The following is a 144,179-nucleotide window of genomic DNA, read 5'->3' as shown; positions in this document are numbered from 1 at the left end:
TATGAACTATAATAATATAATATCTTATATAGCCATTTATCACAGTTACATTTATATAAAAACATTCAATGGCAGCAAAATAGGGAAATTTTATATTTTCATTCAATGAAATAAATAAATAAACATTACATTCTTATGCAAAACAACTTGTGTAATTATTTCATTTTAAATATATTCATCCTTGTCTGTATTTATAACTTTTATAAATAAAAATCAGTCAGGTCTATAAATTTTTATTATTTTGATAAAGATTCTCTTATAAAAAAATAAGAGTTAAATGTTTGATTGGTTTACCATTATCAATATATTCAAAACTCAGATATGTAAAATGGCATAATAAGAAATTATAATAATTTTATAATAAATTTTCATATGTAAATTGATTCTGGGCATGTCCTTGGCCCTTTAAGGTGGGCATGTTGCAGATTGTTGATATAATTTCATAATTTTTTTAACATATCAATCAAAAAAAATTAATTTTTTTATAGATGTTATGATTTTTTATCATTTTTCATTGATTTTAAAATAATTAATTAGTCACTTGAGTGATATTTATAAAATGTTTTTAAGAAATTTACTGAAGCTGATTTAAAGAATGACTATATAGTGGCAGTTTTATTCTTCATATTCTATATATCATTTTCATTTGAAATTTGTAATTTGAAATTTAGAAGAATTGTAAGACTTTTATTAATGGAGAGGCGAGTAAGATACAAGCAATATATTACCATTCGGTGCAGCTCGACAACACAGGGAATATCCGAGGATATCAGAAATATTTTTAATTTAATTTTTAAATTAAAAGAATCCCGTGGGAATAAACCAATGCAATATTCCAGTGGGAACGAGGAAACCAGTACAAGTGTAGTTAGCTTAAGTTTAAAAATGAGGTGTTATCGAAAGAGATGACTGAAAGATTAAATTTAATTTCGAAAGAAATTTTAAAAAACAAATACCTGTGTCTATCTATATAATTGTGGTACCCTTAGTGGTTAAAAAAATCGTGAAAAATCGTGAAAAATGATGAAATATGAAATTTTATTTTACGAGAAATAAAAAAAATTAAAAAGATTTAAAAAAAAAATAAAGGTAATAATGTTAGTGATTACTGTATAATTTGTGGCCGAAAAGATTATACTGGAAAAATTTGTTTTCTAGGGAACGAAAAATCATTGAAAATTTTACTAAACAAACAAATACGATTTGCCATCTATGCGGCTTCTTAGGTCATATAAAAAGAAATAAATTAATTTATAGTATAGCAACTGTGGGGTGAAATCGCGAAAAAGAAATTTTTTTAAAAAAGGTTGATTATAATCGTATTACGGTCCAGTAAGAACACCGTTTATATGAATAGTATGGTTTTTGTTGAATGGAAGGTAATTCATAAAATTATTAATTCCAATAATTAACAGTTTGACTTTTGTGAGAATGAAAAAAAGGATAATAAAAATAGTTCGATGTTTCCTTCCTCAACCTTTTTTTTATGCGCGCACCAACTGCAATTAAAGATCAATGGAAAGTTATAATATTATTTAGGGAATTAATAAATAAATAGATTACAGTGATATTGGTAAAAAAAATTGTTTAAAAGAATTATATTATTTTAAAGAAAAATTGTTTTTAAATTCCGGATTACGAAATCAAAACTTATTGATTTGAAGAACATAACGTACAAATAACACTCATTCCCAAATATTGATATGGACAGCCACTATTTACTAGTGTTGTTAAAAAGCCGAGTTTTATCGGCTCCGACCTCGAGGTCGTAGCCAAAAAATTTGCTCAGGCTCAAGCCGGCTCATTGAGCCGGCTGAGTTGGCTTGCTCGAGTCGGCTCAGGAGTTGGCTTGCTCGAGTCGGCTCAGGAGTTGGCTCAAGCCGGCTCAGGAGTTGGCTCGAGTCTTATTTTAAGCCAAAATTTATTTATTTAAATATGTTAAAACAATATAATATATATTTATTTTTTTTTAAACATAATAATTTATATATTATGAAAATAGTTTATTGATTTGATGTTTTTTTTAATAAAAAAAATAATATGCTGCTATTGTTGTATTGTATTGTATTATTATGTTTTTTTGTTACAATTTATTAGTGATTTTCACGCGCCCAAATTTTTAAGCAAAAAAATTTTTTGAAGTTCAAAAATAATAAGAAATTTAAATTTTCATTTGATAAATTTTTTGGAGAATTTTCTTATAAATAAACAATCTTTGAGGTGAAATCTTTTATGTTTTTTTTAATCATCTTTGTAAAATTATCTATTTTTTTGTATATTTAAAGAGGTGGTTTTTTCTAAATCACATTACCAGAAACGCATGTTAATATATATTTTTTTTGTAATATAATTAAAAATATTTATATTATATTATATTATAAATTGTTAGATAGACTAAAATAAAAAAATAAATTATTTATTATATAAATTAGTTCATGAATATGTATCCACCTGATGGCGTCATTATAAACTAAATATTTTTTTTCACTAAATATAATTATTTGATTTTTCCAACCCAAGGAATGTAAAAAAATAACGAAAAATATAAAAGATATATTTGGAATATTCCAATTATTCGAATAATATTCGTGAAAAATTTTTAAATTATTTTGTCGACACTTATACATATTTTTTTTCCAAAGATTTCCTTAACCATAGATCTGTCATCAGTGATAAAATTTTTATTATAAGACTCGGTAATTATGCTATAACTTTGTTTCAACATAGGTAACCACTCGTTGCCAACGAATTTTAGCGTAAAGAGCAATCAGTTATGGTAGGGGGAATAATTAATTTGATTACTTTAAAACGTGTCGCCAACGAGTGGTAAATCTATACGAAGCAAAATTTGATAGAGCAACGAGTCGTGCTCTTTATATCCCGTGAAACTGAGTTTGAAGTAACAAAAATTTTAGTTTAATTTTATTAATACTGGTTAATGTCCGATTTTGACTGATAAAAAGAGAAGAATCCATTTTGTTTTTATAATCTAACCAAATAAAATAAATTGTACCTTTATAGTGGTGTGAATCGGTCCTGATCGACCTTTAAAAAATATTATCCTTTTTTAGATAGAATTACTTTTATTTGTGGCAGTCTTATAACAATTTTATTTTCTCGCCCATTTTAGTAGAATATTTTTTGGTAGCAAATGTTAGGAGTTTTCAAACAATGAATCCCTAACCTCTCCTTCTAGTTCAAAAGGCTAGCGACACCATTGGTACAACTGACCAAATTTTAATTGGATAAATATAGAATAATGACCCTGTCATTAAAAAACCTTTAGGAGCCGGTTTAAACCAGTTTGAGTGAATGTATAACGGTTTGGTTGTCTCCTTTTAAAATTTGGTCAAATACAAAATCCTTTTAGGTGATTACGCGAAATAAATTTAGAATCACTGTACCTATATATTTAGCTATACTCATTAAATAAAAACTCGGTTAAATATAAAAAATTTTTTAATCTTAAAGTAAATTTAGTAGAGCTGGGTCCATGGCATGTCATTCAAAAACTTTATCAGCCTTTACGAGGTAGAAAGTATTTCTAACTGGTTGGTTCTCTCCTTTTTAAAGTTTAAAATATTTTTAGCTAGCTTTTTTACTCCTCAAAATGTGACGGCTAATTATGGTTTAAAGACAATGACCTCAAGAAGGGTAAAAAATCAAAAATTAAGCTTAAGAGATAGGAAGAAGTGAAGAAAAAAAAGGAGTTATAACCCCCTTCCCCCAAATATGGAGTTAAAACCTTCCTTCCCCTTATCAAAATTCGCAAAAAAAAATATAACATTTTTACAGCATACCTGCTATTAAGGTTAAAAAAAAATAATTAAAATTAAAAACATAAACTCGTTAAGCATTTGCTGCCAACAAGTATTATCTTTTTTTATAAAATAAAATGTCAAATGATTATTCTATAAATCAAATAATTTTTCCTTAAGTTATGGCCATTTAATTTGTCTACTCGTTAATTTTATGAATACAAGTAATAACTCCTGGTTTGGGTCTAGTTTTGAATATCCTTTCCGGTTCCTAAAAATTTTTGGTTTCTTAATAAGAGAGAAAAAAAATTTTAAACAATAAATCCCCTAAAATAAATCAAGCTTTCTTTTTGAACAATTATATTCATTTTTTTTTAGAACTTATTCCATTTCCAAAATAATAATTAGTAGGTCTTGGTTTTTATAGAGATTTAAGAGAAGAGTAAGGGGCGGGGAGGGGGTTGATTCCAAGATCCATACCGGTTCTTCGAAATTATGGTTTATAAATAAAAAAAATATATCGTGTTTGAAATAAGACAACCTTCACGTGAGATTGAAATCTTGGTATTTATTTTATATTTAATTTATAAAAATTAGAGATGTATTTAAAAAAGACAAATAAAAATAATAATGATCATAATAAGTAGATTCTAGAATAAAGGTAATTTCGTAAAATATCTTAATTATCGTAATGATCAACATTTATCTATTTGTGATATTTTATTACTTAAACTCGGTCTTCGTTAGCGGTGTCGAGGAGTCCGCGAATCGCCAAGAAGTAACTAACTTAAATTCTTATGCCAATTCTACAAAATTACCATTTTAACAAAAAGGCTGACTCAAAATTCGCGGAAATGAAAAAGAAGAATCCAAACTTGGAGAAGTTAAGTTTCAAACCTCCCAATTTGACGGATGAAGATCACCATAGTCAACACATGCCATTTGCTCTCAAGTGTGATGGTTGCATGGCCATAGCTTACGAGGTAATTTACCTTTATAGATAATGATGGACAAAACGATTATTTGATTTTTTTTTATATTAAGTAAAAAGTTAATTAAATAATCCTCGAATAACTTATCCAACCAACAGATGGTTAAAGTATTCGAAGAATTCAACAATAAACACCCTAGCATGAAGAAGAATCTACCGACATCAGACATAATAATATTGGTCGAAAAAGTTTGCAACTACGAATATGAGGAGTAAAGGCTAAAATAAATTGTTTTACCATTCAACCACAGTATAAATTTGATTAAAAATATTTCAAGACTTAAATATTATCAGTTATACTTATAGGAAAATCCTTTAGAATGGGAAGTTATTTTGAGTTTTTAAGTGAGATTGATATTTCTTTATTAATATTAATTTTCAATTATGATGATCAAAAAATTATTTAAATATATTAAATTAATTAATAAATATTGATCTCAAAGATTTTATAATCGACCAGCTATCATATCGCGTTGGGTCCATATAAATGCGCTGTAGAGACTTGATAATAAGAGTATTGCTATAGTAGCACAATTTCTAAATATTTTTTTTTATCATTTTTTTTAAGGTATGGTGTTAAGGAGGTCGATGGTGTCAAGCGTTTATCAGGTCCGGCAATCCCGAGTACCTCAAAAACAGCTGGTATGATCCAAGGCGGGGGAAAATGGCCACCGAGGTTAATTTCTTGAAATTACAAGATGTCCGTTATATTTATTGTTGAAGTTTTGTGTAAATATTTATTCTATTATTATGCCTCATGAGTATATAATATAATTTATTTTGATATATAAATTTAATACCGTTAATTTTAATTTGATTTCGATTATTTAATAAATATAAGGCAAATTGACTTTTGGAAAATGAAATAAATATAGATGTAAAAGGAAAATAATCATAGAATTCATAAATTCAAGTTTTTAAAGATGAAAGAGTTATCTCGACCTCTAACTAACATAATTAGTATAATTTATAACTTATAGTAAATTAAGAAACATAAGGGAGGGGAATTAAGAGCACCTGCTTTCTTTCTTAGTGATGAAATCTCTTTTTTTATAAATTCATAGCTTTAACGATAAATATGTGCTAAAAATATTTTTGTTAAAGTTATTAAGGATAATTGTCATTTTTTTGGTCACGGATACTTGAATCGGTTAAAATTAAAAGTACGACGAAGTCCTTAAATAATAAGACATAAGTCAGGGCCACTGAAATAAATGGGTTATTTTAAGAATAATTCATATTATATTTTGATGAATAAAACAACCAGAATTCAACAAATGTGCAAGATTCTAATGGGCGAATTAGGGGAAGAAGAAATTTACGAGATTTATAAAAACGGAGATGATCTTTCGAATTGGCTATGCAAAGGTAAATAATCTACACTAGAAAAAAAGATTTAAAATAAAAAAATAATTTTAAATCGCAAGGTAAGGATATCAGAAACGCGTGCCTTTACGACAACGACAAGTTAGAGAAGGCGAAAAAGGTATTAAACACATAAATACACATTTTTTACTTCATTCAAAACTGCTAAATTAATTTATCATCGCTTGATCTTAAGGTTCTTCTGAATCCACTTGAACAATTTACAGGAGTGGAAATTCTAATAGAGCATACTTAAAATAGGGGAATGAGAGTAAATGGACCCCATACAAAGATGAATTTTGACCCGAACTCAAATTTGACAAATTGTGGTGTTTATAATCATAAAATGATCAAGTTATAATAGTTGGCATAACCCCTCATTCACAGTTAGCGCGATTTCGCGACGAATTATACAAAAATACAGTTATATATACTTGTGAATTTGCGGTTGGGGTGAATGAGAGGTAAAAGCGATGATAAAATGTACAATATACATCATTGTATAAAAAAATTAAATTAACTAAAATTATATTATTGGTAGAAAGCCGCCAAAAGTAAGAAAAAGGTGAAAGGACATTCCAAGAAAACCGGAGAAAAAGTTGAACGCATAAAATGGGAAAGAAATGATGAACTGTAGGCAATGTGTTTGCATGCTTTAACTTTATGGATAATTTATATAATACTTTTCATTTTTTTTAAATCAAGTTTTAAATAAATCCAATTTACACAAGTGACAAATAATTAATTTTAGACAATTTTTTAAATTAGATATTTCGCATTTTTTATATATTCATTTTATAATTAAATAACATGTACGCGAAAATAAATAAGACGATTTAAGTGGTTAACGATTATGATTTTCCTAGATCATCTATTGATTCGGCGTTATTATGCATTTTCAGGTCTTGTAAGGTGGCCATAACTGTGTTACTTGAGAATGCAGGCTTTCGGGTAACCATTCCAAGTATTGATTTAATAAAAAGTTGGAATTCCCGCTAGTCCAAACGCTTACCAAAGCCGATTTATCGTGGATGTCGGCTTCGATCAAAGCTTTCAGTATAGTCTGTGTTTTGGTTTGCAATTTGGCCCAGGTCTTCAGCATCGTGGAAGGGGTTAACAAGAGATGATCCACGTATATTTTCAGGCAAGAAAAGAGCTGACCTTCTAAGAAAAATCTAGAAGGGTTTTAAAATTATTTTTAAGCTTTAATTAATATCGAACATGCGAGCAAGTTGAAAACCAAGCCTGGATCGAGTGATAAAATAATATGATTTTATAACGACCAGGTTTTACATAAAAATGCAACCAGGATCTGATAAGTTATAGCCTTTAAAATTCGTCAGATCTCTGATTAATATATAAATTTTCGCAAGAATAAATGTATGTATAGAAGGGGTAAAAAAAATTCTTTTTAACTTGGCAAAATGCCTGAACTTTTCCGTCGTATAAGGAAACTCAGTGACACCAAAACCAATATCCCATTTATGGGGGCCAAAAAGGCAGGATGCCCTACACTTAACTTTACCTGTCGAGGGATCGTAATACACGTGATTGGTATGGCCAACTTCGTGGGACTTTTCCGAGTTATCGTTGGTGATATCGTCTAAAGTGCAATTCGCGCGATGAATATCGAAATGGCACAGTTGTGGCATGTAAACGGGTAACCATTGGGGTTGAACAGCGGTGATAGTTTTGAGGTGTATATTGCGATTCAGATTCAAAGTGGAATGGCTAGGCGATGTCTCTACCGCGGAATCCCCGAGGGTTGAAAAAGGTTTGGATAGGTAGGATTCTTGATAAACAATGTAATCCGGGCAAGATCGAAACATGACGGAAGATGGTTGAATGAAGGCGGGAATGGGGGGAGAGTTAGAGGTGGCTGAACCTTCTGTGAGGCACTGATAATAACCTAAGATATTAATTTTAATATAATCGATTTTTTTAATTTAAAAATGTTACATCTAAGAAGTTTTTTGACAAATAATATCATCCTTATTTAGACAATATAAATTTGTATAATTTAATGGCACTTTGTTTTTATATTCATGACGTTTCTAAATTGAGCTTGTTTTTTTTTTAAAAATGATATTGTCCAAATTTTTTTAGATAATTTTATTATTCCATTCTAGATAATAGTAAGTATTTTAAAAAAAACATCAAAACATATATGCGCAATTTGGAAATACTGCAATATAAATTAGACTTTTGAATGTTTGAAATTTAAATAAATATTTATTGATTTTTTTTAAAAAAAATATTAGTATTAATAAAATGACAAACATAAGAAGTCCCCCATAAAGTTATTTAAGAATCGTTAAATTATACATTTACAAAAAAATTGATAAGGGAAGAATAGTCTAGGCAATTAAAATTGATTGTTTGTTAATTTCATTCATTCTTCCTTCCATTACCTTCCTTTCTAAGTCTTTTAATTAGCACAAACTCTTCACTGTAACAACCTTGTTTCAACTTATATTTCATAAAAAATAAATGGAACCTCAATAACGATTTTAAAACACATTCTTGTTGAGGTAAATAAAAACGAGTAATTTAGCAAAATAACAAGATTAAATTACCTAAAAAGTATAAGTTACGTCACAATGTAAAAAAAACACAAATGCATTAAAAACGGGAAGAGAAGGGAAAAAATTTTATTAGAAATTACTCTTGAATGCCTTTCTGCCGACTCTTTTCCCGAATAATCTTTCATGGTCTTCGGGGGACAGGTCTATCCTTTTGGCAATGTTAAAGCCCGCACAAGCTAGAATCAATTTGCGCAATGCTTTCATCTGTTTTTGGGAAGGTGGTTGGGTCATGAGAAAGTCTTTATCGATTATAATCTTTTCCTTGTTTGGGTCCGGATTTTTAACTTTTTAGAGAATTAAATTGGATTAGATTTATCGGGGAAAGGGTGGGTAGCTTGGATTAACTTTTCATATAGTTCATGCCAAAAAAAACAAAATTTTACATTTTGAATGTAATAAATTTTATTTCTTTCTTACAAAACTACAAAAATAAAATAAAATGGCCACTCTTTTTTAAAATATTTATTATGTTCGCATTCAGTCTTTCTTGCTCTGACCTTTATTTTCATCGTTGTCATAATTATCTTCCAAATCATCGACGCATTCCCTTTCTTCCGTCAAAACATCACCGTTAGTCTCCAAGTCCCTTTTCAATGCGACGACGCGATAAATCTGGCGCCTTAATTTGTAGATCTCGTCCAGGGCTTTGCGTCTCACCAGATATTTCTGGCAAAAATCGTCTAAACCTTTTCCTGTTATATTGTAGCGTGAAAAAAAAATAATATGAGTAATGTATGTAACGATATGAAGGTAGTGCCATCATTATGTAAAATAAAATGACGGGAGGGTATTCAATTCAAAACTTCGAACAAATGTGACAGTTGATAAATTATTCGAAGTTTTATACATTATGTTTTGATGATACATCTTGTCCTCTTTTTGTATTTCAATCAAAGACTTAGTGCAAAAGGTAGAATTTTAAGGTCTAGAGGGCTTAAACACCCTCCCCCCATATTTTTTAAACCTGGGTTAAAAAAACAATTCTTTTTAGCCAAACCCAGACCGGATTTAGGTAAAAACCCTCTAACAAGTAGTATCCAAGCATATTTAATTAATGGTCAATGAATCAATACTATGCATTATTTGTCAAAAAATTGAACAAAATATTGTCAAAATAATCAGCGCTAATTTCAATCGCAAAATTAGTGTATATGTGTCGAACAGTGATTGGCAGAGCTGGTATTCATAATTAAACACCAAACCAAAATCAGAAACTATTAAATAATGTTTTCGCCTTCCATAACTCGAATCTTGAGTGGTGTAGATTTTAAAATAGAGTTTTTGCCATTAATCTTAATATTCCAATCAACACTTTCGCGAAGCAGCTTCTATAGGAAAATGTTTTCCTCTTTTGGTCTAGGTTAATCCAAATTTAGAAACAGGCTTGGACTAGAATAGACTAAAAAAAATTAGTTTTTTTTAATAAATATTTTTATATTTCATTTTGTTATATTGTTGAAATTTACATGCAATATTAGCTATATTGAGCATTGTTTGTTAGTGTTACAAATATATCATCAAATAAATTAAGATATTTTAGGAAAGGCTGACTTAATATAATTTCTTGCTAAAAGTCAAGATATTTGTAGTAGAATGTCAAGTGATTGGTGAGTCATAAAATTGATAATTAATATGTTTGATTGAAATTTAAAATATTTCATTTAAATCACTTGCTTATTGATTTTATATGCATATCATTGTTATATTATTACCTTGATATAAATTTAACTCATGTATTCGTGTAAAATATATAATTATATAAATTATTTTGTTTGATATTTATCATATTTATAAATAGTCGCTTGATTTTATATTTTACATGAAAATCACGTGATTCCTTTATCAGAAGAAAAAAACTATTAAAAAGGATAAAATTTTATAAATATTAACTCTTATTTTCCTAAAATACTTTTATTATATTATTTTTGCAAAGATATATTTTGCTGATGTCAATATGTATATTTGAAATATTTATATAAATTTTAATATATCACCAGAAATATTCGTCATCTAGGCTAAAAGTTTAATTAAGTTTGTATACCTCTCACAATTTTTTTTAATGCAATTAAATAATTACTATCCATTAAACAAAATCTTATTTAATACTCCGCTAAATTATTATTTATCAAAGCGCTATTTTTCCTGTATCATTTGTTACTAACCACTATAAATATTATTTAACAACGATATTTCCCGTATAATTTGGCTTAATTTACCGCTTTAAACATTATTTACTAATGGCAACATTATCTTTCCCCCTATTCCCCCTAAGTTTCGGTTACGCCACCATTGTAACCTATCACCACAAAGCTATATCACAATTACACCTATCATATTCTAAAATTGAGATCGCGGTTCAATGATTAAAATGATAAAAAATTTTAAAAAAGCGGAATTACGGCGGGACAAACGCAATTACATTTTATATATGTGTTGGTGAATTATTTTATCAAATCATAAAATATCAATCTTTATTTCAATTTTTTTTTTCGTATTTATAAAAAATCAAAATATAAAAAAATTATATAGGAAATCTTCTTAATATCTTTCGGAAAAATCTATTTATTTAAAATATTCTCATCTTTAGAAAATAAATTTTGCCAATTCTTCATAATTCATTGTGAAATTTTTGCTTTATCATTAATTCAGCTTCTAATAAATAAAATAAGAGCGAATTCTCGTCTGAAGATCGTGAAATCGTAATAAATAAATAAATACTTTTAATTTTTTAGCAAAAATACAAATACTAAATACAAAAAAGTATATGTGTTTAGTACTTTAAATACAAGTATTCGCATTACTGTCCAAACCTGCTGATTGGCAATCAACCGAAATATTACCTAATTTGATGTCTTAGGTACCAAATTAAGTAAGTACTAAACCTAACCTTGATTTAAAAAATTAATATTTTTTTTTAAAATAAAATGTATTTAACTTCGGTATACCTCGTGGTGTGCCATTCATTAAAGTCTCGCTCCTGATATAATCGGATGCCCCTACGGCTCTGAGATTCACTATCATATCGCCCAATAAAAATTGATCTTGACTGATAACTCGCTTGTCGTCACTATTTTTATCTCCCGATAAATCCTTATTATCGGTTATCCCGGCCCAAGAATTTTTTATGGCGTTTAAAATTGAGTTATTTCGATCATCACCCGCGATAAAAAGTTCCCTGATAGTAGTAGAAGCGGCGATCGTTAACGCGAAAGGCATCAAAGTGGCGGGAAAGGTTTTGTCTGTTAAAATCAGGGCTAGTAGTTTACCCTGCCTCGGATTAAGGGGAACGTTAGCTACTAACCGGCCTAAATCAGTGAGACAAAGTATCAATGGATCCGCTATTTTTTTGTAAACAAAAAATTGAAAGAATGAAATTAAAAACTTTCGTCAAAAAACTTACAAATTCTTCACTAATAAAATCCAAAAATTAATTCAATGAATAAAATTAGATATGTCTAGGATTAATGCTAAAAAATTTAAACTTATTTTTGAAAAAAAAAATCCGATTTTAAAGTAAGTATTATCATAAAAAAAATCTTCTGATAAAATTTCAAAATATAAAATAATTTCTTTAAACTTTGTTTGCCGATCCCGGGCAGGTAATTGTATAGGCACCCTGTCACGTTGACCCGATCACAGAAATCTACTTTAGCCACTTCTCGTTCATCCACTTCGCCCGCAAAAGGCTCCAAAAGTCCTAAGGCGCACAGCAACGCTTCCGCCCTCCTCAAGGCTAAAAGCGGGGGTGGAGTAGGGAAAGGAAAATTTTCTATCCTGTCTATATTCAACAGCTTCATTTGCAAGACAACATCTTCGATCGGTTTTTCCATGATTTCGGGGCACGAAAAGGTTGAGAATTGGTCGTTAAACACGGCAGAAGAATATAACCTTTTTTGAAAAAAAATAAGGATCAAAATAGTGTCGAACAAATATGAATACAGAATTTGAACAGCTGGACTAAAAAAAGGCTTTGATTCTAAATATATTTATTCAAAAGTTGTTCTTTAGGTTTGTCATGGTTCCAATGGTTTTGTTGGGTTAAATATAAAATATTAATCACGTGGGAACCTGTAACAATGTCCTCCAGGTCCGGTCCTTCCGCATCGCCCGGCCCTCTGGTCAGCCGAAGCCTTCGATATCCACTCCACGCTACTCCTTCCTACGTTGATTCTCTCTTCTTTTCGTCCATTATCCACTCCTCTATCTTCTATATTCGATCCGCCATTATGGGAAAATTTTTTGACTCGCCCACAGTCGATTACGTATCTCACGCCTGGGACGGTTATAGATGTTTCGGCAACGTTAGTCGCCACTACACAAAGGCGTGGTGTTTCGCTAACATTTTTATTTAAATTTTTGTGAACTTTGTTGGTTTTAGTGGAAGAGTCCTTATCCATTTGTGGTTTATTATTGCAATCATTGGTTGAATCCTTTTTAGTAACGCGACGATTATGAAAATTGAATACTAGGTTTTGTTGGTTGGTAGGAAGGAGAGAGTAAAGGGGCAGAGGTACTAGAGAATTGGTAGGAAATGTGGCATCCAGAGCTTTGCACAGGTTCATAATTTCGGCGCGCCCCGTTAAAAATACTAAGATATCTCCTGGGGGTAAACGATTGTGAATTTTACAGACCTTTTTTAAAAATATAAATCCGATATATTTAAAAATTTTTTGACCAAAATTTGAGCAAACAATTATGAAAGATATTTTTTATGCATAAAAATTATAAATCTTTTATTTCTATCTTCATTTTAAAAAATCTTTGAGGAGTAATACAATCTAAGACAAGACCTGTGCACCGCCGTTCCAATACGCCACCGCCGGTGATTTTTAACCATGCCTACGCCAAAAAGGTATTGGCACTCAACACGACGCCGCCGATGGAAAAATTCGGCGGCGTGATATATATTTTTTATTATTAAAAAAATGCGATTTTATTTTTTGCTATAACAGATACCAATTCGGAATTGTATGTTAAGATTATGAATTATTATACCTGGGAGTAGTTCAGCAATCTAGAAGAGATAATTTATTGTATCACATTAAATTTATTTACATTGATTTGATTTTGCAAGTTATATCGTACTTCATATTCATGATAAAATTGTAATCAGCTCAATTTTCCTAGTCCTCCAAACCTTTTTCTACGGGTAAAATAGGCAGCACTCTTACCTTTCTTATAATTCATAACCTTTATAGCTTATGAAATTATGTCCTTTTTAGTTCTCTAATTAAAATTTTATTTACAAATAAAAGTTTTTATACTTGAATATCTAATTGTCTACAACTAAAAATTGTTTTTAAAATTTTGTGCGACTGTTGGGATTTTCATGGTAAAACTAATTATTTACTTTTTTATCGAAAATATTTTCCATATTATGGAATATTTTTTAGGAATATTCCTTGATTTTCGTTGTTTCGGTCTTCGCTATATCGTGTACAGGCCATAAAATTGGGTTCTTTTTCTGAAGAAAAAGTGAGTCTTTCTCAAATATTTCCTCGCTTTGATAATATTAATCAGAAAATTTAAAAACAATTTTTAGGCGTAGACAATTAGATATTCTAATTAGTGATCTGCATCGGGCCTAATTTTTCAAACCCGGCCCGTAATTTTTTTAAAAAAGTTTTGCCAGCCCAGCCCGAATCCGAAAGTTTTTTAAAAAGGTTTTGCCGGCCCGGCCCGAACCCGAAATTTTTTCAAAAAAGATTTACCCACCCGGCCCAGGCCCGATTATATTTAAATATAAAAATTAATTTTTATAATTACTCAAAATAAAAGACATATGTTATATGTCGTTTAATTTGGATAAATAAAATCAAATATTTTAATTTACATAAAAAATTCAATATAAAATTAATAAATTTAGATATATTTAAAAAAATTTCCAAGGTGCGACCCGACCCGGCCCGAATTTTTTTAAAAATATTAGGCCCGGTCCGAACCCGATTATTTTAAATAAAATTAGGCCCGAACCCGGCCCGAATAAAATTTTAATTAGAAAACTCAAAAAGGAAATAATTTCATAAGTTATAAAGGTAATGTGAATATATCCACCATAAGAAAGGTAAGAATGCATGCTACCTATTTTACTTGTCGAAAAGGGTGTGGAGGACGAGGAAAATTGATGGCTGATTACAATTTTATCATAAGTATGAATGAACATGATATAACTTGAAATCAAATCAAGGTACATAAATTTAATGTGACACAATAAATTATTTCTCTTCTAGATTGCCCAACTTTTACCAAGTATAATAATTCAAATATCATAACTTCCAATTCCAAATAGATATCCCTCAAATTATTGAATAAATAATTTCTTTTACTATATTTGCTTTATTAAATAATTTAAGGCTCAAATACTCAGCTAAATAGCAATAATATTTATATTTTGTTACATTTGTTTATAAAATTTTTAATTATTGTAGCAAATTCAGAGAAAGGTTGTCTTCTCATTATAGTATTTTATTAATTGATTTTAAATTTTCTTCTACTGAATTTTCATGGTAAATGTTCAATAATTTTATAGCATTTTATCTACGCATCATGTCACTAAAAACATACTTCCGAAATTATTCTTTCCGACAGGGATCCGAACCGGATATCGGTTCGGGTTTCAGATAATAATAACGGTCAGATTCGGTTCGTAGAAAATAAAAATATCGGTGTTCGAACTTCTAAAAACTGATTTGAACACTTTTGTTTACAAGCCTACATTCGAATTATATGTTTTATATGGGATATTTTGAATTTACTGAGTTCTAGATAGTGGTTTCTTTTCTAGTGACGCTCAAGATTTACTCCGTTGTGCCCCTTCATAGTTATGTCACAATCAGTAATATTACATTTTGATGTGTCAAGGTTCAAATCTTTAATTAAAATCCCTATTGTTATAATAGATATGAGCATCCTTGTAAATAATTTATATTGGATTCAGTTTATCTCTAGAAATTATCTCAAAAATATTTTAAAATGGTAATATACTAATATTTATAAATAATGTGACTGAAACTTATCAATCAAAATTGATTGATAATAATCTTTAAAAAATTCGAATATAAATTAGAATCTTAGCAATATACTAGTAATAAACAAAACAATGAAGTTCGAACCGGTTCACATGCATTTGAGAGGTTCGGTTTGGATCACTGCTTTCCGAGATTAAAGTTGAAAGTGAATATAATTTAGAGTCTAAGAAAATTCAAATGGTAATGGATGCACGACCCAATGTAAAGAAAAGTGTTCATTTAGTAGAATATGACCATCATTTATGCATGGGGCATGGAATACTTAAAAATAAAATAAAATATAGAGAGAAATTATAGTTGCCTTAAGATCCAAAACAGTGAATTTTGAAGATATAATCAATATCGAAAATGCTTTTTATCGATATCATATCGGATATTTTAGATTTAGATGATAATGATCCCTTTTACGAAGATGTTTTGGGTTTGATGATTATAGTGCAAATCAGAAATCATGACAAAAAACATAAAACCTTAAAATTAAATGTGCCTACACGTTGACAAAGTGTTTTAATAATGCTAGAAAGTGTGAGTTGCAATAACAAAAATCTATAAATATCCTATTAAATAGAATGGAAAACCCGGATCTCAAATTTAACTGCGATTGGGACTTGGTGCATGAACTTTTAAATAAGAACCTTCAAAAAACTGTTGAATCCTCTTTATTTTGTAATGAAATTAAAAATCATTTAATCGTAAATGAATAATAGTTTTCCGATAGCATCTTTTATGCTCAATAAGATCATAGATTTCTAATAACCGATCTTCGGGTAGCATTTTAAAATATATTTTTTATTTCATTTCTTCTGGTTTTATTTTTTTTGCTTAGGTTTTAGGAGCACTTTTGGATCCTCGCTTTCAATCTATAAACAATCATAGAGATTATCTAAAAGAAAAAAATATTACTCCCGTGCAATTTTTATGTCAATACGCTCTCTTTTGCCTTACATGTACGAACTAAACGAATGTTAAACCGCAGAAGATGCTTCAGAATAAAATTATCTTAAGATATTAGCCACTTCATCACAAGAATCTGGAATAACCAGACTATTTAACTAGTCTAGAAAGGAGTGTTATTCATTATTTTCGCTTATAATTAGAGATAAAAGATGTCTTTGATTTTTGGAAGATAAGAGCGTTGGATCTTCCTAAATTCTCAATATTAGCTAAAAAAGCTATTAGTGTTTAGGCTAAGAGCATCCTAGCGAGCGCGTATTTCCCATATCTGGGCTCACTTTGAACTCTAAAAGATCATCATTATGTCTTATAAACTAAATAAAATAATATTTATACATGATAATTATAACTTAATAAAACCGTTAAATTATAGTTATAATTTAATTAGAAATTTGCATAATAAAGATATAAATATTATTTTAAAGTGTTTCCAATAATTTTAATTTAAAAAATTTAGGTTAGAAAAATATTTGACGATTCCATCGATTTTAAGGGCGGCGTCTAAATCGATTCGCCGCGGCCAGCTGGTCTAAAAAAACGTCGCCGCCGATAAGGCTGTCGACGCACAAAAACTATGATAATATACCACAATAAATTCGGAATAAAAAAGCCATCATTAAGTTTTGATTTAATTTTTTATTTAAATAACATTTGAAGTGATTCTATAAAACTTACCGTTCCCTGAGGGAGGGACGACTATACATTTAAAAATAGAATGGATGGATCAATTTTAGCTAATTTTTATTAAAAATATTCGAATTAGTGTTGCCAATCCAATAAATGGACATTACACCAGAAATTGAATAATATTATATAAGCGTTAGTACTTTTCGGTAAGCTTCTTGGACGTAATCGTTCATAGGTGTCGATATATTGTAATGTATCGTTACGGGATGCTTTTTAGATGGGATTTTGATTACTGGTACATAACCCTTAAATAATTTTCTATATAAAAAAATGACATACATTAAAATGATGCACTAACTATTTAATCGTGAGCGCCAAAAAAGGTGAATCAAATGATCCATTTAAATTCAAATCGAGAAAAAAGTTTAAAATATTTTTCTATCTCCCTCAATGACATTAAAATACACAGTTAGACTGACCATTCATTCATTATTTGAAAGTGTCGTTGAATACAAATCAGCTGGTGACACGCACTCTTGGCTTCCCATATCCTTTTTTTTAAATTATAAATGAAACTGATTCCCTTTTTTTTATCAAAGGTTGCATAAAATTACAGTCATTTTTTATACGGGGAACCCAAAATCGCGTATCACCAGCTGATTTGATTACATATAGGTGAATAAATCTTCAGTCTAGGCAATATTAATGTTGATGTTATTGGTTTATGTCCCGATTGCAGTATACCCTGGGTTCACCGTTAGCGCAAATTCGCTGCGAAGTATACAAATTAGAAATTATAATATAAATAAAAACTTTACATTCAGTTTTCTATACTTAGCCGCGAATTCGCGCTAAATGTGAATGCAGGATAATACAATAACGCTTTATAGAAAATAAATAAATCAAAAACAAATTAAGTGACATATTTTCTCCTGATCACGTTTAAAACAAAATAACAAGTCTCTTCATAGTTAGCCTAAGATTAGAACTAGCGATGCCAATTCCGCATTATTAAGATCATCTTAGCATACGTCCAAAAGTGTTTTTTTTTTACTTTTCAATAGTACTAAAAGTCGAATGGAGCTAACGAAAAGTGAAAAATTTTTTAAAGTAGTTTAAAAAAATTTGAATCATACTGATTTTCGGTGAAATCTTTTATTCTCAAAGTAGCGGACATGATGATAAGTTTGAGCGGCGCGTTTCTTTTATGTCTCAATGGAACTATTCGGGATAAAAGTCCGATTAGTATGTCTAATTTTGTAACCAATAAATAATTTTCAAATTAAATATATATACAATAGGTGCCTAACAATTGATTTATAGTGTTTTTGTGCATGTGATTTACACATATTCCTAATGCATATATTTTTTGTTACTGAGTCACCTCTCATTCGTAATTGGCGCGAATTATATAATATAAGCTGTATTTTTGTAATCTCAGTCACAAATTTGCGCTAACTGAAAATAAGGGGTTACCCTGCATTCAAAGTTAGTGCAAATTCGGAGCGAAGAATATAAAATATGCTTAATTTTTGTGTATTTTTATATACTTAGACGCGTTGAATGCAGGATCAAAGGAGCCCCTTATTTAAAACTAATTTTTTACGATAAATATATTTCCAATTCCATAAAGCATAACTTACAGGACCCTAACTAAATTTAGCCCCCCAAAAGTGTAGTTGAACCGGATATAATAATGAAAGCCAATATATTCTATCTGTTCCACAATAAATTACCTTACCAGTGCACACGCTTCTCTCGTGGGCTTCATCTATGACAATAGCCGAATAATCGGTTAACATGAAATCGTTTTGGATCTCCTTCATAAGAACTCCATCAGTCATGAACTTTATTTTCGTGGCGGGAGTGACATTACCTTCGAATCTTATTTGATAAGCTACGGCAGAAGAATTTGTTGTATCATTTCGGTTTTCGCCATTTTTAGTTGTCTTAAGTCTTTTAATCTGGCCTTTAGGTGGCTTCATCTCTATAGCAACCTTTAAGGAAGAAAAATTTTAAGGGTAAGATATTACTGGAAGATACAAATGGGGTTCAAAATTATAACTTATTTTAGTTACAATTAGTATTACTAAATTAGGAGCTCGATATATATTTAATTTACCCTTTGAGAGATTGTGACAGCAGCAACCCTCCTAGGTTCGGTTATCCCTATCCTTCGCTCTTCGCAAAACCCAGCTTCATACAAAAATTGAGGTATCTAAGAGGGTGAAATATATTAATTTTAAAAATAAATCTTACTAGAAAATATAAAAATTGTATAGGAGTTTTAAGTTGCATTATAGCGTGTCTTATTATATTTTTATAAATTCTAAATAACTATCTGTATAGTGATTTTTAGACCTTTTTTTAAAAAAGGAATAAGTTCACTTTAAGCATATTTACCAAAAGAGGTGATGCTTTTCTCAATAGAATTGACAAATAAGAACAAAAATTAAAACAAGCTATGGAACAATCTTATAATATGAATTTTTTTATGTGACAAGTTATAAAATAATAACATAAAAGTTCTTATGTATTTATATTTATTTTATGCTAAGATTTTAATTTAACTAAGATGAAAAATAAAAGATCGAAATAACATGATCTTAAAAAAAGGTCAAGAAGATAGAACAATTCCTACCAAATATTATTTATTAATTCATAAAAAATAAAATATCCTATGTAATTGGTAATTTAGCGACAAAATTTCAACCACAATTCGTAGTTATGTATGGCGCCATCTATTTTATACAATTAAAATTTACAATTATTGGTAAATGCGTCTTTCGGAAGAGCTGATATTGTCATCAAAATTTTTAAATCGTATAAATATTTATAAAAAGTTTTTAACTAAAAGGCAAATAAAAATTTCCCAAACAAAACCAAGTGCCTTTATAATGCTTAAAAACTCGAGTAAAGTGGGAACATTGTAAGCGCATTTAAGTAATTTTTTGAGCAATTTTTAGATCTCATTTTTACCAAATTGCCAATAACTACTCTATGAATTTCGCATATTTTTGCCATGAACAGTTGAACTTGATGTAATTTATATTCATCATTTTTCCATATATTTTTTTTTATATAAATTTAAAATGACTCAAAGTTATAAGGAAAAACTGTCTGCTCATAAGATATGTATTCTAAACATATTGGAATAAATTTCCGGTAAAATCATATTATAAAAGTGATAGAAGAAAAGTTTAAAAAATAACACAATGAAAAACCCGGGTATAAAGCTATATAAGTGAACCGGAAGTTAAAGACTCAAATCGGAGCCAAATTTTTTTTCATTCGATAGACCTTTAGAGATTTTTTTTGACTACAATATGATTATGTTTATTTTTAATATAAATAGTTTTTGAGATGTAAACATTTTAAAAATTTTTACAGATTCGAAAGTCACTATTTTTCGCACCTTCGAGAACCCTGTATCTCGGGAACCAGCTGTGCTAGCGAGCTAAAATAAACAGCTTACTCATTTTTTTGTTTATATTCAAAAATTGTATAAAATAATTATTTTGCATTTTATATTTATTATATAAAAAAAACTTGTAATTGGGAATATTATGAGTAAAGGAATATGCATGTTTAATTAATAAATAGGGATATCCTTGTATATTTAGCAGAGACCTGTAGACCAGGTCAATTTTTTTTTTTAAATATCCGAATATAATATTTTTAAGAAAAATTCCGGGCGGGCCTGTAAATATAAAATCCGTAGGCTTTTTGTAGGTATGAAAACTATCATATTTTGTTCAAATAACTATTAATCATTGCAAATAATGTTTATAATCATAAAGCTTCTCCAGGTAAAAACGCATATGAAAAGTTTGAACCATAGTCGTTATAAAATATTTCTTTTGTTCCTGCAGGATAATTTTTAAAAAATCAGCAGCAGCTTAGTTTTAATTCTTTATCATTACCTATGAGAAATTCATTCTATTTATAGTTTTCAAAATAATCTGTGCAAACATAAATTGTCATTCAACTCCGGGAGAAGGGGCGAAGAAAAACAGGTGCGAGAGTAGTCTCATTCCTACTAACGATTTCTGCTCTAGTTCAGACCATGTCTAAGCATGTATTGTAGGTGTTCCTTTTTATGTTTTTGCTTAGTGCCAAAAAATCTGTAAACGAAAGATTGATCAAGTCTATTTTTGGCAGCCAATTGTATTTGGGAGTTCTCTGCTTCCCATAATCTGAAGTCCATTTCATGCACAAAAATATCATATTTTCTTGAGAATGTCTAAAGCAAAGATTTATAAAAAATTATAAGTGTATTTTGTTTCTTTATTCTCAAAAAGTTAATTTTAAAATATTTGAAATATTAATTTTCATGTAGAACTCTCAACAACAACAAAAACCTAAAGTACTGAATGCTAATAGGTTAATAAATTTTGGAAGAAAAGCCACCTGGGATGCAGTAAAGCTAATCTTTATATTTTATTTAGACTATTTATGAATAGCCAGAGTCTAGACAACCAAGTGCTGTTTAAAACTGAGGTTTTAAAATTTCTACACTATCTGAAGACAAATGGTACCTTACCAACACTTACATTGACATATTTAATAGCTTTATATAAATTATTTATTTATTATAAAAATATATTATATATTTTAATATTAATTTTTATATTGACATTAGATTTTTTTAATAAAATTTTTATATATTATATTTGTTTCTATTTTCATATTTCAATTTAATTTTTCTTAACATTCAAATTATATTAGTGTTCAAATTAACATTTAATAGAAATTAAGAGATATATCAAATATAATTTTTCATAATATTCAATTAATTTAGTAATATCATTTAATTACTATGGTTGAAATTGTGAATCTATTTATAGAAGCAACAGATAAATCTTATTTAGGTATAGTTTTCACACTATAAAATAATTAAATTATATGTCTTAAATTCTATGAAAATTTCAATTGTATGGTAAAAGAATAGAATTAATATTATTTTAAGTTTGAGGTTCATTCCCCAAGCTTTAAAATAGCTCAATGGGCTACATCTTGAATAGTGTCCAAATTAACATGCAATAGAAATTAAGGGATATATCAAATAAATTTTACTTTCAATTAATTTAGTTATATCACTTAATTACTATGGTTGATATTGAAAAACTATTTATAGAAGCAACAGATAAATCTCATTTAGATATAGTTTTTACACTATAAAATAATTAAATTATTCTTAGATTCTATGAAAATTTTAATTGTATCAAAGAGAAAACAATTAATATTATTTTAAGTTTGAGGTTCATTCCCCCAAAGATCTTGTAAATAAAATACATGTTTTTCACATTATATTCTTAATTGAATTTTTGTATCCCTTTTAAAATTTTCAATAACTTAAACAAGCTCTAATAAAAGAACTAATTTAACTGTATATGTGTATAATGTTTAAAATTATGAATGATATATTAAAGAGCGTTTAATTAAAGTTGATTTAGAACTGCCCCTAACCATTTTAAAAAAATTAAACTAAAACTCTATTTTAGTCTAAGTTCTAACATCTAATCTTTTTCTATCAATTATATTTATGTTCATAAAGATGTTTTTATTAAAAAAAAAATAACTTGAGTAGTTTTGCCACAACCAGTCTCTCCACAAATTATTACAATAGGATGGTCATTTATTTTTTCCATTATTTGATATTCTTCTCCAAGTATAGGCAGATTTTCTCTTTCAGCTTGTATCTTAGGGTCTCTTACAACTTTGATAACTTTTTTGAATTTCATTACTGATAATTTGGTAGAAGACAGAGGTTTAGCTAATTTGTTAACTTTTTTTATAATAAGGGTGGATAAGGAAGGAGTTGATTTATTTGGTGATATGTCCATTAATGTATTATTATTTTTTGAATTATTGAATTTATCTGCATTTACATTAGAATTATTCTGATCAATGTTTTCCTTTAATTTTATATTTTAAAAACAAGATTATTTATTTGAGTAACAAAATATTATTAAGACTAGTTTTATATTAAAAAAAAATTATAAGCAATTCTAGTATAATTTACCACACTGAAATCTTTATCAATGATTATTCCAACACCATTAGATTCTATATGATCTATTTCATTAATTTTATTGCTGTCTGAATTAGTGTCATCATGGAAAATTTCAATCTTAAAAATTAAAATGTATATAAATTTTTAATTAATTTTACTTTTTGACAATCATTGTTATAAGGTATTTTTTCAATGAATGCTTTCCGTTTTCCAGATGTTTGAACATGGCTAGTTGACTGGATTAGTTTTCTCTCCTCCTTGGAGATTATAGATTCATTCAATAAGCCTAAGCTTTCTTTTCTTTTAATTCGTTTTATTTTTTGTTCTTTTAATTTATTCAATTTTTTTAGCTTTGTTTTACTTAGCTGTTTCTTAAAAATAAGATTATCCTTTTTGTTTTTAGGTTTACTTGATTTTTTGGTAGGAACAATTAAGAATTGATTAGATTCATCATATTTTCGATGTTTCCTTATAGGATCAAATGATTGATCTATAAGATCTTTATTACTGATATTCATTTTTTTAATGTCATCTTTAAATTTAGTCATTTAAGATAAATATACAAAAATATTAGTTATAAATCGAATTTATTTACATATATTAATGACAGAATAACTTTTCTCATATTATGATAATAGTAAATATATAAGAATATTAAATTTTTTATATCTTTTTATCTTATCAGCACGTTGGAGTAAAAGTTTGATGAGAAATATTTTTAAAGGTTTGGAAGTCCGCACATTTAAAACCGAACCTAATAATATTTAAAAAGTAATTGAAGGGGAAGTATCTATCACGAATACTTTCTTTAAAATAATAAATATCATTTCATATCTCTAACAGATATGATCCCATATTAAAGAATGCTTATTCGACCAAGGTATAAGAGTGCCGCCTGTTCTTTTATTGTCAGAGATATTTAGCCAACTGGTCAATGGCGTATCCAGGATTTTCTTATGGTGGGGAGGGGTAGATTTCTTGGGGGCTTCGCCCCCATACCTCCTTTACCTGGCCAGCCAGCTTTTCCTAGACCTTTGGCCGGGTTTTATGTTGTAGCTATTCTATTAAATTATTCATAATTTAATAATAATTATATTTCTATTTTTAACTATTTTTTGCTAATTCGTGCTTATGGATATTACAAGCCTATTTTTTATTATTTTAAGTTAGTTATATATTATATTTAATAAAGTTCTTTTAAATGTAAAGTTGAAATAAAGTTTAATGTCATTTTTATTATAAAATGCTTTAAAAACTAGCCTTAGCTTAAATTCTCATACAATATAAGTAGATAATAATATTTTTATTGAAAATACTAATAGTAGTGTGTATAAAATATTGACTAGAAAATAATTTAAAAAACAAGTTTTTTTTACTTCTTATCAAATACAATATTATACAAAAAAATTTATTAAATACTATAATTATAGTTTTCAACCTTCACAAGTTGGAAAAAGTCCTTTCATTCGTACATGTTGTAATAGGCAAACATGCAAGAATATAAAACAACTTCATAAAATTAGGAAATTGAGCCAAGTTTACACCGATTAGGCGCATCGATTGCTAAAGACTTGTTTTTATCTAAAAACCGTACTTTTATTTATGATAAAAAAGTATCTAAGAATGGGATGAAAATGGATATAATATTCTTCAGTTAAGCCAATATTTATTTTACATCTTGTTGAATATATTGATCGATGTTATTTTATTATTTATTTTGGCAATTGATTTATTTTTTTATACATCAATTTGTATTTAAATTTCGGTGAAAATTTTATATTAACATTTTTTTATACATCAATTTGTATTAGTTATTTTTTTTATTATTGTTTAAAAAAAGGATATATAAAGAGATAAAAAAAATGTAATTGAGCTTGTAAAATAAAATTGTAATTTATTATATAATAAAATTTAAATTATGATTAAAAATAAAATGATAATTAATGAAAATTGTGATGTAATTATCTAACTATAATAAACGCGGAACTAATGCAATTCTAACACATCTCAATAATTCCCTAGGTCTAGACGAGGTTTAAATAGTGTTATATCATAAAATTTAGCCTTCGATTCAACGTCTAGATAAATATTATGAAAATATTCATCTACATTTATTCTTATTGTATCTACCTATTCATATATATTTTCTGCTAAATCAATAACCTGAACCAAATCTAAATTTGGTTTTTGTAAATTTCTACAAAGTAGTGAACTATAGGAAAATAATTTATTGATGCAACTAGCAGCAATGATAAACTCTGAGTGATCAATTGAATTCAATAATGATATCGCTTCTGACCACACATAACTTTTTTTCATGCTCAGCCTTATTTAACTTTTGTGTTTCTATTTCTTCTGTTCTACAAAATAGAAGTAAAAATGAAAAATATTTAAAAAATTATAGATATTTATTAATAGTTAAAATATTATTAAAAATACTTATTAATTCTAACTCACTAATAATTTTGAATTTAATAAAATAATTATATATAACAATAAAATAAATTACCGTTTGATCTCAATCTCTTTGACTAAAAATTTTTCCATTTTGTCAATATTTTTGAATAATGTTAATGTACTCACAAGGAAAGGAAATTTTAATAAAATTTATTTATAAAAGATAAGTTTTATGTTGGAAAATTGATATTCAAATATTTGTAAAATTTTATAAGAGTGGAGGGGGGGGGGAGGGTAAAATTTTTATTAGCTTAAAATGATATTTATGAAAACAGTCAATTTTGCGATGGGGGGAGAATTTCCCCCTTTCCCCGAATTGGTTACGCGCCTGCAACTTGTTCTAAGGTGAAAGGGATGTTGTCTGATAGTAGCGACTAGTGGATTAGGTCTCGTACAATGTTTAGGAAAGGCTTAAATACTTAGTCTTTCAAATTAATTTATTATATCAGGATGGAATGATTTCCTATGGTACCACATTATTGTGAATACTCTCAAATTCCAATACAGACTATGACTATTTGGTAAAAATCGAATCCTTATATTTCTTTACGAAATAGCATCAAATCTTCGGTTGGCACTAGTGTTGTTAAACGGCTCATTTTGAGCTGATTTTTAAAAACGGCTAACTCAATACCTCATCCAGAAAAATATTACCCAAGCCTGAAGATTTTGCTCATAGAAGGAACAAATGTCTTGACATACATTTTCGAAATCTTGAGGCTTAAGCAATATTTTTCTGGCTAAAATATTGAGTTAGCCGTTTTTAAAAATCGGCTCAAAACGAGCCGTTTAACAACACTAGTTGGCACTGTTAATTAAAAAATTTTCTTAGCCAATCATTATATAAAGTAGTTAAAAATTAAAATCACTTTATAAAAATTATAACCAAAAGATTGAATCATTCTGTTACAATTAGATATACAGTGTTATGCAGATTAGATGGAAAACATTTTCATATATTAAAATTATTTTCAAATAAAATTATCCAACTTGCAAAAATAAACGTTACTTCAAATTACTCTTTACTTCAAAAAAAGGAATGCGTCACTGTTACTCGTTACCTTATGAAAAAAGGAATACCCGTTACTGGCTATTCAGAAAGTAATGTATTACTCCTTACTTGAAAAATTAATATTGTCAACAAAAATTTCCCTTATATAATATAAATAAAATTATACAAAAATAATATATATAAGATGAGTGATTTTTATAATAATTCTTTTCCTATATATATATTGTAAATAAAATTATACAAAATAATATATTGTAAGATAAGATATTTTTATAATAAAATTTTATTAATTTTAACATGAATTTATTGTCAAAATTTTGATCAAATAATCAATAGAGTGCTCAAGCATATTTCGCCATGCTAAACACAGGTTCAACTGGCGTAAAGGATGGGAGTTGTGTTATATATAACAAAAAAAAATTTTAATTAGAAGAATTTATTAAAAATTAAAGAATAATTCTTATTTTGATAAAAGCTGAATATCTTCAAAAGAATCTTCATTCAGACCCTCAAAAAGAGTAGACTTTGTACCCTTATTTTTTTTGTTGGTTTAAAAAAATGTTTCATATTGGAAACTGGACAGGTTAAATAATTTTCATCTGAAGAAGTATGTACAATTAACATAATAAATATAAATTAACATATTGTTATATTATTATTCAAAATTAAATATATATTTTCTAAGAAATTAATTAGTTTATTTTAAAATATTTAAATATATCCTGGCCGGGCCTGATTTTTTTTATAAAATACTCAGGCCGGGTCTGAATTTCAGTAAATTTTAAATCGCAGTTATTAACTGTAAAAATTAAAAATAAATATATTTTAAAATAATTCTGGAAAAAAATATAAAACCCGGGACGTGCCGAAAATTTTTTTTAAAAAAAATCCAAGCCTGGCTGTGCAAATGTTACCTCTGAAGGTCTCGGAAATTTAATAAATAGTAGCCTGATTTTATATATCACATGTAGAACTTTGATTTTTTTCCTCAAAAAAGTATAAAGGGACGAGATTTTATAATCATAAAAACTTTTTGTTTTTAAATAGTTTTATTATATTATATTTATTTGTATATATATGTTTTGTTGGCCAATAAAATTAGCAGTTGTTTATAAAAGAAAATTTATTTATTTTAGTTGTGTAATTAGTTATGATATAATGTTGTTTTGGTAGGGATTTGTTACATAAATTATCACGAATATCTTGATTGATTCAATTAATTTAACAATCTTGACTAAAATTCAACACCGTTTAAAATAAAAATGAAAGAATTTGGTGGTTGATCTGACTTAAAAACTAGGGTTTTATTCATAAAATGTAAAAGATAATTTTATAATACAATATATTTTTTCGATATTATTTAAGAAAAAATTTTAATTAATGAGTAATGTTTTGCGTTACCGTTACTCAATGTCCCTTAACAGCAATATATTACATATTACAATTTTTAATAAGTTAAATTGCAGATAAATTAAAAAATATGGAAATGTTTGCTATCAACACAACACTTTAGTTAGTATTCATCTCTCAATGTTGAGTCAAATGAACAAGATTTGATCCGCAATTTTGCCAGATAATTTGTTACAAACTGCGTTTATCACATTTTAACTTGACGCCTTGAGGTCAATATGAGGAAATTTAACGGGATGAATTAATTTATTAACATTGTCTCTGTTTGTTTTTCTAGTTAAGTGGAGTTTTAGGCGATGATTGAATTATTCATTTACTTCTTCGTGCAGATCAACTATTTTCTCTTGAATAATTAGCTCAAATTTCACTGAGCATTTAAAATTAAAATTCAAAAGTAATTGGAGAAAACAAAGGCTTAACTATGTTTTAATAGATATTTAAAAGCAGATGATTCTATTACCCTAACTCTGAATAACCTAATAGAATCATTTTGGGTTAAAATATATCTACATACAAAATTTAGTGTGGAAAGATTTGTAAAAGAGACAAAATATGTAAAACAGAGGATATTAGTTACGGGTAGTTTATAAAAAGCAAAAAGATCTGGACAAAAATCTCCCGATAATAACTAATAGTATCAATTTTTTAGGTTAAAAAGTACTCTACTAAAAAAAAATTAACTTAATATATAAGTGTTATATAATTGATATTATTTTAACAAAAACAAGAAATGAAATAATGTTTCCCTTACTTATATAAACGCTCAGTTCTTATATAATATACAAGTAATTGGCGATTTATTTTATGAGATATATTTATTTTGGCATTTCATTCAAAATAAATTACAAAATTACGATCGACGTATAAATTTAATACATTAAAGAATATAATTTGGTTTTCATTTTTTTAAACTAGGTAAATTTTTGAATCTATTTTGGTTATATTTTTTTTTAAAAAAGAGTTTTATACAAATAATAAAAAGGACAATTTATAAAATATATTTGCGCGTATAATTATAATTATTTTTTTTTAAAAATTTTTATTTTCGTTATAAAAATAATTGTTACTAAACATACATTGGATCAAGAGAATAGATGGGACAAAATATAGTAATATTAAACTCATAATATGCTACAAATAAAAAAAAATATATAAATAATATATTTTTACTATAAGACGTCGTGCACGATATATTCGATATAATACAATATTACTCGATATGAAGATAAATTTTCAAAAAATAAATACAAATATTTTAACATATTCTTACTAAAACAAAATGGACAAAATTAACTAAGATTACATTTTCCCTATCAGTAGTGTTGTTCGGATCGATTCTTAAAACCGGCTAGCCCAATATTTTAGCCAAAAAATAAGACATAAAGACTAGAAATTTTATTAATCGATGCCCAAACATTTCTACCTTTTATGAGAAAAATCTCCAGGCTTGTCTAATATTCATGGCTAAAATATTGGCTTGGCGCTTTTTAAAAATCGAGCCGCTTAACAACACTACCTATCAGTTCTACTAAAAACTCCAATTATACGATATATATAGTTTAAGAGAATTTAAATTATAATTTATATTTTTAATATTATATATTTTTAAAATATATATATATATTTAATTGTTAAAATTTTTTATGTAAATGAGTGATTATGTGATTTTGGTATATCTGGGAGCAAATGGTTATTGATGAGCCTCTGTTTGATTTCGGAAAATATTGCCAATTGTTGATCGGGCTTGAGTAAGAAAATGTGATGAAGTATTTTCTCGATATTAGGTAATCTGTACAAATATAGAAAAGTATATTTAAATTTTGATGAAAATATAATAGGAGGGATATTAGATAATCAAAATATTGCATGATAATTTAATATCAATCCGATAACTGATTTATCAACACGTACAGAACTATTAATTAGTTTTTCGAAAGAAATTCAAGAAAAATAGAAAACCTATATATTTTAGCAATTTTATGGATGCAATTGTGTATAAAATTAGTGTTTATGTTTAATAGAAATGGGTTTTTACTGAAAAATACCTTTGTCAAATCTGCAAAGCATTACAATACTTCATAAACATAATTAACTTATTTTAGAAATTGTCATATATTGTCACATCGGTTAAATATAGCATAATAACATAGTAAAGCACAAAAATTTCGGCCTAAATAATTGGACAAAACGGTGCCAAATATACTTTATAATCAAGGTATTTAAAAAAAATTGATTAAGTATGCAAACTTTATAAAGCTAGAGTAGTAAACGTGAACAAATGTTGCCATGAGAACTTGACAATCAAACCTATCCATTACACCTCCATGACCAGGAATCATTCCCCCAAAGTCCTGTATATATGTTTATTATGATTATTTTTTAAAACCAAACTTTTTAATTTTCCTTACAACAAAATTTTAACCAATCTGTCATATAATTGTTTATATAGGGGGTGGGGGGGGGGGTGTCATTTTATTTTGAATTATAGATTCGAGTAATTATATATGACGTCAGTCCAAATTACTAAACAAAGAGAAAAATTTAATTAAAATGCAATAAGACTCATTTATTTTTTAATATATATACGGAATCACGTGGTCATCCCCCCAAGGATGCAACCGCCTAGTTGGCTTTAGAAAAAAACATGACCCTTGCTGAATTCGAACCCAAAACTATATATATAGACGTTACTCAAATTTTTTTTATAAAAAAAATTATAGTCAAGAAGAAATATTTTTCCCAACCTATTTCATCCAATCGCAATTTTTTTTTATTTTTATGCATTTTAATATTTCGATTAAAATAATAATACCCCCAATTTGAAACGGCATATTATTTTTTTTAATATAGTATAATATGTATATATTAAAAAAACATATGAAAATATATCATTTTATTTATATAAAAAAAATGTTAAGTGCTTCATAAATAATCTTCCATTTGAATTCATTATCTGGCTATGTCCCATTTAGCTTTTATGGTAACGTTTATCCTACCTGAATTTATGAGATTTCTCCCAGTTGTAGGGCGAATTTTAAATTATCTTAAATTGTCTTTTTTATTTGTCCTTTATATTCCATAAATTTTCGATTGGATTTAAATTTAGGTGTCGATGATGGCCACTCTAAAATAAAAATCCATCTGTCAGGTAACAATTATTTTTACTCGATTTCGCAGTATAAAATGGTGTCCTGTCTTGTTGAAATACACTTGTACCCTCAAGAAATACGGCATGGATGATTGGGTGAAGATTGTTAATCTAATGTCTAAATATTAATGTGTTTATTAAGTGGTAATATTTTATATAAGCGCGATCCAGATTTTAAATGTCATATAAATTTTTCGGCCCGTTCATGGATTATATGTGTTCGTATTCGTAAGTGATGTGTTATAATGATTTGATAGCGAGTGATATGTATTTTATAAATTAACGTTTTTGATATTTATTTTATTGTTTTTTTTAATGAAAAGGTGTTTATTATTAAAATTATGATAATTTTGATATACATATATATTTATATGAAATAAAGGAGACATTTGTTTAAATTGTTAATATATTGACTACAAGTGGAACTATTTATTCAACCTTTCATAAGACATAACTAATAGTTCTCCCAGACTTTAATATTATAAATTCCAAAACAGGAATTAATCCAACATGCATCGATTTTTTGGCGTGATTTAAAAGAAATGCCTCAGCAATTAATCCTCTAATTTTTTTTTAAAAATGTATACCCATTTTCAAAGGCATAGTTGAACTTTTTACCAATGTAATTAGGATTTAAAATAGTATGAGTTAAAATAGGGGTACTATGTATTTTAGAAAAGCTATATATAAACTTTAACACATTCTGGGTTTTATAAACCCCTCCTCCCCCCTCCAGAATAAAGCCTAAAAATTTGCCCTAGACCATCCTTTTTCCTTAAAAAAAAATCTTGTATTCCTGTAATGTCGAAAAAGTCACAACGACATTTTACTTTTAAAATTTTTATTTTAAAAAAAAAATTTTACTTTGATTTTAAAGGCTCGCTTAAAACCGCTGGCAAAAAATCCGCCAAAAGGACCAATTACGGACCCAAAAAGCGACATGGACAATGAATGCAATTGAAACGGGTATATAGCTAACTTGTCGATGGGAATATTGAACTTTTTCAAAAAAAAAAAGAAAAAAAAATTCATTTTAATTTCGTGTAAAGCTGTTTTATTAATCAATTTGTTTAATTCAACAAATATATTAAGGTGCTATAAATAGCATCCTCGAATTTTAAAATTTTTATGAAATAATTTCTTTGAGAAACCTTTTCAAACACAAATGAAAACTAACTTAGGATTATGGTAACCCCTCTCCCTTCCCCGAATAGCGCATCCCCAGTGTCGGCAATAATTTAAAATTTGATTGACGTTTCTGACCCTAACCTATTCTTGCTTAATCTACCTTAAACAAAGAGGTTTCACGATTTTGATCAAGCCGGACCTGGCAAATTTCGCGGTATCAAAGTCTTTTCAGATATACCTTTTATAATTTAATCATGTTTATCTATTTTATTGTGAAATACTTCACACCTACTGATTTTCTTTATAATATATTTTAAATTACGACATTCATTCAGGGCAAAATATGGAATAGGATAACGTTAATAATTTCTAGGGCCTCCAGCTGGGCCTATATTATTGGTAATGTTGCGGCTAGCCCGGCCCGTGGACCGATCCTAGAGAATACTAATTCGGGGAAGGTTCATAGAATTAAAAAATTGGTTAGATTAATTTTTTTTTCCGTATACCAATCGAAAGAAATGGGTCATGGAAGATTGGTAGGGGATGAGTCTGGGTTGAAAGACTGGCCCTGGGATACAATCGATAGAAAAGGTGTCCTTTTTCTCGTTGTACTCGATAGGGCACACCATGTATTTGTAACGGCACAGTAAACCCGATATCTATATAGATATTTTTTTTAAAAAAAAATAAAAATAAATTCCGATATAGATTATAATCAGATTGGAACTAAGAGAAATACATAGCAGCCAGAACTTATTATTATAGTTTCAAGGAAGGGTTTTAACAAAAGTGAGAGTAATGGGCATTTTCTTGACTCTAGTGTTGCTACACTGTCTGTCCTACCTATTTTTAAAAACGGCCCGATTAAGATTTTAGCCAAAAATAATATTGTATAAGCCTGGAGATTTTTGTTCATAGATGGCAAAAAGATTTTGACCTCTATTTGCCAAATCTCCAGGCTTACCATAATACTATTTTGGCTAAAATTTTAATCGGGCCGTTTTCAAAAAGGCGGCATATGTGTAATCAGTAAATCCGTGGTATTAGTTGTTAAAGGGCTCGTTTTGAGACGATTTTAAAAAACGGCTAACTCAATATTATAGCCAGAAAAATATTGTCTATGTCTCGAGATTTCGCTAACAGGTATCCAAGTTCCTTCTACAAAGAAAATCTTCAGGCTTGAGTAATTCTATTCTGGATGAAATATTGAGTTAGCAGTTTTAAAAAATCGACTCAAAACGAGCCGTTTAACAACACTAATCCGTGGTATTTTAGTATAAAAATTAGAAATTTATAGGATGGGTGGTATTTAAACATACAGGAATACATTTCCCCAAATTCAGGATCTTCAAAATTTAAAAAAGGAGTTCACTAAATAATTTTGCAATTTTCCAACTTTAAAATATCTTATTTAGCGAGTTTTTTTTAAATTAAATTTTAAAAAAATCTGATTTTCGTTGAAAGTGAGTTCTTTTAGCACGAATACAAATATAAAATACATATCTTATAAATTTTATAGCCGGAAATGGATTCTTCTAAGCACGTATATAAATATAAAATGCCTACCTTATAAATTTCAGACAAATTAAAAAGACGTTTATCACGTGCAAGCCTGATTATGCATATTTCTCGCTAAAATGATGCGCGATTCATTTTAGAGAGAGAGAGAGTTTGGGACAGGAATCCTCGGAACAGCCACAAATTTATGAACTGGAAACAGAACCCATTTTTTAAAAATTAATGCGTTCCGAACCTGAATTTATTTTTAATCCATGTTCCAAATTCTGATAATTAAATTTTGAATATTTTTGTTTTAAAATTTTTTTTTGCAATATTATGACTTATTTTAATTATCATTTTAACAAAAATAAATTCGCCATTGTAACCCCCCCCCCCGCCTTCTCTAAAGAAAGAAAGATTGATAAAGTTATTACTATCCATCCAAATATGAGCGTAGAGACTAAACCGCCCCAAAACCCTTCCCACGTTTTTTTGGGCGATAACTGGATGAGGGGAGTTCTTCCGAAAAAGAAACCGAAGAGATAGGCTCCAATATCGTTGCATACTATGATCGATACGGGCACTATAAACCTAAAAGATATACAAAAAAAGGAGAAAAACATTTATGAACAGTGATGCATAGCATCCACTTTTTTTTAGCCGATACCAAAGCAGATACAAAACGAAAAAAAATATGGTATCCGGTCGATTCTACCAAAACGGATACCAAGACGGTATCTGCATCTCTTTATTAAGGCGAAATAAAATATAAATATTTCGTCGCAAGAATATCATCATCTTATGGGTACCAACTCCAAATTCCACTTTAGTTGAATCAAAAGGTATCCTAATGGGGAGGGGAGAATATTCTCCCCACTGTCTTTACATTATTTTAAAAAAATCCCAAGATTTTAATTTCTGTATAAAAGCGTATTTTTTAAGTTGTAGGGCTTACAAATTGATGCGTTTTAGGTTTGCGACATCACCCAAAGAATTCATCTTCAAATGTTATCGTCGATGTTGATTTTATTTTGCGTTAATAAAATGGTATACCAATTTAAGCAACCACAAGAAACGTGACGCTAAGCGCTTCTACCAAATTTGTAAGCCCTATCAAATATTTAAATCAGATATGGCGCTCCTTGTAAAAATTAATAAAGTAGAGTCTAAAAAAAACCATGTAAATAATTAGGTAAATATGTAAAATAGTAGTGTCAGATGAATAGCATAATTCCACTCAATTTTAATGGCTGGTGCTGGAAAAAAATCTATGAATCGCAAATTCCCCTCCTCCGTCCTTGAGAAAATAAAAAAGGGAAGAAAGTTATAGTAATTAATTTATTTTTGGTTATGTAAAATAACTAATTGGGATGTATTATATATAATTCTTTGTGATGATTGATATATCTCATAAAAAAATAAATTTCCAAAAAAAGAAGTAAACTGCATTCAATCAAAAATATTCGTTTATTTATTTTTAAGAAGTTGTGAAACCCTGAAACACCCACCTAAAAAACGTGTAAATGTTGTCAAAAAATATCTACTACCTCAAAATTTAGACTTAACAGATCAGCTTAGTGGTTTAAGTAGAAATAGGTTCTTGCCTCGAGGGTAGTTTACGGTAAACGGCGATGTCGCTCAAGCGATGCGTAATTTACAAAATATGTAATGTTAAATTCTACCGCTATGCTATCGTTTAGCAATGAATTACGCGTTGCATGGGCGACATAGCGGTATAAACGAGGCCTTAGCAGATTTTACGACATTAATAATGGACCCAAAATGAGGTTGTAACGAGTATAATATAAATAAATGTTAACCATATTAATCCCTCGAATATATTTTGCACTAATAGATGAGATTGAATGACTATAATCATAAGGGTAACGTGAGTCCAAGCGAACTAAAAAAAATTATTATAAATTTAAATTTAATAATAGAAAATAATAAAAATAAACTAATGTCAAAAAAGAATTATAAATCAAATTACATTTTTAAATAATTATAACACAGCCTCTCAAAAAAAATAGATAAAATTAAAGGAGTAAATTTTAAAATGGCCTGTTGCAGGATAGAAGATAGACTAGCCCTAAACGGCTGTCAAGTAGACAAATATCCATTATAGGAAAACACTGTCTTGATAAATAACATCCCAAAATTCGATAACATAATAAAACAAGTTCAAGTTTAAGTAGAGTTCGAAATAGTGTAGTTAAACGACTCGTTTTGAGCCGATTTTTAAAAATGATTAACTCAATATTTCATCCAGAAAAATATTACGCAAGCCTGAAGATTTGCTCATAGAAGGAACAAAGGTTTAGACATATATTATCGAAATTTTGAGGCTTAAGCAATATTTTTCTGGCCAAAATAGTGAGTCAGCCGTTTTGAAAAATCGGCTCAAAACGAGCCGTTTAACAACACTAGTTCGAAAAAAAAATCTTCCAGGAATTTTTGAGCAAAATTTTTAGAAGATTTTTTTAAAGAAATTTTTTGACTTCGTGTTTAAGGATTTTTTTTTAATGCATAAAAATTATTTTTAAAAGAGATTTCAGGCATTTTTTAAGGTGAAATTTGATTTAAACAATTTTAAAAACCCGAAGTGGAGAGATAGGGTAAGTTAAGTAACAAATATATAAGGCCAGAAAGTGGTTGAGTGGCTAAGATGCGCCGTGTTCAAATTCTCAAACCAGGTTTTGAATCCTAATCCTGTCAAAAAAATTCTTCTAGACACGGATTACTAAGATGAAATCAAAGTGATAACTTATGGACTTCATACTAGATTATATAAAATATATTTTCCTAGAGTGTATATATAGTGTTGTCATGTTTTAAATTAATCCACCTTTTTGTTTGTAATAAATCATAATTCAATTTTTTCTCTCACTCTCTCTGAATAGAAATATTTTATATTATAACCATTTTATATTTTATGGTATGTTTAAATTAATCGCTAAATTTAATTATTAAAATAATTTATATATGCTTAGTTTTTGAAATAATCATCTAATATAAAAAAAATCATTTTAATATTGTTTAATTTAAAGAGATATATAAAAGTTAATATAAGAGGATAATTTTGATTATATATTTAAAATAAAATCCAAAATCTTAAAATAAAATTTGTTAACATTTTCAAAATTTTTTTAATTATAAATTATATATCAGGATGTAATGGGCAATTAAATATTGATAACTATACTGTAAAATATATTTTTAGTTAAATTCAATAAAGCTTTTACATAGTTTATTCGAAAATTTGGCAGGTAGTGTGTATTCATCAAAATGAATGTATATTCAATTGAAAATATTTTCTCTGGGGGAGGAGGGATGGTATTTTTTAGGGTATATATTCTAAAGTTATTTAAATTTTATTGTATTAGTTAATAGTTAATACTTAGTTTAGAGCCTATGATTTTTAAAAAAAAATTAGACCAATCAAATTGTGGTTGTCGTCTATCAAGTCGTGTTTTTTTCAGTATGGCTATTTGTTGATCCTGGTCTGGCCCCGTTTTAGCACTAGTCTTATAAAAACTTCATTATGTTACAGCGAATGCCAATCAATTAATAAGTTATAATTTACCAACGAAAATTGCTTCATGTAAAATTTTTTCTTCAAGCTGAGCACGAACAGGACGAATCCAATGATGTAAAGGGTGAAGGATATGAATCGGTGATACGTTATGAGAAAACTCAAAAAGTTGAACTTTGTTTATGCAAATTTAAATTAGTAATAAAACTAGGTGTACAGTAAATTTAAGTATAAAATGCTGCGTGGGTCTCTAGGTTTTACGCATATCTTATAAAATATTTATAATTCTTACCTCTAGACCTATGATACATTCATTCATTAAAACTAGTTTTGAAGCCGGCATTTAAATATAATCTTGTGTATATTGGTTTTCCCGTATAATAATTTTTATAAATAAATGAATTTTGTTTAAAAAAATATCAATATTAAACGGGAAACCAAACTGGCCACGTCGCCAGCTGATTTGTATTGATAAGGTAATTTTAAATGAATGAATGAATTGTTAGTAATGTCTTTTATAAAAATGTGCTTTCAATTTTATGATCTTCTCGAGAATGTTTGTGGGATATATAGAGTAATATCAATCATTTCGTATTAGGATTGGCATAATTTGTGATTTTTTTGATTTAAATCGGGATTTAAACCAAATATCAGTATTTCGATTAGAGAAGTTACAGATTTAGATTAAAAATATTACATCATAACTTTTTTTTAACCTTAGTATAATATTTTTTTGAAAGTAAAAAGTTAATTCTTCAGGAGATCTGGTCAGGAAATTGTTGAAAAAAATATATAGTGATATGTCATGAGCTAATTTGATATTTTGTCAAATAAAACTGTCAACCAAAAATTCGTAGATATGTGCAAACATAGTTTTCTTATAATACCAATCGAGTATATGAAAAGTTGCAATGCACTTTCAAAGTTAAGCAGAAAAAATCGATTTTAATTTTAACATCTAGATATTGAAAGATATCATGATAATTCTCAAAATTTAAAAAAAACAAATAGAATATTATTTTTAAATTGTATTTGTATTTTTCTAATTATAATGATAAAATTATTTTTATTAAATGGCTAAATATAATATAGTAAAATAAAGCTCATTTTTCTGTTATTTTTACTAAATTTTATAAGTATTTAGTGGACTGCAAACCCTGAATCGAATGGAGGGTTAACAGTCCTGAATTTAACAGACTAATTATTTTTTTTAGAATATTAAATAATTTCTTTCTACATTGAGATTAGAATTATACAATTAACAATTAATTATGTCAAAAATTGAAGCAATAGAAATACAAAATAAATAAAATATTTTTTTTGTCTAATAGTTAATAGGTAATGAAACTAATACAATTTAGTATTTTATACATATAAAAATTATTTAATTCTAAAATAATCCAACTCTTTGTCTTTTCCTTATATTAAGTATTTCGATAAAATTTGGTAAATTGAATTTTATTTAAATTATTGATTTAAATCACTTCGGGATGATTTAAATTAAATTTATATATATTTGCCAACCCTGTATTGTATATCATTTTTTTTGTCTCTTTACCCTGCGATTAACTAGAGTTCCAAAGTACTCGACCATGCTTTCGCCGTAAAAGTAGTAATTGGAAGTTATCAAAAAGTACCAACTGACGGTCCGAAACCAGGGCAGCTTATCGATCCTGTACACGGCATAACCAATGGAGATTATCTCGGCGAAACATTTTAATTGTATGATTTGAATCTTGTTTATATATATATAAGTTTAACAAAATTAATGATAGATTTACACGAATCCAAAAAAAAATAAGTAAACTCGTCAATTTTAATATGCGCCCTCTTATATTAATCGATTACCTTTCGGTATTTCGCGTAACTAAATCTAATCAGGCTCATTTTTTTTAAAAAAAATATGGGGAGGCTCGGTCTATTGTTCGCTTTAAAAGATATCTAGCTAGTTGGAAAAAGCGTAGCCCATCGTTCACAGTTAGCGTCGCGACGAATTTTACAAAATATGATATTAATAATTTTTGTATACTTCGCCGCGAATTCGCGTTAACTGTGAATGCGGAGTAAAGCCTTGTCTAGCTAGCTTTAGGAACCACTATCTACATTAAAATTAATAAGTCGATTTAGATATTCGCCATTATATAGGAAAACGGATAGAGATGATAATTATCGTAATCTAAATATTTTAAATTAAATAATTTTGTTTTACAATTTATTTTTTTAAAGATTATTTAGTATAATTATTTATTTTAAGATAGCAAGATGAAAAAAAATTAATTCAATCTCCTCTAGGAAAAAAAAGGAAAGGAAAATGACAATTTAATAAGTATAAGGAAAAATTTAGCATGATTTTAAAATATAATTCTAGTCACCGTAACATTATATTTCTTTTCTTTTCTTTCTTTCTTGTATATAATCCCAAATAATAGTATATAGTTGTAAAAATTTTTTTTACCAATATCAGGAGAGCTAAAGGACCAAGATAAATAACCAGGCAAAAGGTTGATATCATAAGGAAACTAAATATGCCTCGAACCACGTAGTTTTTCCATCTGTAATAATTTTATAAATATATTTATTTATGTTATATATCATTTTCAAAATTCGAGTTTATATACAAACAATTTTTGTCAAAAAATAATTTTAAATATTAAACATTAAAGTTTGCCAGGAGCCTATACCTGATCTGAGTCCAAACATAGAAAAAAAATACACCATTCATTTTTCTATACATAGCGCGCATGCTAAGATTTAAATTAAATTGGTGATTAAAGGGATTCAAAAAATTTTCCTGAAAATCTTGTATGATAACTGAGATAAGGTAGTAAATATATGTATATGTATATATAATTATAACCATTATTAGATATTTATCGCGTTGAAATAATAAAAAGAAAAATATTACCGGGTAAAAAAAACTATTTAATTAATATTTTAGAAAGGAAAAAGTAAATTATAAATATAAAAGTTGTGAACTTGTTAATAAATATAAAATTTGTGACCCCTACAAATTATAAGATAAATTATTGGAAGTAAAAGGTTTAAAAAAAGAAGTAAAATCGGTTGGGGAAAAAAGGTTCTAAAAAAGAAGGAAAACCAAGTAGGGGAGGGGAAACTGTTGTCGGGTCTTATAAAAAAATTGGTGAAATTTTGCCCGATTTGTGGGGCATAAGTACATAATTAAGGGGGTAGTAAATGTATATGTGTACTGTAGGATTATTCAGAATATTAGAGATTGGCGATTAAATTCTGCTACAATTACTTCAATAAAAAGTAACTGATTCCAGTTACACTACTACATTTTTCGAAAAAAAAAGAATCGAGTAATCATATTACGAAAGTATCTTATTATTTTTTTAAAAAAAAATACGAGCCAACCACTGCAAATCTCTGATAAATATAATGAAAAGAATTAAACAAATTTGATCGTGGTATGGTCGATATCCATTTATGATAAGCCATATAGGAATCGGCATTAGTTTTTAAAGTTATGGCGTTCTTTCGTTTTAAAAAATCGACCAATCCCTTTAAAAATCAATCAAAATGGAAGTTCAGCATGAGAATAAAATTTTTTTTTTATTTCTAAATTATCGGGGTAGAAAGAAATCTGAAAAATAAAAATATCTATAATAATTTGTGAAAATTTAAATAAAACTTGACTCTTTTAAGTAAAAAAAGAGTGGTTTAAAATAAAAGAAACTTTAAAAACAAAAGTTTTCCCCCAAATGTTTTATTACTTTTTGATAAAAAATATATATCTATTTTTTTTTTTTTTAGTTATTATCGATCGTGAAAGTTTTTAAAAATAATAAAATAAGATGTAGTAATATTGATTAAAAACAAAGATCTGGTAAAATTATGTGATGTTCATTATTATCAAATATAGATATATTTTATACAGATACACAACACACACTAAAAAATATACAACTAAAAAATAATTTTTTCTTTCTCTTTTATAAAACAAGTAAAGAGGAAGAAAAAAAACCATCTATAATTGAATTAAGTTTTGTAAATTATGTTTTACGAACAAAACTAATTATAAACTAAAAATGAATGATGAAAATTTTTTAAATAAAAATATAATTTAAAGGAATGTGTCCGGGTTCGTTATATTTTTGAAACCTGGGCTGAGCTAAACAGATTTCGAACTAGGACACCCCCATATCTTGGATTGTTTTAAAGTTCGTTCAATTGAATAAATTATTTTAGTTTGGAAAAAGAAGTCGCAAAGACAACTCTATCTACTTAAATCTAAAGAGCCTCTTTTCTTTTTAGGGCAGTTTGGAGGGGAGGTCTAAACTATTGTTTAGGCTGCTTTTTTTATATAATAAAATTATAAGGTTGACTTGTTAAACAGATGTGCCAAAGGAATTCTAGATATTAAAGATGAACCACTGTAATGACTGACTGACAAAATATAGTAAGCGGATAATTTTCCCATTTTATTAGCCCATTCAAAACAGAAGTAAACTATCACCTCAAACTCGGATTTATCTTATGAAAGATAGCTCAACCCTTTGAGAAAGCGGAAGGGGGGTTAAGTCACATCTCGATGCTCAGCAATCTTTTTCCGGTACGCGTTTATAGATTGAATCGAATTAGACGATCACTCAACTATTCACTAACAATTAAAGGATATTATTTTCTACACTATATGGTCTGCAATAGGCGCGTTTTTAACCCGTCATACTTTTTAAAAAATTTATCCAGCGCTCGCCCGCCTATGGTTTTTTAATTCACCCCCCACCCTCCATTTTTATTTTCTTAAAAAATTTGTTCAACTCGCAAGCCCACCCAATTTTTAAGAATTGTTTTATCGGTTTAGTTTAGATCTTTATTTATTTTAATGTATTTTTTACTTAAACTCTATAAAATATGCAATCTCGACTAAATAATTTAAACTTAAAATCAGCCATCACCCACCTTTAAAGTAACTAAATTATACTGTAGTTCTCGGGTATAGGCTCTTTTTTTACCCCATTCCTTTTTACTGAGCCTATAGAGGATTACGCAACATTTTTCAAAATGTTGCGACTAAAAGTACGTGCGGCTTGTTCACAAACGTGTGAAGGGCTCCTCATTTTTCTCCCCCTAATTAACTATCTGTTTGATGGATTTGAGGAAAACCTAACGTAGCTCTGATGTACCCACAACCAGAGGGCGAATACGCTTTTATCACTTATCACGTAAAAAATAACTTTTACCTGTCCGTTTCACTAATTTAGCCCGAAAAAAAATTTCAAGTTCACCTGACAGCACGGCCATTGTTTCAAAAAATTTATAACTCGCCCGCTCACCCCCGGCTGGTAAATGAAATCCTAATCTCAATCGTACCGATTTTTTTTTAAATTTGAAGATTTAAAAAAAGGGTTAAGATGACCGAACATTAATGACGTTTGGTAGTATATCATAATCGTAATTTTTTTGATTACCCGTCTAACTGACACCTTTCTAAATTGATAATCAGAAAGAAAAAAAAATCTTCTTGCCCATAATGTTGAAGAAAAAAAAAATCTTAGGTTCGAAACTATCTTTTTTAAAGGGAGAACCTGTCTTTGAGTTTTGTCCGAAATTTCATTGTTCTTCAACTCCCTTTGAAATGATTCCATAGTGTATGGATCAAAAATACTATTCTCATTTTAAAATATAAAAATAGTTATTTATTTTGTTCGCCTTTCGATTCTGTTCCCATATGAGGCTTCATCCTGTGTGAACAAAAATATTTCATGGTTTCGATTGGTAGAATCAAAGTTTGGTAGAATATAGATTGGAATTTTGTAGCATTTATGCTCCGGTTTATAACCCTGATATTCATAATTAGCGCGAATTCGCGGCGAAGTATATAAGATAATGGCTGTATTTTTTTAATCTTCGCCTGGAATTCGAGATTATTCGTGAATTCAGGGTAAAGTGTATCCATTCTCGACATTTTTTCACTCCTGTAACTATATCCCATAATTTTGAAGTTTCGTTGTTCTATTAAGACAATCAAAATGATTAGGTCAAAATGGCCGCTTAAACTTTGATTCATAGCCAGGTAAGGTAAACCGTGGTAACGCCCCATTTGTCAAATTAATATTATTCGCCCAGTTCAGTCTTTCCCCGAGTTATATAAAAGAGGTTTTTTTTAAAAAAAATTGAATTAATAAATGTGGGGTATGATTGAGCTCATTTATTTTAAGATTATGTTATTCAAACTTGAAATCTTTAAAGATATCTCGTCTATGGGAAGTCAGATTGTTCCGGGCCAGTTGGAATATTTTTTTTGTAAATTTTTTTTGGGCTAGATTATGGGAACAGAATCGATATGGCTCTCTCACACTTGAAATAAATGCATTCATACATTTATAAAAAAAAGAAGGTGTGTATTGCGCAATTCTTCAAATTGGATAAAATAAAAATTATCAATTTTAAACTACCATAAATCAATTGTTTTTTTTGTACAAAGTTTAATTACATGACTTTAAAAAAAATGATTTCCTCCTCTATCCATTTTTGCAGTTTATCGATTTTTATATATATTATATAACTAACTAATGATATGAATATTTATGCAGATAAAAACTTTTACATTCCTGTTACAAAAATATTTAATTACATTGATGTCATTTTATTAAGTTAAATAAATCATTTTATCTTATCATTTATAAACCTTTACATATAATATTTTTTTAAGCATGGGAAAGATAAGGGCCGTGCCGACCCACAAATTTTTCATCGATCCAATCCCATTTTCTTACAACACCGATTCGATAACTGATACCAATATATAGATTGGTATTTTATTCGCCAATCATCTTTACACATATGATTTAAAGAGAAAAAAAATCAACATTTTTTTAAATATAAAAAAATAATTAATTAATTGTAAACTACGAATAAAACAAGGAATAATTTGAAATTATCCGTTATGGCCAAGACAATATTTGGCGAATTTATCACGAAATTATTACTCATATTTACTTATTTTTTACCAAAAAATCATCTCAAATATGGGCAATGATTATGGCTGAATGTGATTTGTTGCAAAATAATATAATAACAAAAAAATATCACATTTTTTTCTTTTAATTATAAATAATCAAATTTTAGTTCCGTTTTATTCGTAAAAATAGAATTATATATGATCTAGGCCCAATTCAAAAACGAATCATATTCGAATAATTATTAAAATGTATTATTTTACTTTTTAAAAATAAAATTTAAATTTATCAATCTGATTGTGTGGTGTGATTAACAAGGTTATGCTACAACTGCCTTTAAAAGGTTTTTCTTATTGGTACATTTTTGCTGTCAAAAAATCCCATGTCTCATCAAGAATAATCAATAAGAAATCTTTCGGCATTAGAAAATTAAATTAATATACAATTTAATTTGGTTAATAACTTGATTGCATGCTCTTTTATCATCAGATTATCATAATAAATGTTTTTTCCCCTATTTATAATTAGAGATACAATAAAAAAAAAGTCCATCATTTTCGTATTATTTTTATGTTTAAAAAAAAAAATTATTCGGATAAATTCAAATCGAATACAAATAACAAATTTTATTATTCGTACGAAACGGATAGAAGTTATGCTTCGTAATAGACCTAAAATAACCTAATCATAACGTAACTAAAAAGTTTTCGGGAAGTCTAAAATGTATACATCTTTTTCGTTTATGTTGAATGTATTTAAAGTCAAGTTGTTGTAACTTAATACCAGGTATTTGATGAAGTTTTATTTAATTTTTATCATTAAGTTTTTTTTTCCGGGCAGAATTCCCGAAAGATTTAAAGACCAAATCATGAGAATGATTTAGTTAAATTATTATTAAGGTAAGGATTATTTATCCCTAATATTAAAAAAACATTTGACATCAAAAGATTTTTTTTTTTTAAATTTATGTAAACCTATATTTCAGTCATTATTTTTGTAAGGACATATTTGTTTTGAATGGTATAAATTTAAATATGCTGTATAACAATTATCTGTAATAAAAAGTTAGTTTTTTTTTGGTTTTTAAATTTTTGAAAAAATGATGGTCAATAAATTTTTTATGACATTAAAAACAATATCAAACATTTATATAAAATTTGAAGGTTTCATAAAAAAATTTTAGAGGGCAGTGGAGGTATGTGAAATCGGCTGGAACTTATAGGTGAAATTTTTGGGTTGGACTGGATGGACAGCTGCAAAATATTTTTACAGGCCATGTTGGAATTTCACAATTGGCAAATTTATGTGATTTGCCTTCATATTCTTTTCAAAAATTTCCTTCCTAAAAAATTTAAATTAAGACAAAGATATATAGTAGATATGATAGTTAATAAATATTGTATGACATTCAATATCAGACATTTATAAAAAATCTATATGGGGTTAGAAGGATTCATAAATATTTATTAGGAGGTGAAGGTAAGCGAGGCCTTATCTAAACCCATGAGAAAAACAAGATTTATGGGTTAGCCTGGACAATATGGGCAAATATTTTAACAGACCTTGCTAGAATTTCAAAAAAATGCAAGGTTCAGAATTAGGCAAATTCATTTCATTTGCTATCATAAAATTTCCCAGTTCAGGTTGTATCAATTTCTCTTTTTTTCTTCTTTTATCAAAATAAAATAAATTTTTTGTTGAAATTAGACAAAACAATTAGTTGATTTTTATTTAACTTTAAAATTTAATTTAAAATAAAAAATTTGTCCACTAAGCCTAGAAGAAAATAAAATTTTGGGCCAGAGTAGGGCGAAGAATAATAAAATTTGACAAAGCCAGGTTTGAAGGCTAAAAAAATTAATTCTAGGGCTATAATTGGCAGGTAAGCCAGAGCCCCTCAAATTTTTTAAATTACCATCCTGGGCTGATACATGTTATTCGAATTTATATATTATAATAAAAGAAAAGTGTTTTGTGGGGTATGTTATTGTAATCTGCAGGGTCTGGCCCACCCATTTCCTGAGACCAAATTGACTTTGGTCTTAGGTGACCCTATTTTTTAAAAATAATTTTGCTCTGGGTTATGGTAAAAAAAAAATTTCTTAATTTTAGGCTGGGCTTTTTTGGGTTGGGCCTAATGATATTCATGCTCAATATAGATCTCTAATGTCAATACAATTTTTAAATAGCTCTTTTATATGCCAAAATTGGTATTAAATTTTTTTGTGTTAATGATATAATTTAAAAAAAAATAACATCCCATATTATATAAACATAATTTAATTACTATATTATGTTGCTAATGAATATTTTAATTAAAAACTTGGGTGATAATTTATTGAGAGATTTATCTAAGACATCAGTGGTATTGTCAGAAGCTTGCCCTAATAATAACTTTAATTTTTCAGCATCTACATCTTGAATGATTTTTTCATCGTCATCCTCATCATCATCCTTATTTGAGTCTGTAAAATTTTGGTCACCAGAGACATGATGAAGATCCTTTTAATAAATGAATTATTATCTTTTATATATCTTTAAATTATATTAATTAAATTTCAGTTATATAAAAATATTATAAAATATATTATTATACTTTTAAATTTTCATCATATGGTATATTTCTCTTTCTCACATCGACATCAGTCATATTTAAAATTTTGGAACATTTGATTTAGGTGAAGGATTATTCCACACGGTTTTTAAAGATTTATCAATTAATGGGCTTTGAATTCGAATTAAGATTTTATTAATAATAAAAAACATATGTAGATTTTAAATAAAATGATTAAATGTACATCATATAATGTGTTGTGGAAATTAAATTTAAAACTAATAAGCAAATCGTTTTTTATTTAAAAGGACAATCAAACTATATTTATTATACATATATATTTCTTTTATATTCGTTGATATGCATCATCCTCTCGAATCATACGCAAAAATTTAAACAATATTTAATACGAGGAAAAAAAATATACAAAAAACTCTTTTTATCATAACACAATTACAGTTGTAATATATAGACAGAAAACTATTTTTATATATCACTTGCTTCAACTATATCACTATTTGCCTGTGTAATCTAGTTCTGGTTTTTTAAATGTTTATATTTAACTTTCTTTCTTCGTTTTGTGTTAGATTTATTTGATTGTTATATGTAATGAGCACAGTGATAAGGAGTCATAGGAGCAAAGGAAGCATTGCTTCTCATAAAGTTTTTCTTAAAAGGTTCTTGAAAATTCTTAAAATAAAATTAATATAATCATATTATGTTAAAATGAATTATACTAGCCTGACTGTTTAAAAAATGGAATATTATTTTTATTATTACTCTAAGTTAAAAAAAAATTACAATTATTTTATTACTATTATCTTTACTACGTTAAAAATATATTTATGAGAACAGAAAAATTACTAAATGAAAAATATCATGCTCATATGTTATATTTTTGGGAAATTTTTATTATGTCAAAGAATATAAACAATGGGGAATCAAATATAAAATTATTTATTTTTTTAATAAATAAAGAGAAAATCATTATATTTGCCATTTTATTTACATTTTTATAAAGCAAATAAAGAAATACTTATTTTTTTTTTAGAAAAAGAAATTTTCTTTTTTAAAAATTAAAAAATTTAAAATGTCTAATAATCGCAATTATATTAATAAATATTTATTAAAATATAATTTAGTTCAAGAAATTTTGATGGTAAGAAATTGATTATTGAAAAGGAAAACCAACACCAATTTGACAAAACTTAAAAAAAGAAATAAAAACTTATATTGTGTAGTTATACATTTATTTTTCACAAGATATATATATATTTCAAATTAAAAGATTTTACATGATAATAAAATAGATTGTATATTTCTAAAATAATAATAATATAAATTATATTTTTCCTAAATTTTTTAAAATTATTTTTGATAAATCGATTTAGTTCTTTGCGATTTCTTGAAGAACATTGCACGATATTTGAATTTAATCATTAGTTTGTTTTGTCTCTAAGTTGCACCACTTGTTCCCGTAACTGCAACATACCAAATAGTTCTATCTGCATAATCAACAATATATAAATAATGTGAAATTTTTGACTTAATCCCTTATACCAGCCTAACGTACTTTCGTTTTGTAAACCGGTTGCAAATTTTTGAATCACATACCTTAGATTTTAAATCGTGATTCATTTTTTGTGAATTTTGCAACTTTTCTATTTCATTACTGGTATCCGTAATTAACCAATCAAAACTGGTTTTTGTCTTCCTACCTAAAATCATCTTAGACTTCTATCACTTATACTTTGTTTACTCATACGACATGTCTTCAAAACATCCCTTCAAAAATTTTCAGAATTTGCACAGTCTCAGGTAGCTCTATTTCTTTCTTTGAATGTGCCAATCATTCTTTCAACTTGGTCTATTGTCTTAAGGTTATAAGGTATTGTCTTAATATGAAGAATATTTTTTGATTGATCCATAGGGTCTGCTAAATCTATATGCAATCTTTCCCATAGTTTCTAACATACGTTCCGAGAACAAAGGCCCTTAAGCAATTTAGGGCCTCTGAGAATGGCAACCAGCACAAACATTGACACACAGCTCTATTTCACGGTCACAACCCGACCACCAAAATATAATCGAAAAATTGATTTCATAGCAGTCATTCTCGGATGACCTCGATAATTACGGAAGACAATTTATCGGAGTGTTCTCGGAATAACCATCCAGTCATTCCACTCAACAATTGCCATGTATAATGCATTTATTTTTCATATGATATATATTTTTTACAACTAACAATTTTATATAATAATAAAATATAATGTATATTTCTAAAATAATAATTCAATTTTTCTATCGATAAATATGGAAAATATGAATATTTCACTGGATGGGATTTTTTTAATTCTCTATATTGTTGGTCATGTCTATAATTCCCAAAGGATAATATATTTAAAATGATAAAGGATTTTCGGATATGAATAATTTTCTGAAAGCAATTTAACGGCATGAATAAACAATCTCTTATATGTAGTCAATGATTCAATTAAAATTATTTGGCAAAAATTGGATTGAAAAGATGATATATTCGATGAGCAAAATATTAATCGAAATTTTACTCAAAAACAAAAACGAATTTGTGGGTTAAAAAATAAAAATGTTTTTCATTGCTTTCATAGTAGTAAACTTGATGCCTCGTTACTGCCAAATAGGATTGAATTTATTTTTTTCTATGTGAAATGGGTTTAATTTAAACATTATATTCATAGGCATACCCAGAAATTCACTGGGGGGGGGCACTATTAGATGAATTTTTTCCTAATGAATTTTATTGGAGATCTTTCCGTCAACTTTTAGGCCTTTGGCTATATTAAAATAATTTTGGGTTTTCACTTTTTTATATAAAATTTCTTTTTTTTCTTCTGCAAATAAATTGTTGTCAGGATTTGAAAGAGTTATTAACTTTTACTAATTTTTCTTACAAATTTTTCTTTATTATTATATATTGTATACATTTTTTTGGGCAGAAAGCGGTGGGGAGGGGATTTTATTAACTTGAAATGTTATTGAAAATTGGTAAATAAATATCGATACGGGGTAATTTTCTCTTGCCCCTTCTCTCCTGGCTACTCTTATAATTATATTAAACCTCATAGTTGAAGTGTAATATGCATTACATGGTTTTTAAAAAATGTATCTACCTTGTATTCATAATATGAACCCAATTTTCAATTGCATGGCATTCAACATTCTATTGAAGATTTTCGTATGAGAGGAGGTAGGGGGGGGGGAGGCTTTGTTTGTTATTTTTACCTTAAATTTTATTGAAATTTTTTCAAAAATTTATATTAAATTTAGTCATTCGTTTAAAAAAATTATTAATTTATTTTCTGAAAATATTATTTATAATATAATAAATTATTGTATTAAATTTTTGGGGAGAGGGGTGTGGGGAAAGTAGGAATTTTATTTATCAGCTAAAAATGATATTTAATAAATCCCCCACCTCCTTATCTCTTCGAGCCGATTACATATTTATAGGATATTTAAACTTGTCCTTTAAAAATCTATAATATTTCACTTAAATCTCTCAAGCTACTTCTTTTATCTTTAATATATTCATAAACAAATTATCCAACATGTTTTCTGTTCCCCCTATTTTGTCAATTAATATTTGGGCCAATTAGCTCTCTTTCTAAAGTAGCCATAGTCTACCGAACTAACCGATCAGTTGGCGTTGACCTTATAGTTTTTAGATATTCAAGATAGTTGTGAGATGTAAGCGTAACGCTATGAAGTATCAGCGGTGATTTCGTAACCATTTAATTCACCCAAATTTGTGATAACATAGCGTTAATTAAGATTTTGAATCGACGATACTAATAAGAAGGCACCCTCAATTTAAACAAGGGATGCGTTACATTTTTTAAAATTAAAAACAGACGGCAAAAAGGAAAACGCACAATTTGTGCGCACTATAAGAGTTTTTTTTAAAAATTTTTATCATGCAATAACGATTTCTTATAAATAATTATTTAAAAAATTCGGTTAATAAATTTAACATATAATTTCAAAGACAAATATATTATATTTAGTAGAGCAATCTAGGGATGAAAAAAAATAAGCATTTTTTAAACAAAACCATTATTATTTACTGAACCTAAACCGAACCCTCAAAAATTTACTCATTTCAGACAGAATATATTCCTTTATTTATATCAGTATTATTTGTGCCAACTTAAATATCTCAAAAAATTGAATTATTTATTATTCGTATTAGAAATAACTTGTTCAAAAAGAATGGAGATCGTATAATTCGTGTCTTATATCACAAGAATTTATTGCGCATAATTTTAGTATGAAAAGATGCAAGTCTTTGTTTTATAAGGTCGAAAAAAAATATTATATTAAATTATCCCATAAGCTATCGTTTAGCGATGAATTAAGCACAAGTTAGAGGATTTAGGGGTATTTTACACCTATTGTAAACGAGGCATAAGTTTATCATTTTAATATATTATATTTTTTATTACATACATTATTTATGTATAATCATTTAGAGTAAATAATTTTTACTACTCAAGGCAATATTATCAATAAGTAGATATAAGTTTAATTTGCCTTACAACAATATTATTCGTTGGAATTAAATATTGTACAGCTGATTATGTAAAGCGCATCAATTAAAAGTCATGTATTTAATAAATTCATGCGATTAAATCGTTTGGTACATAGCATTAGGCATCATATAGTAACCGCTATGTCCCATGGTTGTTTAATTTAAAAGTATTATATTTTGTAAGTCACGCGACATTGATCTATTTTCGAGCGATATCTCTGTTACTGTATACTAGGCCTTAGTTAATTTAGAATCAATATCACAAGAATAAAATTATATTCGTAAAGTGGTTCATGTAAGTGCATATAACTTCAGATAGTAATGTTGCAAAAGTGATATTCGTAGAGGAACGTCATTTATTCATTTCATGCAAAAATAAATAGCGTAAACATATTATTATGACAACGTAATATTAAGCTCGTTAAATAATTATCAATATTATTTATTTTTTTTATTAATAAATGTTTTAGCATATTAAGAATTTCGACACTAAATCAAAATGTCCAAATGGGACCCATTTAGCAGACCTTCAGTCATAACTCAATACAGTGAACTTGAATGGAACAATGGGCAGATATTAAACCCTGACGTGACGATTACTATAAAGGATGAAAAAATCGGTGCCCATAAAATAATTTTGCAATTCGCCAGGTATATAAATTATTAACATTGTTTAATTTTACATAATCTCTCTCTACCAAATTAGCAATTACTTTTGGAAGCTCATACACGAGAAGAAAGGGCTGAGGGAAATAAAAGTCCCCGACGAATTTAATATTCAACCCGCTGTATTCAAAAATATTTTAAAGTTTTTCTACACCCAAAAATTTGAAATCGACAAGGACAATGTAAACGACATAGAGAAAGCCTGCGAAAAACTGGAATGCGATGATATTCTTTACAAATGTAAAGAGTTTAGAGAAAAGGACAAACCTCAAACAAAGATTGAAGTGCCTCATGCGGGCGATATTGCTATCAAAACTACAGATGGTAAACCACCCGCACCTCCCGTAGCTTGGGGAACCGAATATTATTCTCCTGAATTTTTATGGAAGCCATTGGTGCGTGGTTCAAATTTTTTGCATTTCTTACAATTTTTGTGGGATCAGGGACGGGCAATATTTTCTGATGTTACCGTTATCACCGGCGGAGTCGCATTTCGTGCGCATAAGATGATACTCTCTTGTCACAGTTATTATTTTTCGGATATTTTTTCGAAATCCCCTCACGCGACCGAGATCATGTTGCCCAAATCTTACGATATCAGTGCCTCAACTTTTCACAAACTATTGAAATTTATGTACACTAATAGTTTAGAAGTTGAACCTAGAGATGCTAGTGCCTTATATCATTCCGCTGTTATTTTAAAGATGACGCAATTAATAGGATTTATAGAAAAATCCTATTTCAAGGAACCTTATGGACATAAGGCAAAAATAAATCAGGAGCCAAAAATTAGTGACCAATTGTCTCCAAGAGGCTTTGAAACATCGGCATTAGCTGAAGCAGAATTAATGAAACTGTTAGGACCCCTGCCAAATGCCAATTCTAATATGCAAACAAGTATGCCCATTGCTGATTATATGTCAACAAGTATGCCCATTGTTGATTTCAATATGCCGCTTCCTGATTTAAATATTCCAAAAAATAATTATCAGCAATTTTCCATGGTGAACAACTTTTTAAATTTGCCAGCACCCGTTACCCCACTTCCTCAAATCATGGCTCCCAAAACGCTTATTCCTGCACTAACTCCCATTCAAACCTTTAATTATTCTCAAAATATACCACCAATCACATTCCCGCAATTTCCTCCGATCCCTAGTATAATGCCCCAAACACAGCCACAAATGTGCACGACTAATTTACAATTCGGGAATGATTTCCTAGAATTTGATATCGATAAAGTTATCTCGATTTTATCCAATGATAATATAATAGCAAAGAGTGAGTATGAAATTTTTAGAGCGGCAATGAATTGGTTGAAACACAAGCCAGAAAGATTAACATATGTTAATGATATTATGAGATGCATAAGATTTCACTATATGGAGCGAAAGGATTTGATGAACATAACAAGCATGACACGAGATTGGTTCGAAAGGAATAGCACCTATAGAGAAATGTTATTGAAAGCGAATTGGTATATTTTTTCATATTCTTTTGATACTAATTCATAAATATATAGAGTTCTATCTCTGATAGTTTAAATTAAATTGTGATCAAATTATTACCCTCAAATTACCCCTCTCCCTCACCTTCCCTATTAATCGTTTTACATAATGTGTTATGTTTTAAAATAGACAAGGGTTCATGCGAACCCTAAAAGGCAAAAAAAAACAATAGAATCGGAAATCGAAACTACTGGTATTTTAAATATATATGGCTGTAATCAACAATGGGCATATCAAATTTTAAAATTTGTGTATGTTTTATTACTTCATATATTTTTGAAAAATTAGAGCATTATAAAAAATTTACAGAGTAAAAATTATATATTGTGTTATAAATATTTACTATGGGATAATATGAATCTTTATGGCGAATTCAGTATCCTAGAAGAAAATCTAAGTGCTCCCAAGATCCTTTAAGTTATATGATGCCCGGTCCTACAAATTTTTTAAACCCCTAAAATGGATCAAAGAGGAATTAGATTATAACCTAAAAATCCAGTCTCTCCATGAATTCGAGGAGAGAGAATAATGGTAATCGCATATCTTTCAGGGATAAGGTCTTTAGAGTGTGGGTAAATAATATTGATAGGTAGACAGTGGCATATCTAGCCTTTACAATTTCAGTGAACTCAAAATTATTTTTTGGTATTACCTGAATTTTTTTTAGCTACCATCAGAAACCCGTAGGCCTGGCCCTAATCCCAGCCCTGGTATATGGGTTGAGCCGTATTTTAATTTTTTTAAATATACCCGGCATGCCCAAAAATACCCGAACCGGGCCGTATTTTTTAAAACCAAATATTTTGAATTTCTATTATTCGCTATAAAATAAAAAATACATATTTTAAAAAATCATGGCTTTTTTTATAAAGAACAAAATTTTCAGGTGACTCTAGGAACCCTTGTGCCCCCTTCCCCTTAGTGTCCCTACTGCAGGCATGTTGCCTCCAAAAAAAATTTCTAATAATTATATTTTTTCCCTTATATTTATAATTGTTTTTTTTAGGTTTATAGTCTCTGGAGATAATAACATTAAATCATCCCTAAGTGATCCAATTCCGATGAGGAGAAGAAGGCTTGGAGAAATGTACAACGAGATTGGAGCTGGGGAAAGATATAATATGGCAAAATTGCCGACCACTTTTCAAAACACTTTGACCAATTATAATATGTTTCCTACACTACCACCTCCAATATACCCCATCAAAGAAAACACTTTTACCAATTTTAATATGTTTCCTACACTACCATCTCCTATATATCCCATCAAAGAAAACGCTTTGTGCATACAGTGTAATACTCAATGGCCTTATACAGCTAACAAACCTCTTTACGGAAGATCGCCTTACTAATCGTATTAAATCTCTATACTTCTTCACATATTTAAAATGATATTTTTTATTAAAAATTTATAATGCTAATGTAATATTAATGTTTACTTTATATTATTCAATCATGTAATAATTTATTAAAAATGCTATTTTAAAATAAATAATGCTAACTTTTCAGACTTCGTATTAATTACTTACAAATTAATAAATATAAATGCATAAAGAAATGAGTTATATATATCAGAGACTTGCAGACCTAAAAAAACTTTTAAATTCCCGGGCCGGGCCGATATTTTACATCTCCATTATTATCTATAAAAATTAAAATAAATATAATTTTTTTTAAAAAAATCCGAACCGGGCATATATAAAATCCGGCCCAGACCGGGTCGAATTTATTTCAAATCCGGGCCAGGTAAAGCTATGCAAATGGTATATCTGCAAGTCTCTAATATATAGTATATAACTTAGTTTTAGAATACTAATCAGTCCTTTACATTGATTTCAGAATATTTAGCATGAGTAAGACAAAAATTAACGATAAGCCAGCTAGCATGGTACATTTTTTAACTTATCTATTTTATACTTTCTGACTGAAAGCTCTAATTTAAAATTATACAATTCCTATTGGTTTAGGATATTGATTAAGGGATAGATACCCGATATTGTTATCAAATTGAGGGCATATAATATCGCAACTTCTATGTGTGGGATTGAAAAGTATTTGCCACGTATTCCGCTTTCATTAACATAGACAGCCATTTTAGATTTGTATAAATTTATCCCTATACAAAATATATTTGAGGGTCATTTAATATTAAATTAACAGTGAAAAAAACCCCTACTAATCCACTCATATTAAATTTTATGCCCTATTTTTATTTTTGAGTTCTTCTACCCTAATTATGTTAATTTTTTCAAATCGCCGGTTGAGTATTATAGTGTTCTATATATCTACGTCTGAGAATTAGGTTATTCAAATCCAATTTTTGTCAAAAACTACTTTTTTAAATAAATCGATTTTTTATAATTATAAAATTTTATTTACATAAAAAAAATCCATAATATTAAAGTTCAAATTGTAGTCAATATATAACAATCGTAATGAAATCATTAGAAACTTAATGATTAAAATTGCTCTCCTGAAATTACAAAAAAGTGGAGATGGAATTATCTTATTATCAGGAAGCGATATATTGTTTTAAGTTTATCAGGAAATCTTTGCATTTTAAATGGGAGATCACATTGTAATAATGTAAATAAAGGATTATTCTAAATTATATTTTAACATTTTTATTAATGTTACGGAAGAATACAGTATGGCAGAAATTTTTTAAATTAACACTCCTTAAACGAAGTAAAAAAATTATCATTACCTCTTGATTAAACTTTTTTTAGTCTATAAGCTTCTATTAAATTATTAAGACCTGCTTCTATAAACCTTAAACAAGGGTGTGCCATTTTTATTAGAGCTGTGCTGATAATAGAGGGTTTCCCATTCAAAAAAGAAAAAATTACAATTAAAAAAGGAAAAGTTTCAATAATAAAAGGAAAAACTCCGATCAAAAAAGGAAAAGGTTCAATCAAAAAAGGGAAGTGTCAAACAAAAAAAGAAAAGGTCCAATTTAAAAGAGAAAAGTGTCGATCAAAAAAAGAAAAGTCTATCAAAAAAGGAAAATCGTTACTTTTTAAAATATTTTTATAATTTCCTAAATTTTATTTTATTATTCCTTCTTATTTTATTTTTTTGCGATTTCTTTACTTTATTTTTCTTACTATCTTTTCTCAATTTATTTTTCTTCTCATTTTTGATAATTCTTTTGTCTTTTTAAAAATGATTTATGAATTTCCCTGTTATTTTCACTTCTCTACACCATTTTTTTAAACAAATCTTTCCTTTTTTTTTCATCATACATAACAATATTTTAACTTTTTATAATAAAATAAAATATTTATATCCATATTTTTTAGGGAAAAAATATAACCCTCAAAAAAAGAAACGCATTTAACTAATGGCGTTACTTTTCCTCAAAAAAAGCACTGTTAATAAGTATTTAAAATATATTTAAAATATATTTAAATAAGTCATTTTACATAAATGATTTAAAATATTATTCTCAATAACGTTATTATCAACATGCATCATATGTTTTTACATCATGAAGATGCAATTATAGCAAAGATAATTCATTATAAACCAAATATTTATAGTAATTGCTCCAGATGACATATATATTTTTTAATTTTTGTTTAATAATATTTTTGAACATTGTAAAAGCTTATTAATATATCTTTATACCAATGTTTGAAAAATAGTAGTTGTATACTATACTCCTTCCCTTGCATATGGGATACAATTTCATAAAATCTATTCAATTTAATACCAAAAATGATTGTTATTATTCTAAAAATAGTTGTTTATGTTTACTTTCTATCTTGCCTGCTTAGAAATAAATAATTGGGTATCTAGTTTGCTATCATTGATGACCTAACCAAGGGTTTGGGGCTACTAGGTTAAAAAATCATTTTTTCTAAAACATGAAAATAATTAAATATTTTTAAAAAAAATAACAGTGTATATTTATAGGTATACGTGTTTAACGTATCGATTGGCTTATTGCAAGATCATATACGATCATTATTTTCAGCTTTAGTGATTTTGACATAAATTGTGCCAACTAGTCCTAGTCTCCCCTAAATAATATTTTTTTCAGAGACAAAGTGAGTGTTTTAGAAACACAAAATGCCTTTTTTTAATTCTAATTAGATAGAAAAATGACATCATATCAATAAATAAACTATATAAATGTAAATATTTTAATATGCAAAAAAAAATATATTATTTTGTTTTGGAATTTTATTTTAGATTTTCTCAATGTTTTCTTTAAATTTTTATATTTAATTATTATATGGTTATGTAGGTGATTTTTTTATATAAAATGCGTCAAATGTAAAATAGGGCAAAAAAAATTCAAAAAATCATATTTCTGGCTAAAAAAGAACCATTTTAGAACTATAATATCAAATATAATAGGGGGGGGGGGCTGATGTTTTTTCAGTGTTTAACATCTTATATAGGGTTCTACAAAATCCATCTACAAACAAATATTTTTGAAATATAAGGTTTAATAATGATTTAGCTATTTGTTAATTCTTTACGGATGGAAACCGAACCTAACATACCCTTTCTCACTCTTATTCTATTAAAATGACTACAAGGTTCTATCTCTACTTTTCTAAAAATATACTCTTTTGCATTTTCAAAAAAGTTATATGATATAATAAAATCAATAAATGGATTATTCATAGTTTAAGTATATCTAAAATTTAAAAAAATATCTAAATATCTTATAGTTTCTGCGGGAGAGCATGGTTTGAGTAGAGGTAGAATTATATAATAATCAAGAAGCGATATATAAAATTATTTCCGTAAACATTGGAGAGGAGCCAAAGAAATTCAGAAATAGTATGTAAAGCACATTTTTGTTTACCTTCAATTGACGTATTTTATAGGGAGGATGTTATATATATATATTGCAATGCACAAATAATAATATTTATTTAGCAAAAACGTCATTTTGCCTTCCTTTAAATTTATCCTTTAAAGTAAATAATTTCTTGATGAAATGCTAATCAAATAAAACCTTTATATTGCATATATATTCATATATCGTCGGTCTAGAATTGGAGTGCTCCATTTGCGCAAAAGTTTAAAATGAGAAAATCAACATTAAAGTTTAAAATCAAATATAGGAAAAAATTATTGCTCAATTTAATTCAAAATTTCAGAGATAATTTATTATATTGTTAATTAATTATAGCCTAAAAAATTTTTAATCAAAAAATTTAAATATAAAATTTATTTGATAAAATCAAAATGCAAGTGAAGCAAATTAACACTTTATGATTTTTTTTAAATGTTATAAATGCTTCCATTTACATTTTTTTAAATTTAATAAATAAATCAACAATATATCTTTATTTATTTTCTAATTTATTCTTACAATTAATAAAAATGGATATAAAATAAATCTAATATTTAATTAATATTTAATTAATAATATTTTCCATATATTCTCTATCAACTCTGGGCATGAACTCTAACATTGATAAAATAGATATCCAAAATTATCAAAAATTGCCAAAGATTATTTTGATTAAATAAATAAATTTTATATTTACATCACCTAATAAATTCCTAGTTTAAAAAAAGAATTTGGATTCAGTAAAATTTTGAGAGTTGGTTCTTAGCTCTGTTTTTATGGTAATGCTTCATGATTTTTTTTCCATGTTTATTTAAAACTAGAAATTAAGGGTTTTATAAAATATATCAGGTTAAACCTAGTCACAACAATAATAACTTAGAAATAAACAAATATGTGGATGAAGCCACAATTTGTAATAATACAAATCCATTAGACTGGTGGAAATTAAATAAAAATAGATATCCAAAATTATCAAAAATTGCCAGAGATTATTTTGATTAAATAAATAAATTTTATATTTACATCATCTAATAAATTTCTAGTTTAAAAAAAGAATTTAGATTCAGTAAAATTTTGAGAGTTGGTTCTTAGCCCTGTTTTTATGATAATGCTTCATGATTTTTTTTCCATGTTTATTTAAAACTAGAAATTAAGGGTTTTATAAAATATATCAGGTTAAACCTAGTCACAACAATAATAACTTAGAAATAAGCAAATATGTGGATGAAGCCACAATTTGCAATAATACAAATCCATTAGACTGGTTAAATAAAAATAGATATCCAAAATTATCAAAAATTGCCAGCTTTGATTAAATAAAAAAAATGAAATTTATTATATTAACAAACTAATACATAATAATTCAAATATTTAATTTACAATATGTAATAATATACCTCGACATTAAAATAGGAATAGAAATGTAATGAAAATTATACGATTCAATATGGAAAGCAAAAAATTAAAAAAGGAGGGAAATAAAACACGTGATTAAATAAGATAATATGATAGGGCATGCATATGAAGCAAAAATTACATCGTTATATGCAAATAGAGCAAAATTGACAGAGCTATAACTTTGGCAAAAATTAATATTTTTTAATCTAGTTTTTATTTTTATATATATTAGGAATAAATAAGTTATTATCCACTTCTAAATCAAAAATTTTGAAAATGTCGAGTGGAGCACTCCAATTCTAGACCAACGATATAACAAACTCTTAGAATAATATAATTACAATTTTTTTTCTGACTTAAATTTACAGTATTTTATTTTCATTCAAATAAATATGTTATTAAGGCTTCTAAGCATTGCATCATTAGTATTCTTATCGATATCATTTAGGCATGGTTCACGCGATTCTAAGAATTCTCGCCATAGAGGACACTTAGGTTTGTATTTGAGTACTAATCCTTTTTTTAAATATATATTTATGTTAGGAGGTCATGGTTCTCATTCTGATCAGGCCCCTGGTTATGGCTATGGACATAATCATCACCATAGTAACCATCATCACCATGGTAATCATCATTTTAATCACAATCTTATATTTCATAGACGGCGGCATCATTATGATCCATGCATTATTATCATGAAATCTGGTAAAACCTTCGAGCCACCAAGAAGGAATTATATGATAATTGGTAAATTGTTTTGTATATTTTATAATAAGATTATATATATTTCTAATTAAAGATAACACTGATAAAATAGAAAAAACCCAGGAAGGTGCATGTTAGATATAGTAATTTTTCGGGACAAATCTTCTACGACAGATATAGGTTTATTTGAAAAAATTTAAACCAGACTTATATTTTTTTTAAATTCCACCTCAGAATTCACACATATTTCATCCTCGAACAAAACTATATCCCTTAAAGATGTTGACAATGTAGAGGGGGAAGGCAAAGTTCATCAAGGTGTTCAGTGCTTTGAATCAGTTACTAATAAGCTAATTTTCCCTTACGGTGGTACAGATGATAATGTTCCTCGTGATATCGATATTTCAAGGACAGAAAGATTTAGATCCGAGAACCTCTAATTTGAGGACGATACTCCTGAAACTACTTCATCTAAAGATAAATCATTTTATTGCATGACTAGCCTATATTTTTCTTCTAGAATCTCGAGAAGGCAATCACATATGAATATTTCTTCGAGCGATAAATCTAAGGATGGTATATCGAACAGAGTTCGCTTGTTAATTAGAGATGGATATGTGAACTTTAATGTAAGCATAACTTTAATTTTTAATTTTACGGATTTGAAATATACAAAGATTGGTTATAATCCTCCATCAAGAATCATTTCTTTTTATAAATAAAAGATTTTTTCTTTCATTTGTGAATATCATATTTATTTGCTTTAGAGGTATCGAGTAGGTTTAGATCGCAGTGTTTGTTCCAAAAATAAATTCTTTGATCAATTGGACTTAATATTTTTTCCAATAGATACTTAATTCATACATAATTAAATTATTAACATTTTTATTAATATACTTAAAGTTTTCTATAGGATTGAGGTAAATAGACCATACAAAATATTATACCAAATATTTTTATCCTTCCGTCATAATTTTTATTCTCACATTCGTGAAATGAGATTGAATAAAAGGAATGTTCCTTGTAAAACTTTATATTTGTCAGAAGTTTTCCCTTGACAAAATTCAAAAGTCCTAGACATGCTTTAAGAGACCCTTAAATCATTTATTTCACTTATGAGGTAACTAATCTGAAATTTCAAAAAAAATTATAAATCCCAATTTCTTTTTATCTAATCTTGGTGCTCTACAGCATTAACATATTTTTCTTTTGGAAATTTGTAATAGCTTTTATTTTCCCATTTATGTAAAAGTTTAAAAGACTATTATTTTTTTTACTGTATATAATGAATAATCTAAAGAATCAATTCTTATGAATGGCCCCGGTCATATTTGAAGTTATAATTATCCCATTTAACCATTTTTTGATATATGCTGCAGTAGATCTAAATTTCAAAAATTAAAGTATTCAAAAACTTTGATGAGAGAGGAGGGTATTTAAAGTTAAAATAAGGAGAAAATTATCAAAATAAATACAAGATATTTTTGACTTTCATAACTCATTAATAATTGATATTAACATTATTAAACTGGAAATTTATTGAATATTCTATATTATATCTAAATAAAGTTTTCCAATTTAGGTTAATTTTTAAAAGTGGGATAAATAATGTCGCAATAAATAATTATCAGTTTTTATTTACAAAATTTTATACTTCTTTTATTTTTAAATATCATTTGAATTTTTGATGTAAAATAAAAAATAATTATTGTATAAGTTAGAGGGGCTTTAACCATTTGATTGAGTAATTTAGCACTTTTCTCTGTTTATTTTATTTTAGCGTATTTTTAGTTAAACTTATAAAAGGCTTTTAAATAAAAAATGTATATATTATATCAAAATAATCCTTCCCTTTTGTTCTTTTAAAAATATTTTAATCCCTAACCCACACTGCCATTTTTAAAATTTTTTAACCCGTCCATTGCCGACTTCTAGTGTGACATAGAATATAGTAATATCCACTATATATCTATATAATATAATAAATACAACTTATTTATACAATTAAAAATAACTTTTTTATAATACATATAAATATACACGTTTTAATAAATATAGTAGAGCTATATTGTGTTTACTAATCTCAAAAGGACATTGTCAATAAATAACGCGCGCACCCTTAAAATCCCTGTTTGTCAGGATAAGCCGAGTTTATCATTTCTAATGATAAATAAATTAGAGGGGGATTGGTGTCACTAAATGGGAAAATATTTTAGAAGAGATAACCGGTCAGGGAATATTATTTGATAAATGCGTTTATGTATTAGCTCGATGGCTTTATATCGCCCCTCCCCCAAATTTTTTAAAAACATTTTCTAATTAAAAAATTAATGTGACAAAGAAATTTTATTATTTATCGTATGAACACACTTTACAGTAATATATGGGTTTTAATTTTTATTTAAACATTAAACATAAACTATTTCCGTTGGATTCTTATAAATGTTTATTAATTTAATGATTGTTTTTTTTAGTATAAAATTAATGTGCTGCTTTAAATTTAATGTTTTCAAAATTGTAAAATTATTTATTCATAATTGATATCAATTCAAGATTGGGGAGGATATTTTTCTCATGCAAAGAAATCATAAGCGTAGCCAAGGGGGGGGGGGAGTTGATGTTTTTTGTGTTTACAATTTTTTTATGTTTTTACAAAATCCATCTACAAATAAATATTTTTGAGAAGGTTTAATAATTATTTTTTTTAGCTGTTTATTAATTTATTACCGATGGAAACAGAATCTAAAACCTTTCTGACTCTTATTCCATTAAAATTGACTACAAAGTTTATCTCTACTTTTCTAAAAAAAACTCTTCCGCATTTTCAAAAAGGTTATATGATATAATAAAATCTATAAATAGATTTGTCTTAGTTTAAGTGTATCTTATAGATTCCACCAGAGAGCATGATTTTTTTTGATCTGAGTAGAGGTAGAAACCATATAATAATCAAGAAGCGATATATAAAATTGTCTTTAATTTACGATAAAATGGGTATATATTGGATATGAGCCAGAGAAATTGAAATTTTATGTAAAATCATATTCAGCACATTTTTGATGACGAATTTTTTAGGAAGGATGTTAAATATAATATATTGCAACGCACAAAAAATAATATTTAATTATTGAAGACGTCATTTTTCCTTTAAATTTATCCTTTAAAGTAAATAATTTCAAATTGATGACTTGCTAATCAAATAAAACCTTGTATATATATCAAACTCTTAGAATAATAAAATAAATATTATTATTTTTTCACTATATTAAATTAACTTATACTATATTTTTATTCAAATAAATATGTTATTAAAACTTTTAAGCATTGCATTATTAGTATTCATATCGAGAGCATTTCCACGCGATTCTATTAATTCTCGCCATAGAGGACACTTAAGTTTATATTTGAGTATTAATCCTTTTTTAAAATATATATTTATTGTAGGAGGTAATGTTTCTCATTCTGATCAGGTCCCAGGTTATGGCTATGACCAAAATCATAACCACGGTAATCATCATGCAGGCAATAATTTTAGTCGCAATCCTAGTTATTATAAACGGCGGCAATGTATTATTATCATGAAATCTGGTAAAACCTTCAAGCCCCCAACAAGGGAGTATTTCATTATTGGTAAATTCTATTGTTTTATATATTTTATAATAAGATTATATATATTTCTAATTAAAGATAAAACTGATAAAATAGAAAAAACCCAAGGAAAGTGCATGTTAGACATAGTAATTTTACGGAACAAATTTTCTACGACAGATATAAGTTTATTTTAAAAAATTTATACCAGACTTATATTTTTTCTTAATTCGACTTCAGAATTCACACATATTTCAACCTCGACCAAAACTATATCTCTGAAAGATGTTGACAATGTGGAGTGGGAAGGTACAATTCATCAAGGTGTTCAGTGCTTTGAATCAGTTACTAATAAGTCAATTTTTCCTTATGATGGAACAAAAGATAATATTCTTCATGATATCTATATTTCAAGGCCAGGAAGATTTAGATCCGAGTATCTCGAATTTGAGGACGACTATACTCCTGAAACTACACTATCTAAAGATAAATCATTTTATTGCATGACTACCCTTTCTAGAAACTCGGGAAGGCAATCACATATGAATATTTCTTCGAGCGAAAACTCTAAGGATGGTATATTGAACAGAGTTCGCTTGCTAATTAGAGATGGATATGTGGACTTTAATGTAAGCATGATTTTTGTGTTTAATTTTTCTAACAATTCGAAATGTACAAGGATTGGTTATAATTATTCATCAAGAATCATTTTTAATTTGAGAAAATTTGAAAGGGGAAAAAATTTGAAAATTAAAGGGTTATTACAAAATTTTACACTCATAACGAAAAAATCTATAATTTGTTTATGCGCACACATTTAGGTTAGTGTTCCCAAGGATCAACTTATAACGATAAAATTAAAATCTTCAAAATGGTAGACATAGACGTTTCTAATCTCAGGCAAAGATATTGGCGAATACTCATTTTATATATTTAAGTTATTATAATTCATATAATTAGTATAGTATATAGGCATTTATATTTTTCTTTATATATCGAACAAAGGTATTTTTAAAAAATTTTGTAACGAATAAAAATTTAACAAACTATATTCCTTTTATAAATAAACGATTTTTTCTTTCATTTATGAACATCATATTTATTTGGTTGGAGGTATTGAATAGTTTAGATCGCAATGTTTGCTCCAAAATAAATTCTTTGATCAATTGGACTTAATATTTTGTCCAATAGATATTTAATTCTTGCATAATTAAATTTATTATTTTTATTAATATAGGGGAGACTGGGGTTAGGTAAACCCCGGGGCTTGGCAAACCACTTAATCTCATATAAAATTAAATATATCAGAAGGTTATAATGTTATCCTATTATAGTTTTTATTAGTTTACATCTATAGACAAAAAATCTTATGAAATATTTAATTATTAAAAATTTTATTTAAGAAATAAAAGTTTGATGAAATTTTCTAAAGATTTTTACATGACAGAATTTTAATTTTTATTAAAATATATAATAATTTATATGTAAATTAAATTATATAGCAAAATTTAAACACTCTTCTATAATTTGGGAAAGTTTTATGAGTATTTATTATATCTAGATATTATTTCAATCATAATCTGTCAATTAAGAGCTAGCGGGGCTTGCTAAACCATACATGTCAATTATGGCAGTTAAAAATGAAAAAAATTTCAAAATCTTGAAAAGGCGATTTCATAGCTGTTTTATGAGTGGTATTTAGGATTTATGCTAAGAAATCATAATCTCACCTTAAGATCTTTATTTTTTTATGTCCAAAATGTTTATTAAATAAACCAAAATTAAGTTTCAATTTTTATATATAATTAGCTTAAATTATAAGTATTATGATATTTTGAGCAATGAAATAATAAAATCTTTCTATACGTATTATTATTAATAAATAAAAATGCATTTCAATTTATTATGGTCTAAATAACCCAATGGTTTAGGAAGCCACTTGAAGTGGCTTGCCCTACCCTGCTATTGGGGCTTTTTGGACAAAATTACAATAAATAAAATTAAAAATAATTGATTAAATCTTAATATTTTTTATAAGGCACCTTTATAGAGTATAGTTTTAGATATCTAATCATATATTATTTTTTATATCATCTATAAAAAAAACCAGGAGCTATAGCTAATTTTGTAAAAATTGTTCAGTCTCCTACTTTAAATTTTCTATAGGATTGAAGTAAAAGACCATGCAAAATATAAAAATATTGTACCCAATATTTTTAACCTTCCGTCATAATTTTTACTCTCACACTCGTGTAATGAGATTGAATAAAAGGTATGTCCCTTGTAAAATTTCATATTTGATTCAATAGTCCTATGCAATTTGCTTTCAGAGACCCTGAAATCATTTCACCTAGGAGGCTCAACTAATCTGAGATTTCAAAAAATTACAGAATACTTCTTATCTAATCTTGATGCTCTATAGCACTAACATATTTTTCTTTCGGATTATTTTTCCGTTTTTGTTAAAGGTAAATAAAGTTTAGGACTTATTTTTTTTTACAGTATATAATAATTATCTAAGGAATCAATTCCTATGAATGACTCCGGTCATATTTGAGGTTTAATTTATCCCATTTTTTGATGTATGCTGTAGATCCAAATTCCAAAAACTAGTCTTTAAAAGCTATGAGAAGAGGCGGAGGGGGGGGGGTATTTAAAGTTGAAATAAGGAGAAAATTATTAAAATGAATACAAGAACCTATTTTTTACTTTCATAACTCATTAATAATTGATTGATATTAACTAAACTGGAAATTTATTGAATATTCTATATTATACATAAATAAAGTTTTCCAATTTGGTTTAATTTTTAAAAGTGGGATAAATAATGACGCAATAAAAAATTAACAGTTTTTCTTTACAGAATTTTACACTTCTTTTATTTTTAAATATCATTTGATATTTTGATGTGGGAATAAAAATAATTATTGTATAAGTTAGAGGGATTTTAACCATTTGATTGAGTAATTTAGACTTTTCTCTGTTTATTTTATTTTATCGTATTTTTAGTTAATCATATAAAATGCTTTTAAATAAAAAATTAATATATATGTCGTGGAGATTCGGAATCTGGTGATTTAGAATCCTTTACCGAGGGCGATTTAAAAAATTTTAAAATACGATTTAACCAGTAGCATGTGCAGAGTATTTACTCTATGAATTTCAGGCAATTTTGCCATGAAATTAAGAACTACTTCTAATTTATATTAATTTTTATATGGATTTTTCATAAAATTAAAAAATACTAAAATGTCTGTGGCTGAAATTTATAGGGTAAATACTCTACACATGCTAGAATACATATCCGGTTAAATCGGATTTTAAAATATTTTAAATCGCCCTCGGTAAAGGATTTAAAATCAAGAGACCCATACGACATATATATCAAAATCCCTCCCTTTTGTTCTTTTAAAAATATTTTTTAATCCCCTATCCACCCAGCCATGTTAAAAATTCGAATACTAATATATTTATTTAATATAATAAATATAACTTATTTATACAATTAAAAATAACTTATTTATATACATATAAATCAAATGTAGTAGAACTATAATGTAGTGTTGTTAAACGGTTCGTTTTGAGGCGATTTTTCAAAACGGCTAACTTAATATTTTAGCCAGAAAAATGTTTCTTAAGCCACGAGATTTTGATAAAATATGTCTAATCTAAACCTTTATTCCTTCTATGAGCAAATTCTTCAGACTTGCGTAATATTTTTCTGTATGAAATATTGAGTTAGCCGTTTTTAAAAATAGGCTCAAAACGAGCCGTTTAACAACACTACTATATTGTATTTACTATTATCAAAAGGGCATAGTCAATAAATAACGCGCGAAACCCTGTTTGTCGTCATCAGGCTTTTCTAACCCGAGCTCATCATCTCCAATGATAAATAAATTAGAGGGCGAGTAGGGTGTCACGAATATTATTTGATAAATGGATTTATGTATCAGCTCAAAAGCCTTATATCCCACCCTATCCCCAAATTTTTTAAAAATATTTTCTAATTATATAAGAAAATTAATGTGACAAGAAAATTTTATTCTTTATCGTGTGAACATAATTTACAGTGGTTTAATTTTTTTTTTTAAACATTAGTGTTGATTTAAATTTAATGTTTTCAATTGTAAAATTATTTATTCATAATAGATATCACTTCAAGATTGGGTGGGATATTTTTCTCATTTAAAGAAAGAAATAAATCCCTGTTTAGCCATGATGCCCACTAATTACTAAGAACAATACTATTGTTGCACAAAGTTTATTTCAACAAATAAATTCATTTAGAATTTTTTAAAATAATTTTATAAATATTCCACTTACCTTAACAAATAATTTACAAGTTTAATGTAAAATAATTTAAAAAAAATAAATTCTCGTTTTAAATGAGAATTTATTCGAAGGAACGATAAAAATAGGGGCATTGACCTATTTTTTATGTTCGAATTGAGAACAAAATATAAAAATGTTGTTTACATATTTTGTGAATAATGTGAGTTTCAGTTCGGAAACAAAGGCAAGCCATGTAAATAGGTATAATTTAAAAAAATTTATCTATGTTAAGATACATTATTAGATGTATCCATAACTAGATCAACTCGAAAAGTGTCTTTTAACAATTGTCATTTTACTATCCAAACTGGTTGTTCCGTCTGAAAATCACTTAGTTTCAAATTCGATCATGGTAATTAGAGGCCTGCATAATCAAATATTTTTGAGCCTACCACCAGATAGATAGTAAAATTTTTAAAATCCAAACTTAGCCCACTGTGGCACCAACTTTTTAAAAAAGCATATAGGGAAGAAATCTAAGATATTTATTTAATTCTATTTTATGTCATGCAATAAATTTTAATATTCAGAAAGAGGCCCGTCATCGGCTTAATTTGGATACTTAGTTGGTTATTAGTATAGGCTAAAGAAACCGTATTTTAGTTTTTTTAATGGCATTGCTATTTTACAGAAAGAAAGAAAGAAAGAAAGAAAGAAAGAAAGAAAGAAAGAAAGAAAGAAAGAAAGAAAGAAAGAAAGAAAGAAAGAAAGAAAGAAAGAAAGAAAGAAAGAAAGAAAGAAAGAAGAGAAAAAAAATTTGAACTTACTCTCGATTTTTTTTAAAAAATTTCTTTTACTTTTTTGGTTATTTAGCCGGTACTTAAAAGACGATTAAATAGCCGGCTATTAAGAATTAAGCTGATCTAGGATAAGGAATGTTTATTTAAAAATTAATAGCAAATATTCATCCATCTAACTTTTCTTATCTTTTAAATACATTTTATAATTGAAATATTTCATCAGGCAAAAGAATAAAAAAAATAAAATCTAAGATGAATATTAGGGATGTACTGATATTTTTATGAGCTCACCGATTTTTAAATGTCGGATATCAGCTAATATTATTAAATTTTCGGATTAGATTCGATAAAATGTGGTGAAAATATAACTTATTCAAAGTTTATTAATATCTAAGAATATATATATATGGTGAATTCCATATCAAATCAACCAAGGTTTCAACCCGACCCCCTTCAATTTTTCTTAAATTTTGTATGCTGGTAGTATATATTATAACTAAGAAAAAAATGAAATTTTACCTTCCAACACTGTTTGGCTGTTTAAAGCGCGGAAAAATGGTACATTTTTGACAAAATGCACCTCATTTATTTTCAAATATCTCGAGAAATAATTAAGTTAGAAAAATAATTTAAATTTTATTTTATAGCTTAATAAAAGTTCTTTAAAATGACATAAAAATAAATATGAAGGACATTTTATTTATATCGAAAACCGGATGTGTAAAACCGGAAATGGCCATAGAGAAAAAAGGGTGACAGGTCCTAACTTTTTTTTTATCTTTATAAAAAATTTTGAGAAGTGGCTGGAATAATGAGCCTTTTTAACACTTTTGTTAAATTTTGTCTCGAAGTTACTTGACAAAATAATTCTAAACATATTTATAACTTTATTTGCCTCAAATTGCATTACATATAATACAATCAAAAATTTATAATAAAAATATATCATATATTATAATCATCCAAGGAATTTTAATAAATTATGACTTTTGTTTTCGTCTAGGGGAATAAAAGCTTGGAACTTTGTGTTCCAGAAATTCTCCTTGCTCTCAAAAATCTCCTTTCAAGATGACTTTCTCTCTTCATATATTCATTATTGCTTACAAATATATAATTTACCCCATAGATATTATTTCTTGCATAGTAATAAATCTATTGTTGTCAATTAGTGATGTTCTTATGGACGTTACAAGCTTACTCGAGCTGCTAACCGTTCAGTAACGGCCCCCAAAATGTCGCATGGACTTTTACCTTGTGCGGTTTCAAAAATTGTCGCTCAGCCTTTATCCCAACATCATTTTCATGATTGTAGAGATTAATGAAATCTTTTATTTTTATATTGGTTACTGCTCCTTCAGAAAAATAATAAATTTTAGCCACGCTATCAAATCTTTCCTTCAATACGATCAATTTTTAAAATAAATAAAATGCACATGCGTTGTCCTTTAAACAATCTGATATAATCACTAAATTTACATGTTTTATTATGTTGTTCTCAACGTTAATAAATTATAAAAGGGTTGATAGTTGCTTGATTATTGGTCTGATTAAATCCTTGTGCATGGTTCTGCACTACTGATGCATAGTTTTCTGAAAAGTCTGCAATATCTAAGAATTAGCCAACATTTAAATTGAATTTTAAAAAGTTTCGAATTAATGATTATCGTGAAGCTATAAACAAATGAGGAATTAAATGTTTAATTATTCAATTAAATAATCTACAAATTCGTCAACGGATTTTGTCAGTGTTTCGAGGGTAGTTCGATCAACTGCTATCCATTGTTTGAATGTTTTATAATCTATAGAATTCTCGTCAAATAATATATTAAGCCTTTCTTTTAATTTTGAACATATGGGGGGAAAATTTATTGTTGAATTTCAATTTTGGTAGATTATTTTATGCTAAATAAAATTATTTTGTCAAGTAATTTCAATTTCAAGATAAAATTTAACTAAAGTTTTTAACAGCTCATTATCCCAGCCACCTCTCAGAATTTTTTTATAAAGATAAAAAAAAGGTAAGGGCCTATCATTTAGACATAATTTTTAAATTAACATTATTTCATAACTATTCATTAAATTAAAATATGATGGTATTAATGTTAAATTTGTTCAATTTTAGCCATATAAAGAGTGATAACTCCTAAACCCTATTTTATCCCATTCTAGGATTTTGCACAAATATAAAGCAGTGTGATATCTATCTATAGAAAAAAACAGAGTTGTTAAACGCTATTTTAAAATCGCTATTTGTCAAAAAAGTAGCACTTTAAGCTACTTTTTAAAAAAAATTTTAGAAACAAATGAAACAAATTTTTTTTTTTTTTTTCTTATAATGTAAATATATAATAAATAATATATAAAAATCAACATTTATAAGTATAAAAATATAGTTAGTTTAGATTATAAAAATAAGCAATATAAATAAATATTTATTTAATTTGTTGCATTTTAATAATAATATCATTTCAATATTATCATCCCCAAGTCTAGAGCGACGATCAGAAAGTATAAGCTTTGCTTTACTAAATAATCTCTCGACACTAGCACTTGAGGGCAAGGAAGCTCTAAAAATATTTAATCAGATCAATTTATAAATATAAATAAGTTTTTACCTTCTGTTATGTGTCCAACTATCTGCCGGTGTACATACATAAGATATATCTGATAACTCTACTATTAGAGCATCTTTCATCACTTTGAAGTTGTCGGCTATTTTATTCATAAGTGTCTGGCGACATAAAACTGTTGTGCCAGGGGATAAAGTTTTAATCATCATAGTAAATGATGGATTATCAACCAAGGACAATGACTGAACTGTGTCAATAATAAAATCAACAATTACTTTATCAGCCAATTTTTGTGAAATATTGGCATGTTTATTATCAGTTAATTTGGTTTGGATAGTATTTGTCTTTTTGAATGAAGATTCTCTTATACCAATTTTTTTTATATGTTTCTCTATTTCCTTATAGCAATTGGCGTGAACAGTCTAATAAAATAAATAATATTATAATGTAAAATAACAATTTACCATTAGGTGTTTCTTCAGGTTATAGCTGTTGTAAATTTTAGATTAGTTAAATTTGTACTTTATATTTAATTTGCATAAAGAATTCTTTGGGATTTATTATTATAACGCGTGATAAAAATATTATATTTGAATAGTTATGAATATTAGTTGTAAAGAAGATTGAAAAAAAAGTATAAAAAGGCCAATTTTTACCATACAAGATGATCTTTTAATAATTATTAACATTTTGTATTTTATTTTATTTTTTTTTATTAATCTTTTTTATTATTTTTACTTTTATAATTTTGTTAATTTGATAATGTTATAATTTTGAATAAAGGATAAAATTATGATTTTACGAACTTAATTTTAATTTTAATCTTTAATTTTTAATTTTAATTTATATTAATTTATTTTTATTATGTTTTTATCTTATTATTTAATAAAGATTTAGTATCATTTTAGTTCTAACTTTTCTTATTTGACGAATATTATAGAAAGGTATATATAATTGAGGATATTAGTCTGATTTAGTATCATTTTAGTTCTAACCTTTCTTTATTTGACAACAGTTTTAATCACTCAATCCTTAGAAAAACATCTGGATGTTACATTGGTACTGGAGAGCGGAGGGACCGGCCCTTTACAATAATTCAGTCTAATTAACTCTGAAAGGAGATTCTAAATAAAGGGGGAAGGGGATGTATGAAATGACGATCGACACAAAGACAAAGAATTAGGTCAATGAAACATGGTGTCAATATCAATGGTCGTAATTCGAAAAAGAATAGAATTAGTCGTTTAATTAAAAGGAATTCGTCACAAGAGATAGTTATACGTACAAGTGATCGATGTAGCTAAAAGAAATTCGTTATAAATTTTTATTAAAGATATACGGTTAACTGTTATTTAAGTTGATAATATTTAGCAAAATATCAGGTTGTTGATTAACCAAAATCTTCATAAAGAGAAACGGCTTTTCGTCATTAGGAAATTTATGCCGCAATCGAGCTCAATTAGAGATTGGATTTTTTTATTTTGGATCAAAAGATACAAGAAATCATTATCGTATAAGAGATCTTAAGACAACGTGGATATCTGGACAAGCGACTAGGTAGAACAAGTGGTCAAGACGTTATGCTACAATCGTTAATCGTTGACCAATATAGCCAATTATTACCGAGACTTTAGTCTAAGATACGAAAATCGACAATCATAGGAACAAGAATTCGTGAAAACAATCGTTTATCGCAGACCAATCAATTGTTTATCGAGATAAAGAGCTAATCGTGGATTACAAGATAATGATAGAAAACAAGCTACGATAAATTGTAAAAAAATTAAGACAGATTAGCAAAAAAACAAGAGATGAAAAAGAAACTAGATGTCATCGATAATCGTTCGTCAATCGTGGATAGTGGATGACAGGCGTATATCAAGTTCGTCAGTGGCCTACAGAGATAAAAAACTGATCGTTGCACAGGGTGACAAGCGACGACAGAAGATAGAATTCAAAAAATTCAAGCAACAATCGGATACAAACGGTCGTTCGAAACTAAGAATACTAGACAAGAGTCAGCCTTCGTTAGAACTTAGAAGGCAACAAAGATTAAGAAGAATAAGTCGAGATCGAAAGAAGATTGATTATTCGCGGAATGTTGGGTCTAATTTAAGTAGGGAGGTGTTGTAAATTTTAGATTAGTTAAATTTGTACTTTATATTTAATTTGCATAAAGAATTCTTTTGGATTTATTATTATAACGCGTGATAAAAATATTATATTTGAATAGTTATGAATATTAGTTATAAAGAAGATTGAAAAAAAAGTATAAAAAGGCCAATTTTTACCATACAAGATGATCTTTTTATAATTATTAACTTTTTATATTTGATTTTATTATTTTTACTTTTATAATTTTGTTAATTTGATAATGTTATAATTTTGAATAAAGGATAAAATTATGATTTTACGAACTTAATTTTTTTAATCTTTAATTTTAATTTATATTAATTTATTTTTTTATCTTATTATTTAATAAAGATTTAGTATCATTTTAGTTCTAACTTTTTTTATTTGACGAATATTATAGAAAGGTATATATAATTGAGGATATTAGTCTGATTTAGTATCATTTTAGTAGTAACCTTTCTTTATTTGACAACGGTTCTAAATCATTCAATCCTTCTAAATTCTTCAAGATGTTGCATTTAGCTACTCGATTGATTTGATGATATATTTTTTTTACATTTTAAGCACAGGAATTTGAATCCAGATTTTGTTTTAATATTTATTTTAAAAAATTTTTCAAATCTAGGGAATGGGAAATCGTTATTAGAGCTATTAACTACATTTTCTACCATTGAATCTTCCATGTCTGAATCACTTTCAAGGATTTGGATATCCATGGGCGATGCCATTTTTGATTATTAACACAGATTGAAAATATAAATTAAAAATATATTTAAATTTCAAAATTAAATAATAAAAATTATAATTAATTATATCATATTTAAATTTTCATGTTTATACTTACATTCATTATATTTTTTAAAAGTAGCGCACTACTTCGCTACTTTAACAACTCTGGAAAAAAATACCTTTTTTTTCTATGGTCATTTCCGGTTTTCGATATTAATATAATGTTCATCATATTTGTTTTTATGAATCGACTTTTTTTTGTTAATTTGATATGGAATTCACCATATATATATATATATATACCTATTCCTATTACATAATTGAAGTGATATTTATTTTTTTAAAAACTAAAAAATTGAAAATATGATTGATTTTCAAATAAATTATAATATTAAGTTTAATAAAAAATTCAAATTATGACAACTTAATCATGAATAGACTAGATGAAATTCTAATTTTTACATAGACTTTTTGAACAAAAAAGATTATAAGGATTTTACTATACAAAAAAATGACTCATCAATGTCTATATACTTTTAAAATAGTAATCTGTATAAAATTTCTAATTTTGAAATTTATTTTTTGTATATAAAATAAACACATAGTTAAATAAAGGGTTTATACTAAATAAAATTGTTAAATTGTATTTTTTTAGCAAGAATTACATATTTTATTGCAATTTTATTTTTTTAAAATAGTTATTTACATTCAATTTTTAATATACATAATCTGTATAACAATTTATATATTTTGAAATTTATTTCTTTAGTATATTATTAAAATAAATACATAGTTAAATAAATAAAGCTTCAATAATAAATAAAATCTCTAGCAAAATATTGTTATATGTCAAAAATTTAATTAAAATAATTATTGTTTTATGATATTATTAAAATAAATACATAGTTAAATAAATAAAGTTAATAATAAATAAAATCTCTGCAAAATATTGTTATATGCAACAAATTTAATCTAAAATAATTATTTTTAACGAGTTGATCATAAAATTGGAAGGTTTGGGGGAGGCAAATTTTTTTTACATCGAATAGATTGAATTAATATACAATTTACTAAACATTGATAACATTTTCAAAATAATGCTTTCAGTCGCTTATTAATTATAAATTTGGCAAAAATTTTAATTCTAATATTTTTTAATATTTATGCTGGTCTGGGTATAATACACAAAATTTTGGCAAATTTTGATAAGGGGTTTGGGGCGAAGCCCCAAAACTTTTTTCAAACCCCCCCCCCCCCCCATGGATCAATCCTGGCTACGCCACTGCCTGATTATAAATTTTGTTGAGATCAAGCCATTTAAAATTCATATCTAAAAGTCCCAAATCAATATAAACACCTTGATGAAGTTTGTTGTTGACTTTAACAATTCAACTTAATTCCCTGATAATAATTTAGTCCAAAGGCATATCATACACATATTATAATAAAAGCCTATTTGAACTAGAGCTTTAAAATTTTATACATAAATTATATAAAATATAATTAATCATTTCATAAATTTTAAATTGAAATCATTAGCAATTTGATATGAATTTTTCAATCATTGTTCCCATAAGTTTTATTCATGCAGCCAAAGAAAATAGAATATGCATTGAGGTAAAACTTAATTTATTTATGCTTTTCACAATGATGAATTAACCTTTATTGTCATAATATTGATTCATAGATGATTATCAAATATTAATAGTTTTATTAAGTAGAAAAGTAGACTAATTTCCACATTGTGTTTATCACTCTTTCAAAAATAAATATTATATTTCTTATGTAGTAAATTGGAATGGTTAAAAAAATACATTATTTAGATCTAAAATTTGGTAGTTGCAATGAAAATTTTAATTTAATATTTTTGAAATGGTTTGCAATACATATTATCCTACCTGATAGTGTTAAGTATTAAATTTATTTCTAGAAAAATTTTACTAGTTAAGTAGATTAAAATTCATATATATGTGATCAAATGGAAATCAATGATTTTTCAACTTTATATTCTTTTATTGAAGGTGACATCTAAATTTTATTATTATTTTAAGACATGTACACCTTTGCCCTACAGAATTTTTGTCAATAAATTTTGTGAATTCATTAATTTATATGAAAAATCTATATAAAAATGAATACAAGTTTTTCAAATTTAAAATTGCCTTCAGTAAACAATTTAAAATGAAAAGGTTCCAAATCAACACTTACTAATATACTTAATAATAAAAAATATAGACGTCTAATTGAAATCAAAACTTTATTAATATAAAATGTGAATAAATTATATATTAGCAGTAGTCTCTTGTGAACGTAATCGAGCATGTTCATTAGTGACTTTAATGGCTAGTTGCTGGGCTCTTTCAACAATTAATTTACGTTTTGGAGCTGAAACTGAATGTGCAATTTCAGCACAAAATCTTTTATTATGCATCATCAATACTTCTAACTCCTAATATTATAAAAATATATAAAATGTAATTAATAAATTACTCTTGTATTATGAACTAGAACTTTTCGAAAACCATTCGGCAATATATGTTTAGTCTTTTTATCACTTCCATATCCAATCTTTGGCATAAGTTTCTGACCCTTAAATCGCCTACGTACAGGATTATCAATACCTTTTGGTCTACGCCAGTTTGGCTTAAGAATTAGATATAGGACATATATATATATATGGACTTTACTTTAACTCTTTTAAAACGATCACATTGATGTCTAGTAAATTTATTCTTCTTCTTTTTAATCAATTTATATTTCTTTAACGGGCGAAGAGTCATTTTCACCGATTTGACGAGAAGTGGATAAATCTAATTTATTCCTCTAGTTATAGATAATTAATTTAATTTTGAATATTTGCTGGAATTTAAACGATATAAATTATTTAAATAATTTTGGAGCTAAATATAAATTTACACCAAGTTATATAAATATATTTACTGCTTAAAATTATTTGATTAAATATATAATTTTTAAACTTATCTTTAATTTATTTTAAATTAAAATATTTCTTTGTATGTTAACTAAAGCATGATTAAATATTGTACATTTTATAATTATTAAATATATTAAATTCTTAATATGCGTTATGTATATTAAGTGTTTAAAAATATATTAGGTTAAATATAAATTTAAATTAAAACACACATTTATTTATATTCACTATTGAATTATAAAAAAATATAAGTATAACATCTAAACATAAAAATGAACTGAGAAAAAAAATATTGGAAAAAGGTACATATCATCCTATTGAAGAGTGAAGGCATAATCGGACCGCAGACTAAGGTAAAATTATTTATTGGGGTCCTCTGAGATCTGTTTCTTTTTTTTCGTATGATTTTAATGAAATTGAGAGTTCCACTATCAAACATGTTTAGGGAATTGGTAACGATTAGTATGAACACAGAGTTGGTGATGCCAGCGTATTCGTTTTTTTAAAGAATTTCTACTTTTCCAATGGCAGAAAATGAGAAGTTGGACTTTGCTGCATCGACACAGGTATATTCCCAAGTAAGCGGAAGACCATTAGTCCAGGGAATGAAAGATATATCATCAGGGCGTGGAGTTTTTGTTTAAGAGACCCACGATTCGAGGGTGGATGGAATATTAAATTTTTTAAGGGAAGTAATCTTAATAGATTAATGAGGTTGTCATCCACGGGAGAACCTATAATATCTATTTCATAGAATATTTCAATGGGTCGAGAATCCTGTCACTCCCGTGGAGTCGGCGCCAATAAAATTTAGTAAACATTTAAAACCTGTCATCATTGTAGTTGATTATTTTATTTTCCACTCTTATAAACAGCATACTTTTTATTGGCCTTTGTTTTAATGTTTAATATGATTAGACCTACGCGCCGAAGTCTCAATCGGTGAAACGGTTTTTTAAATATTGTTTATTGGCAGCCTTAATCGGCTCGCTGTATCAGTTTCCGCATAAGGCGGCGTCGATGGTCTTGACGTATTTTAGAAATGAATTTTATTTCATAATAGTTATTTTCTCATTGATTTAGGCACTCTTAGTTTTAACATTGTTAATATAGTTTATTTCTCAAATCAATTCCTGTCCCATCTCATAAAAATTGCATTTTCCATTCTCCGAAATAGTCATATGAATTTCCATTTCAATCACGTCATATTTTTTCGATTTTTATTTAAGTTTTTTTTTACCCATTAATAGATTCAACCTTCACCATAATCAAAGCCCCATAACTAAGAGTCGGCTCCTCAAGTTCGCCCTTGAAAATCCGGATGGAATGATCGTGATCGAACCTTCACCCAACTCATTGCTCAGGGAATCTGCCATTCAAAAATATTTTGAACAATGGATATTAGCGACACTTCTTAATCAGAGATTTCTAAATCTTATATTACATTTAATAGTATTAGATAATTGCAATTTTTAATTTGACATTTGAAACTTATAGAACATGATAAAAGTGCAGAGAATGAAAATCAAGTTGAAGATAAGGGGCACACATCCATTCCATATATAGCGAAAATAGGTAAACAAAATATTAATTAAGAAATATAAATAAATTAGAAATTAAATTATAATTGAGTGAATAAAATGTAAAAGATACTGGTAGCAGGTATAAGTACACCTAGATAAATTAACAAATTTAGAAAGTATTTGTTGTCTTTTTTTCAAAATTAGTGCATCCAAATGAATATTATAACACTAGCAGCCGAAAGCAGGGATGCCATATTTTACTCGGCCAACATATTAAACCAGCCTAAGATTAGTTACTTAACCTTGAGTTATCTAGATGGTCATTACAAACGTTACAGAGAGAACAAATTATCCAAAAATTATGATATGCGATGATATGTTAATTTAAACCATTACCTCTCTTATCAAAATACTGGTATTTGATTAAATCGCAATTTAAATCAATAATGCAGCAGGCTTATAAGGTATTTCGTCAAACGGTCCTAGCTATGATAATTTTTATTTAAATATTAAGGTCCCACCTTGCGAAAATTTTCATAGTAATTGCCCAGGTTCTGGATCGAGGGAAAATTTAACTAAATATGCTTTAACGTGTCATCCATTATGTCACATTGGATTCCGTATCAACTAAATCAAAATATAAGAAAAGAAATCCTAGTAGAACCATTAAAACATTTGTGAACCAGTTAATTTAATTTAATAAATGTATATTATCGATTTATCATCATTACTTTAAAATCAATAAATACCGTTCGGTATTCAAATTTAATAAATACGCTATTTAATTAGGGGGAGAAAGATATAAAAAAAATAAGTCATCATTCATTTTTATTACACTACACATAATGTTATTACATATTTATGTCGAATATATATTTTGCAAACATTTCAATATTTTCATTCCACGTATTTCGTCCTAAATTAATAGAATAAAAAAAAATATTAGTGTTTGCTATTATGTCAAAATAATCATAAATTAATCATGAAAACCGTTAAATACATTGAAAAAAAAGTGATGGTATTATTAAAATAAATTTTTTAAAAAAAAGAATAATTTGTAGAATAATATTTTCTCAAATTTTTTTTAAGAAGTGACCAATATCGAAATGCTTAATTCCGATATAATAATTTAAAATATTGTAACTTTATTATCCCAAGAAAGCGTTAAATTGAGCGAAAAGCCGTGAGTAGTTAGAATTTGATCAGGATTAAGAATGATAAAATCTTCGGAAAGTATTCGAATAGACGAGGAGGGTATTTTGATATCGAATCTACATGACTGGCTTTGAGTATCCCCATTACTTTTTAATCTTTTATGATGAGATTTAATTTGAGGAGACTGGGCAACAGTTTTTGATTCTCTGTTTATAATAAATAGTATATAAAAATTATTTTTAACAAGGTAAATTAATAATTGGAATAATTACGGTATAATTATATTATTATGGACTAACTATTTATATATGAAAGGAAACCCTTCTAGAAATATAAATTTAAGAAGAATGTTAACTCGAAATTGTCTATCAAAAAAAAATTTCGAATAAAATTAGTCTAGAGTTTTTATCGTTTGATTATAATACTCGGTTCTGCCATATCTTTTTAAAAATAATTTTAAACTTGTGTTGTAGGGATTTTAAGGATAGAGTTAAGTATTTATTTAAGTAATAAAATAATAGTTATATATTTCGGTAAAAGATAATTGTATATAAAAAAACATTTGACAACAAGAAAATATAATACATTAAATCAATTAAGTATATATTATTATTTAACCACAAAAAGGTTAATATATAACTTTTCCATTAAGATAACTAGCCGCAATATAAAATAAAAACAGAAAATATAAAATTATAAATAAAAGATCAGTAAAATATAAATCTTATAATAATTTGTTGTAACACATTTCCGTGTGTGAAACATTCTTATATGGTTAAATAACGTAATTATTGTAAAAAATATTTATATATAATTTTTTTTTTAAATTATAATAAAAGTTTAAAAATTGAATAACGTCAAAGTTATGAACATTTTTCAATATGTGGAAAGTTCGAATACAGTTTTTTTTTGTTTAGGACAGGTTTAAGGGGGAAAATGAGAATTTTAAAAAATATTCCATAAAAAAAAAATTATAAGGTTTTTATAATAACTGTTTTTTTTAAAAAAATACATTATAATTTTATTTTAAAATCTAAAGTATTATTTCAATGTTTTAATTTTACTTTTAGTTATCTAAAGAATATCAGGATATGAAATTATAAGTTATGGGTTTCAGTTCATTCTTATTTGTTTATATTTCTTTTATTATCAATTTGAAACACCAAAATAAAAAAAACCATTTATTAATTATTTATTCTACTTATATAAAATATTATACAATACAAATCAATTATAAATTCAATCATCTTAAGGAATGCATCGAATTCCATTTTCAATGAATTTTGTGGTGTGAGAATAAAAATTTAAAAAATTATATGTAAAATAACTGCTCAAAATACTAGTAACAATAGCAATAACTTCTATTAGGTTAATTGGTTTAGGAGAATATGATAGGATTTAATTGCTGCTAGGGTGGTTAAAATATGATATTTGGATAATTTTCACTAATTATCATTGCTCGATGAATAGAAGCATTATCTATTATAAGCAATGAATTCGCTGGTAAAATTGTATATAATTCATCGAGGTATATTTTGAATTTTATGGCAGTGAAAGTCCCATCTATAATTGTGACATTTATTCACTTATTCCTATTGTGCATAAGTCTGATATATTTTTCCCTATGGAGAGATAACTTAACAGATGGCCTTTTTCCCAAGGCCCACATAGTGCGAAATAATATGCGTATTAAACCCTGTCTCGTCCAAGATGAATATATTGGGCTGATCATCAATTGGTTTGCTCAGCCATATTTTAGTCAGTTTCATTTTTCATCATTCCAATTATACCATTTTTTTCGGCAAACGAATAAAAATTTGGTTTCTCGTGAATATTTGAATATTGACATCGGTTTGTAATGTCAGTTAGACATCTAAGATAATTTGATGGGATAGGTGAATAACTTTGGTCCATTTGTTAATTCAGATAACCCCCCGAGAGAATATGAAGTTTCATTAGATGTATCAAAAAATATGTAAATAAAGTTAGTAAATAATCGAATATTATATTAACAAACCTGAAATTGGAGATTCAAATGATAGTAAAATTTAACATTTAAAGTAAAGATAATTACCCATGATCTAAATCAATCCATTGATTCAGTTTATCGTTTCAAACGGGAAACTTCCCTGAATATTATGACGACCCTTTATCTGATTATATAATAAAACAACGAGGTCGAAAAAAAAGACAACACAGAACTTCAATCGAATATAGCTGATGGTAATAATAACGGCTATACCATCAAAAATATAATAGAACACTTACCGCCACATCTAGCTAGTCGTCTATATCAAAACATATATGAGTTGGAGCCAGAAAGGGGTTGGAAAAGAATCCGATAGGGGAAACGCTGATGTAATTCAAATTCGTAAGGAATATTGTGACAAGATGTATTTCATCTAAAAATGTATTCTTCCTGCACGAGATAGGGTTTAATATCCATATTATTTCGCACTATGGGTGAGCACCCATGGGAAAAAGGCCATCTGTTAAGTTACCTCCTTCCAAAGAAAATAATATATCAGTCCTATGCACAATAGGAATAAGTGGATTGAAAAATGCCACAATTATAGATGGGGCTTTCACTGCCATAAAATTCAAAATATATCTCAATGAAATTACCATTGAATTCATTGCTTATAATGAATAATGCTCCTATTTATCGAGCAAGGATAATTAGTGAAAATATTCCAAATATATTTTTACCACCCTATTAGCCACAATTAAATCCGATCGAAATTTTTTCGGAGTTCTTAAAAATCTATACCGATCAAAAGTACCCCAAACCAATTAAACGAATAGAAATTATTACTACTGTTAAGCGTATTTTGAGAAGTTATTTTACATGTAATTTTTCAAATTTTTATTCCCACACCACAAAATTCATTGAAATTGGAATTCGATGCATTCCTTAATAGATCGAATTTTTGTATTGTATAATATTTTATTTACATAGAATAAATAAATAATAAATAGCTTTTTTTTTTATTTTGGTGACTCAAATATCATAAAAGAAATCTAAACAAAATGAATTGAAAACACTAAATTCGAATTTTCATTCATATTTATTTAGAAATCATTCTAATTTCATATCCGGATTTCCAATCTTTAGATAACTAAAAGTAAAATTAAAACATTAAAATAATACTTTAGATTTTTTAAAAAAAATTATAATTACTTTTTTTAAAAAAGTAATTGTAAAACTCTTAGAAAATTTTTTTTATGGAATTTTTTTTTAAAATTCTCATTTTCCCACTTAAACTTGTGTGTTAAACATAAAAAAAACTCTATTTTTCACATTTTGAAAAATTTTCATAACTTTGATGTTAGTCTTCATTAACGTTTTAAAACTTTTATTATCAATAATTTTTTTTTTTTAAATTTATATCAAAATTTTTTTACAATAATTACGGAAAGTTATTCAACCATATAAGAATGTATTTTCACATTATGGAAATGTGTTACAACAAATCGTATTATTACTGCATATAAAATAAAGAAATAATTGATGAAGTAAGCAAGTTCATTATTTTATTAATTTTTTAATTGTTAACATCATATTTAAATTAATAATCCTTGAGTTTTAAGGTAAAGTAATACTAGAGGTTGATAGCTAAGTAATTTTGCTATATTTTTATCCGTTTTATCTCAGCATAGGTGATGTTGTTGGCCCAAAATAAACAACTATTTATAATCTTGGGGAAAGGTTAAATTAACAACACTATACTTTATGGATTATAACTTCTATGAAATATCAGAATTCATTAAATATATAATGCAAAATTTTTTTTTGCACGACATAACTACTGCAATTTTTTGCCCGGTCCGGCCCAAAAATATTCTTAGAAGGATGGGCTAGGCCGTGCATTGCAGACAACTGATGTGAATAAACTTTTTCCAGTATCTCGTTTTTTATCGTTTATTGGCGGTTTTATAGGTTTATCCGGGTAGCCAGTTACCCCTCTGACCCTTCTCAACTTTTTACGATCTTGGGCGTCGTCATATGAAAGACCCATTGTTATTATGTCACCAGTTAACCCATCCACCCACGTCTTCGTTTGTCTTCTTCGTAGTCTTGATCCCACGTTCAAGGTGCCCAAACCATTTCAGTCTATTTCTTCTCATCACAACTCCAATCGCTACTATACCAATTTTTCCCCCTCTGATTACACTCCACACATCCATCTGATCATGCTCATCTACGTTCTTTCTAGTTTAACTTCACACGCCGCTATCATCCTGGTTTCGTCACCGTAGGCTATACAGCTTCTCACACATCTTACATAAACGTTTCCTTTCAGTTTCGAAAATACATTCTTTTCCGTTCGAATAAAAGGTTTCTCTCGCATGCATATCGTACACTTGCAACAGCTGAGTTTTAGATAAAAACGTAAAAAATGTAGGCGAAATGATATTATATTCGGCGCATAAAAACAATTTTTTTTAGATATTATGAAAATGGTACATAACAAGAGCTAGATATTATTGATTCATTCTCCTTAATTTTTTTTGGAAAAGAACGAATATATGAAATACTATAGAAATATACCCGAAATAATATTTTAAAAAGGTAAAATTTTTATAAATACCGATTCGGAAAGCATAAACGCTTATTATATTTTTTAAGAATTCTTCTTTTCATGTATTTGTTTTTTACATTCATTCTTTTTTTCCTTTTCTTTACTCTGCTAAGATCCATAAATCTATCTCCCACTTTCAAGCAATGGGGAGCAAACAGCAATCCTTATTAACGAGAGTTCTGGTGTTCAGATAATGTGGTGTTAATGAGCCACGTCGTTTCAGTGTAAATAAAATGGGAATTATTAGGCGATTTCTTTTACACACCTCGGAGCAAAGTACATTTCTGTCCTGTATAGAAAATAAAAAATGCCTCAAGCTGGATGTCCCGACAAAACTGAATCTATCTTCATTTCGTAGAGTGGTCTTATATAGTTTTTATATATAAAAGCAGTAATTCATATTCTATAATAATATGAAGGTAATAATAAATGGTCAATAAGGTATGCAATTAAAAACGATAAGGTAGGCAAAATCAAACAATATTAAATTTTTCGGTCACAAATTTCAAATAAAAAGGTAAATAAATTATAGATGAAAAGTTAAATTTCTAATTTACAAATCAGCAAGCGAAAAACTGATTCTAATATATTCGTATTAAATAAATAGAAATTATAAATTTTTTGCAAAAGGGTGTCGATAGTAGAACAAAGTCTCAAATACTATATTTTATTTTAAATAGTTAAAAAATATGCTTTCTTCAAAAATATGTTCATAACTTTTTGAAAAAAATCATTCAGGTAAAATGCATGAAACTAGAAACGTAGATTAGCACAAAGGAAGCTACTTACAAAAAATCAAGTTAAAATATTGACAGATTTTATTTGTAGTAATTTAAAAATCTCTGAGGTTCATACTCAAGGGTTGACAAAAAATTATTTTCTAAGTTCAGAATAGGCAAAAAAAATTTGTTTAACTTTTCAAGCATTGTGGTCAATTCATTAGTCCAGAAGATTCTAACCGCGTTAGCTATCGAGTTGTCACCTTCCGATTCCTTTTCAGGGCACGGTTGTCCCTTTCTATCGTTTATAGTGGACCTAAACCTATCCATGATCTCTTGGTCTTTCACATCGAGCGCTAATTTGAAATAGGAACGTATTTTAGGAGGTGGCAGCTTTATATTGGCTTCCCGGTAAGCTACGGCAGTTGGTAAAAGTTGAAGCTTCTAATATAGAAAAAAATAATATTAGGCTAAAAGGTATTTTTTTTACTAATTAAAATAATAAAATATAAATTACATTATCTTTGACTAATATTGTTCCCTCAATAATTCGCTTCAGATCACAGCAGGTTTCTATGTTTCCTATTATTTTTTTTTAAAAAAAAATCAATTTAAAAACGTTTCAAAGCTGAATAATATAGCGCATCTGGCGATGCCGAGCCAAACTAGAGTTTCGGCCACGACGATATATTCCCACTCGATGCCGGTTTAAAAAATTTAATTTTAAAGTTCAAAAAGAAATTTTAAGAAAGAAAGAAAAAGAAATTTTAAGAAAGAAAAAGATTTTGACGAAAATAAAATAATATTTGACAAAATGTTTTTAATTTCAGAGACAAATACAGTTTTACAAATTCTTACTCTTACTAAATCAAATTCAAATTTATCAAGAAAAAAAATTTAAATAGGCTCGAGTTGCCAAAAGGTTGATCTGGTATAATTGGACTTGTTAAGGTTGGCAGGGAGTAAGATAAGATATTACAAAAAGATTTAAAACTTTTATTTAATAAATTTATTTTAAAAATATTTTTTAACTGGTAAGTACAATAATTTTCTAAGTTTATATAGTTTACAAAATCTATCAAGTAATTTATGTCGAATTATTGAGTTAATTTTATAAAACGAGTCCGCGAGGTTGAAGTTAATTTAATATAAAGAATATTAAAAAAAATCAATCTTTTATTTAATAGATAGCGATCAATTTGGACAAGACAACATTTTACCCCTTAAGAAACAAACTACGCTCAAATTCTTCTTGGACGTGAATCTTTTATGTTCAAAATAGAATCTTGATATCGTGCGGGTAATGTTCTATTCCGACTAGGCCTCGTAACGTCGGCTGTACAATCTTTTTCTTGTTCAGTAACATTTCTTTCCTTGTAAAATGTAATCGTTGGTAAAGTATTTGGGTCATGAATTGATACTTCGTCAATGGTAAATCTTTTCTTAAATTGGTCTAAGTGCCTCCTTTATATACCATTTTTCGTTTGAATTAGAAATAACATATTACTTTCTTTATTAACTATTATGCCTTCATCTCACTTGTTTACTCCAAAATTTCTATACCAAATTTTTTCTCCAATATTCAACTGTGAACGAAGTGTTGTCGTCGTCTTCCTTATATTTTAATAAATCCCAATTTGTTCTCATATCATGATTGAACATGAGTTTTCTTGGTAGAATGCAAGTCGTACTGTTTGGCGTGTTTCTGTAATTGAACAAAAATTTCTCCAAAGCGATATCTATGTCCATGTTATTTTGTTCCATGCACTTCTTCATATGTGATTTAAAGGTTCTTACCATCCTTTCAACTTGCCCTTTTGACTGTTGATGGTGAGCTGAAGTCTGAAAGTGATGTATATCATGGTCTCTACAAATTTTTTTTGATGAGCCATTATCAGAAACTATTTGTTCTGGAATACCAAATAAGCTAATTGTTTTCATCAATTCTTTTATTGTAAATTCCGAGGTTATTGATTTCACCGGCGTGATTATAGGAAACGAGTACTTGTAAAAAAATGGCCCAGCGTAATCAATGTGTATTCTTTCGAATGGCTTCATCGTTAACATCAAAGGATGCTGTGTATTAATGGGATTATCGGTCCAAAAGTTACATGATTTGCATTCTTTTACTTCGTTATCAATGTCATTGTTAATTCCAGGCCACCAAAGGTATTTTTAGCTAAATGTTTATTTTTGCCAGCACCCAAGTGTCCTTCGTGTAAATGTTGTAGTGATTTTCTTAAAACTTTAGGTACAATGATTTTTTTTTTAAATAGACAATTTCCCATAATACATAATTCCGTCACCATATTGTTATATGTTTTATTTTTTATCGTGTCACCGTTTCTAATGTCGTTCCTTATTTCCATTAATTTTCTGTCGTTAGAAGTTTCTTTTTCCAACATTTTTTAATTGGTACGTCCCATAAATCATTATTTTCTTTCATATCATACATAATGTGTATTTCTTCTTCTGAAGGTGTTAATGGCAATCTGACACCGTGTTGTGTTTACCCGCTCTATGTCGTATTTCGAAATCGTAAGCTCCCATTGCAATATTCCACTTCTGCAACCTCATCGACAAAGATGAATATTCTTTTAAACCTTTGGAAAATATATAAATCAACGGCTTGTGATCGGTGATGATTATAAATTTTGTTCCGATAAGATATTCTTGAAATCTTTTCATCGCAAAAATAATCGCCAACGCTTCCCGTTCAATGTTAGTGTAATTTCTTTCGGATTTAAGTAAGGATCTTGAGGCAAAAGAGTGAAATAAAATAGCTCCCAAACCGCGTTTAGATGCATCCGCGGCTATACCTATGGGTAAATCAGTATTGAAAAAGTTCAATGTGGGAGGTTGACTGATTAAAGTTTTTAATCTTTTATAGCATTCTTGATGTTCGGTATTCCAAGACCATTTATCTTTGTTGATTATTTTATATAGTGGATCTACCAGATCCGCAAAACTGTTTTAAAATTTACGGTAATAGCTCGCCATGCCTAAGAAAGTAGATAATTCTTCTGAATTTTTTGGTTATAATTGCTTTTATTTTATCGTCGTTGGGATGTATACCAAGTTTGTCTATATCATGTCCCAAAAAGTGTATTTTATCTTGCATGAATAAACTTTTGTCGAAATTGGGGGTTAATCCATACTTGATGCTCTTTTCTAATACTTTTTTAATGTATTCCAAATGTATCTCATCGTTATCACTTGTAATTAACAAGTCGTCAATGTAGAATATAACATCTATCCGAAAACCTGTTCCATAGTTTGTTGGAATATGGCTGAAGATGTTTTCAGTCCGAAAGAAAGTCTTGTGAATCTGAAGTATCCTTTGTATGTGGATATAGTTAGCAAATCTCTAAAGTCTTTGTGAATAGGAATTTGCAGGAAAGCTTGTTTGAAATCAATTTTACTAATTTTTTTTCCTCCAGCTAACTTGGCGATCAAATCGTTAATTCTAGGTATGGGGTATTTGAAATCTTCAAGCGCTGGGTTAACTGTATCTTTAAAGTCGGCGCGGCAAAGAATTAGACGAAACAGACATCAAAACATCTATACATATGATTGTTATCAAAGAAAATACACACTCCTATCTAAAACATTTGGAGGGAGCATAAGGTAAGAAAGTTTATGAACTAAAACCTATTAATATTAGATATGACAACACCCAGATGATGTCATATGGTGAGAGCAACAGATATCATGATAATAATTACAGCCATCAGTTTAGACAACCATGGCAGACTCGACTATTATGGCAACATAAGATTCAACAACCAAAATAACTATCATTTTCCAAGACGAAACTATGATAGATTTTATGATCAAAATAGATGGGAAACTTCTTATATTCCTTTCAATAATCACGACACAAGAGATAACAATAATAATATATTTAATATTAACAACAAAGGACATAATAATAATTACAAGCCTTTTAATGATTTCAAAAACCACAACAGATTTGACAATACCAGACAACCGTTTTAAAATTTTAGAGATTATAATAGATCTAACGTGTATCAACAATTTTACGATCGTGACAATAAAAATTACATGAATCATAATCCTAGTCACCAAGTACCTAATTCAAATAAAATTAATACAGTTGACATAGAAGAGATCGAAGACGACAAAATCATATCAATCGATAAGAAAGATTATAATTTGTTAAATATTGATATTAATAACGTAGAAAACGAAGTACAAAATGTTATAGATAACGCATACATGGTGAACATCAAAATTAATAACATCTATACTTCACTACAAGTGAATACGGGCACGAAATTCACAATTCCACCAAAGTATATGATTGAGAAAGTAGGCATAAAAAACATTAAGAAGTCCAACATTCAGTTATCTGGTTACGACGGCAAGACTATACAAGTGATAGGCTCAACACGCCTGGAGGTAGAATGCGAAGGAAGTTCTCAAATTTTAGATGCATTGATAGTAAACAGTAACAAGATGCCTTTATTAGGAAGATCTTGGTTAAAACATTTTAAAAACATGCTTGAAAGATTTATAGGCTTAATCGACACGGATCATAAAAACGATTTGGCGGAATTAATATCCAATTGTAAGTCTAAATTAAATAATAAACCTGTTATAAAAACGCAAGTCAGGTTACGACTAAAGTCAAATGCTAAGCCAAAAATTATACCACCGAGAAGGGTACCTTATTCTAGAGTAGATATTATAACTAAAGTATTAAATACCTGGCTGGAAAATAAAATCATCGAGCCGGTAAAAGACGTTAGATGGGCGAGTCCACTCACACCAGTTTTTAAAAACAATGGGAGTCTCAGATTATGCGCCGACTTTGAAGACATAGTTAACCCAGCGCTTGAAGATTTCAAATACCCCATACCTAGAATTAACAATTTGATTGCCAAGTTAACTGGAGGAAAAAATTTTAGTAAAATTGATTTCAAACAAGCCTTTCTGCAAATTCCTATTAACAAAGACTCTAGAGATTTGCTAACTATATCCACGCATAAAGGATAATTCAGATTCACGAGACTTCCGTTCGGACTGAAAACATCTTCAGCCATATTCCAACAGACTATGGAACAGGTTTTCGGAGATTTAAAAGATGTTATATTCTAGATTGACGACTTATTAATTACAGATGATAACGATGAGATACATTTGGAGAACATTAAAAAAGTATTCGAAAAGATCATCAAGTATGGATTAACCCCCAATTTCGACAAATGTTTATTCATGCAAGATAAAATACGCTTTTGGGACATGATATAGACAAACTTGGTATACATCCCACGATGATAAAATAAAAATTATAGATATGCCGGAACCAAAAAATTCAGAAGAATTATCTACTTTCTTAGGCATGGCGAGATATTACCGTAAATTTTTAAACAGTTTTGCGGATCTGGTAGATCCACTATATAAAATAATCAACAAAGATAAATGGTCTTGGGATACCGAACATCAAGAATGTTATAAAAAATTAAAAACTTTAATCAGTCATTCTCCCACATTGAACTTTTTCAATCCTGATTTACCCATAGGTATAGCCGCGGATGCATCTAAACTCGGTTTGGGAGCTATTTTATTTCACTTAGAAGGGGACGGCAAAGAAAAGCCGATAGCTTTTGCCTCAAGATCCTTACTTAAATCCGAAAGAAATTACACTAACATTGAACGGGAAGCGTTGGCGATATTTTTCCGATGAAAAGATTTCAAAAATATCTTATCGGAACTAAATTTATAATCATCACGATCACAAACCGTTGATTTATATATTTTCCAAAGATTTAAAAGAAAATTCATCTATGTCGATGAGGTTGCAGAAGTGGAATATTGCAATGGGAGCTTACGATTTCGAAATACGACATAGAGCGGGTAAACACAACACGGTGTCAGATTGCCATTAACACCTTCAGAAGAAGAAATAAAATACACATTATGGATGATATGAAAGAAAATAATGATTTATGGGGCGTACCAATTAACTTTAAAATTATCGAAAAAGCAACTTCTAACGACAGAGAATTAATGGAAATAATGAACGACATTAGAAACGGTGACACGATAAAAAATAAAACATATAACAATATGGTGACGGAATTATGTATTATAGGAAATTGTCTATTTAAAGAAAATAAAATCATTGTACCTAAAGTTTTAAGAAAATCAATAGAAGGACACTTGGGTGCTGCAAAACTAAACATTTAGCTAAAGAATACCTTTGGTGGCCTGGAACTAACAATGACATTGATAACGAAGTAAAAGAATGCAAATCATGTAACATTTGGGCTGATAATCCCATTAATACATAGCATCCTTGTATGTTAACGACGAAGCCATTCGAAAGAATACACATTGATTATGCTGGGCCATTTTTTAACAAGTACTGGTTGCTTATAGTAGATGCGTACAGTAAGTTTCCTATAATCACGCCGGTGAAATCAATAACCTAGGAATTTACAATAAAAGAATTGATGAAAACAATTAGGTATTCCAGAACAAATAGTTTCTGATAATGGCTCAAACTTTACAAGTCAACTTTAAAAAATTTTTTGTAGAGACCATGATATACATCACTTGACTTCAGCTCACCATAAACAGTCAAACGGGCAAGTTGAAAGGATGGTAAGAACCTTTAAATCACATATGAAGAAGTACATGGAACAAAATAACATGGACATAGACATCGCTTTGGAATAATTTTTGTTCAACTACAGAAACACGCCAAACAGTACGACTGGCATCCCACCAAGAAAACTCATGTTCAATCATGATATGAGAACAAATTGGGATTTATTAAAATATAAGAAAGACGACGACAACACTTCGTTCACAGTTTTACCAAAAAATATAACGATGAATATTGGAGAAAAAATTTGGTATAGAAATTTTGGAGTAAACAAGTGAGATGAAGGCATAATAGTTAAAAAAGAAAGTAATATGTTACTTCTAATTCAAACGAAAAATGGTATATAAAGGAGGCACTTAGACCAATTTAAGAAAAGATTTACCACTGACGAAATATTAATTCATGACCCAAATACTTTACCAACGATTACATTTTACAAGAAGAGAAATGTTACTGAACAAAAAAAAGAATGTACAGCCGACGTTACGAGGCCTAGCCGGAATAGAACATTACCCGCACGATATCAAGATTGTGTTTTGAACATAAAAGATTCACGTACAATAAGAATTTGAGCGGAGTTTGTTTCTTAAGGGGTGAAATGTTGTGATGTTCGAATTGATCGCTATCTCGCTATCTATTAAATAAAGGATTGATTTTTTTATTCTTTATATTATATTAACTTTAACCTCGCGGACTCGTTTTATAAAATTAACTCAATAATTTGACATAAATTACTTGATAGATTTTGTAAACTATATAAACTTAGAAAATTATTGTACTAACCAGTTAAAAAATATTTTTAAAATAAATTTATTAAATAAACTTAAGTATCTGTTTTTCTCATTTTTTGCCAACCATAATATGGTGGCAACGGTGGGATTCGAACCCACGCCTTATTACAAAGAGATTTAAAACTTTTATTTAATAAATTTATTTTAAAAATATTTTAACTGGTAAAAACAATAAATTTCTAAGTTTATATAGTTTACAAAATCTATCATGTAATTTATATCGAATTATTGAGTTAATTTTATAAAACGAGTCCGCGAGGTTAAAGTTAATTTAATATAAAGAATAAAAAAAAATCAATCTTTTATTTAATAGGTAGCGATTAGTTAATAGATAGCGATCAATTTGGATATCACAACAGGACTCGTCCGACTTCAACAGGCCATAAAGAACTCTAATTTCTAGACCCAAAAATCATAGCGCCAAAAAGGGTAGCTTTTATACAGCATTTTACAAGTTTTGAAAATAAACAGCATCAAATACTTTATTTCGTGACATTTCATAATTGAGGAGTTATTTTGAAATACAATATTTTATATATATCGTCACTTGAGAATTAGAATATTCTACCTCCACTTTTTATAATTTTATAGCAGAGAAATTTTAAAAATTAAGTTTCTATTGTTTTCAATAGGGTGGTTAACCTAGTAACGGATTTAATTTGAATTATTTTATAAATATTTCGGATTTTTTAATGTAAATAATAATAAAAAAAGTCATTTTAAAATAATCTAATTCACATGCGATATATAATCTTTTACTGGTTTTAATATGATTAGACTCGTTTCCATTTATCGAATTCGCTTCATCAAATATGTCTTCCGGGTAAGGGGCAGAATATTTCAGCAGATCCAAACTCAAATCAGCGTAAATGGAGGTTTCGACATGAATGTCTACATTCTCGCCGTTGGCAGGGAAATAGCAAGGCACACCTTGTTTTAGAGAAATAATAATAATTATATAATTATGCGTAGAAGTTAAATAAGATTGACGTTTCGGCAGTCCAAATATCGATATCCATTATCAAAAAAAATTGTTCATAATATATATTTTTCGGATTCCAAAAATACTACTCTTCTTACAATCCTCAAAATTAAGCACGTGATTTGAAACAAATATTTTTAAAAATATTGAATTAGGTGAGATATATATTTTTTAAACAAAAACACATAAAACATGTAATGTAATTTAATTAATTTATTATAAAACATGGCCCCCGCCTGGATGACTCTGGATTAATAGACATTTAACGAATTTTAAAAAACAGAATAGTTAATTTCCCAATTAAATTTAGGTCCAAAACGGATTAACTTTTCGCAAGCAATAATATATCAAGATACAAGTGTCTATAATATAAAAATACCGAATTCAGATTTTATTTGACCGGACAAAATGGACATCTTTTCAGCCTCCCCATGTACCAAGAGAACGTTGGCGGGCTCGCAATTACGTATGAGTTGTAGTATACCCTTGGCATCGGCGTGGGCGCTAAAGCTCATGTATTCCACGGCTAGTTTTACTTCCAGCTTAAGGGGCCATGTAATGTTTTTTTTTATTTTTAAATTTGGTGAAATAATATTTATCAAAAAACGATTGTGGTGAAAATCTATAAAAAAATTGAAACATAAACTTTCGACAGTTTTTTTTTTATTGCAAAATTTGGATAAATCAATTCTTCCATTATCATCAAGAATAAAAATGCTGAAATACAAATTTGAGAATAATCCTCTCATTTGCATTAATACAATTGTGATCTCCTATTTAAAAATACAAAAAATATAATATTATTTTTTTTTAAATGGATATAAAACACAAGGATATTTAGTAAACGATTTATCAACAACAGGGTGTATCATGGTTACAATTATTACAAAACAGCCGGCTTTTTACTAACAATAAAACAGTCTAAAAAGCAAAAAAAATATGATAACAATGCCAATAGTTAAAACGAACCAAAATAGGGTGTCCTAATTTAAAAACTGTTTTGTCATATTCTGAACAGAATTAAGTATCAAAATTGAGCCGAACCAGGGGCACAGCCTCCTAATCAACTCTTTAAGATCCAAGCAAAAAAATATAATTAATAATTGTAAATATATTAGGACATCAAATTTTATATTATTAAACATGTTTTGAGGGGATAATTTTAAGGATAATGATAGAGGTCGCTTCGGTTTGCCATATAGTAATTTACTAAACGATGACCAAATTTTATATATATAAAAAACTCCCTTCTTTAAATATATAACCCTACTCCATATTCTCTGGCTACCTTTGAACCGTACCCAAACCTCATTCAAGTGATTGGTTTCATTAAAAGGATTCATCCCGTTGGGAATCGAACATGGGTCTGCTCTTCATATTTTAAACCTACCGAATCACCACCGCCATTTTTAAAAAAAGAAGTTTTTTTGTATACAGATTTTTGTAAAAAATATATTACGACATCATTCGCGAGATATTTGCCAAAAAAAAGGCAGGACACCTAAATGAGTTCTCTATCATTAGCCGAAATTTTTAACACATTCTCCTTAAGATGACAAATTGTGAAAGCCAATAATCCGGTCCTCCGGTTTGATTAAACTCGAATTAGACAGGTTACCAGAACTGGTTTTGGGTTAAACCACCCTGATGACCACTTAAGACTATCGGCTTAAAACTGTATATTAAAAAAAAATGACAATTTAAAATAGCCCCAAACAAAATAATCTAATGTAATAATAATGTATTAGTAAATAAAAATAATAAATAATTGCAAACCATAATGTTATTATCGAACTCTAAGACCCTCACACCAGACAATATTTTTTGACCAACGGTGCCTATAGAAGGAATATGTTTAAAATTAAATTTGTGTAAATGTATTTCAGTATAATATAGCATTTAATATTAAGTACTGCTCTTGCAATAACTTTATTTATTAATCTAATAAAATTAGAGCAAATGTCATTAATTCAATAAACTAAGCTATAGTGAATCTGAATATTCATTTTAGAAAAAAAAGTGTACATACGTCGAAGTCATCTGTAGTCAACTCCATTGATTATAGTAGCAGCCAATGAAAAAGGTATTTTGTTTAAATGCTTTTCAATAGCTGACTTCAATGCGTGCATACATTTTTTAAACATAAATTTTGATGAATAAATCGGCAGTCTACGTTAGTATTAAATGTCATTTAAACTAAACCTATTTTTATTTGTAACTTTCAACATTGACGTCAATATCAATCATTTTCCAAACTTATAATTTTAGAACTAAAATAAATTGGCTTCATTGTTAAAAGATACAAGATAAAAATAAGTCTTGTTTTAACTAATAAAAAAAAATTATGATTACAACACGCAGCCTATGTTTTTATTCTTATCTTATATCCTTAGAGAAATATGTAAGATATATATTAATGTAGATCACTAAATTGATCCCAAAGAAAAGACAATTAATGGTTTTGGTATAACCCTGATTGTCCGAGTATTAGATAAAGAAGATAGTTAAATTGGTGATTCTTAAATTAACTCAAGCTGTTTAATTAGGTGCTCACGAAAAATGGTAAAATATTTTTTAAATATAAGATTAGAAACTGCATTATTTTTTTTGTTCATAAGGTTATCCTGTTTTAATAACTGGCTATGTCCTAAGTAGACCTGTGCGCAGATGTCTCAATTGACGGCGGCGGTTTTTTTATAATTTTTTATCGGCGTTCGGCGGCGCGCCGATTTCGCCGCCGCCTACAAAATTGTCGGCGACGGCGGCGGGATAATGTATTACATTTTTTTATAATTTGGCGCTCTTTTCTAACACATTGAAACATAGTTTATTTCTTAAATTATTTCCTGCCTCACTTCAATTTAAATTCATGTATTTTCTCATTCTCAGAAATAGACTAAGGAATTGCATTTTCACTCAGATCAGTCACATAAACAACACATATTAGTAATATTCTATTGATTTTTATTATAACAAATATATATTTGGAATGCAAACAAAATATTAAGTAAGAAATATAATAAATCAGAATTCAGATTTAGCTAAATTATAATTATCATGAATAAATAGAATTTTATCAAGATTGGTGGGACATAAAGAAGTCCTTTTTGCATTGAGTATTGATCCAGCAATGGATAAAATTCTTTCGCTGGGTGTTGTGGTTGCAGGTATACAAAGAACCTTCCTAGCTAAATTAGCAAGCCTAGGAAGTTCCAGTTGCTTTTTCTTCCAAAAGGTTAATGCATCCTCTTCTGGGATATTATTTTGGCTTAGCAAAATATGGCATTCTTGTTCTAAATTACTTATATTGTTCAAATCACTGCCTGGAATGGAATGTTTACGAGCTATTTTGGCGATATAAGAACTGGAAGTCTCCCCATTATCTTCAACTTGGATTTCACTTTGTGCATTTTTATCATTTTCTAAAAGTTTTAAATGTCTTGTTAAAAATTGCAATGATGTAGTAGAATTTGAATTTAAATATTCTGGCACAATTTACAGATTTTGAAATCTGGGATCAAGGAGAGTCGCTAATATATAATGTTCAAAATATAATTTTATTAATAAAAATATAAAATAACTTGAAGTTCAGTAATGGGAAACCTATGGTCAAGCTTTTTTGCATATTTTCTTTTAAACAAATAATATCTGAGGAATCAGATATATTGATCTGTATGTGGGTTTCTATTTCACTGCGAAATAATAACCCTATATTTATAGTCGATCCCTCTTGGGAGGAAAGAAATTCCACAGACTCTCGGAATGAATTAATACGGCATAAAGCTCGTCAATCATATCCCATTCATTATTAAAATGTTTTAAAGATTGTTTTCCTATTTTATTCAAAACATTATTAATAGGATTTTTGTTCACGCTACGAACACTTTCTAGCATTATTAATATGCTGTGCCAGCGGGTAGGGCAATTTAATTTTAACGTTTTTGTATAGATTAGTTGGTGTAATGAAATTTTTATTATCCGCTTCGTTATCAAAATGGTCATCAAAGTATGGATCAGAATCATCAATATCCAAGTGATGACTTGTCTCATAAATTGACTGGAGACATTTACGATGGTCATCTTCAATTTCACATTCCAAATCAGCTACTCGATATCTGAGGGCTGAAATAATTTCTCTAATTTTTTTAAGGAGATTATCAATTCTGGCAACCTTTTTTATGCCATCAACTGTAACCAAATTATGTAGTCCATGGCCTAAGCATAAATGATGCTCATAATCCCCCAATCTGACGCTTCTTTTGACATTTGCCCCTGCATCAGTTACCATTTGTATTATTTTGGCTTTTAAATGAAACTCCTCTTCGATACCACCAATCTCCGATAATATGGTTCCCAGTATGCTTTTGAGTCACATTTCGGGTTGCCAGGGTAAAATATTTTAAATCAAAATTTTCATCTAAATGATGAAGACTAAATGTAATATAATTTCGCCGCTTAAAATCATCGGTCCATAAATCAAAAGTAATGGAACAGAATTTTGGACCAGCATCAATCAGGTTTAAAACATGTGCCTTTATAGAACAATAAACATCTTCAAGTGCACCCCGACTAATAGTTGTCCTATTAGGCAATTCTTGATGAGGAATCAATTATCTTATATTTCTATTTTTTTAGGCAATTTATTTTTTAATAATCATTTTATTTAAATTTTAAACTTTAGAAAATCTGTAATCCCATTATTGATTATAGAATCAGATGGCAATAAATCTAAGCAGCACATCAAAACATAATTTCGCCCTATTAAAAAAAAAGATATTTAAAAAAGAGAAACAAATAAAAAATTTGATTTAGTTATGAACTTTCAAAATAAAGTTTTACATAATTTAATAAAATATATTTTTAGTTTATTCATTAAAAAGATCTCAAAATAGAGCTGACAATAAACAAACTGAAAATTTAGTTGTTTTAAAGTTTTACATAATTATTATAATAAATTTAAATTATACATTAAGTTTATGATTAAAAGGATCTCAAAATAGAGCTGACAATTAACAAACTAAAAAATTAGTTGTTTTAAAGTTTTACATAATTATTTTAATAAATTATATATTAAGTTTGTACATTAAAAAGTTTTCAAAATAGAGTTGACAATAAACAAACTAAAAATTTAGTTGTTTTAAAGTTTTACATAATTATTTTAATAAATTTAAATTATATATTAAGTTTATACATTAAAAGGATCTCAAAGTAGAGCTGACAATAAACAAACTAAAAATTTAGTTGTTTTAAAGTTTTACATAATTATTTTAATAAATTTAAATTATGCATTAAAAGGATCTCAAAATAGAGCTGACAATAAACAAACTAAAAATTTAGTTGTTTTAAAGTTTTACATAATTATTTTAATAAATTATATAATAAGTTTATACATTAAAAAGATCTCAAAATAGAGCTGACAATAAACAAACTAAAAATTTAGTTGTTTTAAAGTTTTACATAATTATTTTATTAATTTAAATTATACATAAGTTTATACATTGGATCTCAAAATAGAGTTGACAATAAACAAACTAAAAATTTAATTTTTTTAAAGTTTTACATAATTATTTTAATAAATTATATATTAAGTTTGTACATTAAAAAGTTCTCAAAATAAGAGTTGACAAAACAAACAAAAAATTTTAGTTGTTTTGTACAAATGCTTAATAAAATTAATTTAACAAACCAGTTAAAAATTTAAAATGAATATTAATAAACATTAATACTAACCTAAGAACCATTTTTTATCTTTTATATTCTTGCTACATGTTGGCGTTGGCTTTAGAAACATTTTTATAGTTTGAATGGATTTATTATTATATGTTTTTTCTGATATTTTATGCACATTAATTAAGTGACGAGAAAGGTTACTCGTACTTATATTTTTGTTATAAATTTGATATCATAACTAAAATATAAATTATATATAAATATAAGTCTAAAATTAAAATAAATTACTGTGAAAATGGAATATTTTTATCCGAATCTTCCTCATCTTTTTTCCCCAATTTTAAACAAGGTTCACAATAAATATAATCAGGCATTATCGTGCTTTTCTTATTCTCATTCTTCAAAATAAGATTTCCAAAGTACTTCCACACATAACTTGATTTTTGATTAGTAGAGAGAGTTGTTATTTCATAATTGTATATAGGGTGGTTTAAAAAGTGCAAATCCATAAAAATAATTAATATAGCCAAATTGAATATGGTGTATGAATGAATGTAAATGATATACACTATTCTATTATATAAAGCAATAGAATACAATTCATGTTTTATTATATTAATGTTAATATTCAAATTTAAATAATAATAATATAATATATAAATATAATTAAACAACATTCTAAATATTATACACGCCGCGCCACCACCATAAGAAAAATCGGCGGCTGTTCCGGAGTGAATAAAATTGCCGGCGGCGCACAGGTCTAGTCTTAAGTAATCAAAAATTTGCTTAAATGTTTATAATATATATTTAAATGAAGTAAAATGAGGTGACAAATTTACCATTAACACAGTAACCAGGAAGGATGACCATATTTTTAGGATCCGGTGCCCAATTCTTAAAGATATTTAATGATTGACCAGCATGGAGCATGCCGGGCGTGGCAAAGACTACCATGGGCTGGGGTAGATTGGTATAAGATTTATCGAATGGCTTTACAAATATCATTATTTGTTATTGTTGTAAAAATTACATTTAACAAATAACACGACATTAAATAAGAAGTACTCATTTACTTTAAATTGTCATGACCCAACCTGGCTATCATATTTTCCGATTCAGACCAGTCAAGGTTAATATCATTTTCGGTCCGGTTAGACCTGGGTCTGCCTTATAGCCGGGAGTCTCAGAATTTAATATAATAATAATAAATTATCAATTTACCTTGATGTGTTTAAAATCGAACATATTTCTATCGACAAACGTTTTCTTGATTTTTTCATTTGTCCACGATATGAACATCCTGTAATAATAAGTGGCCTAAGGAAAAAATTTAAATATAAATTTTTTTACAATGGCGAGTTATTAGATTGCACATATCAGGGCCTAGTATGACTAAATCCGGATTCGATCCTAACATCGAGTCACCGGGTATTGATTTTAAATTTTATTTTGATAAGACCCAGATTTGGATAGGTTATATTTTTTTTCCTCTAAATGATTCCGCGGATATGGTCAGACTTGTAAAAAAAAAAGGCCCAGATTATTTTATGTAAAATTGCCACTCACTTTTTCTGTCAATCCCATACTGAAATAAATGGGAACCTTGATATTCATTCTCTCCCAATAGGAGTCCAACAATATGCACAACTCTTGAGCTCTGCCCAAAGCGAAAACTGGAATGAGAACCTAATATGAGCAAATGTTTGATTTTATTAAAGATTATCTCATATTAATTTAATAATTTTTTTTTTTTAAATTTACAAATATTAATATTTTATATAATATTTCGATTTAAAAAATATAATTCATCGAGGTATTAATTATTTATTTGGGCTATATATTTTAAGCAAACAATTTTTTTTAAATATTAAATATAGGTTACATATCATCGGATGAGTGCAAAAATTTATTTTACAAATAATGCCTCTAAAAAGCCCTGAAAAGAAGAGTGATGGCAATACAAACAAATACATTTGGACAAACACCCCAATTTTGCATCATTTTTTTTGATTTAATTTTTGAGATATTTTTATTTTGACACCTTTTTTAAATCAATTGACAAAATAATTGATTTTCAAAAAAATAACGGTTTTCACTTTTCACGTCCCTTATAAAGCAAGTGTTTCAAAGTGTCAACACAAATCAAAATTGTCGATTTAAAGCCAAAAAAATATTTGGGAAAAAATAAATATAAAACTTTTCCTCCATTATTGACGCATTCGTGTATTTTTTTCAAAAATTCGCCCTCTCTGCACCTTTTCGAGTCTCTAACGGTCGTGGCGTACGTGGATTCGGTTATAAGCAAGGTAGGTCTACACTTGTCCACTTTGGCGGTTCCTAAATGACGGTCGGCGGTCATGTTAAAATCGCCCTAAAATTATATATATATATGATGAAGGGGGTAAGAAATCATCAGCATTTGCATGCATAAGTGCCCTGAATTCACAGTTAGCGCGAATTGGCGGCGAAGTATACAAAATATACGATATAAATATAATAGTTTCACATTAATTTTTGCATACTTGGCCGGGAATTCCCGTTAAATTATAAATTCGGGGTTAGTTAATAAAAGTAATTTTACTGTATATAGAACTGAAGCTTCACCATATTTGACTAAAAACATGGCGGCACCTAGAACATGCCCAGCATAATAAGATTTAATGTAGAGATCATCTTCAACCTAATAATGAATTTAATTTAATTTATTTTATTTTTTAAAACATATATTTAATTTTTTTATTTTTTTAGACTCACTTTTATTGATTCGTGTAAATTTACCGCGATGACCTTTTTCATACACAATTTAATATGTTCCGACGTGAAAATATCTTTTTCGCCCTTTTTTTCGACCAATATTTTCCTGTAATCTTCCTAGCATATGTTTAAATATTTTTTTTTCCCTTTAACATATAGAGTAGTGACTATTTTTATTTCCTCCTGTGTAGCTTTGTTAAAACGGCTCGTTTTGAGCCGATTTTTAAAAACGGTTAACTCAATATTTTAGCCAAAAAAATGTTGCCTAAGCCTAGAGATTTAGCTAATAGATGTCCAAACCTTTGTTCCTTCTACAAACAAAATCTTATGGCTTGCGTAATATTATTCTAGATGAAATATTGAGTTAGCCGTTTTAATCGGCTCAAAATGAACCGTTTAACAACACTACTCTCGTGTCTAATTATTGGCATTTAAAAAAATAGTTCAGGTTGTAAATCGCTTAAAACAACAGCTGAAAATTGGAAATCTAGCTTATGTCTCTCATAAAAAATTTTAGATTCTTTCTGACCTATGATTTCCTTCTTTTTTTTTATCTAAAGCACAATGTAATAGTGACTATTTTTAAAAAACATAGCGTCCTTCTTCTCGTCTAAACTTTCTCCGCTAGAAACAAAAATGGTTGAAAATTGGGAAATATTTTGCTTATATCTCTTTAGAAAAATTTTTTAAAGCATTAATAGATGATAGGTGGATCCAACATTTATATCCCAATTGAATAATTTATATTTTTTAAATTGCTAAAAATGGGGGAGATATCGTTAATAATATTAAGTTGGGAATATTGATATTTTCCCCCATTTTTTTTTAGAAAGTAAACCCATTTAATTATAACCATAATGCTCAAAAAATTTTCTAGAAGATATGAACAAAATACCCAATTTTTTTTTTAGCGATTTAGAAAGAACCTATCCAGAAAAAAAGGTATACTACGTGTTTAAAAATGATGATATTGTGGCTAAATAATATATGGGAGGCTATTTTTAAAAAAATTAACTAATAAAAGCGGGCAAATAGCTTTTGTTGGATGTGTCATATAAATTGGCCCGTCGTATCCTATCACTTCAGTCATATAGGGTAATGCGCCACAATGATCTAAATGGAAATGGCTGAAAAAAAAGGGTATATTTCATGTAAATAATATTATATTAGGATTAAATTACCTAATGATAACGCAGCTCAGGAAATCGTTCAGTGTACCATATTTGGTAAAAAATGAAAAGTCTGGGAATCTTCTCTAAATAAAATTATAGATATGTTTATTTTTTTTATAAATAATGAAAAAAAAATGGATGCTTTATTATATCGTCTATGGCCTAGTTGGTGAGTTCTTTGATTACAAATCCGATAGACCTGGGTTCGAATCCAGTAAGGGTCATGTTTTTTCTTCTGAAGCCCACTTGATTGTTCTATACTTGGATGATATATCGTTGGTCTAGAATTAGAGTGCTCCACTTGATATTTTCGAAAATAACTTATATATTGCCAATATATAAAAAAATAAAAACTAGATTTAAAAAATATTAATTTTTGCCAAAGTTATATCTCTGTCAAAATTGATCAATAAGGTTTTCCAAAATTTGATTTTAAACTTTAATGTTGATTTTCTCATTTTAAACATATGCGCAAGTGGAGCACTCCAATTCTAGGCCGACGATATATAGATCGGACTCGATCACGTGATCCCGATTAAAATAAATGAGTCATATTATATTTTTTGCAAAATATGATCGTTTAGCTAATGGTTTGGAATACATTATCACTAACCGGTCTAAGACCCCTCCTAAAAAGAGAGCACGTGAATTATGCGAGCCCCCTCCTCACATAATCGCGCCTTTTTTTCCTCAATAAAACCAATAAATCCTTGTTATCCAGATAAGAAATAGTAAAATCCTTTTGTTCAATTATATAATTTAATATGTAACTAATAAACAAAATACTTATCATTTAAAAATGGTATCTAGAACCATATTAATATATAAATAGTCATATCCATATATTTTATAGATTGTAATGAAAGTGGAAATTGAGAACATGATTAGCAGACGAATGGTACTCATACAATAATTTATTTTTTATAAAATATGTCAAAGATATAGTTTTGAAATTTTTTTATTTAAACTTTAGGTCTGGCCTAGGTTAATTTCTTTTAAAGGCTGGTCAAGATTCTAAAAATTATAATGGTCCATTTCGTTAAAGTAGCTCACTACTGTATTGAGCTATCTTTTTTGGTAGAATTTTGATTTTTATGTATTATATACTATATAATTACATTATAAGCAAAACAAATTTATTTCTAAATTTTTTTTATAAAAAGTAACTATTAAAAAATAGTAGCTATTAGTGTGCTACTTTTTTTTAATAAATAGCGATTGGCGATTTTGGTAGCACGTTACTCTTAAAAATAGGGGGAGGGATAAGAATGGAAGCTGTTACTTGGGCAAGTTTTCTAGAATTCTTAGTGCTAATATAAACACTTTTTTTGTTTTTTTTTATTTGGAGATTCTAGTGTTAGCAGAAAAATATTAAAATAATATATAAACAGGACAGAAAAAAAATATAAATAATTTTTGGGAATCATCTTATTATTTAAGTTTTTTGTATACATTTAAAAGTTTCCACTCGCCTTTGTATTCTAATTTCTCTTCTTCTTTGCAACTACTTCCATTATTAAGTATATTTCTTAAATACATTGTGACTACATTTACCCTGTTTCTAAATATAAGTTTTTAAAGTGATTACTTGTTTTTTCTTGGGAAAATAAGAAATAAAAAATAAAAAAAAACTTTTTTCTTTTATTATCGCTAGTTAACTAGATCTAACGTCTTTAACTTTTTCAAAACATTACATCTAAATTGAAGCCTACATATATTACATTGGTCGTTGCCAGTGTTTCTTCTTGTTTTTATTTTTATGATCTTTATTTATTAAGGAGTGGCAAGAGTTTAGCCTTGTTTTATTCCTTTTTACCTTGGAGGTAGGGGATTTTCTTCGTCATTGATTTCGAAGCACAACATGTATTAGTGGTTTTCTGGATCTGGAAGATGTTGGGGTCTTCCCTTTTCTGACAAAGCTGCATGGTTAACATTATCAATAGCTCTGTTATAATTCACAAATGTAAAGCAGAAGGGGGTTTGTACTTAGTTTTTCTGCATGATTATTTTTCTAAATTAATTTTTGGCTCCAGTATTTTCTTTTCTTGGCCTGTTTGTACTTTTTTTTTGGGGGGGGGGGGAGTTTTCGGTGTGGGTGATATGCTTGTGGTTTTGCGGCTTGCCCACAAACGTGTGAAGGGCTCCTCATTTTTTTCTCCCCTTAATTAACTATCCAGTTTGATGGATTTTTGAGAAAAACCTAGTGTAGCTCTGTTGTATCCACAACCAGAGGGCAAAAACGCTTTTATCACGTATCACGTATTTAAGTTTTTTAGAATTATTTAAAATACAATCAAAAAATAGAATTGATTCTCTTTTCCCTTTTTTCTTTCTTTAACCATAGCAGATACATCTTACAGCAAGGTTGGTATTGTTTCTGGTGAGGTTTTACTATCTGCTAATCCCTTGCCCTGATCAAAAACTGTTTATCTCGCCATTGTAATAACTGAATTAAAATTTTTAAACTGAGTTATTATTTGATATAGTTTAGACTAACAAATAATCACTTAATATATTAGAGATATACCAGTCAAGGTTGGGCTATGTAATTAATTCCATAATTATAATTCTTTTTTATAATTAGTAACTGTTATTAATTCCAATTTAAAAAAAGAAGTTAGTAATTAATTACAATTTAAAAAAGAGTAATTATAACAAAATATATTTTTCAGGCATGTATTTAGGAATTATGAGTTATAACTTATATAAACAATAATAATTCCTTTTCTTATTTAATTAATTTTTATAAAAAAATGTTTAATAATTGCAATCATTCATTCATATTTTTTATATTTAATTCTATTGATAATTGTATATTTCATATATTTTTGGCAGAAATATAATGAGTGATTCTGAATCTTTAACTTTCACCTTTGACCATAATCTAATAATTGCTCTTCAAATAATATCATATATTCAGTAGAAGATAAACCTATATTATCAATATTCAATCCAATATTTTTTTAAATAACTTATAAAAATGATAAAACCCCAGGAGCTGCTTGTACACTCTATGATCAAATAGTAAGGGGCTACAATCAAGCCATCAATAATTTTCCAAATATATGAATGTATATTTAAATAATAACTTTTTATTAATCTTGTTCCTTTAGAGAAAACAACTTTCTAAATTAACACAATTTAATCATTTAAATTTTTTTTAGTGAATCATCAAAAGTAAATATTCAGCAAACTTTATTAGAACTTTTTGAGTTATCTAAAATAAATTCTCAAGTTACTAATAATTAAATTATAAATTTTATTATAAAAAAGTCAAAAGCATTGTTGCCCCTATAGAAAGACTATTTATCTATGCAATTTTATCAAATAATCATTATAGAACATGTTTAAATAACAAACTGTTAGAAAAATAGATGGTTTTAAAAAAAAGTTATATGTCTTTCAAGATATTAGTTAAAAATATGTTATATATCATTTGTTGATTAGGATAGAAAAAGAGCTTCAAATGTTAATGTCCATGGTATATATTTGTAGGTGAATGTAGTCTTAAAAATTGAACAATTCTAAATTGTAAAAATTATCATTTATTTTTTCTAAATTAAAATATTTCAAACTTATATAAATATATATATACCTCATCATTATAACCCATGTGCATTCCACAATCAAGCATTACATTCTTTCCACCGATAGTAATAATGATACAGCTACGGCCAACATCTATATTTATAATTATAGCTGATTTTAAAATTAAATATACCTTGACCCGCACCTTAATATAAAATAAAATATATAATAATTAATGATATTATACCCAAAGGAATAACCTGAATTTTATCCATTACAACTTTTTGAAAAACTTGACCGCGCCTTATAAAGTTATCATATGATTATTATGAAAAAATGGTAAACTTAGGGAAAATTTGAAGTGATAGAACTGTATTGTATAGATTGAATCAGGCAAATATTTTTTATTTTAATGATATTTATTTACAGATTCTATGAACATTATATCTCAATATTGATAGTAATCATAACTTACACTAAAAAAATTAAACTTAAAATCAGCCATCACCCACCATTAAAGTAATTAAATTATACTCTCGTAATATAGGCTCTTTTTTTGCCCCACTCCTTTTAAATAGACCTATAGGGGTTTAAGCAATATTTTTCGGAATGTTGTGCCTACTTGTAACTGCGGCTTGCCCACAAACGTGTAGAGGGCTTCTCGTATTTTTACTTACCCAAATTAAACTATTCCAATTAGATGGAAATGAGAAAAACCTAGCGTAGCTCTGTTGAACCTTCAACGCTAGAGGCCAGAAGCGCTATATAGTAATTATTATTTAAAAACAATATAAAACCTTTATAGGTTGTAAACATCGATCATCTGTAAAGAATAAAAAAAAATAGCCTTTATATATTTAAGATTTATATATATATTATAATAGATGTTGTATCTTAGGGCAATGGTGTGATGTCAAACCAAACTTTGTTGTCCATAAAAGTAAGAACCTATATGGACATGAGAAATAATATTTTTTCTAGCATTTGCCTAAATATTCTGTTAAAATCTTTTGTTTAAACTGAATATCATGTAATATTTTTGATTTGTTCAATTTTAGGATTATTTATAATTATTTTGCAAGTTAAGATTTCTAAACTCAAGAATATTGATAATTATTGAAATTTAACCATGATCCAGGTTACTGGCTTACAGTTTTTCTGGGGAGTATCTATCCAGGCTGGTTTAATTCCAATTGCATAAGATTTTTATGATACTGCAAACTGCAAATTTAACCTGAGTTTACCCGAGCTTTATATGTTTTTCCCCATAGTGAATTGTTATGGATAGTCAGGATTGATTTAAGATTGCTATATTTTAATAGAAATTAAACCTGATATAGTTGGTAATAGACCGCGTTAGTGGTTAGTTTTAATTATTAAATTTGCTACAAAGATAAGGACTAAGATGTTTATAGGAATATAAGAAATTCTTTAATTTTTTAGATTTCGTTATTACCGAACTACAAGGTTCAAACTAAAACTTTATTTCGTACCTTCTGTAGCCATTAGCGTTTAGGTTAGGGCTATGCTGCAAAGATGAAAGTTCAAGTTATATTTGATATAACTATATTTTATTAGATACTAAACCCCAATATTCGTGAAAATTTCATTGGGTAAAGAGTAGTTATAACAATGGCATTATTATATGTCATTGAGTTATAACAAAAGATAACAACCTATTTTGCTAATTTTTAAAAATATTTAATTAATAATTTAAAACGATGAATGTAATATATTTTTATTTATGATTTCAATAAATACAATGGACATATTTAAAAAAAATTATACAAATCCGCACTTCCTTCATTTATTTATTTAATCTCGGAAGATTACATTTTATTCTTAATCATAAATATAATAGGACTATACCTTAGCCCGGCCTTCGACCGTGGGGGGGGGCGGTTGTAGCCTCGGAATAACAAATGGCGCGGAATCAGAAATTTCCATGAATCAAAAATAGTGATGAGTAACAAATGGAGATGGATCACAAATCATGAGACATATTTTTAATTAAAATATAATATAGATACGGGGTTGATCAGCAGGAATGAAGGGAAATAATAGGAGCGACAAAATTATAAGCTTATAAAAGGTAAGTTTCATAACAAAGAATGTTTTTTGTGAAAAAATGTTCTTTGCTCATATAAACTTGATATATTCTCTTAAAAGCAAATACAAAATATATTAATTATAATTATATATAATTAATATCATTATGGAATATTATTATTATATTTTAAATTTGATTAAAATTTAATTTATGATTATAAAAAATATATAATTGGGACTGCAATATTTTATTTATTCAACTTAAAGAAAAAAATATAGATATAGTTTTTAATAGCATTAAAATATCTGCATTACATTTTAAATAATATATAATAATTATAGCCAGCTTGTTCTTTTGGAAAATAGTTAAATAGTTGCGAAGCAATTTTTTTCGAAAGTAGTTATATCTATAGCATGTTACTTTTTTAAAGTGGTGTTGACAGAAATTTTGGAAATAATATGAATAAGCACAAAAATAAATGAGAGAACATTTTCTTCATTTGGAGAATAAAAACCTATTTTGGAGGTAGACATTAAAAAATAGATCGAATGGACTTAATATAACATAAATATCTAGTACAGAGCAATTTATTGAAAAATAAGCTCAACGCAAATAAGTTCTAATATTCAATCTTGAATAATATTTATAATAACTTTTTCCACCCCTATTCTGTCGATAAAAAAATTTCTACTAGGTGTTTGAATTATTGATTAAATAGAATAGAATATTTAAGGGTTTTTGATATTTTTATGTATTGCATTTTGTTAGGTGCTATTGTAAAAATATGATATTCTTTATTAGTATTGTTAAAGACACTATTTGTAAAAACGGATAGCAATAATTTAGCCAAATATTATGCAAGCCTAGAAATTTAGTTAATAGATGTCTAAATCTTTCTGCCATCTACAGTGTCTACATGACAGGATTTTTACTGGGTGCACACCCCACTAAAAAAACCTCTATCTACACCCCTAAAAATAGCAAAATGTTTTTTTGGAAAATAATGTCTATACTATATATGTCATTTTAGTATAAAGAAAGTTTTTGATACTATTATTTCTAATTTTTAAAACTTAATTCATCCTTTTAAAATTTAATGATGAAAAATTTCTAAATTTATACAGTTATATTATATATATAATATACTCTGCTATCAATCTCTATAAATATTTTTATTTTGTTTAGACTTTATTTAATTAATTGTATATTGCATTTTTTGTTTTCATATTCATGTTTGTTAAATAGTTCTGTTCCGATTTTAGAACTTTGGAAAGAAATACGCATCAAATTAATTATATTTTTAAAAATCTTATAATATTTTATAATAATAAAAAATGTTATAATTATTTATATAATATGCAATTTAGCCATTCAATGATGAAAAATAAAGTTTATAAGAGCATTATATATTTTGAAAAATCTAGCGATATAAATCAAAGATAGGAGGATATATAGATGAAAGTTTTATAATACTAAAGTCCTAGGGGTAAATAGTTATAATCTTAGGGAACCAATGATAAAATGGTTATTCCCGGAGTTTAGAAAAAGAAACAACGATTTTCTAAAGATATAAGAGATTTTTACAAAAAATTCTGATTCATTTTTCTTATTTATACGTATTTAAGAAAAATCATTTTAATAAAATATAATTTAAAATAAAAAATGAACTCGGCAAACTCAATAAAAAGGAATATAGAAAATAAAATATTACAAAATAAAATCAATCTATTAAAATTTTTAGTTGCCAATTTTATAAATCCTTATATCAAACAAAAGAGGATCTATCTCAGAATATTTGTTAAGGTCCTTTTAATTGCATAAATAATATAATTAACAAATATTATTTAGTCCAAATTAACCTAAAAAAAGAAAGTAGTTTAATTATATATACATACATCCTTAAATCACAGTCGTTTTATAGTCTTTAGGTTAAAACAAGTGTTAGATTTATTAAAATGCGAAAATAACCCATTTGGGTTTAGCTAATTACATAACGTAGGGCCTTTTCTTATATGTATTTAATATAATTTAGGAAGGCATTCGGATGGGTATGACAACAAACACCAGTTGTGGGACACCTTTATACGTAGCTCCAGAAATTTTACGGGGTGATGATTATAGTAAGCCTGCTATTTTTTTTAGTTACCCTACTTCCATAAGGGATTATTGATTTATAAGACTGGGATTTAAAACACTAAATTATAAATCAGGAAAAAAGGTTAGATCTAATAACCGGAAACTAATATGATTCTATAATCTTTACATAACCATAAACAGAAACGCTCCTTCTTACACAGATTAAACAAGCTGTGCTTTGATAATAATTATACTTGGATTCGATTCCCTCCCATATTTATTATTTAGATGATAAAATATATAAAAAATATATATTTTTCGATAATTGAAAGTTAATAAATATGTTGATGAAAATATAAGTTATTATAATTTCGAAAGGTTTTGGAGTTGACTGGTGGTCTTTGGGAATAACTATGTACGAGATGCTTACAGGCCTAACACCTTTTGACGGCATGAAGGATAATAGGGAAGAGCTCTTCAAAGGTTCAATTTAATTTTAATTTTTCATTTTTTTGAAAAAATTTAATAATATAAATTATTTTTATATTAAAAGTTTGAAATTATACTGTAATTATTTATAAAGAAATAAAATAATAATTAATTGAACATGGAAGGGGGTTGGAAATGAAAAAAAACCTCTTTCTCTTAGAAAATTTCCAGGTTCTTTATAATAATAGTTTAGATAATAAATTTATCACTACCGCCAACCTCCTAACTATCTTTTATAAAATATTTACAATACATAATATATACTTTACAAAACATAATTTAATTATATTAGAAAAAAATTATAAAATGAATCTAAAAAATTTAAGATAATGAAATGTTCAATAAAATTTAGGATAATAAAAAACTTATTAGTGTCCCCAACCCCAATTAGTAAAATCTTGGCGAAGCTTTTTGATTATTAATCTATGACTTTTTTAAAAATTTATAATAAATTATTAAAAATTCTCTAGCTATCCTTGAAGACCCAATTTCTATTCCAGAACACGTATCAGTTAACGCCACCTCAATTCTAACAGGATTCTTAAACAAAGTTCTAAAAAAAAATTATTTTTTTTATACCACATATTTATTTGATTTACTATTTTTATATTTAAAAATTGTTTTTTTTAAATATTAATTTATTATAGGATCCTAGAGAACGACTGGGGTGGCATCCATCAAATGGATTTTATCAAATTCTATTCCATAAATATTTCCAAACCGTAGAATGGAATTTAGTAATAATATGACTTTTATAAATAAAAAAATTAATTAATTTAAGATATTTTTTTGAATCGTATATTGATAGCCATCAAGGTCAGCAATTTTTAATTAATTTTTCTGCCTCTTAATTTTTAGGTTCAAGATAAAAAAATCATTCCGCCCTCCTAAAAAGCCTCGTTCAATACAAGAGAAGACCATGGTAATCTTTGTGTATAATATATAGGTCTATAAAAAATGTATTCAATAAATCTTTACAGCAATATATTTCCCTATTTTATATAAAAATTTAATTCGTAACGTTTAAAATATTTACCCTACCCCTAGCCAACCCCTCCAAGAAGTCCCCCTGCCCCCCCCCCTTCAAAAAAGTAAGTATACTACTTCAGCCCTCACCCCCATACTCATGTAGACTCTGCAAATGTAAAACGAATATGGATACTGAGGGAGCAAAAGGCCGAAATAAGGAGCTAATATAATCGAATAACCAATACGAGTTACTATGAAATGTTCTTAGAATCGGCCATGACTTAAATACGAATTGCTAAAAAATACGAATTGCTAATAAATACGAATTGCTAAAAAATACGGCCAGGTAAATTGCGAATTGCCATACCAAACTACGAATTGCCGTATCTAATGATAAAATGCTGTAAAATAGGATGACTAAACTACGAATTGACGTATTTAATGTTAAATAAAATGACTAAACTACGTATGCCGTATATAATGTCAAATTAAAATGATTAAACTACGAATTGCTCTAACTAATGTTAAATTATAACTAAACTACGAATTGCGGTAAATAAGGCCATGACTAAAATACGAAAACTCTAATATGAATAACTAATTTACTTAATTTTATATATTAGATTTGACTATATAATTCTTATATTACATGTCATTTATTATAAATTTAATATTCGATTAATGTTACATAATAATGTATATTGGATATCACATTTTTAAATATTTTTTTCTAATAGTATTTCCTTTGTTTGTATTCTGGTATAAATAATGATAATAATAAAGCAAATAGAATATTGTTATATATAAAGGAATGTGCAGCTGTTAAGATTCTATTTATTATATGGTTTACAGCTGAGTGACGTTGATGTCGCCCTTGCCTAAAAATACAATTTAAGCCATGTCTACCTGTTGAATCAACGGGTGATTTGCATTTGATGCAGGCATGAGGCTGTACTATATCGCAACCAAACCAATGGTTACTCTCAGTTGTTAATCTGATAAGAGATTACCAAGGTTGCGACAAGGGAGTGATTCTAACCATTCATGACCACTAAGTCTGTCAGATAATTGAAGGAGTTGAATGCAATCTAAAGGTGGATTGACTGATATATCTGTTTGGTATTTCGAAATTAAAGGTGTGAAAAATGTTTTGTGTGTGATGATTGATGGTAATACAGATAATGGGTGTGTTTGCCTTCCAATTGTCAATACATCTAATAAACGATCGGTAGGGCATATGAAGCCAGAAATCATAGAATTGTTAGATAATCTAGATGATACGAATGATGATAAGGATAAAAGATTGAGCGGCAACGCTTAGTTTGGAATGTAGCTGAGCAAATGACTAATTGTATGAGTTTAAATTTATGTTTAAAATTTTTCCATAAATATTTTAAATTTATTCTGAATTTTTGATATGAATTCATTGTTTTTGAAAAAAGATGATGATCGGAAAATGTGCATAAATTTAGGTATGTACAGGCATTTGCGAATTAAAAATAAAAATTGATGAGCTGGTAGGAGACTTAGAATGTGGCTCCATACTGTAAAAGCTTTTAAAAATCTTGTGGAGAAAATCTTTCGACTTGATCTCATTAGCTAATGGGGACCCAAGTAAGGTTAAGCTGTCAGGAGCAATAATTTTGTAGCCTTCCAACTTTTGTGGCTTATTGTTTAAGAAACATAATCTTATTATCTTGGGAATTGATGTTTTAAGGCGCTTAGTACATTAGCTGAAGGGCCACAGATGGTCCCATCGTCTAAATACCATAGATTAAGATCTAGGTTGAAATTTTGTTTAATTTGGTAGATGTGATGATGGATTCCAAAACAAAAAAGAAGAGGTCCTAATGGATCCCCTTATTGGATGCCCTCTTGGGATAAAATCTGATAAGATCCATATGTTAAAGGTGTCTGAAAACCATATGAGGATTCAATAAATTTAGAATAACAGGGAAAGTTTCATAGAAGAATTTTAAAAATGAGGTACGATGCAGGCTATTGAAGGCATTTTTGAAATCTAGTTTACATATTACAGAATCAGGTGATGGGTTTTCTAAGTAAATTCTTAAGGTATGAGCCGCTATTTCACAGCCACCCTTGATCCCAAAACCTACTTGATAAGAATTTAAAATGTTGACAGCATCATGTTTGATGTGTTCGATTATGATTTTGGCTATTAATCTTCTGAAAAAGGAGCCTACTGCAATGGGACGGGTACAACCATCTGGCTTAGATAAAGCAATTAGACGTGCACCAAGGATTTGGTGAGTTTGTATTGGAATATCATTATTTATTATATTATTACAATGTTAAAACCTTGATGACAGAACTATGGGAAGGATTTTTTGAATTAATTAAGTATTGAAAATAGGAGGGTCTGAAACCATCAAAACCACCTGCTGAGTATTTATTGAAAGAATTGATAGCATTGTCTATTTCATCACTGATAAAAATTACAGTCTGGTGGATTGGAGAGATGCGTAGATTATCTGTACAAAAGCTTCAGGATGTAGTTGTTTCAATAGTTGTAATGTTTCTTCATTGATAGGAGAAAGATGGTTATCTGAGGATATGAGTTTAATTGCACCACCTATGTCACCTTGATCTATTTGATTTGATATTATTTTGCATTTGTGTGTTATATCATCTACTTGCTTTTTAACATTATGATTGTAGTTAATCATTTGAATAGTGTCAAAATTATAAAGGTTTGATTTGTTCATGTAATGGGGTCTCTTTGTTAGCGGGACGTATAAGACATTTGTGAGAGAAGGTTAATAAGTCTTCCCATGATTTTAAACAATTTAAGTTATCATTAACTTTTGTGATAAGTTTAATAACAAAATTTGAAATTAGGTTTCTAGATTTATTTGGTAGATGTGTTAAAGTGGGTCCTTTTTTCCATTAAAAAAATCTTTCAAGAAAATCTGTGTTAATAGAGGGAGGATGAGGCTCAATAATATTTAATAAGGGTTTGGGTATTGTTATATGATAACTTTGCGCGTATATATTTGAAGAAAAATATTCGTTATAACGGATTTGTAAAAATATGGCTAAATTATATTCGCTTCAAGTATTCGAAGTTTAAATTTCGAGGAAATAAATTAGAGATGATTTAGTTAGAGATATGTTTTCGAGATAAATGTTTAACAAAAGAATTTCGTTCAATTGGTTTGGACGATATTACGTTCATTTTAAAATTCCTTCTCAATAAACACAACATGTATTTATAAATTTTTAGCTATAAAGTATCTCGCTATAAAGTATCTCGCTATAAAAGATTAGCTCAATTGACATGATACGAGAAATCGAGTATCTTTTTATTTATCTCAATACTACAAAAAATATGCTGAAATTTAATTATTTGCAGTTTTGTTAGAACCGAATCCTGAAAGGGTTTCTAGAAATTGTAAGATAGGTTCAGATTGCTATGGTTCATATAGGTTTTATGAAATAATTTATGGTTCTGGTTCTTCCAGTTTCTCGGGTTGCAGGTTCCAATATCTTATTTTGGTTTATGAATAATTTTATTAAGTCATAAGAGGTTTCAACAAACAAATTTTAGCAATATTTTGTTTAAACAATCAGTATATCTTTCAATAATCAATATCATTTAAGTATAGGCAAATATTCGTCTTATATCATTTATATAAAATTAATTTGTGAAATCTAACATGGAAAATATTATGATGAAACTTTTATTTGGTGATAAAAAAAAATGTGAAAAGCAACCTTTAAAAAAAGGTTATATATATTATAGACATATTTAATTTAATTTTATTAGTTAAACAAAAGAGAAAAATTAGACAGTTCTTTGAAAAATTGGTAAAGAAAAAATCTATTGATCTGAAAGGAGCAGGAGAAACGAATGTTAATGATGACATTAGCAATATCAATGCGATGATAGTTCCAGACACAAATCTTAAAGATGCCAATTTGTTAAGGGGTTGCCTCAAACACAAAGAGAAATCTCCAGCGGCTCATAAAGAGGGTAAAATAAATATTATAGATATGCTTATAATTTGTATCATATTAGACAAACAAAAATGGGTGAAACTTAATAACAATAAGAAAGATACCTTTCCCGATATTAGCATGGGGGATGACGATAAGAGCGGACAACGCCAATATAGATTAAAACCTTTGGATTTCAAGTAAATTAGATGGATTTAGTTGTTTTTAAGGTTAGCAAATAAAGCGATTGAAGAATGAATTTAAAAAACTATTATTCCATTCTTGGAATTTTTGAAAATTAAATAATTTAAAATATTTTGAAAAGTGCAAATATGAATTAAGTCTAACAAAACGAATTATAACGAATAATTGGATCGAATCCTTATCATTATGTATTCAATCGAATTCTCAAAAATATTATATTTTTATTTGAGATCTTAAAATACGAATCGCATATCGTATAACAAATAATTTCTTTTTGGCATAATGTCTAATTAATCCAATAGTTGTGCAAAGTAAAAGGAAGAAAGATAAATTAAGAGAGAAAAAATAAAAGATGTCTAGTTAGAATTTAAAATATAATATATTTTTTTTGTAGAAATTAATGGTAATTTTTAAACAAAATATTCAAAATATAGTGAATTAGGTCTTTGTGCTAATCGAGAATCCAAAATGAACATATGCGACTGGACAAATTATAAAGGTAATCAAATTTCCCTAGAATATTAGACTAGTTAACACATCTTTTTTCTCCCTAAGTTTAATTGAATTTATAAAATCTTAATTTTTCATAACCTTTTTGCCCATCATATTTTGCAAATTATTAAAATTTACGCATAGAAATCTTCATTTTTTTTATCCAGGGAAGAAAGGGGTATAAATTTATATACCATTTTATTTCTCCAATATATTTTTCTTCTAGGTTTTTTTTAATTTATACACGGAATTATTTATTAATAAAGTTCTAATAAGACCGAAGCCCAAATTGTCCGAATTTAAATGTCACGGTGTCGCAGGAAGTGGAGAATTTGGGATGGAATTTAAAGTCAAGCTAAGGAATTCCACCCAAGAATATGCTTTGAAGTTTCTCAACAGACGATATTTCAATAGATATGAGGTTTATATTTATTTATCTTTTAATTTAATGTGATTGCATTATAGGCTATTTTTCCATTTTGGATTATAAATCATATATTTTATATATAGAATATCGCTTCCGTCCGGTGTATTCGATCAGAAATAAATGTTCTTAAAACTAACAAGAACCATCCTTTCCTGGTTGGACTTTATGCATTTTATCAAACTCCGCGCAAGTTTTTATTATTTATCACCGATTTAATGAGGAAGTATGTAAATATAAAAGTTTTAGCTAGGAGCATGACTGCAAATATTTTTTAAAAAATGAGGATTCTATATATCAATTGATTATTCCTCATGCTAGTCATTTTTTTAAAGACTCTTTGTTTGCAAATTTCATAAGAGAAAATTTTATCGCCTATCTTTTAATGATAAGAGCGTTTTAAATAAGCTAACTTTCAAAAAAATTATTTTAAAATCTCATATTATTTTATTTCGTAGCTATATAATAGTGAGAGACTTCACTTCTGGGGGTGATCTTAGATCCCTTTTAAAAAGATACGGAAGACTCCTTGAAGATCACGCTATATTTTATTCTGCACAAATCGTGATTGCCATAAGATATTTGCACGACAACGGTTTTTAGAAAATTTTTTTTTAAATGACATGTTCTTGTATCTATTATATATTATTGTTAATTTTAACAAAGTATAATTTTTAAGTAACTTTTATATACCAACTGCAACAGTTAGCTTTTTGATAAAGTAATTTCTATCTTTAGCTAATTTCTACTCAATCATTTAATAAAAACTTTTTAGAAATTCAAATACAAAGTTTATTTTTATCTTTTAAGGGATAATTCATCGTGACATCAAACCAGAAAGTATACTTTTAGACCGAAAAGGCCATGTGAAACTAGGCAACTTTGTATATTGCAAGGTATGTAAAATAATTATTTTTGAAAAGATTTGATAATAGACATTTGTGCCAGCGGTACGTTCCTTTTAACAGCCGTCATTTTGGGTGACATAAATTGTTACACTGACTTAAAATTTTTATAATATACAATTTTTAATTTTTTTTTTAATTTTAAAAATTTTAATAGGCATACAAATATAAAAGTAATGATACAGAATACTTATCCAATATATACAATATTTTATTAAGAAAAGCTAAATATAGCTAGAAATAAAATATATACAACAGATATATGAGCATATCATTAGACCTTTATTGTAAAGATAACTAATTTTAAATTAAAATAATATTTTGTAATTTTAATCATTTTAAACGTATATGAGAGTATAGATATGTGCTATCAAGATTTAGCAATTCCAGTGTTTATTCTATTGTATTAATTTTTTCTGGTTATCTCGGATTCAAACTCAACCTCTACCATTTTATATTATTATAGCAGTTATTATCTCTCTTATTCTTTCGATTAGATTTTCAACCAAAGATTTTTTTAGTACTATCCACCTGTTACTAGATAATATAAACCATGAACTAAACATAAGTAGTCTTTATATTCACTATCTTATCTAACCCTTTTTCAACCAACAAAAGTATTTATCAGAATTTATTGAAATTGTTTTATAATTTCGTTTTAAATATAAAATTCCCAAAGAATTTTCTTACAAATGATTTTTATTTTCATGATATACGATAATAATATCGAAATCATTTTTAAATTTATGAAATGCCTATGCCGACATTATCCATTTTAAAAATATGCAAATAAATGGTATATCCTTTGTAGTTTTCGATCTTTGATTGTATGAAGGTTAGCTGGCGCATGGCTGGATATGATAATAATTTTATTTAATTCAGAATTTAAAATTGGTACAAAATACTTGGATCCACGAAACAAAATATATATGTAGAAACCAAAATATGAAAACTTCTTTTTAAATTATTAGAATATTATAAACATTTTGTCGTTCCTTAAAAAAGAATTTGAAAATGAAACCGTACTATTTAATTTAATCCAAAGAAATATCGATAAGCTTTTATTATTTCAACAAATTATCAGTTCTAGTTCTCTTAATTTAATAATTCTTATTAAATCTTGTGTAAAAATTATATTAAATGCTGCGAAAAAATTCGTACTTTGTTGAGCCGAGCTATTACTGATTTTTGTATCTATCATAATTACTTAAATTAGGAGGGCATAGCAAAAGATGAAATGGTTAAAGGATTCTGTGGGACAAATACTTACATGGCGCCCGAGATTATGCGTAATGAATACTATGGTAAGCATGTTATTTATTTATGTATATCTATCTCGAATATGGAATATTATTTTTTTTTAATATTTTTTAAACTTAACTTTAAAAACTTTAATAAACCAAATATTTATTCTTAGATAAAAATATTCTTTAAAAATTTTATATTATTTATGAAAGATTTTAGCGTAGACTGGTACTCTTTCGGAGTTGTTCTCTATGAACTACTAATTGGCCCTGTCGATTTACTAGGGTCTGATGAAGCAACTTCTCGCTACTACCAGGGTTCAATAAATTACACTTTTAATGTTTCTTTGAATTTTGTTTTTTTAATAAATAGTCATTTTTAAAATTTTACTTATAATTAAATAACATGTAATCATGTTTAATTTTTTTGTTTAATTCAGCAATACTTTCAGGTCCATGGCGTGTTTCAGTCGAAGCCACCTCTATATTGAATGGATTCCTCAATATGGTTTGATAAAATAATTAATGCATTTAAAATATCAATTTTATATATTATGATCACAGAATCCTGAGGAAAGACTAGGAAGCAATCTAGAAAATGGTTTTAATGATATTTCCTCCCATTCATTTTTCGCCTCAATTAATTGGGATAGGGTAAAATGTGTTTCATAATTCTAAAAAATATAAAAAATATATACGTAGTATTATCATATTTTTTAAATTAAATTTTTCTTCTCCTTCCATTTAAAAAAAAGGAATTATACCCACCTTACAAACCGAAGAGAAACATGAAATTTGGGGTTTTACGATATTTCTTCGATGCATTACTATATTTAGCATACATGAAAGACTTAATGTGATTATAATTATTATTATCAAATCTAATAAATAGTTGAAAAAATAATATTGAAAATAATTTACTTTGATATGCTTTATAATCCCAAAGCAATTTTTAGGTTATATTTTTTAAATGCTGCTTAAATTTGTTTAGATTTAAGAACAACTTAAGTTAAAATTCTTGAAATTAAAATTAAAATACGATTATCAATTTGTGGCAAATTATTGAAAAGTATTGTTTATTGAAAAATTTGTCTTGTAGATGTTCCAACCTATGACAGTTTCGTCCCAATGCTAATATTTTATTTTATTGTTGCTTATGTAATTTTAGCGTACTTTAATAAGTTTTAAACAAAGTGCTTTAAACTTTATATAAATCAGGGAATGAATCAAAATTTTATATCTGCTTCTTTATTATATAAAGAAATAAGATAAGTTAGAAAGTCTTGCAATTTTCTCCAAAAGCAAATGTATAAATGCGGACAAGGGTATAAATATAAAAAAAATAATTTGATTTTATATTGATAGAATAAAAACACCAACAGGGATAAAACTAAATAAGTACAAGATTTAAAGCTGAAAAACAATAAATTTTGAAAAGCTCTATAATTAAATTTATATAGTGAATTTTCTTATAAAAAAAAATCATCAATTATAAAGTAAATTTTAAAAAAAAAAATTTTTATTTGAAACTTTTATTTACTTTAAAAAAATATATGGCTTATCAGCAATTTCACCATCACAACTGATCCTTAGAGGTTGGCTCTTAACCAATGGAAGTCAAACGCTCCAATTATTTCCTTGTTTTTATCTTCCATACACAAGATAGGGATTCACCCTTATGCCAGCATTTCATTTAACTTCTTTTTATTGAAAGCCTCTTAAAGTGCTATTCTCTAGATCTCTACACAGATATCATCTCCCTAATAAATCAAATTATGGATTCTTCATCAACAATCTAAAATTTCAACTTTCGTTATAAATCGAAATTTCGAGACCTCGGCAATAATTTTCAGCCTTTAATTTTAGTTTGCATATTTTCACTATTTTGTATATCTATATTTACTTTCATTCGAGTAAAGTAAATAAAAAAATATTTTGACAAAGCTAAATGATTGGTTAAATAAAGATGCGAAATCTAAATTATTTAGATATTTTTATACGATTTTAGTGATGAATCAAACGAATCTAGTTTACAATAAAAAATCAAGGCTTTTACCGAAAAAAACGGCGTTTATTCAAAATAATGAGGGTTTTTACTAAAATATAAGCAAATATTCCCGCATTCTTAATTTTATCTATATATAAAATAACGAAAATAAAAATAATTAACTTACTTAGAGTTCGAGTTCATAACTACTGTTTAGGAACTGAGTTCACAACTCGAGTCAATTTGGGATAGATTATTTCGATCCAAGACTTGGCTCCGGTTGTAGACTTAACCGATAAATAAAACTAATATATACAGCCAAAAATTTCTAATTTGGGCATCATCATGACTAAGATTTTTGCCCATTTTATTATACTGCTTAGCTTTATAAAAACCTTTTACCAATGTGTTAAATACTTAGTTTAACAAAAAGTGAAATTATGTTCAACTTTTCAAATTATTTTTTTAATATTAATTCATCTAAATCATAAGTAAACTTGAATATGTATAAGAGACCTGCAGTAGTACCAATTGCCCAGCCCGGCTCAAATTTTTTAAAATTTCGGTCAATAAATGTAAATTTTTTCAACAGCTTTGATTTTTTAAAAAATTTTAAATAATACTCCATTATCTTTATATCCAAATTTGTCGTAAAAGGAGTGAACTTTCGACTCGTCGATGATAATCTAATTCCATTATTTCCTGATCCTCTTGTCTAATATAGTGTATTTTATTTAAGTAACAGTCATTTGCACTCCTCCTCTGGCAACATACGTAATTGCCTTAATTTAGCATAGAGAAAAAGAGTGATAGAATGATACTTATTATGCATTTTACCCTTTTAAGGTGTATATTACAGTTTAGATATTTAGTACTTTGTTGAATTCTACAGTTGATTGTGCTATTGTGTGACATTTTGCATTTGCATATTTGATGTGTATTTTCTAAATAATGCTTTTCAATATGATGCTGATCATAATTTAATTGAGCATACTGATTTGAGGCATCAAAATTGGGCTTTATTATTTTAGTAATAAATGATAGAATTGGAAGAATTTCCAGAATTGGTAGTTTTCACCGATATTAAATTAATGACTTAATAAATAGATTTTCTACCACTTCTCAATAAAAAAAAGAGAAAAAAAATAATTAATGAATGATTTGGATGTTAATAAAACGTGAAACAAAAATTTGAGTTAAAGGATTACCGGTTTACATATCTATTCGCCAACTGAATTCGACAATTAAAAATAACCTATCTTTTTTAGTAGCGATAACTAACTAATAGCGTGCTAAATTTTTTACAATTATTTATATATTTAGCGCTCTCCTTTTTTTGAATACTTAAAAGTTATAATGAATTTAAATACATAAAAAGTTAAATAGAATATAATTAATTATAATTTTTATGATATTTAATTTTGAAATTGTAATTTATATTTTCAATTTGTATTATAAACCTAAATCATCGTGTGTAAATTATTTAAAATGCCATCGCAAATGGTTATTGAAATCGATGTAAGTGAGTCAGACAATAATAATATTGATGAAGTGGAAGGTATTCTAGAATATAATGTTCTTGATAACAATAATACAAATTTCCCATTTCCAAAATTTGAAAAATATTTTCAAATTAATGTAAAAACTTAAAATGTAAAAAAAATATATCCTTAAATAAATCTAATAGCTATTATAACCTCAAAAATAGCCTAAAAGTAATTATCATTTTTAAATTCTAATAATATTTTTATTTTGTAAGTATGTTCATGCCAACAGTTTTAAAGGGATAGAAAAATATCTTAATAATTTTGGTATAGGGGAGACTACATCTAAAATAATCAATTCACAAACCATGATTAATAATATTGCCCATGCCAATATTTCTCAAAAACTGACTGATAAAGTCATTGTCGAATTTATAATTGTAAATATAACTTTTCTTTTTCAATAAGGGCAGCAGCTAAATTTTGTAAAAAAAAAGGCATTATTCTTTTTTTTGTAAAATATCCATGTATACATTTTAAAAAAAGATATGTCTAGCCATAAAAAACTCTGATTCATATTTTACTAATTTATTCTTTAGTTAAGAAATTTGATTTATTTTATTAATAATCTTTAACAACACAAAATTTTCAATAGGAAAGAATCAAGTAAAAAAAATTAAGTAAATTTTTAAAAAAAAAAGGATTTCTCTAAACGACTATTTTGATAAATATTTGGTTTATTTTCTCCTAATGGGATTAGTCTATTTTAAAAAAGTTTACGCCAAAGTCTTCATTTTATACATAGACCAATCGGGTGGGCATACCTCTTTTAATTACTCTAATCTATATTGAATTATTATTTTAATTAAGATAAATTCGACTATTAATTGTACTATTAATATGATACTTATAAAATGACGAACTTGATTATAACATAAAAATACTGTTTAGTATATTAAATTATTAGGAGCCATATAATCTTTTATTTCATAACCAATATTTCATAAAGGTTAAAAAACCATTAAGAAAACCATCAAAGAAACGAGGGATATTTTATTCTAAATTTTGGAGTATCGTTGCTGATGGCGATATCTTTAAATAATTTAATATGATACACTTTTTATTCTTTTGTTCTTTTTAAAATTAATTCAAATATCAAAAGTTTATAAAAAAATAATAAAGTTATCCTTACAATTTCTTTTTAATGTAATAGTAAATATAAAAAATCCGCTATTTTAGAAATAATACATCTGCTAAAATGAATCACTTTATCAAATAACATATATATTAAAAAAATGTAAACTACAGCACGCCACCCATTACTAAACCCAAGTGTTATGAGTGATTGAATACATGACCATATGATAAATGTGAACATTTTTCATTAACTCAAAACTAAATATTTAAACATTCCACTTATCTTGATTATCTATAAAATTTTGACTAAAATACCAATATCTTAAATGCGGCTTGTTCATATGAGGATGACGTTGAAATTATCTTTATTACGAAGTTTCCATAAGAAATGCTGCTTTTTCGTTTATAGGAGGAGGCCGTTTGACACTTCTCTCACGAAAAATAAAGATATGCGACCTTTTTATCCACAGGAGGACGCCGTTTTATTCGTCTCACGAATAAGAATAAAGAAAGCATATATTGTATTTTGAATTCCAGCAGACCTCTACATACTAATATAGGTTTTTGATGGTGCATTACTATTCATATAACCATCATTAAATGCATCTCATTAAAGGTTTGGACATCTATTAGCGAAATATCGAGGCTTAGGCAATATTTTTCTGGCCAAAATATTGAGTTAGCAGTTTTTAAAAATCGGCTCAAAATGAGCCGTTTAACAACACTATCATCGCCGCTCTATATATTAGTGGAAGCAGCCGTAAATCGATTTTCAATTATCGGAGTAATGTTTTTAACGAAAATATTTCTTATTTTGTCATTTTTATCTTATATAAGTGATTTAATATCTACTTGCCCAAACTTTTCCTCAATAGATTAGAGCCTAGCTGAACTCGAGAAATCCATCTCCGGTTATAGTTTCAAAAGTTTTTATATCTTTAGCTCAAAGAGATAAAATAATCATTTAAATTAGATTTATATGCAAGTTTTGCAGGAATATAAAAAAAATTGTCTATTCATGGTTCTACCAGGGCAAATTTACATATATCATATATGTGTACTAACTTATCTATATAATATCATTAAAAAAATAACATTTGTGTTTTTTTACATTAATAAATATAAATAACATTTTTTTAAAATATTTTACACGAATTTTGGAAATATGGCAATATTTTCGTTTTTTTAAATTTTCTAATAAAAATGAAAAGAATATCATCACAGATTGGCACCAGTGTTAATTCTACTGAGCTCTTACCATATGTTGGTATGAAAAAGGATGAGTTACTTTTATTTTGTAAAAGACCTTTTTGGGTCAGATCACGTATTGCATTGTTGGTAGCCCTTCTCTCAATATGGTTAATTATATTTTCAAATGCCACTACCAGTGAAGATGTTAAAAAGACATGTAATGTTGATAAATGGTGGAAACATTCAATAATGTATGAAGTATATCCAAGATCTTTTCAAGATAGCAATGGGGATGGAATCGGGGATTTGAAAGGTTTATATTTAAATAATATTATTATAAATAGTAACATTTTATTTACACATTAAAAACATTTTTTTATAGGAATTCTTAGTTTTTTTAAAGCCATTCTAATCCTGTATAAATAATAATTTTACATTTTTATTTTACATAAATTTCACAATTAATATAATATGGGTATCATTTATTGGCTATATATAATAAATTATAAAATGAAATAATAGTTTATTATATGATATATATTTTTCCTGAGGCAATGTAAATTATAGGTCCAACAATGGGCAAATTGTTTAACCCGACATAGCCCAATGTTTAAAAAATATTTTAGTGTTTAGTGGATAGTTTGGCTCGTTAATTTTTAATTTCTATGTATTTTTAATTAAATAAAATATGCTATATAATGAAATAAAAAAAATGATTTTTTAATAAAATAGAAGTCTGTTCTGCTTATTTAGCCCGAAAAATATTTAAATTCACCCTCCCATCGCCCGCCCATTGTTTAAAATATTTTAGAAAGAATGCTCGGAGTGGGTGGGTCCACAAAATCTGTTAATGGTTGATGGCAAAGTTTCATCTTGTTGGACACGCTTTTGTAATGTTTTACTCCATTTTTTTGTCTCTTGGGATATCTAAACATCTCATAGATGCTAGATAGTTTGTTAAATGTAAAATTATTATCAGAATTAATAAAATTATACATAAAGCATCTAATTCCTAGAATTAGTTATATTATAAGCAGAATTATACGAAATATAGTATTAAAAAAAGTAAAAATAGGAATTACTAAGATTAATCTGTAGTGTGAACTTAAATTAAGCTAAATTTAACTTTACTTAGAAAACATGAAATATTTATTATATGCCTATTGGTATGCATGTTTTATATAATTATTTAAAGTATATAAATTCATAATGGTTATAAATTGATATGATTTTATATCCGCCATTTGATTATTTTTTTTTTTTTAATTATTATTATTTTAAATATAGAACACTTTATTTTTTAGTAAAGTTATGATAATGCATTATTATATAAATGCCATTTTTATTTATGTTTTATAATTTCAATATTTTCTCTTTTTTTTGATCATATTTGTAGTAGTAGTTATTTTTTAGAATAGTTTTCCTCTTCTAATTCTTAAAAATTAGTTATATTACAAGTACAAACAGAAATATCCGAATTATAGTATAAAAAAATTAATTTAAAAAAAAAGAAAAATAGAAATTACTAAAATTAGTTCTTCGAATAAACTTAATTCTCTACTAAGACTAAACTAAATTATTGTATCACTCAATTTTCACGATTAAATTGAGCATTTATGTTTCATATATATTATATCCAAATGTGTAAAATTCATACTGGCTATATAATTGATTTTTGTATCCGCCATTTTATTAATTTATTTTTATGAACTAGCTTTTACCAGTAATATATTTCTTATGTTAGGAAAAGTTTTGGTAATACATTATACCATTTGTTACTTTTTAATTTTATTATTTTGGTTTTTTTTTTGAACTTATATGTAGTATGTAGCAAGAATTATTTTTTTTGGGATAGTTATAAAACATACGTTAAATTCATCAAAATTTATGCTTTATTTCCCTAAATTATTTAGGAATAGTTATTATTATAAGACTAAGATATGATAAATTAAGAATATTTTGGCATCAAAAATCATACCGATTTAGGCAGATATCGTAGATGACGGATCAATTATCATTTAAGATTACGCATGGCATTCTTGGCAGGGCCATGATTATTTTATAAATTTTGTAATTTTGCTTATCCCTTCGTTGTAACATATGCGGTCAGAAGATTTATATACCTAGCCATTTTTTTAATGCATCTCATATGTTATTATTCTTTGCAATTGTCAAATACAAGGCCTTCAGATTTACAAACTCATCCATCCCTATTTTATTAATTGTATTTAATTTTGATAACCCTGCTCAATATTCGAATAGTTTGCTTCCATTTTTTTTTTCAGAAAAGTTTTTAATTTTATTTTCTGGAAATAAAATATAGAAATGTTTTATAAAAAAATAATTTAGAATTTACTACCAAGAATCTGAGTGTTAATCTGTAATATTTTTTATATGATGAAAGACCGAACACTAAGGTTGCTAGGTCAAAATTTTTAAATAGAAATTTGAAAACTGCAGGAAAATTTTTTTAAAGGCTAGAGTATCGAATGTAATGCTATTTCATTCTTACAATCGTAAAATATCGCCGAGCCCGAAAATGGTTATCTCTGTTTTGCTAATCTCTTGGGAAATTGTTTTTTCAATATTAAATTTTTTTTACCCCAGAACTATTTTAAAATATTAATAAACATTCCAATTTGAGTTTAATTAAATGAGTAAAAATATTATGTGATTTGCTATATTTATGAATTAACACAGGTATATAGTCATTTAAAATAATCAATAGATTTATATGAAAGAAGCACGTTTGGCAATTTTTAACTTTATTTAGGTTGTAGTATAGCCAAGTTTTAACTTAAATAGCACCTTTTTTTTAAAAAAAAAATATGTGAACTTAATTTAATTTTACATTTTGTGTTTACTTGCCAAAAGGTATAATATCGAGATTAGATTATTTCACCTACCTGGGAATCGACGCGATCTGGTTGACACCAGTCTACAAATCTCCCATGAAAGATTTTGGGTACGACATAGCCGATTTCGTGGATATCGATCCCTTGTTTGGCGACCTCCACGATTTTAAAGAGCTCGTGGCTGAAGCTCATAACAGAAGTTAGGCATTTTAATTCTATCGTCCATTTTGTGGTATAAAAATTGGGTATAATGAGAGAGGGGAGAATTTATATTCTCAATATAGGTTTTTTTTTCAAAAAATAAAAAAGATGGATTTATAGTTAAATATTTATTTTGAAAACGATTCTCCAGATATTAAGATAATAATGAATTTCGTTCCCAACCATACGAGCAGGGAGCACAATTGGTTTAACATGAGTTGCCAGGCGATAGATCCGTACAAGGATTACTACGTTTGGAAGAACGGAAAATTGATGAATGACGGAAAAATGGGCCCACCTAACAATTGGGTAATGCCTTGTTTCAATAGACCCTCCGCTTCGAATTGCCGTTTCCTTGCCTAAAATATAATAAATATTGCTGGCATAATTTTATATTACATATTTAGTTCCAAGAGTATACGCAGGTTGCCTCTGGCAGAGGGGAGGGGGATAATTAAAAATTTTTTTTAGAATTATTCTAGTAGTTATTTTAGATTATTTCTATTTCAGAAATTTATTAGGACTAGTGACTAAAAATTCTTGGCAATTCTAATACACAAATACTAATATAATTTAAATGATAAGATATTCAATGTATATAATAGTCGTATGAGACTCACTATATAATAAATGCACAAAAATATTATAAACTTGCAAAGTATTCTTGGAAAAAAATGTATGGTATATTAAAAGATGGGAAAAAGTAAAATGAAGCATATTATAAATTCATAATGTGAAATTTCAGGTGCATGTTTTAATCTGTCCAATATCGTTTCTTCAGCCTTTTTGGGTTTGAATAGGACTCGAATCTTTTTTTTAAAAAGGGTCAGATCGAAATTAAAAACTGATGTTAGAAAGAAAGAAAGAAAGAAAGAAAGAAAGAAAGAAAGAAAGAAAGAAAGAAAGAAAGAAAGAAAGAAAGAAAGAAAGAAAGAAAGAAAGAAAGAAAGAAAGAAAGAAAGAAAGAAAGAAAGAAAGAAAGAAAGAAAGAAAGAAAGAAAGAAAGAAAAATAAATAGTGATGGGCCTGTTTGAAAAAATATAATTGTAATTTAACCTTTATTTATATAATATCAAAAAAAATAAACAGCTTGGTCAATTCGGAGGTTCGGCTTGGACATGGAACTCTCAGAGGAACCAATTTTACTACCACGCCTTTTTGAAGGAACTACCAGATTTGAATTTCGAAAATCCTAAAGTTATAGAAGAAATGAAGGTATCAATTGATGCGATTTTGAACTTATCTCTACATGAGATTGATAATATTTATATCCATATTTCACGATTTCAAGAAGCGTTAAATAAAACATGAGAATTATTCTTCTAAAAGTCTTGCTTTCTTCCTCACATAGAACTTCCTAGTAGAAAGTGCTTTAGTTATAGATTTAAATATTTTTTTTTAAATTCAAACGAAAAAAAGTATTTAATTTGATTGGAGGTTCTGGTTTATAAATTTATCGCCATTACAGAGATTCCGGCTTTGAATTCTGCTTAAAGCAATGGGGAAAAAAAATATTATTTAATTTAATTAATAAAACCCTTTAAAATGAAACTCTCAACATTTTTGATCAATTTATATAAATTACCCTTTGAAAATTTTAAATAGGATCTTCCAGTCTTCTAGACATCTTAAAAATAGTTTCCGGTGTTACGGTTCTTAGATTTGTTCAGGTTTCGATTCCAACTTGGCAATAATTACACTTTCCTTATACCCACTTTAATACATAAAGCTCTTTGGAATCAAGAATTTTTTTAATAATATTTCGATTTCGTAATAATTCATTTTTATCATAAAAAAAAGAAAGTATTAAGATTCTGGCTCGATCTTGGTGTGGATGGCTTCAGGATAGATGCCGTTTCAAATTTGCACGAGGATCAAAGATTTTTGGACGAACTCATTAACGACGAAGGCTCTATATCGGCATCTAAGGTTCCTCCCCTTATCTTTCAATCTAAGGAGATGAGAGAGTGCAGTGAGGAGAAAAGGTTAAAGGGAGGGACGGACGTAAAACAAGAAATTCATGATCTTTCATCTTTTTTTTGCTGAAATGGTCATAGATTTAGCCAATACTTTGGGTGAAAGTTACTTTAGCTAAGAAAATAGAGTTACATATTTTTAGGTAAAATTAGCTATTTACATGATTCATGATATGGATACCTGCCTGACCCCAAAAAATTATTAGTATAATATTGATGCAAAAACATCAACCAAGACGCACATATATTATAGTAGCTTTGTCACATGGATTATTTATTAAACATATAGCTCTTAAAAAAGATCTGATAGTGTTATTTATATTCAATCCTTAAAATATATTATTTTTTTAATTAAGTATTTAGAACTAGCCTTATAGTAAATTATAATATTTGATCAAGGATGAATTCAATTACCTGAAGCATGTATACGTGCGGCATCAACCCAAAACGATAACCACGGTTACTGAGTTCGTAAATGTTATCAGGAGTTACGAAAAATGCCCCGACACTATTAAGTGAAATCAATAATTAAGATAATTTAGTTTATACCCTTGAAATTTTAATATTATTATTATCGCCAAAAAAATAGCCTCCTATTTTATATTAAATTTTAGTTCTACAAAATTTCATACGTTTTAATGATTAAGTTTTTTTTTTGATTAGTTAAAAGAAAATTTATATAATACAAATAAACTTTGTTAGATTTCAATATTTTTATTCAAAAATCAAAATTACTGACGGTTAATTAGAGATAAAATAAATAAATTTTATCATTTTTTCCCATGTTTTTGTTGATCTTTATAGTGAGAGTGCAATTTTTTTAATAGTCTTTTTTTTCAGCTATCTATATAAAGACTTAGTGTTGTTTAACGGCTTGTTTTGAGCCGATTTTTAAAAACGGCTAACTTAATATTTAATCTAGAAAAATATTACGGAAGCCTAATTTTTTTTGTAGAAGGAACAAAGATTTAGACATCTATTAGCAAAATCTAGAGGCTTAGACAATATTTTTCTAGCTAAAATATTGAGCTAGCCGTTTTTAAAAATCGGCTCAAAATAAGCCGTTTAACAACAATATAAAGGCTCATATAAAATTTAAAATAACTTTAAAAAAAATTTATGCATATTATTAACAAAAACCTACCCTAATTAATAACTTAAAATATCAATTAAAAGATTTGAACCAGATAACAGTTTCAATATAAGAGCTAATTACCTACCCACTTAGGCCTTGTCGCTTATGTCAAGAGTTAAAAAAAAATTTTTAAAGACCATTAACGATGGTCATTTATTAAAGTAATTGCATTGCTAGGTTCCATAAAGCAATGCAAGTAAGCCGATCTCTTATACGTGTTTTTTCTAGATTTAGTTTTTTTAAATTTTATTCAGTTGTTCGGTTTCTTATCATTAATATATATGTTGGTGTCAATGTGTTTTTTTCCCGCAATGTGTTATTTTTACAACTTTAAAGCATTTTTTGAGCTCACTTTTTAAAAAATTAAAAATCTGATTTTACCGGATATGCCGTCATGTTTGAAATACCTACCCTATGAATTTCAGACAATTTTTCCATGAACTTTTAAACCTAATATCATTTATTAAATTTTCCATATACTTTATATATAAATTAATGACTAATAAAGGAAATATTGTCTACAATTCATAAGATAGGTATTCCAAACATGATAGAATATTATTCCGGTAAAATCCAAGTTGTAAAAATAATACATTGCCGAAAAAAACACATAGACGCTAACATATATATGAGCTATATTTTTATAATCGTTAATTGTTTTTTTTACATGATCTTTGTTTTAAATTCTTTTTTTAAAAAAAAATAACATAAAAGATAAAATTTTGAATTTTATAATAAACTCTTATATATTTTTGATAAACTTTTTATCATTCATTTAGATGTTATAAGTAAAATGTTGAGAAAGAGAGGGAGTCTTTAGTCGGTGTTAGGTAAAGGAATATTGAGTAATTAAGAACAACCCTATAAGTTAAAAAAAAAGAAAAACCATTTAAAACTACATCAAAGTGCGGGCCCGAGACCAGCAGTAAAATCATATTTTCTAGTGGGGCCTGGCATGTGTTTTTAAATTTTTTTCTAATGGATTGGGTTTAGGTCTAAAATTATTAAATTTACATACATTTGCTAATTTAAAGAAATATTTCCACTTTTTTCTTCTAATAATAATAAATTTAAGTATTCTAAACAAAATGATTGGGTAAATACATTTAAATATTGTTCATTTTTATTAAATACAATGAATTAAATTTTTGGATATGGTCTTGGGCAGGGCTTGGGAATTTTTTTTATATACTAGATATGGGTCGGGTCTGAGCCTAAAAAAATTATTATTGCGGGCCTGGACGGTCTAGGGCAAAAATTAAGGCATAAGAAGGTCTCTGATTTATATACTATATTAAATATAAAGTGGACGTTAGACTTCATAATTGCTTGGTTTGATTTTAATCTTTTTTAAAAAATATTTTGCTGCCCAAAATTAAGGACCAAATCTCTGTTTGATAAGAAATATTCGATATTTAATATGAATGATTCGCATAAATTTAAATGATGATTAAAAATACTAGGTCATTTTTTGCGCTAGGCTTAATTTGAAATCTCTATGACAGACATACACTATATAGCAGAGAGCTGCAGGCTCAACCCTAAACCTAGCCCGTTAATATAATTAAATATAACCAGGCCGGGCCATATATTTTAAAACCAACTATTTTAAATGGTCATCATTTACTATAAATATAAAATATAAATATAATATATTTAAAAAAACCAGGGCCCGGCCTGAAAATATAAAACTCGGGCCGAGCCTTGAAAATGGTACCCCTGCAAGTCTCTGCTATATAGTATTTCGGTATTACAATATGTTTAGAAACTTCTAGTTTTTTTTTTTTATTTTTGGAAGAAAAGTTTAAAATCAGGTATATAAAATAAATAAAAAAATTCCTAATTTATTTATTAAAGAGCGATTATGATCGAAGACTACAATGAGGTGCAAAATTTGATGGATTACTATGATAAAAGTGGAGCCGATTTCCCTTATAACTTTGATTTCGTGGGCGCAGATGCTAAGCAACTCGGCGGGTTAGGGACCTTGAAACTGGTCGACACTTGGATGAAATATATGATCCCACCCAAAAAGTCTATAGGTATTACAAATACATATACCCCTGAAGAGTTTTATGAAAAGTTTCTTATATCTAATATATTTTTTCTCATTTTTTTTTGTATTAATCAACTCTCTTTTTTTTTTAAATAAAAGAAAATGATCATAAATCTAACCATAGTGTTGAATCTAGTCATATTATCGATTATAGCAAACGTTGGCCTAACTGGGTGGTAAGTAAAAAAAATTATTACTCTTTATCCAAATCCCAAGAAATAATTATAAGGCTTGCATATTTTAGACTTTATCCTATCCAAACACGTAAACTATCTTTGTAACTATTTTTTTAAAAAAAATACTATAAAGGAAATTGATACATAGTTTAAAAAATATCATTATTAAAATGGCTGTTCGTATATTAGGAACCCTAGTGGAATTTAAATGTGTCACTTGCCCTTATATTTTATTCGCTATTTGTTTCCCTGATTTATAATTCGAATCTTGACTTTACGTCATTACTAAGGCAAGCACCATTTTTCTTCTTTGTTTCACTTCCTAAATTATCTTAAAGCTATGATAATATATAAATTAATAATTGTATTTTATTGTACCAAATGAATTATCTTCAAAATATATTTTCCTTAATCGAATAGTTATAATTAACATTTAACCAAATTTTTTTAACTGAGAGCGCCTGCCTAGTAAAACCTGTCTAATTTTAAACACAAATAATTTGTTATGATGTGGATTACTTTAAATTACGTCATATACATACACATATATATATATTAGCGTGAATGTGTTGTTTCCAGCAGCGTGTCATTGTTTCAACTATAAATCATTTTTTTGAGCGTGTTTTTTTTAAATTTAATAATCGGATTTTACAGGAAATGTATCCCAGCACGTTTAGAATACCTATCTTACTAATTTTTAGATAATTTTGCAGTTAAACTTTGAGTCACTTATAATTTATACAAAAAAATCTATGAAAAAACTAATTTTAATTATATTAAGTTCAAAAGTTCAATTTGTCTGATATTTATAGGGTAGGTATTTCGAACATAATAGAATATACTTTCCTGGTAAAATCAAATTTTTAAATTTAAAAAAAAAGGCTCAAAAAATGATCTAAAGTTGACAAAATAACACATCGGAATAAACGCTAACATATACTACAAATATTACACAATTTTATTTATTTCCGCAAATATTTTAACAGACAAGTAATCACGATCGCCATCGATTTGCGACCAGATCTGGTGAGAATATGACGGACGCGTTTCACATGCTCATACTTTTATTACCTGGTAAAAGAAAATTATCGTTAAATGCAAACATTTAAATTATAAACCAGGGTTAAGATCCACATACCCAACTTTGAATTGGGTCAAACCATTAATTTTATCAGTAACAGGCCGAAGAATAATTTTTTGAATCCGTCCCTAAAAATGATTAAATTTAAAAAACCGGAAATAAGTTGGTTTTAATGAATTTTTTTTTGCGACCCTCAGGATAGCATTATGTAAAGGTAAATAATGTTTCGGTCAACCACTTTTTAGAAAAACGAATTTTTGCCCAGCTGTAAATATTATAAGAACTAGGAATCTTAGCCAAGATGAGAAGTTGAGTATTCTGTTTTTTTTACCTGCTCCAAGCTTTATTGTAGCTTAAGCATTCCAAAAATCAGTTGAATAAATTTTTGTTGTTCAACAATTGATAAGAGGTACATTCCATAAGGGGGTTGCTAATACTGACTAATAATTTTTTTATTGCTTTCATTCTGATTAACACAAAAAAAAGGAGTTGTTGTCCTTATATTATTATCATTTTATACTTTTTTCTAAGTTTAATTTTTAGAAAAATTTATATTGTATATTAATTTGACTAGATTAGAATCTCTAAGAATGACTTATTTAAGTAAAATCAATTTCTAAAGAAATGTGGACCCTAAAATTTGTTTTGGAATGAGCTTCTCCTGCTAATATTATTTTTGGGCTTACATAGAACACATTCTTCGCTAACTTTGTTCATTCTTGATGCTTCAATTATCTTTAAAAAAAATGATCATCCATCTTTTGTTATTTTCTAATGATTTTGATATACATTTGTTAAAGCCATTAATGATGTTAAACGGCTTTTGGAGTCATATCCAGAAAAATGTTACGCAAGCTTGAGGACTTCTCATAGATGGCAAAAAGGTTTGGACATCTATTAGCAAAATCTCGATGCCCAAGCAATAATTTTCTGACTAAAATATTGAGTTAGCCGTTTTTTAAAATAGGGTCAAATAGAGCCATTTAGCAATATCAGTTATCATCATAGTTAGTCCGCTGTATTTATATATACGATAATGTAATCCTCTTCAATTTCATAATCACGATTCTTCTACTTAGAAGTGATCTCCGTAATATGTTACAATTTATAAAATAAAGTAAGGCCGTTGAAACATATCAAAAAATATTTTCTATCTGAAGTTTTGAAACTAAATTTTTAAGTTAATTATAAAATTGAATAAATATTAGGATAAAATTTGAATAAACATTATAATAAAAATTAATAAATTACATATATATTAATCGACAATTGATAAAAAATTATTCCTTAAATAATATTTTATATTATTAAATAAATTAATGTATCATCCGTATATTATAACACTAATAATTATATATTTTAAAATTATAATTTAAATTAGAGAATATAATATGAAATGAGAAAAGGAATAATTAGAAAATACTCAAAGAAAATATATTTAGCTATGATAGCTCAAAGCTTCATTTCAAAATGGGTCAAAAATACATGCCTTAAGCTACTAGTTTACATGTAAAATTTGCAAAATGTATTTTGGTGCAGTAGCTCGAAGCTACATTTTAAAATGCCTCGAAAAAATACATAAAGTTATTCCAAAAGATACAGGCATTACGCCACAAGCTTACCTAAGCGCGGTAGCTTTTGCAAAATGTCTTTCTTGTTTTTCGCTATTGTCCAACTCTGATTCTAGAGAGTAGTGTTGTTAAACGGCTCATTTTGAGTCAATTTTTTAAAACGGGTAACTCAATGTTTTAGCCAGAAAAATATTGCCTAAGCCTCGAGATTTCGATAATATATGTTTAAACCTTTGTTCCTTCTATGAGCAAAATCTTCAGGCCTGCGTAATATTTTTTCTGGATGAAATTTTGATTTAGCCGTTTTTAAAAATTGGCTCAAAATGAGCCGTTTAACAACACTGCTAGAGCGGTTCGAAATATATTATTGGGTATGGAGATTTGACTGGCATGAACTTTATAATTTAAATAGTTTCTGCTATCTTGAGGACCTTTATGCTCTTATGAATGAATATATAAATGGTAGACTGACTCAATTTTTTTTTAGCCATAGCAATTAATTAAAAAAAATTTAAATGATAAATTAAACGTCAGGTACTCCGACAATTTATTATGGAGGGGAGTTGGGAATGACAGATATCGACGTGCCTTCTTTCTCTCAAACTCAAGATTCTTTTGCTTTAAATATGGGACTGGTAAAATAACGATTTACCAAATAATAAATATATATTATTAATCGAGTAAACTGATATACGATTAATATTTTAACCCCAATATGATGTCCAGAATTAAGATAATTTAATTACAGGAAGATTAAAATTCCTCAGCTCACTATTTTAATATAGTTAAAATAATCATAAAAAAAATTAAATAAGTAATAATAATAATATTATTGCACAAATATAAGGGTAATTATTTTTAATATAAATATATTGAAGGATTTAAACTATCTATTATGAGATAATGGGAAATACAACTATTAAATGGATATTCCTTTATTATTGAATATATCTAATAATTTAATTTTTATAAGTTATTTGTATTATAAGTAAATGAATCTCGCTCCAATTAATGGAGAATATATCAAAAAAATTTACATAATCATTTGCAGTTTACCTAAACATTTGTAGTTCAAACCGCAAATTATAAAATTAAAAAAATATTTTTAAAGATAAAATAAAGGAAAACAAGGTATGACGCTTCTCTACTTGAAGACTTATTTTTATTATAGTACCCATTTATGAAATATTTTATAATATCCAATCATATATTGCGAAGGAAAGATACAAATTATATACTAGAGATCCAGAAAGAGCTCCCATGCAATGGGATTCATCGCCGAACGCAGGTTTTACCACATCTAACTCCCCATGGTTACCCGTTAACCCAGATTACGTCGTAAAAAACTTCCAAGTAAAATGTTTATTTTTTATATTTGTTGTGATTAAATTAAGAATAATTAAGTGTTTATTAAATGTGTCCATTACACCAATTTCGATTTAAGAAAAAAAATTCTGGAAGGGAAGGAAAGTGAATGTCTATCTTAATATAATAGTTTTAAAGTAATTGTTGGAAAAAAGAAAATAAATTTTTTTTTAAATTATAAATACAATAATTATTATAAAAAATTTATTACGACATATTATATATATCAGGTTGAATCTTTGTCATCACTCTAAAAAGTCTAATTTTATATATCTTTTTTCCTCGATGTATTTCTTTCGATTTGATCTACACTCTTCTTCTATTATATTTCTACTTCTATAAGATACAGGATATAGATTAGCAGATGATCAAGAAAGACGGGTAAATCAAAAATTTCTTTATTTGTTAACAATCGCACCCGGTATTTGCTTTTTTATGAGGTATAAATCAAAAATTTACCTTTATTTTGATAAGTGATGATTCTGAAAGTTTCCATTATTATGATAAAATATATAATGAAGTATATATCTAGTATCTTTTAAAATGAATAGATATTTGCAACATATTTGCGAATAATATACTATTTTTTTTAGATATCATTTTCTTAATATCTCAAAAAGTTTTCTTTATATACACAATAAAAAAAAATCTTTTTCACATTTGTAATTTATGATCCGAAAATTTTAATCTTATATATGTTTTGTAGGGCAATAATAAATCGAACATAAGGTATGCAAAACTCTAACCTAGCAAGATTAAGATTTGTCATTACAAATATAAATGTATAAAAATATAGTTGAAATTTTTTTTATTGAGCATATAAAGACAACTTTTTGAAATATTATAAAATGGATATCTTAAAAGTAGTGTATTTACACATATATTCCTATCATGTTCATATTTAAGTTATAAAGTATATAATTTAACATATTTTATCAAAATAAAAGAAAATATTTAGATATAATCAAGTGTTGTTAAACAGCTCGTTTTGAGCCGATTTTTATAAATGGTTACTCAATATTCCATCTAGAAAAATATTACGCAAGCCTGAAGATTTTGTTCATAGAAGGAACAAAGAGGAACAAAGGTCCAAACGTATATCATCGAAATCTCGCTAAAATGTTGAGTTAGCCGTTTTTATAAAATCGGCTCAAAACGAACTTTTTAACAACACTTCTCTCGTCAAATAAAGGAGAAATTTCTGATTTACCCGTCATTGATAGACTGCATGCTAGTAGAGTAAAGTGATAATAACAAAAAGTGACATTTTATTATATAGACCGAGAAAGATGATAAGATGTCACATCTCAACATATTTCGGGCCCTGGTCAAGTTGAGAAGAGAAAAGGAATTCAGAGATATCAATATTGGTTATGGTGCTGTCAATAAAAATATTTTCTCATTTGTTCGAAAAAATGCGGAAGGCACTAAAGGGTTAATAACTCATTATAAAAAAACATATATATTTATATATTTTTTTTATCTTAAAAAACAATTATTATGTTTTAAGAGTGAGTTTAGGAATTTACAAATTTATTTATAAATATAAAGTGGCGTTTGTTTTTGACGCTGTTACGGTTTAAGAGGGAAACGCATGCGCAGTAGGGTTAGTATCAGAGTGTCGAAGTGAACCTCGAAATCCAATTTAATGTGTCTGAATCGAACTTTTTTTTAAAAAAAAATTTAAAGGAGCCAACCGAACCATTTGAAACCTTTATGATCATATAATCCAGAACGGGTTCATGTAGTTATGTTATGAATATTAATTAATGTAATTTAAAAAATCTCTTTCAGTCTTTCCTCTTTAGCATATATATATATCTAGGCGTTATTTTCTTTAAATATATTTTTATAATTTGATTTTTTTTGTAACTATTATGAATATTATTAGGTAAATGTGATCTACTTTAAATTATATTACTAATAATTTATCATTATAAAAATAAAAAGTACAACTTAATAATACATTTGCTAATTTTCTAATTTCTTCCATAAAATCAAGGGAGATAAAAGCTAAAAAAATTATTCATTCTGTGAGTGTCTATATCTTGATCCTCGATATAAAATATTTTTGTTAGATGACAAAACAAGATGACTAGAAAACATTTTATTCAAACTTTACATGTAATTGAGGCACGTTGATGGTATAATAATATATATACTAAACTTACCATTAGTGTAGTCTAAATAATTTACCCCAACACAATGAAAAATGTCAAAAGTCAAAATAGCCATACAATACAAAAAAATCCTTTAAAGACGTCGAAGGGAATAAAAACATCAATATTTTTGCGGAAAGGAAGAAAATTAGAACAACCCTAGGTCTATCTATTAGCAATAATAGCCGTATCTATCCCAGCTATACAGATTTAGGTTGAAAGAACATTTTGAAGATTGAATTATATTCTTGTATCACAGAGAACGAGATTGGACAAAGATATATTTGATAATTTTATATACATATAAGATTTTGGGTTAGTTTAAAAGAGTGTTTTATTTTTCTTATTCCTTTATATTCCCATAAAATAAGATTAAAATTATTAATTGAACCTCTATGAACCTTTATTTAGAGGTTTATGAACTTGAACCGAACCTAAACCTTTGTATAAAAAAATTTCCTGGAACCTGAATCGAATCGAATATATATCAAAAGGTTTGACACTCTGGTTAGCATATATTTTTTATAACATATTATATAGCAACTTCTATATTTTATTTTTTTTTATAAGTTTGCTTCAAAAGCACAAAGGACCATTTTAAAATTGTAAAAATTTATCTTGTAAATGTAAATTCCAGAGATCTCCAGAGGTGCCATTTGCACGTCCTGGCCACGATTTTTTTTAAATATATTTTTTCCGTCCGGCCTGGTAATTTTTTTAAAAAAAAATTAAACCCGGCCGGGTTATATTTAAAAAAATTAAAATACGGCTCAACCCGTGTAACCATGCCGGGATTAAGATTGGGTCTGCAGGTCTTTGGTAAATTCATCGCTTTAGATACATTGGGGAACATTTTAAAATTTTAACCAATTTTAAAAAAATCCAAATATTTTATTTAGCAGTTATATTAGAAATATTTTTATTTGAGTTTGAAAGATAAAGAATAAACTTTTTATTTTAGCATTGGAAAGATCATAAAATAATCCATGTTAATTTTTTTTTTACTCGAAAAATTTTTTAAAGGTTTAATTTGAGACAAATAAAATTTAATCATTTAAAAAATCAAAATTTTATAGATACTTTATTATTCTTAACTTGGGTCGGGAACCAGACTACTACCCACTAGAAGAACATTCAAAGGGGTTAACTCCAGCCAACGAACCTTTAAAAGTTTTGCTTACGACTCCCAGCTATCATCCTAATAGCGCTATTTCGATCGGAAATCAAATAAATTTATTTCATTCGAAAGAGATAGAATTGAATCAAGGTTTAATGGCAAACAGAAATCTGAGTGCTTCTCTAAACAATATTCATAATATGGCGGATGGTAACAAAGGCTTACGATTAGAATCGGGCCAGGGAATTGTTTTAGCTTGGGGTTCAGACCTTCCCGATTTATTGTGATGTAAAATATTATTAGCATTCAAAAATTTTGATATTATATTAATATTATTATTAGTATATTTTTTTAAAGAAATCAAAAACTATTTTTTTATAATGTTTTTTTTATATAAATTTTTTTCATATATTTATACAGTTGTTGTGCAGATTTAATTCTAAACATTTCCGTATTTAATTAATTTATTTTATTTGAAAATATAATTATTTGACTTGCAAAAATTTGTTAAAAAAAACATATTTATATACTCTCAATTTTAGTTAAACAATTTTATTTAAAAACGAATTAAAAAAATATGGATATGTATTAAATTAAATTAAATCTACATAACACTATATATAAAGACATTTAAAAAAATGTTATATTTCACTCTATTAAAAAAAAACATAAACAGTGATAGCTTATTATGCCAATAATTATTAGCTTATATATATTTTTTTTAGAAACATGTATTAATCACTACTATATCAGTGTTAACATATTATGCCAATGATTATTAGCTTATATATTATTTTTATTAAAAAAATGTGTTAAAGAAATTGTGTCAAAAATTTATAACAAATAAAATTTTGTTTAAATATGAAAGGATTTGAGAAATAGTAATCGAAGTAAATATAATTTTAGTGTTGATATTGATATAATAATTTTACATTTCATTTTTGTATAACTCGCCGCGAATTCGCTCTAATTGTGAATGCATAAATAGGTTACCAATGGCGTGTCACGTGCTATCTAGCTGATTTCCATTCAACGACGCCTTAAAATGCTTTATTCAGAATGAATCAGGCTGCTCACAAGTTAACTCTCAATTATAATTTTTTAAACATGATTCTTTGTCGTATAAAAATATTATCTGAGACTAATTGTTGGATTTTATCGCAGCGAATCCTCCAGTAATTTGGGGAATTTTGAGTCTTTTATACGATGTGTGATAGCTAGTCTCCTAGCTTACTTCTTAACATCGCGTTTAAACGCTCAAAAAATCTACAACGTTAAAAGATAAGTAAATAATTGACACCAATTTAAGTGTTGAGTTAAAGTTTTGGAAACGGCTATTTGAAACATTGCATTATTCTAGAATAGTAAAAAGTAAAATATCATATATAGGTAACTCATATCAATTATGTTTATAAAAGTTTATTAAATTTATAAATATATATATAAGCTAATTAATATTATTTGGTACATCTTGTCTTTAATGTTTATACAAAACAATAGAAATGTAAGTGATCCTAAATGACGAGGACAAAACATGGCGTCCTTTTAAAAAAGGCTTTAAAGAAGCGAGTTATAGCAAATATTTTATAAAACCTCCATTGCGGGCATTGTCTAAGATGGCATGGCATGACTTAGTCTATCAATCACACATTAAGCTAAATCATCTATAAAAATTGAAACTGTAGGCCATTTTTGCTTTTAAAGGTAATTGGGAATAATTTAAATAAATTGTTTCACTAGTATTAAAACATGAAGAATAATTTATATCAGTTGCCATAAAATGAATATTATCTAAACCAAAATTTAGTGTTGGAAATTTTGTTTTAACTCCTGTGCTACAGCCAATTTCTAGAATAATTGTTGGTTTTAAAGTTATAATAAAACTTTTCCTAAGTTTAAAAGCATTCATAAATAAAAATGTATCTTCTGAGGGCTCATATACGTGGTATAGATCATTATTATCAAACTTATATATAAGTGTAGCCCGTTTAACCCAACCATCGACCGGGTCTCTCCTAAAAAATATATATAATATTGGTTTTTTTATGGTTATCTTTATAACAAATAATACTTATTCTAAAATATGCCAATGTTTTGTGCTTATTCAGCATCTACATGAGCGGGGGGGGGGGACAGTTTACTGAGTGGGGGGGGGGGGGGGTAGGATAATTTTTTAAGGGGTTATCTATTAAATTTTGAGATGAAATAGGACAAAATTTATTGCTGTAAAAATTAATACTTTCATTATAGACCTATTATAATACCATTCATCGACCAAATCTATATATTGCAAACAATCATAGACATTATTTTCCAAATAAAACTTACTGCTATATTTAAAAGGTTTAGACATTTTCAGCAAGCTCATAATGCTTTAATAATGAATTCATTGTAAGTAAATGATGGGGGTTTTAATATAATTTATTATCTAAAAAATAAATCCTTTATATTCACAAAATATCGATAGTTGGTAGTAGAGATAAAATAATTTAGGCCATTCTTTTTAAATTTTCTGAAAGGAGTATCATTATAACGAAAAAGCAAAAATGATTAATAGGTAAACATATTTAGGGGGGTAGGCACAAGTTTTTAAAGGGGGCTTGCATCCTTGAAAATTTTGTCATGTAGACGTTGCCTTTATTAGTGTCTGATTTTAACAAGTATAGTAACCAGCATAAAT

At 27.3% G+C, this 144,179-nt stretch overlaps 8 protein-coding genes across 9 annotated transcripts; 5 read left to right on the top strand and 3 right to left on the bottom strand.

Annotated features, from left to right (window-relative positions):
* Positions 1 to 4,449: 4,449 nt before the first annotated feature.
* Positions 4,450 to 6,751, top strand: LOC135927049 (marginal zone B- and B1-cell-specific protein-like). Its single transcript, XM_065462986.1, has 7 exons — positions 4,450 to 4,536; positions 4,592 to 4,741; positions 4,849 to 4,961; positions 5,318 to 5,425; positions 6,017 to 6,117; positions 6,177 to 6,235; positions 6,656 to 6,751. The coding sequence occupies exons 1-7, from the start codon at positions 4,450 to 4,452 to the stop codon at positions 6,749 to 6,751; spliced, it is 714 nt and encodes a 237-aa protein (XP_065319058.1).
* Positions 6,752 to 6,875: 124 nt separating this feature from the next.
* LOC135927470 (probable ATP-dependent RNA helicase DHX37) lies at positions 6,876 to 23,894 on the bottom strand. 2 transcript variants are annotated; one of them, XM_065463466.1, is made up of 14 exons: positions 23,483 to 23,894; positions 23,334 to 23,441; positions 22,891 to 23,226; positions 19,431 to 19,526; positions 19,050 to 19,305; positions 18,445 to 18,559; positions 17,509 to 17,626; positions 12,768 to 13,330; positions 12,277 to 12,587; positions 11,645 to 12,037; positions 9,197 to 9,391; positions 8,780 to 8,983; positions 7,531 to 8,023; positions 6,876 to 7,289 (listed from the first exon to the last, which is right to left on the bottom strand). In XM_065463466.1, the coding sequence occupies exons 1-14, from the start codon at positions 23,870 to 23,872 to the stop codon at positions 7,013 to 7,015; spliced, it is 3,855 nt and encodes a 1,284-aa protein (XP_065319538.1). In that variant the 5' UTR covers positions 23,873 to 23,894; the 3' UTR covers positions 6,876 to 7,012. The 2 variants fall into 2 exon arrangements, with proteins under 2 accessions (XP_065319538.1, XP_065319539.1); XM_065463467.1 differs by lacking the exon at positions 8,780 to 8,983.
* A 5,157-nt stretch (positions 23,895 to 29,051) lies between these two features.
* LOC135925688 (phosphatidate cytidylyltransferase, photoreceptor-specific-like) lies at positions 29,052 to 47,126 on the bottom strand. Its single transcript, XM_065461126.1, has 11 exons — positions 47,034 to 47,126; positions 46,761 to 46,939; positions 39,967 to 40,063; positions 39,070 to 39,246; positions 37,563 to 37,685; positions 35,800 to 35,882; positions 34,414 to 34,570; positions 32,986 to 33,138; positions 32,216 to 32,350; positions 30,451 to 30,554; positions 29,052 to 29,992 (listed from the first exon to the last, which is right to left on the bottom strand). The coding sequence occupies exons 1-11, from the start codon at positions 47,085 to 47,087 to the stop codon at positions 29,845 to 29,847; spliced, it is 1,410 nt and encodes a 469-aa protein (XP_065317198.1). The 5' UTR covers positions 47,088 to 47,126; the 3' UTR covers positions 29,052 to 29,844.
* A 4,934-nt stretch (positions 47,127 to 52,060) lies between these two features.
* Positions 52,061 to 55,087, top strand: LOC135927048 (uncharacterized). The gene is made up of 3 exons (XM_065462985.1): positions 52,061 to 52,212; positions 52,268 to 53,704; positions 54,742 to 55,087. Exons 1-3 carry the CDS (start codon positions 52,061 to 52,063, stop codon positions 55,085 to 55,087), a joined length of 1,935 nt encoding a protein of 644 aa, XP_065319057.1.
* A 23,843-nt stretch (positions 55,088 to 78,930) lies between these two features.
* On the bottom strand, positions 78,931 to 107,504 carry LOC135925638 (integrator complex subunit 11-like). The gene is made up of 19 exons (XM_065461017.1): positions 107,446 to 107,504; positions 107,392 to 107,403; positions 107,266 to 107,351; positions 103,680 to 103,753; positions 103,514 to 103,625; positions 102,499 to 102,615; positions 102,326 to 102,424; positions 101,942 to 102,115; positions 101,311 to 101,430; positions 100,966 to 101,061; positions 100,584 to 100,734; positions 95,848 to 95,909; positions 94,451 to 94,613; positions 93,849 to 94,019; positions 86,182 to 86,246; positions 85,861 to 86,108; positions 80,352 to 80,568; positions 80,093 to 80,123; positions 78,931 to 79,053 (listed from the first exon to the last, which is right to left on the bottom strand). The coding sequence occupies exons 1-19, from the start codon at positions 107,471 to 107,473 to the stop codon at positions 78,953 to 78,955; spliced, it is 2,127 nt and encodes a 708-aa protein (XP_065317089.1). The 5' UTR covers positions 107,474 to 107,504; the 3' UTR covers positions 78,931 to 78,952.
* A 3,788-nt stretch (positions 107,505 to 111,292) lies between these two features.
* On the top strand, positions 111,293 to 112,562 carry LOC135927047 (protein kinase C zeta type-like). The gene is made up of 4 exons (XM_065462984.1): positions 111,293 to 111,368; positions 111,703 to 111,807; positions 112,284 to 112,363; positions 112,461 to 112,562. Exons 1-4 carry the CDS (start codon positions 111,293 to 111,295, stop codon positions 112,560 to 112,562), a joined length of 363 nt encoding a protein of 120 aa, XP_065319056.1.
* Positions 112,563 to 116,215: 3,653 nt separating this feature from the next.
* Positions 116,216 to 120,868, top strand: LOC135927046 (atypical protein kinase C-like). Its single transcript, XM_065462983.1, has 13 exons — positions 116,216 to 116,228; positions 116,570 to 116,776; positions 116,822 to 116,939; positions 117,378 to 117,442; positions 117,702 to 117,856; positions 117,946 to 118,052; positions 118,318 to 118,454; positions 118,670 to 118,755; positions 119,981 to 120,068; positions 120,222 to 120,326; positions 120,449 to 120,516; positions 120,573 to 120,662; positions 120,764 to 120,868. Exons 1-13 carry the CDS (start codon positions 116,216 to 116,218, stop codon positions 120,866 to 120,868), a joined length of 1,344 nt encoding a protein of 447 aa, XP_065319055.1.
* A 4,994-nt stretch (positions 120,869 to 125,862) lies between these two features.
* LOC135926342 (alpha-glucosidase-like) lies at positions 125,863 to 141,841 on the top strand. Its single transcript, XM_065462184.1, has 13 exons — positions 125,863 to 126,120; positions 128,682 to 128,861; positions 129,015 to 129,172; positions 129,953 to 130,078; positions 130,664 to 130,792; positions 131,239 to 131,354; positions 133,832 to 134,016; positions 134,130 to 134,206; positions 135,193 to 135,280; positions 137,393 to 137,493; positions 138,077 to 138,211; positions 139,503 to 139,657; positions 141,459 to 141,841. Exons 1-13 carry the CDS (start codon positions 125,886 to 125,888, stop codon positions 141,784 to 141,786), a joined length of 2,013 nt encoding a protein of 670 aa, XP_065318256.1. The 5' UTR covers positions 125,863 to 125,885; the 3' UTR covers positions 141,787 to 141,841.
* The last annotated feature ends 2,338 nt before the right edge of the window (positions 141,842 to 144,179 follow it).

The sequence above is a fragment of the Gordionus sp. m RMFG-2023 genome, chromosome 3 (assembly GCF_954871325.1).
Source record: "Gordionus sp. m RMFG-2023 chromosome 3, tfGorSpeb1-WG-v2, whole genome shotgun sequence".
Lineage (NCBI taxonomy): Eukaryota > Metazoa > Nematomorpha > Gordioida > Chordodea > Parachordodidae > Gordionus > Gordionus sp. m RMFG-2023.
This window is presented reverse-complemented; position numbering and strand designations above follow the sequence as displayed.

Coding starts and splice junctions, on each gene's coding strand:
- LOC135927049 (XM_065462986.1), top strand. CDS start 4,450: ATGATCAACATTTATCTATTTGTGATATTTTATTACTTAAACTCGGTC. Junction 4,962..5,317: donor TGCAACTACGAATATGAGGA/GTAAAGGCTAAA, acceptor ATTTTTTTTAAG/GTATGGTGTTAAGGAGGTCG. Junction 5,426..6,016: donor GGGGGAAAATGGCCACCGAG/GTTAATTTCTTG, acceptor TAAAACAACCAG/AATTCAACAAATGTGCAAGA.
- LOC135927470 (XM_065463466.1), bottom strand. CDS start 23,872: ATGACTAAATTTAAAGATGACATTAAAAAAATGAATATCAGTAATAAA. Junction 13,331..17,508: donor TCCAAGAAGCTTACCGAAAA/GTACTAACGCTT, acceptor TTTTTAAAAAAG/GTCTGTAAAATTCACAATCG. Junction 7,290..7,530: donor AAGTTCAGGCATTTTGCCAA/GTTAAAAAGAAT, acceptor AAACCCTTCTAG/ATTTTTCTTAGAAGGTCAGC.
- LOC135925688 (XM_065461126.1), bottom strand. CDS start 47,087: ATGACTGATGTCGATGTGAGAAAGAGAAATATACCATATGATGAAAAT. Junction 46,940..47,033: donor CATATGATGAAAATTTAAAA/GTATAATAATAT, acceptor ATTTATTAAAAG/GATCTTCATCATGTCTCTGG. Junction 35,883..37,562: donor ACATGAAGCAATTTTCGTTG/GTAAATTATAAC, acceptor AATTTTTTTTAG/TTCGCTTGGACTCACGTTAC.
- LOC135927048 (XM_065462985.1), top strand. CDS start 52,061: ATGTCCAAATGGGACCCATTTAGCAGACCTTCAGTCATAACTCAATAC. Junction 52,213..52,267: donor ATAATTTTGCAATTCGCCAG/GTATATAAATTA, acceptor CTACCAAATTAG/CAATTACTTTTGGAAGCTCA. Junction 53,705..54,741: donor ATGTTATTGAAAGCGAATTG/GTATATTTTTTC, acceptor TGTTTTTTTTAG/GTTTATAGTCTCTGGAGATA.
- LOC135925638 (XM_065461017.1), bottom strand. CDS start 107,473: ATGGATAAAATTCAGGTTATTCCTTTGG. Junction 95,910..100,583: donor TCCTGGTTACTGTGTTAATG/GTAAATTTGTCA, acceptor TTCCTTCTATAG/GCACCGTTGGTCAAAAAATA. Junction 79,054..80,092: donor TGGAATGAAAATATTGAAAT/GTTTGCAAAATA, acceptor TTTGAATGGCAG/ATTCCCTGAGCAATGAGTTG.
- LOC135927047 (XM_065462984.1), top strand. CDS start 111,293: ATGGGTATGACAACAAACACCAGTTGTGGGACACCTTTATACGTAGCT. Junction 111,808..112,283: donor TAGGGAAGAGCTCTTCAAAG/GTTCAATTTAAT, acceptor AAAATTCTCTAG/CTATCCTTGAAGACCCAATT. Junction 112,364..112,460: donor TAACAGGATTCTTAAACAAA/GTTCTAAAAAAA, acceptor AATTTATTATAG/GATCCTAGAGAACGACTGGG.
- LOC135927046 (XM_065462983.1), top strand. Junction 120,069..120,221: donor TATGCGTAATGAATACTATG/GTAAGCATGTTA, acceptor TATTTATGAAAG/ATTTTAGCGTAGACTGGTAC. Junction 120,663..120,763: donor CCTCAATTAATTGGGATAGG/GTAAAATGTGTT, acceptor TTTAAAAAAAAG/GAATTATACCCACCTTACAA.
- LOC135926342 (XM_065462184.1), top strand. CDS start 125,886: ATGAAAAAGGATGAGTTACTTTTATTTTGTAAAAGACCTTTTTGGGTC. Junction 126,121..128,681: donor TGGAATCGGGGATTTGAAAG/GTTTATATTTAA, acceptor ACTTGCCAAAAG/GTATAATATCGAGATTAGAT. Junction 138,212..139,502: donor ACGTCGTAAAAAACTTCCAA/GTAAAATGTTTA, acceptor TTTATTATATAG/ACCGAGAAAGATGATAAGAT.